This window comes from Diabrotica undecimpunctata, chromosome 6, assembly GCF_040954645.1.
Source record: "Diabrotica undecimpunctata isolate CICGRU chromosome 6, icDiaUnde3, whole genome shotgun sequence".
Taxonomy (NCBI): Eukaryota; Metazoa; Arthropoda; class Insecta; order Coleoptera; family Chrysomelidae; genus Diabrotica; species Diabrotica undecimpunctata.
Genome location: NC_092808.1, coordinates 48,097,147 through 48,221,418, shown reverse-complemented (window position 1 = coordinate 48,221,418; position 124,272 = coordinate 48,097,147). Strand labels below are relative to the sequence as shown.

At 32.5% G+C, this 124,272-nt stretch overlaps 1 protein-coding gene across 1 annotated transcript; it reads right to left on the bottom strand.

The window, feature by feature from the left end:
- Positions 1-25,256: 25,256 nt before the first annotated feature.
- LOC140444332 (uncharacterized) lies at positions 25,257-122,545 on the bottom strand. Its single transcript, XM_072536083.1, has 5 exons — positions 121,413-122,545; positions 48,033-49,267; positions 39,301-39,442; positions 39,091-39,219; positions 25,257-29,600 (listed from the first exon to the last, which is right to left on the bottom strand). The coding sequence occupies exons 1-5, from the start codon at positions 121,660-121,662 to the stop codon at positions 28,306-28,308; spliced, it is 3,051 nt and encodes a 1,016-aa protein (XP_072392184.1). The 5' UTR covers positions 121,663-122,545; the 3' UTR covers positions 25,257-28,305.
- Positions 122,546-124,272: the final 1,727 nt, after the last annotated feature.

Below are 124,272 nucleotides of genomic sequence, written 5' to 3'. Positions count from 1 at the left end.
GGCAGTCCAGTGGGACTGCCGGTGGAAGTTACACTTCTATACACGCATTCGCCGTTACAAATTTATTTGGGAGTCAATCTGCACAATAATTACATATGTAATTCTATAGGTAAGACATAGCAGAATGAGAAACAGAATTAATAACAACTTACTAACAATGAAGGATTGAATCAATATTTTGATGAAATGTATATTTTTATTTTCATATATGTATGAAAGGAGTTGAATGCAAAAATTTTTTTACACATACTCTGCAGTAAAATTCATTGTTTATTTTGCTATTAATATAATAATACAATACAAATTAAATTGCAATATTCATAAGTATTTAAAAATGACAATAATATACATAAAAAATACACTACAATACAGTGCAACATAATTCCATATAATAATACAATACAAATTAAAATGCAATATCCATAAGTGTTTAAAAATGACAATAATGTAATAATAGTTTTGTTCGTGGAGACAGTCCCCGACTAGTTTTGGATAAATTTCGGACCGATTCGGGATTAATGTTATGCGCTGGCGCGATTAGTTACTAGTTTTTAACAGACAATTCTGCGCGAACGATTTCCGGACGTTTCTGACTGTTTCTAACCCCAAAACATCAACACGTTATTTTGTTTATATGTACAAGGAGGAACACAGAAGTTTGACAAAATTTTATTTTAAAGACGATATTGCCAAAATGTGTACTTAAGTAAAAAATGGGGTATTAGTAGGGGAAAAGCGTGTACCTTGGGACAAAATTTACTTTTAAATTTTTATGTTTTTTTCTTTCATCTGAAACTGAAATGTATTTGATCCATGTAAAAGAATGAAGATTTAGGCACTGGACTGATATTAAAAATATCGATAATAACCAACGAGTAAATCAGTAATTACCATATAAGTGTACAGTGATATTAGTCCCAAGGTTCAACCTGTGGTTTACCCTTGGGACAGTGTTGTTTGTACATTGGGACATGAACTGACTGTATTTATATAAATAAAACAAATATTGAAATAACTTTTTTAATGATGAAAAAACCAATAAAAGTATTTTATTGTATTTATATATTATTTAAAAGAAATATTTTGTGGAAAGGCAATTTTGAATGAATGAAATCCTCGCCGTATTTTGGGCACAGGCAACACTTTCACTATGCTTGAATGCTTCACGACGGCAATATCTTCAATATTTGGGAAGACAAAATAAACTTTCCGTTTTCGGAGAAACTTCACAGTAACTTCTTGGTTTATGCTTTCTTGAACCAAACCAGCATAGTAAACATCAGTGGATGTAGCTTTTCCAGTGACTTCAAATTTTACCACAACCCAGCTGCCAATGGTAAAATTGAGTGCAACTTTGTCTGATGGAGTGAAATCAGGAACATCTTCATCTTCGGAACTTGAGTCAAATCTGCTTCCATCAGAGATGTCTTTAAGGTCGAGCTCGTCTTCATCTTCAGACGAAGATACAACTAGTGCTCTTTTGACTGCCTCTTTTTTCCTCGGGACTGGCTTACATATTTTAATTTTCTGCTCCTTGATTTTCTGCAACTCCGGTGAGTCTGTGACAATCATACATCTTCCCGGTCTCCTTCCCCTTCCACCAGTCTTACGCGGTGGAACCTTCGGAAATGGGCGAATTTGTTCAGGGGTCATTCCAGTAGTGGAACATGGCGCACTGCTTGTTGATGGTATGGCTTCATCAACTTCCATAAGTTCTGTCTCTTCAATATCAGTTTGTTTTGGTTCATATGGCCTGTTGGTCACCTCAGCTGGTAAGAACTCATGGTCTCCGAACACGTTTGCATTAAATGGCCATATACCTGCTACTTTGAAACCTGACGAAATGTTATTTGGGGTAAACGCCAATGGGAATGCTTTTCCTATCAGCTCTGACATGTCGTAAATAGATATAGGCTTTCCCGGATGGTTCAGCATCCATTCTTTGCTAGCATTATTGAAATAATTTTTAAATGGCCCAAACACAGACCTATCCAACGGCTGAAGTTTGTGACTGGTATGCGGAGGAAAGGTTAAAATTACTATTCCATTATCCCCAGCTATGTGTATAGCAGCCAATGAGAGGTGGCTTTCGTGGTTGTCGAGGATAAGCAACACTTTATTTTCAGGAGATGGCTTCACAACTGAAATGAAATGTTGAAGATATTCAACGAACAATTCAGCATTGGACCAACCACTAGAAGTTGCCATACCAATAGTTCCAGGTGGTGCGTTGTTAATCATGTGCTCTTTGAAGTGAACACGTGGAAAAATTATACCTGGTGGAATAAATGTTAAATAGTTAAATAGATAAAAAAAATAAATGTAAAAATCTCGAATAAATTTCTCCCAATTTATCAAAAAATATTAAAACGTTTGGCTTGTTGAAACAGGCCATTCGACCTAAGCTTGTGGCTTCAGGCTTCCGAAGAGATATTTTGTTATTATAAGAAGTTCTAAAACATCGGTACCATTGTCTACCAGCAGTTTTATTATTATCCCATGATTCAGGGTAGTTCACATTGTTGAGTTTGGCGTACTGATATGCTAGTTTTCGCATTTCTTCAACAGTGACGCCATAGTTCCACTGTGCAGCTTTGATAATGTAAGTGAGCAGTTCGTTTTCTTGTTCAGTACTGAAGACTTTGCGTGTTGAATTATTCGCTTCATACTTGAAAGTCGCTTTCATAGACACTTTATGTTTTTGAATATGCCTACCAAGAGTACTTTTTGAAACACCATACAGATTAGCTATTTCTCTCAAAGGTCGACTATGCGCCAGTATCTCATTGGCAGCTGCTTCTAATGCTTCTGCATCTGGTTTCACCCTTTTTTTTCCTGTAGCACTTCTTCCCATCTGCAACAATAAGATTAACATTAACACGGTGAAGAAAAATATCTGGTTGTACCTTGGGACAAGTCCCTACGTACAACCATAACAACGTCCCAAGGTACAACCAAGCACATGTTTTACTATAGTCCTCCAAGATATTCAAAAAGGTGACTAATACATTTAATATAACAGCCGAATTGTACGAGGTCTAAATCAAATACGCCGTTTACTAATAAGAAAATCAACACAATATCTGTTCACAACATTTTTATTGATCTCCGTACATTTTACTCGATGATATGCGGTCTTTTACAGTGAGCCAGCTGTAACAACAAATGCATTCACGATACGTTTTAGCAAATAATATTTGGTCACCACAAATAATCCGAATTCGTAATTACTCACTCCTTATCAGTGGCGTTTCATGAAAGCGTGTTTAAAGTCTTGTATTAAAATTTGAATTTATTTGAGAATTTATTGAATAAAATAAAAACAGTTAGACTACGTTTTTTTAATAAAATGTTTAGATAATTTATTGCCAAATAACAAATATAACAATTGTTAGTAAAAACGTTTGTATTTATACGTATTTATGTTATGATTTTTAATCGTAAAGGCTCTGTACTGAGGTATGAAGATTTTAGAATTTGTAAATCTTAAATAATATTGTTCTAAATAAAATTGTTTTGAATTGGAAAAACTATTTTGGTCAAACTAGTGTACTAGGTACAGTTTATATTATGTGGTTTACAAGACTTAAAAACCGATTTTAATCGCTTGAGAATGTTCTAAGGGCTCTTCTTATTAAAGAGTGACATTGAGTACCTAAAGTTAGCCAACTGTAGTGTCAATTACAGAATGCGTGTTTTGATTTGTTGCGTATCAATTAACTGAAATAAAATCTTAAAATAAATAGGTTTTAACTTTCAGGTATTTTATTTTGTTTCATGAATTTATACAATAAAATCTTTAGTGTTTCTATAAACTATTCAATTTATGGTGATATAAATAAGCTAATATACAATAAACTAATCACAACTGAACCAAATTTTTAATAATCTTAAGAGGTGGAGTTATAACCTCTCCAATTAACTTGTTTCCACACCACCCATGGGGTAAAGTTTTCGGTGCGTTTTATTTGTACGTGGTGTCCCCAATAGACCTAATCCACAATGCAATATTCATTCAGAGTCTGTTTCTGACTGAGATGAATTTAAATGAGATTGTTTTATTATAAGAGTAATCAATTTTTTCACAACACTGGTAAATGTGACTGTTTCAATTAATTTTAAAAGCACATATGTACCTCATCTATCTAGCTATGGAAAACTCGAAACGGAAGTGGAGGATCAAGTGAATAAAGCAAACGAGCCGCAGGTTGCCTGAATGAAACAATATGGAGAAATAAAAATATCGGAAAAGAAATGAAACGTAGAATTTACAAAACAGTCATCAGACCAATAAATGCGCGGCAGAAACACGACCGGATACAAAAAGGACAAAAAAATGTTAGAAATAGCAGATATGACAACCCTTTGAAAAAAAGATGACAAGACAAGGTGGGCGGCATTAATAACTGCGTAAAAAACAGGTATAATGGAATGGCTACATAAGCCGAATGACAACAAATAGAGTAGTAAGCACGGCGAGAGACGGTTCTCCAATTTGAAGAGGATCAGTGTAAAGATCACGAGAACAATGGAATGACAACTTACTGGAGGCACATTGAAAAAACAGATAGTCATATTAACACAAAAAGAAGAAGAAAATATGTACCTCATAATTTTCCAAATTATTTTACTCCATTGATTCTGCAGAACTGTCTGTTGAACTGTCTGAATCATTTGATCCTAATTGTATTGTCACAGGCTCAATAACAGTATCCACCATGCCGTCCAATCTCCACATATCGTCTTCTACTTTAATAACATGGCTTATCGCATTGCTCCAATCAGTTGAATGTATATTGTCCAAACTAGCTTGCAAGAGGCTCTGGACATCAATAATTTTAAAAGTGACATTTTCTCGAGCTACATATCCTTTCATTTGTGCCCAAATTAATTCTATTGGGTTTAGTTCACAATGATAAGGTGGTAGTCTTAAGACGGTAATGCCATGAAGTCTAGCCATTGTATCCACAGCATACTGACGATATGTACTACGATGTTGTCTAATAATATTCATTAGCTCCATTTTAACCATATCCTCGCCGTATGGAATGGATTTTTCTTTTAACCAATTTTGTAAAACTGCTTTTCTGTCACTCATATTAGGAATTCGTTCAACAAGTCGGCTATGATAGGATGCATTGTCTAATACTACCACTGAATTAGGTTCAATACGCTGAAGAACGTTTTCGAACCATCTTTCAAAGCATGTGGCGTCCATGTCCTCATGATAGTCGCCTGTTTTCTTTGATACAAAAATGAGAGCACTATTTTGCAGAAAACCTGTATCACTACCGATATGAGCTACAATAAGACGCTGACCTTTGCCTGATGGTGCTCGTAATCCTGTTGATAAGCCTTCTATAAATGCTTGACGAGGAGTTGTTACAGTCGTATCATGCCAAATTTTGGAAACTGTATGACCGGCATTAATCCAAGTTTCATCAAGATAATAAATTTTTCTTTTGGAAAGACGATAATCTCTAATAGAGCGCAAATATCTTCGTCGCCATGCTACTATTTCCTCTTTATCTATTAAAATTGATTTTCGAGATCGTTTCATGTAACGAAAATTTAACTTGTGTAGAACTTTTCTTAGCGTTTCGGCGCTCATTTGAGGAATCATATTGTTTTCCAGTAACTTGGTCCTAACTGTTTTGATCGTTGGGGGCTTATTTTCTAAAAAGAATGTATGTACAGTCCTCCTGATTAAATTCAGTTGTGTTTCATCTAGATCTAGAGGTTTTCGTCCACGCTGGCGAGTTTTTGGCGCACTTAAAGTTGCTGTAATTTTAACTATCAACTATCAATTTAACTTTAACTAATCTAAGTATTAATGGTTTTACTTCATTACAATATAATAATTAATTCTTGATTTTTTTATTACAAATCCAAGCCTTAATCGTTTTGTTTTAAATCTTACAATGCGTTTACTTGTCGTTTCATGATTTCATTTAAGACAAACACGGCAAATCAATAGATTTAAATTTACCTCGAAATAACGAAATATAGGTAGTTGTTAACAATAATAATATTCTAACAATAATAATAGTCTAAAATAACAATAATAATCTACGAGTTTGCAGTGAAAACTTTCCGCTGTAATGTATCAAAATTCACTCACGTTCACTGTGCACTACAGTACGCTACTGACACTTCTCAAATTTAACCATTATCAGCAGCTGCAAATATATGTGTCATCGTCTTCAAATTTTTGTCGGAGTATAAATCTAACCTCATCAATTTAAAGTAAAGTTTTTTCTCATAAAATATAGTTTACAGTGAGCATTAAATATATAAAGACGAAATACGCCGAAAAAATTCAACCAATAGTTCTTACCGTGCTTTTCCTATTATTTTATAAAGATGGATAAAATTTACTTCACGGACACCAAAACGTTTTACACTTGTCGTCACATCAAATGGCTGCTGACGGAAACGCGAATGTTTGATGTAAGTGGAGACAGTGTTGCCATCATATTACAAATTTCTCAGATTTCTCGCTACAACGGTTACATTTTTATAATGATTGTCCCAAGGTAAAACCGTCCCAAGGTACACGCCTTTCCCCTATAATAAGACGGAACGATGTCTACGGAGATGAAATTTATATCAATGACCCTGAACGTCCAGAATTTCCTCTAAATCATAATTGCTAAGATGTAAAATGATCACTCATCTGTAAATAACAATAATTCCTTAATACCGATAAATAAGTACTGTTTTTAGTTCCATATTTGTATACCAAATACTTGCTTTTTAATTTAATTTATTTATATCGCTAAAAAGATGAAAGTTTTAGTTATATTTATTTAATGATGTAGAACATAAAGATTCTATTGTCACGTCTCAACAAAGTAAATAATAGGTTAGTTAGTATTAACCATTGACCAAAACAAAAATAAACAAAATATCTGACAATTTACAATTTCTTTAGCGCTTGCGCTAACCAAAAATCCACACTCTAATCCATGAACCAAATGGACTGATCATGAACTGATTATGAACCAGTTAGAAACACTCCGCGAACATCGAACTCGCATCGAACTGCGCATGCGAATCAGTCAGAAGCCAGTTAGGGACTGTCTCCGCGAACAAAACTAATATTAATAAAAAAGTCCTCCCCGACTGGGAATCGAACCCCGGTCTCCCGCGTGACAGGCGGTAATACTGACTACTATACTACCGAGGACATTACACAAAAGTATTTCAAAATTGACAGTTCTGGATCATACAGTGATTTATTGAGATTATTATTTTGAAATACAAAAGACTAATATAATTATGAACATTTAATAAATAATACAAAACATATCACATAAATAATAATATTAATAAATATTCTATTATATGTATATATATATATTTATATAATATATATATATATATATATATATATATATATATATATATATATAATATTAAATTATATATACAAAAGGAACATTTTTATATTCGAGAGAGGAAGAGAGAGAGAAAATATATCTTCTGTCTCTCTCTTACTCATTATCTTACATATGTAATGATTTCACAGATTCACTCCCATACAAATTTCCAACGTGGAGCGCGCGTATAGAAGTATAACTTCAAAATAATTATTCATTGAAATGTTATGAATTTTCTTTAATATTGCTGAGTTATTGGATAAAAGATCTCTTAGGACTGAGATTTCTTGCACTCTCTTCTTTTTTATGGAAAAAAAAATCTGATTTGCGAATCAATATGCCTTTTTAGTTTCTAGAATTCTAAAACGACCAGAAATAAATGTTTAATATACTCGGAGAGAATTTTGAAAGTAAGAAAAAACAAGAAAAATATTTTTTTACCTTGCTGTGGAACTCTGATTATTGGCTTTAAACCTATTATGTTCTTATCTTCCTTTTTAAATTTGATATGTTGTGAATCAAAAGTATGATCATAATGATTTTTTATCATTCTACAAGAATGGTGCTATTTTTAATAACTACTTTTATTGTTCTAGTACATGAATTGCTCATCTTACGTGATCCTTTACTCTTTTGTAATATAGATCTTTGTTGTCTTTTTGTGACATAACCTATAAAGAATAAATCTATGAAGATTCAATTATTCAGTTAAATATTTTAACATATTTGATTTACTTCTATTACAATTAAAATAAAGTATTTCTCCAGCGATACTATTACATTTACTACATTTAGAAGGTGGGCAAGGTTCAGCCACAGAGTCTAAATGTTCGGAGAACCGGAGCAGAGTCACAGTATATTGGCAGAACCCCGACATCGGACTCCCAGTGTAACTTAATATTTTGCCTACCACATAGGGTATAATTGTGGGGGTTGAAAGTTGGGGACAGAAATTACTGGGAGTGGGGATAGGGCAAGCAAAATAAACGAAACTGTGCGAACGGCACTCAGGGTTTGTTTGTAGAGCTGGGTCGTGGATAAGTTGAATGGCAAGGGGGTTGGATTGGGGCAACTACAAAAAAATGAAACAAACAGGGTTCTTACATAAGTCTCTTGGAACAAACGGACAAAAAAAAAACAGGGAGAACCTCTAGCAATTTAAAATGGACGCCGCTTCGAGGTGCCGAATTATATATAATTATATATATTATATAATTATATATTACAACTAGTTGTAACTATTGAAATAATTATTAATAATACAAAAATGGTTAGGAGACTTTTCTAAAATAAACAAAATGGTTCAGAGAGATAAATTAAACATTCATTACTGTCTCAACACAAACAGTTACAAATACAGATAATACATAAAGACTATATTAATAGTCACAAAAGTAAATATAAAAATAACAAAGAAAAACTTACATGTGTCCTATTCGTTTACAAGTGGGAATTGCTACATAACTTACAAATGTTACTGGGTTATAAACTGTGGCAAATAAAAAATTATTACAAGTAAAGAATTATCTTTTCAAATAAAACCATTCATAAAGATCAACCTTTTCTAAAAACAAAACAAGCTAATGTCACAAAAATATTAATATAGCTGTCATATGTCAACATTGAATTTAACAGAGAACAATTAAAATGACAGCATAGCCACATCCTAAGATTTACAATGTTAATTATTAAAATTTAAATTGTATGAAAGCAATTATTATTTAAATGTTTATTTTTTTGAAAGTTTAAAACAAAAAAGTTACCTTGGTTTCACAAAAAACAATGCACTAGCACTTCTGGGGTTAAACTGGAATCATACTGAAATGTCTGCTATGCATGAACAAAAAGGACTGCTTCAAATGGTCTGGAACGTTGATCAGCCAGGGACAAAGATAGGTGAGGTAGAAACAAGTCAGAGGCACATTGTTACAAAACTGGGACCATTGCACGTAACGTAACACGTACTGAACAATTAACTGCAAAGCTACTAACCTTCCATAAAAAATGAAGAAACACAAGAACGATACAAATTTGACGAACAATTTGGACCCACACTGTAGGCCACTGCCTCTGACCCAAACGAGAGTGATCCAATAATCTTGCCGGCAAAAACTTCTTAGCGATCTCAATGAATGTTTATTTGAAACGCAGAATATTTAGCAGTTTCGATCAAAGAATTTGCGTCCGTGATATAAACAAACTTTAAAATGGTTTACATTAACTTCGGCGACGTAAAAAGAACGAAATACTATTTGGGTTTTAACTCCTACGATAGGAACAGAGAAACATGGAAAACATTCTTCGTATTTTAATACATATACGAGGGGATTTCAAAATATATATTAAGGAAAATGCAAATGCTACACTAGGATACAGGAGACCCTATTTGGGAGCCGAGAGATCGAATATTTATGTTTCTATGTGGCATTTTCAGATCTCTTGGCCAAAAGAAAAATCGGAAGATGTTTTAAGGTGGGGCGATGCGCATCGGGGTGCGTATTAGTCTACGACTAAGGCCCCCGGATGACACTACCTAAGCTCTGACGTCACAATGAGCGGGGATTTTAAAAACCTCTCCTAATATTTCTAATTTGTGTGCATTTGTCTCATAAGAAGTTTAAAATACTGTTTTTTTTTAATTGTTTGAAGAATAAATAGGGACTGTTGGTTATGAACATTCATTCGGTGCGATTGGTATTATTTGTTGTTCATAAATTTGTGAGGTAAGAATATCAAAGAATTAAGATATGTGTATTTATTGGTTGGTTGGGCATTTAGACCGGGAAGACAGACAAATGACAACATATATATCATTAGAAACCTAATAGAAAGAAGCATAGATACGGGGAAAAAACTAGTATTAGCATTCATAGACCTAAGAGCAGCATTTGACACGATAGAAAGACAAATTATAGGGAAATGCTTGAGGAAAATTAACGTACCTAATGCATTGATAAAAATTATAGAAAGTACTTACAAAGAGGTAAAAGGAAGGGTACAAATAACAGGGGAAAGATCGGAAGCATTTAATTGGAAGAGAGGTATTAAACAAGGAGATAGTCTCAGCCCTTTGCTATTCATAATAGTAATGAACGAATTAATAAGAAACACTAGAGTCAGAACTAATCAACTACAGACAATAATAGGTTACCGCAGATTACAACCGGTAACAATAGAGTCCTTAATGTATGCAGACGACATAGTACTAATAGCAGATTCCGAGAATAAAATGCAGAAACTAATGGATATATGGGTAGAACAAATAGAAGAACTTAAAATGGAGATAAACGAGGAAAAAAGTAAGATAATGATAATCAGCGGCAAAGGAGATAATGAAGATAATCAAATAAAGATAAAATGTAAAAACTCAGAATTGGAAATAGTAACAACTTACGAATACCTGGGAAGTATAATAACTAATGATGGAAAAATAGACTGGGAAATAGCAAATAGAGCAAAGAAATCAAACAAGTTATATTATGCGTTAGCCCCAATAATGGGAAAAAGAGAACTTGCACGAGAAACAAGAATAAAAATATATAACACAATAGTGATACGGACTGTGCTCTATGCAAGTGAAAACTGGACAATTCTGGAAAAACATAAGAGCAGGATAAACGCAATGGAGATGAGACATCTAAGAAGGATAGTTGGAAAGACAAAATGGGATAGATTAAGCAACGAGACTATTAGGAGAATGGCCAACCAGGAACCGATAATGAACAAAATAGCAAAGAGACAAATGAACTGGTATGGGCATCTGATGAGGATGCAATCCAATTGAATAACAAGAAAAATTTATGAAGCAAAAAACATCGGAAAAAGAAAAAGAGGCAGACCAAGAAAAAAATGGATACAGCAAGTAGTAGAGGCGGGAAAACTTAAACAAAAATCACTCGAGGAATTGAAAATAATGGCAGGAAACAGAAACGAATGGAAGAGGTGGGTAAATGGAAATTAAAATAGCTAGCCCAAATCCGACACCCTGTTAGAGTAAAAGGAAGGGGAGAAAGAAAGAAAGAAAGAAAGTATTTATTGGTTAGTTATATACACACGGATAACATTACTTAATATATTAACTATGAATGTTTACATAGTCTCTGTTTACGATTATATAACATCGAGCTGTTAGAATACAAATATTGAAATGGGCCGGACATGTGATAAAAATGGAAGAGGATAGGCTACCAAAAAGAGCACTGAATGCTAGAATGCAGGTAAAGAGACCGGTTGGAAAGCCAAGAAAGCGCTGGGAAGACACAGTAAACAGCGACGCACAAGTCCTTTTAGTAGTCCGTGTATGGAGATGATCAGCCACAGACAAGCAAGGGTGGAGACAAAAAATAAAGGAAGCCAAGGCTCAATTTGAGCTGTAGTGCCGTAGAAGAAGAAGAAGAACATCAAGCTGTGACGCATTTCAAAATAACATTAATATTGCTGATCGTCCAATGTTGAATTTAGAGTGAAAACGATTTTAATTAAAACAATTTTATTTATGATAAAGATTGTTTATAGATTCTAATATCTTAGGAATAATATTACATGCTTACTATAAATTTCACACTTAAGGTCGCGGCATATTATCATGCACGTATAGTTTCCAGTCCAGTAATCGGACTGCGCGTTCACATATTCATACATAGAACGTTTCAGTTTGGTGCGGTAAAGATGTGTTTTCTCTTTTCGCCACAAAAATTATGTGCAATTGCTTTTCCACTTGACGATGAAGAAAGAAAAACTGTAGTAAAAGGAAGGTTTGGAGTACATCCAATGCTAAGAGAAAGGAAGGTGAATACTGGACTTTATACAAAGAATTTATTGATGACGATGAAAAATATGGATATTTTAGAATGAATAGGATTCAGTTTGAATATATTTTAAATTTAATTACACCTTTAATTAAAAAACAAAATACTACATTTAAATAAGCCATACATATCAAACCAAAGATTACTTTTAAAAAAAGAAGAGGTATCACTTCCGTGCAGAAGTCTTAATTGTTTATCACTTCCGTAATTAATTGTTACAAAGCAATGAAAATACATGCAAAAGGTCCATCCGCTCAAATCGGGCATATTTTGACAGATTCATAGCTGGAAACCTACAACACAAAAGTTCCTAGCTCGCAGTATTAACAGCTTAAATAAACTTTTATTACAGACTTCTTTCATTTAAAAAAAAAAAGAAGAATTATTATAAATAGTGGAAGTATATACTAAACCCATAAAATTGTGGGTAGTATATATTTAAAAAATACATTTCATTGTTATAATTTAACATAACTATTTATTATATGGTGCAAATAAATAAACATTGATTGTCGGTAATTTGTTTCATTTTATTTACTATTTAGTTTGTTTACTATTAATATTGGCTATGAGTACGTATGTTTGGTTATATAGTAATTTCCAGCCACTTCTAGTCTGTCAAAAAGTAACTAACTTCGCAAAAAAATAATTACTAATTCACTAGACAGTTCGGACTGGGAATAGCGAATCGACTATAAATGACAAAATAGCCTCGAAAATTATTTTTTTAAATACTCTGTAGCAAAATCAAACAAATACTTAAATAAACAACGGACTTCTAATTAACTTTATCCGTACCAACAGGTTTCGACTAGTATGGTAGCGGTCGGCATCCGTAAAATATTGTTTTCGAATATACTGAACGGACACGTAAGGTGTCTGATACGATACGTTCCAGACAGTGTGAATTGTTCATATTTAAAACCATCTAAATTATATTTTTCGGTAACTAAACGCTACGGACTGGAAACACAACGTGCATGATAATATGCTACGACCTTTATATCAAAGACTTTTCTACAGTGTGCATCTCAAATCTATTTTCAAATGAACTTTCTGAAAAAACTGCTCACAACAAATTTCACACTTGTAAGGCTTCTCTCCAGAATGAACTTTCGTATATTCATCCAAAGCGACTTTAATGAGTGACTGCTTAAAAATAACTTCACACTTGTAAGGTTTTTATTCAGTGTGCATTTTTAAGTGTTTCTTCAAATCACTTGTTTGACTAAAACGTTTAAAACAAATTTCACCCTTGTAAGGTATTTCTCCAGTGTGTTATTTCAAATGTGTTTTCAAATAAAATTTCTGAGAAAACTGTTTAAAACAAATTTCACACTTTTTAAGGTTTTTTTTCAGTGTGCACTTTCACATGTGTTTTCAAATTACTTTTTTGGCTAAACTGTTTAAAACAAATTTCACACTTGTAAGGCTTTTCTCCAGTATGCACTCTCAAATGCTGTTTGAAATTTGTCATTCCACTAAATTGTTTAAAACAAATTTCACACTTGTAAGGCTTTTCCCCAGTGTGAACTTTCGTATGTTCATACAAATAACTTTTGCTACTGAACTGCTTATAACAAATTTCACACTTGTAAAGATTTTCTTCAGTATGAAGTTTAGTATGTTTACCCAAAGCACTTTTATGAGTGAACTGCTTCAAACAAATTTCACACTTGTAAGGCATTTCCCCAGTGTGAACTTTGGTATGTTCATATAAATAACTTTTGCGACTGAACTGCTTATAACAAATTTCACACTTGTAAGGTTTCTCACCAGTGTGTGATCTGAAATGCATTTTCATATTAGGTGCTATACTAAATTGCTTAAAACAAATATCGCACTTGTAAGGCTTTTCTCCAGTGTGCACTCTTAAATGTATTTTCAAAGTGGTTGTTTTACTAAACTGCTTCAAACAAATTTCACACTGATAAGGCATTTCTCCAGTGTGAACTATCGTATGTTCATCCAAAGAACTTTTACATCTAAATTGTTTAAAACAAATTTCACACGTGTAAGGTTTGTTCTGGTGAACTTTCGTATGTTTATTCAAAGTGCCTTTACTTCTGAACTGCTTAAAACAAATTTCGCACTTGTAAGGCTTTTCTCCAGTGTGCACTCTCAAATGAATTTTCAAAAGATCTGCTCGAGTAAACTGCTTAAAACAAATTTTGCATTTGTAAGTTCGCACTGGTCGCTCTCCAGAGTGCGTTTTTATATGTCGTTTTAAATTATCTGCATGGTTAAATTGCTTAAAACAAATTTTACATTTACAGATAGAATTTTTTAATTTTGTTTCTTCATTGTTTGCACTTATTTGTTGTTCTGTCGGGCATGCAAGTTCAGTTTTCATGATTTCCATTCCTTTTTGAGAAAAACCTAAAATAAAAATAAAAACTATTTAAACAAAGAGAATAGCATTTAGTAAGAATAAATATAATAGGCAAGTTTGATTTTTATTTAATTCTACATTGTTGCGACAAATATGACGAGGCCAGTTTGCGACAATATTACAGCAGTACTGTTAAGTTATAGATGATGTTGAAATCGGATTATTTGGACGGTCTCAGGAATGTTTTAAAATTATACACAATTTTTTGGCTCATAAACAAATCAGGTAACTATTAGCTGAAATTAAATTCAGAAAACTTTGCAGGCTTTGGAGAAAACTCGGTAAGACGTTTCTTATAAAAAAAAGTTAAATTACGAGGAGGGGTTCCTGAGATACAACCGGTCAAAGTTGACCGGCATTTGCGACGCATTTATAAACATTAGGATGATAATCTTTAAACCATTACTTTTTCTTTAGGAGCCTTTTCTCGAGAAATATTTTCATACTTTCAAGATATTTACAACATGTATTATAATAATAAAAACCATCGGTAGTGCGCATGAAAACTACAAAAAAAAAAGTATGTTGTAAAAATCGGTATAGGGTCATGTGTTCAACAATGAACCATCCAAAATTTAAAATTGTCTAGATCAGTCCCCTTTTAACCCAGAAACACGAAATTGTACGAGTATCAGAAACACATATTTGTAATACAGTGATGAGTGCCTTAAGAACCGGCAAAATAACGCAAAAGATAGAAAATATAATACGTTGTGAAATAAAAAGAGATGAAAGTAGTAGAGGTGGGAAATAATCGGTAGAAACCTATAATTAGCATTATAAATCGATAGTCTCTCACCTTTAGACGTTAGCTTCGAGCTAAATCATCTCGGTCATAATTATTATGTGTAACGTATGTGTGACGTATTTCAATTTTTTAATTTCACCTAAAGTAAAAACTGATTGACCACAATAAAGCAAAAATGTGAGTTTTAAATTATTAATCAAGAATAATTTCTACTATGATGTGACAATTTCATACACTCTTGTCACGGAATAATCACTATCCTTCGTGGATCAGTGGTAAGAACTCGACACAGACGTCGACCATGTGTTCAATATGTTCAAATAAGCCTTCATTAGCAGCAGAACAATAACCCAACCTGTCACTAAAGAAATATAAAAGTTTGATGGATAAGAGTTCAAGTCACGATGTTCTCATGCAGGCGCTCCGGGTTCAAATCCCACATGAAGGTTTTACTTTTTTAAAAATTTGAAATTATGCAGATATTATATCGTTTTGCTTTAAATCACTAGACATTTATTTCAGTTTTTATTAGAAGTGTTTATAGTAAAACATGAAAATCTTATTAAAAAAACAAAGTCGTACTTTCGAAAATAAAGTAATAATTCTTCAAACATAAAAGAACGTTCTAAATAAATGTACTTCCAAAAATATTTAAATAGGTAGAAATTCTATAAAAATAAAAAAAAAATATTCTAAGGAAATGTATTTACAATAAATGTTCGAATAAGCCTCCATTAGCAGTTGAACAATAACCCAATCTATTATAAAAGTTTCGTCTAACATTAGTTAATGTTTCTGGACTAATACCTCTCATTAAATCAGAGATCTTTTCTCTTAATTCTTGGAGAGAATTAGGCCTATCGTCTTCAATTCCATATAGCTTGGACTTGATATATCCCCACATAAAAAAATCACAAGGTGCAAGATCAGGCGATCTTGCAGGCCAAAAAATATCTCCGTGGCCACTAATTAATCGATTAGGAAAAGTCGCACTGAGATATTCACTGACGATGCGAGAATTATGTGCGGGACAACCATCGTGTTGAAACCATATGGAATAGAAAGGTATTGGTAAATTACGAAGGGCTGGGACAATTTGATTTTGCAGAAGTTCCAAGTATTTCCGCCCAGTCAACATACCGTCTATAAAAAATGGACCAATGACATGATTCTCTATTATGCCTCCCCAAACATTTACTTTTCGAGGACGCTGGGTACGAGCGACATAAATCTGACGAGGATTTCCTCGAGACCAATACCGAGCATTCATTGAATTGTGACGGCCCTGCAATGAAAACGTACATTCATCGGTGAACAAAACGTTCTCTAAAAAATGTTCATCTTGATGTGACATTTCCATTGCAGTTTGACAAAATTCTAAACGTCTATATTGATCCCCAGGGAATTTTTCGTTGGATTTATGAAGTTTATAGGGACGGTATCCATGTCTTTTCAAAATTTTACCTACTCTAAATCTTGAAATTCCATATTGTTCTCCGAGACGAGATGTTGATTGGGTAGGATTTTGCTCAATACTTGCACAAATTAAAGTGTCCCTTAGTTCCAAATCTGGATTTACCTCCCTTCGTCTACGAACTCCTCTTGGAGTGAACACGGATCCATAAGTAAAAAAATTACGTATAATAGACTGAATTGTTGATCGTGCTGGAGCCGGCCTATTTGGAAACATATTTACAAATTGTTGTCTAATCATGTTGTCTGATAATCCATTCACATGCCAGACAACAATTTGCACTTTTTCCTCGACCATTAAAACCATTTTCACGAATTGTTTTTTCAATAAAAAGTTTCTGTTTACCGTGCAAAAACACTTCTCGGTATGATATTATTTTTGATGGCTTGATGATTTGGTTAGCTGTAAAGCAGGCAGCTGTTCGCGCGCATCCATTACAATGTTGTTAATTGTTTTAAAAATCATTACCTGTACAGAGGAATTTATATTAACACTGAGAATTTAGTGATGGATTTGGCATTAAACAGTCTTAACCGGATTATTTTGCAATCACAACTGAAGACCGTAAAACTGAAATTGAATTTGAATTATTTTGTATTTCTATTTTTTAACATTGGAATAAGAATAAACTGTAAATAATGCGTTTTTCGAAAACTTTTTACCCAATATGTATCATATTTTCTATTATTTTTTGATTGAATAAAACAAAAATTTTATCCTTGGTGTGAATTGAACCTCCAATCTTCTTGTCACTAGACCACGTCTCTAACTATTACGCCAATTCTACACACAATAATTGTTTTGGATTGAACATAACTACCTTTAGTTTAATCAAATATTTCAGTTAAGTTATTTTTATTATTAAATAAACTTAAAGATTTATAATTTAAAATCGCTAATAATTAATGTTTTTACTATAATATATCTTAATTTATTCAATCATTTATTCTAACATCAGAAATTATTAAAATAAAATATTTTCGAGGTCATCCGTATAATTATGACTGAAGTGAAATAGCCACGTCAAGAACTAGCCTTATCTCGTACTATCTCACAACTTAATCTGTCTTCTATCCTTTCCGCTATTTTGCCGGGTGGTAAGGCACTCATCACTGTATATTACACATAATTTGATTATCAATAAAGATTAATGTTTTTGAGTTAATCTGGTTTTCTTCTTTTAAGTGTCTTTGGTTCATTGTGTCCCATGGGTGGTACACAATGAACTAGTGCTGCGTACACATTGAACCAAACTATTTTATTTTAAACATAGCTAATAAAAATTAGGTTTACAGAAACTATAGTAATATTTCAAATTTTTATTGTTTAAAAGCACAAGAATAGTTGCAAAGAACAATAAAACTGAAGATATATGTATAGTTCCTATCTGACATTTAATAAAGAAAAAGACACAGTAAACGCAAAATAGCACTTTTGTCGTTTTGTGCTGCCACATAGTTTTGGTCTCGGCAAAATATATTTCACATCTTTCTTGTTGACGGAAGCTATATCAGGAACATTGGGCATAACAAACTGCTCACTATATTTATTATTAAGTCTTAAAAATGATGTGCAATATTCCCCATCTTGTTCTATCTGTAATATTTTCCTCACAAAATATACCACTGACTTTGGTGGATAAAATTCTACGAGGGCATAATCTTCTACGTTAGGGTTAAAACTTTGGGTACTAAACAAATTTGGATTTAAAATAGAAAGATCTTGTTCATACTCTCCACTATCACTGTCAATCTTGAGGGAAATAACTATTTCATCCTCCTCTGAATCTGTATTATCGTCACTAACAAATTAGACTCTCTTCTTAGCTTGTCTATTTTCATTTATTAGCTTCTTTCTTTTAGCTTGCAATCTTTCTTCTTCAATAATGTTTTTTCAGGTGTATCTGTGGCAATACTACTTTTTTTACCTTTTCTGTTCTTTCTATTATTTTGACGAAGTTGGGCTTTCAATGCAGGCATAAATTGTTGTGGTGGAATAAATGATGGTCTTGCTTGACTTTCTGTATGTTCGGGGTTTTCTGATTGAATGTTATTAGCTGCAGAACTGTCATTTTCATTTGGCACAGTGATTTCATCGTTATGTTCACCTCCTTGAAGGTCTCTTGTATTATTAGAACTTTCATCATTTGGACATGGTCCGTTTGTTACCTCACTTGGCAAAAAGTCCTCGTCTGTAAAGATATCCCGATCAAAGGGATATATACCGCATTTTTTAAAGGCATGGGCTATATTTGTAGGAGTCATGGAACGGCTGTGTGCTATTCCAATACATTCAGCTAAGTCATAAATAGATATCGGCCTACCAGGATTTCTTAGAAGCCATGACTCAGGTACATTGGGCACTACTGTTATAATACGTCTTAAATGGCGCGTATAAACCAACGTCACGTGGCTGTAATTTAGCCGATGTGTAGGGATGCAAAGTTACAATATTAACCTTTGCAGCTTTTGCCAAAACTAAGGCTTCGATGGATAAATGAGATTCATGATTATCGAATATTAAAATTGATGGGTTATCAGGAGAGCTTCTGCTATGTTTAATGAAATGTTTCATTATCTCTACAAATAATTCAGAATTCATCCATCCTGTCGGCGTAGCAAGGCCTAAGGAGCCAGTGGGGTGCGCCTTTTAACTTGAAATCTTTATAATTTTCCGCGGAAATATTTTTGCTGGAGGTAAAGCATAACCACCGGCACATATAAAACAGCACGTTGTTACTAGCGTCCCTTTCTCACCGCTGGTGACTTTACCCAAACCCTTTTTCCCTTTTGGTGCCAATATTTTCTGCGTTTTTTGCACCATTGTGGTTGCAGTTTCATCCAAGTTGTAAATTCTTGTGCCGTCAGAAAAAGCGGCATTCCGATTTATTACAGCATATAAGTTGTCAAAAAAGCGATTACCATTATCTCTGTTAAATGATGTCGCACGTGCCAGGCTGCACGGCTCTGGTTTTCTCAGTTACACAGATCTGTATGCCTGTTCCTAAAACTTCGGAGCCATTCCCTGCCAGCCATTTCCGCATTCTTCCAGGAATCAGGAATTTTGATATTATTCCTTTGAGCCATTTGATATGCAACCTTTCTACATTCAATAGACGTCAATCCATAAAACATAAGTGCACAAGTGCATAAGTCTTTAAGTAGGTCTTAAGAGCATCTTCTTGTTCACTTGTGAAAATCATGTTCGTCTCATAGTTTGGGACAAATCATTTTTCAACGTATCCCCTTAATGTAGGATACGCTAAATTACTTTCTACTGCAGCTTTTCGAATACTCATACCCCTGGTTACTAAGTCCAATGCTGTCTTCCTTTGATCAACAGTATGTGCGCATTTTCTTAATGCAACCCATCCTGAAAACAAAAATCAATCTAAAAAATTGGAAGGGTACACAATGAACCATGGTTCATTGTGTCCCAACATAGTTTGGTTCATTGTGTACGTACCGTACCTTGTAAAAATCAAAAACCAATAATTCATTATCTACAACAGTATATTTTAGACATACCCAAACATTAACTAATGTATCAATGTATCGTACCACAGAAAATAAATTAAAATAATTCACGCATGTACGAAAAAAGTGAAAAAGCTTACCTTGAAAATTTTACTCGATGCGTCTAAATTCTTATAATCCGTTAAAACACGTGCACGTTTAGTGGTGGCAAAAGAACAACTGGTATTTAGTTCTAGGTTATCTAGTACATTCGTACAGTGGTGCCGGCGTTTTTCTACAATGCGTATTACTAACGAAAGATTGGTTGGTTCATTGTGTACGTATGGTTCATTGTTGAACACATGACCCTACGTAAAATTATTTTCTTGGCTTCTAATGAAACAATTTTCTTGATTATTTTAAATTCGACGTAAATCAAATAGAGTCATCTAAAACACGTATTACCAAATGCTGGAAATGCTTTAATTTTGTTATAAACAAATTACTTTATTTATACTCCAGTCGATAGAGACGAAAATGCCATTGAACCTCCAAAAATCGTACGAACAAGCTGAATTTTACCGAGAATATCAATTTTAGATGCTAAAAAAGATTAAAATTCTACCCTTAGGCTTTCTCCTAAAACCCCCCTTGTAGAGAGAGATACAAACAAGCTGAATTTTTATGAGAATGTTAATTTTGGGGCCCTAAAAAATATAAAAAAAAGTTTACTATTCCTACTTCCCGGCTTACTGCTAAAACCAGAGGACAAAAACGGAAAAAATTGATTTACCAAGAATCGGTGCGTCGTAGAAAAAAATGTAGCTGAGACAATTTTGAACAAAAATATTTAGCACTTTTTGTGTAAAATAAACAGTTCTCTCAAAAATATCGCTTGAATCGAACCGGCTAAGCGTGCGAAATCAATTTTAAATAAAATTTGTATTAACTTGACGGTAAAAATTTGATATATTTTGATCAGTGTGTCCTATCGACAAAAATCTAAAAGCGATATTCTCCTGAACAAAAAATCTAAGCGAGAATAGAGCAACATGGTGATATAAAAGTAAAAAATTAAAAAAAGTTAATGTTTGTTCCGTTTCGCATCTATGTTTATTTCATAATTTAACTTATTTGTCATAATAATAATAAACTCATTTTGTATTTGTATTCAAACATACGCGCCACTGACTAAAGCGCTTCATAAATTTAGCAGTTAAAAGGAGGAGCCAAGCTTTGGAGCAAACAACGTCACTTCGCTCTCAACACTAGACCAAGTCAGTCGCTATTCCGTATCGTCGGCTTATTTACTGTAATTTGTATAAAGTATGTAATAAAAGTGTATCAAAACTCTTACAATTTTCTTCAATGTTGCTAAGAATAATAAAACTAAAAAAAAGAAAAGACGTATTGAAAATGATTCTGAGGCATCCATAGAAATGGATTTGTCAGATAAAATGAAATCGAACAATATCACAATCCTCCTGTAGACAATGAAGTATACTCCATTCCACGAATATACGACTGTTTTAAATTCGCTTTAAGGTATCGATTTAAATGGTCCAATGTGCTGAATTGAACAATAGTAAATTCTCCCCATTTTTAAAATACACAGTAATTCAGATTTTGAAGTATATAATTACTATCATTGAGTTTAGTATTGTAAACAAGTTGGTTTTTGAATTAAGTTATTTAAACGAAGGGTAACAATACTTAAGTGATCAAATAGAGTAATTTATTTAGTCGAATATTCAATTAGTATTAAAACAAAAAAACTTACTTATTCTCCTAATCTCCTAAAACTATCATCAACGATCAGATTCACAGCCATAATCAGCCGGCGATATATGAAACTGTATATAAATTTTCTTTACTTTTTAATATCTGTAACGACTTGTTACTTTAACTATCAATAGCCGGTATGGTATACCCGTTACTATCGGAACTTTTAAGAGTACATCCACTCAAAGCAAACAAATATTTAAAACTAACAAAGTGAAATATTAGATTCTTTTTCTGGTTTCTGAACCATCGATCTGCCAATTTCTTTTCATTTATATTAAAAATAGTATATATCTTTTTATTACAGTTGTAGTACCTAATAAAGTAATAAAATAGTGTAATATCAAAGAAACCCGGCACGCCTCTTCGGCGTTTACATTTCACGGAAAGCTTACCCAAATGTCTGTCATTATATTTATTTATAGTAGCGTTTGTGTAAATTTTTTTTGTTATTTTCGGATTAAATTTCACAATAAATGTTGCGTCTATCTGAACATCTATTAATTGAAATAATTTTAGTTTAGATGTCATACTAGTAGATCCTTTTTATTGGAATTAGTCCAATTTACCTTCATACTTCTACTTGCACAGTAAAATATTTTTACGAAAGTTGTCGAAGTAATCCAAAACAGTCGTATATTCGTGGAATAACCTTTATCCACCATGTGACAAATTTGGAAAAAACAAGAAATTTTGGTATCGCTGCATTGGGTGTGAAGTACGGGCACATGCAGCTTGTTGTGGTGGAGTCAGCTGAAGGTTTTCAAGCGATGAACACAAAGAAAATATTAAGAAAGCATAAGTATCAAAATGACGTTTTATTCATTTCCACATTTTATATGTGCATAGGCGTAGTGTGTTCTATTTCTTGGGAATATATTTATTAAATAGACTTTATTATTAACTTTAAAATAGATTTGAGGTAAGTAAAGTAAATTTGAGGCAAGTTTATTCTTTATATAGTATTAATCCATTAACGGCCGCCCAATATACAAAGAGAAATTTGACAATTAATTTATAAGATTGGATTAAAAACACTACACTACTAAAAACGCTGGATAAATTAAGACTAATTTACAACCAAAAAGATTTTTCTTCTCATTCTCAAGGAAAACAGTACAATTTTTAATAAAGGAACATATTGTATCTTAAATTTAAATAAAATTTTCGAAACATTCAGGGTGTAGATGCATTCTACACCTTTTACATAAATAAATAGTGTTACTTTTGCACATCCTACATTCTTGCACTATCGTCTCTTTTTGTAATGTGGCCAATATTGTCGAATCTGGTTTCATCTGGTAAAGCAAATTTAGATTGACGTCCATGTACTAAGTTTGACACTGATGTAGCGGTTTCTTGACTATTATAAATCTAGATCTATGTCGGCTCATGCTTTCTCTTATCATGTGCACTTCTTTATCCTCATCCTTTGACCAATGCATATCAACTTGAAGCAGAGTGTGAACCAGATAATATACATAATGCTAATCATTTTTTTTTAAATCTATGTTATTCATTTCAAAATCGCGACGGTTATTCTAGGATGCATAAATATTTGTAAAATATAGAATGCTCTCAATTACTTTTTTATTAAAAAAGAGTGAAAAAACTTCAATATATGACTTGCTTCCATGGTTGGCTTTTATATTACCTAAATATCAATCAGACTAATGTTGTATTATTACTGAGCACGAAGGAGTATCTGTTGTTACAACTTGAGACAAATTTGGATTTACTATTTTTGCCTGGTTTTTTCTTTGAACGTTTTATCTGTGGTTAAGAGGAATATCATAATCAGAATCGTCAGAATTCCCAATCACTTGTATTTCATATGTACCTGCAATATCCGATTTTATCGATTCTTCACAAATAATATTATCATGAATGTCTTCTACATCAGAAACTTTCTAATCTAATCTCGGCGGCAAATAAAACACATTAAGTGAGTCAGCATTTTCACAATCTGAGTCTTCTTCTTTAGGTACCGTCTTCTTAGCGAAGGTTGGCGATGACCTCTGCAAAGTCTTCCCTATTTTGGGCTTTCCTTATTAAACTTTGAAAGTCTAATCCTGTCCAATCTTTGATGTTACGCAGCCAGGTCATTTGTCGCCTACCCGGGCCGCATCTGCCTTCTATAAAAAGCTGAAGGAAGTTAGTCTTCTTCTAACAAATCTATTAACTCTTTAGTAGTTAGTGCCATCTTCATTTCTTATTTCGAGAATTTACTAAAATAAACAAATGCACTACTATATACACGCATTCACATAATAATAGTTTAGCTTACTTCATTTTAATTTATATGAACTTCATAATATATTTTTATATTTATATAAACAAATAAACACAAGGAAACTTTCAAATTATGTTTAAAAAAAAACAAATATAACGTTTATAGCACACAACAATTCGACAAATAGAGAATGATTTGTAATGACGAGATCGTATGTTAAAATTTCAGATTGTTTAGCCTAATGAAAAAATAAGTATTTTCCAAAGTTTTCTGTTTTTTGAAGTTCTGTATTAGGTACTCTCTAATAAGAATAAAATTTTACTTTAATTTGTTAGACAACTATAAGATACCTGTCAAAAGAAACATGATAATTTAATAACTATATCAGTTTTAGATTTAATTTTTACGTAATAAGTTATGTGTTTAAATAAATAATTAAATTTTTTTTTTGGTACGCCTTTGCAAAATTGATAAGTGGAATATGATTTCGTTGAAAAGTTATCGTTACGAGCTTCGTTAAGTGCGATGTTGCCAAGTAATCACCTTCAATTAAAAATTGTTTTAGTATAGATTATTTTTAAGCTTATTAAAAATTTATTCAATTATTTTTATTTTTCTAGCTCAAATAACATGCACGATATTGCCCTACTAGCTAACCGATAATACAGCAAAAAGCACGTATTGCGAATTTGTATATTTTAGTAATATGTAATTAATTTTTTTTTAATTCTTATAAAATGTTAAACCAAACATATTTGTGCAGATTTTATCAATTTCTTAATTGATTATTGTGTAAAATGTAAATTTCTTTGATATTTCTGCTTAGCTTCGCGATATTACCACTCTCCCTAGGAAAAATTAGCTTTTTCGGCAGTGTGTATTCTCAAATGAGATTTCGAATGACCTGCTTCTGAAAATTGTTTAACAAATTTCACACTTTGTGACGGTAGCTCTACTAGACACCAGATTCAGTAAAACAAAGTTTAATCTAAATAAAAATATATTCAAATAAATAACATAAACTGTTATATAATATGTACAATAATAATAAAAAGCCAAACCCCTAATAAATACAATCGACAGAGCTGCGGTCCGCTGTTGATAGCTGCGAAAAATTAATATTGGCGATACTTGGATGGGTGAGTCAAAGGACGATCTTCAGCCAATAACCAAAAACTACCTACAGTCTAGATTAGAGGTGGCCGGTCGATAATTACTAGACAACGGACAGGGATGGAAGCGACAGATCAATACTCGATCGCAGACGGGGAACAGAAAGAGGGGTGTCCTTTGATCAATATTCAAAGACCCGGGGTAGGAGGTCTCACCAAATCAATACTCCGGCTGGAACTTCGTTCGTTGTCGGAATAAAACGTTTACACTTTTGTCGGTGTTCCATCTCCAGCGCACATCGATATTAGTGGTAAGTTGTCGGTGGGAATTAATGCATGCCGAGAGATGGAAAGCGGGAAGCTTGCGCTGACTGTGCGATCATTACACTCCCTTCTCTTTGGAGAAAAAATGTAGCATACATTTTTTTATAGCGTGAAGATTTTAACGGTGTAATCTTTATCGGTTAGGCGATAACCCATTTCGTAAACCGGTCTTGGATGACTGTCAAAGAAAATGTTTCCTGTGTAGATTTTGGAAATAGAATTAAGACAATATGCTTTTCCACAGTGCATGGTTGAATTTTTGCTACTAGTGCGTCTGCAATGGTTTACACTAAAAGTATTTTCTACAGTTCCTAATTCACAATAGTGTGCTATTTTTTTGAATATTTTAGGCCAGTAGTATTTTTGTGCAATTTGTTCGCAATTAATAAATCACCTGCTACTTTGAGGTTCCTATTCGGTTCTTATTCAATTTCTATTCTTATTCGGTTTGCTTTTGGATTCGGTTACTATTTGATTGCTATTAGACTCTTATTCGGTTTTTGTCAGTTCTCCTCGATCTTTGATAAATCGGGACAAGCTAACCCTGGGGCTGATGTAATTCGTCTTTGGACAAGCCGGCGACGAGCGCTGGCTGTGCCATGATAACAACTTGTAAGGCTTCCTTCGAGTGTGCACCTGCAAATGACATTTCAAATTGCACGCTTGTGTAAACTGTTTAAAACAAATTTCGCACTTGTAAGGTTTGTCTCCAGTGTGTAATCTCTTACGTCGTTTCAAATGATACATTCGAGAAAACTGCTTAGAACAAATTTCGCACTTATAATGATTTTCTCCGGTGTGCACTGTCAAATGACTTTTCAAATCGTATTCTCGAAGAAACTGCTTAAAACAAATTTCGCACTTAAGATTTTTCAGCAGTGTGCATTTGTAAGTGTTTTTTCAAATTATTTGTTTGACTAAACTGTTTAAAACAAATTTCACACTTGTAAGGCACTTCCCCAGTGTGTAATCTCAAATGCTGTTTGAAATTTGTCATTCCTCTAAATTGTTTAAAACAAATTTCACACTTGTAAGGTTTTTCTCCAGTGTGAATTTTCAAATGAGTTTTCAAATCGCATCTTCGACTAAATGGCTTAAAACAAATTTTACACTTGTAAGGCTTTTCTCCAGTGTGGATTCTCAAATGAGTTTTCAAATCGTATCTTTGACTAAATGGCTTAAAACAAATTTCACACTTATAAGGTTTTTGTCCAGTGTGCATTTTTATATGTCGTTTCAAAGCATCTGCACGGTTAAATTGCTTAAAACAAATTTCGCACTTGTAAGGCTTTTCTCCAGTGTGCAATCCTAAATGTGCTATCAAATTAACTTCCAGAGAAAACTGCTTTAAACAAATCTCGCACTTGTAAGGCTTTTTTCCAGTGTGGGTTCTCAGATGAGTTTTCAAATAGCATCTTTGACTAAATGGCTTAAAACAAATTTCACACTTATAAGGTTTTTGTCCAGTGTGCATTTTTATATGTCGTTTCAAAGCATCTGCACGGTTAAATTGCTTAAAACAAATTTCGCACTTGTAAGGCTTTTCTCCAGTGAGCAATCCTAAATGTGCTATCAAATTACCTTTCAGAGAAAACTGCTTTAAACAAATCTCGCACTTGTAAGGCTTTTCTCCAGTGTGGATTCTCAAATGAGTTTTCAAATCGCATCTTTGACTAAATGGCTTAAAACAAATTTCACACATAAAGTTTTTGTCCAGTGTGCAATCCTAAATGTGCTATCAAATTACCTTTCAGAGAAAACTGCTTTAAACAAATCTCGCACTTGTAAGGCTTTTTTCCAGTGTGGGTTCTCAGATGAGTTTTCAAATCGCATCTTTGACTAAATGGCTTAAAACAAATTTCACTTATAAGGTTTTTGTCCAGTGTGCATTTTTATATGTCGTTTCAAAGCATCTGCACGGTTAAATTGCTTAAAACAAATTTCGCACTTGTAAGGCTTTTCTCCAGTGTGCAATCCTAAATGTGCTATCAAATTACCTTTCAGAGAAAACTGCTTTAAACAAATCTCGCACTTGTAAGGCTTTTCTCCAGTGTGGATTCTCAGATGAGTTTTTAAATCACATCTTTGACTAAATACATAGCTTAAAACAAATTTCACACTTATAAGGCTTTTCTCCAGTGTGAAATATTAAATGTGTTATCAAATTACCTTTCAGAGAAGTTTGGTATTAAATACTTGAGAAAACTGCGCTTAAAACAAATATTACATTTGTTTTTCTTCACTGAGCACCTTCAAATTTATTAATATGTTTGTGAGAAAACTGCTAAAAACAAAATTTCAAACATCAGGGTTCTTCTCTAAAGTGTGTTATCAAATGTCTTTTCAAATAACTTGAAACTGTTGTTTAAAACAAATTTCACACTTCTAAGGTTTTTCTCCACTGTGTCTTCGAAAATGTGCTTTTAAAGGACCTATTTTAATAAATTGCTTTAAATAAATTTCACACTTGTAAGGTTTTTCTCTAGTGTACACTCTCAAGATTTGTTTCAAATCACTGGTTCCAGTAAATTGTAAGATTTTTCTCCACTGTGCATTCCCAAATGTTTTTCAAATGACATGTAGTAATAAGCTACTTTAAATACGTTTCACTGGTTTTTCTCTACTGTGCACTCTTAAGTGTGATTTCAAGTTACTTGTAGTAATAAATTGCTTTAAACAAGTTTCACACTTATACGGTTTTTCTCCAGTGTGCTCTCGCAAATGGTATTTCAAACTACTTGTAGTGCGAAACTGTTTTAAACAAGTTTCACACTTATACGGTTTCTCTCCAGTGTGCACGCGCAAATGGTTTTTCAAACTACTTGTAGTGCGAAACTGTTTTAAACAAGTTTCACACTTATATGGTTTCTCTCCAGTGTGCACTAGCAAATGGTTTTTCAAACCAGTTGTAGTAGTTAGCTGCTTTAAACAAGTTTCACACGTGTAAGGTTTTTCTCCAGTATGTGTCCTCAAATGTCTTTTCAAATCACTTGTAGTAATAAACTGCTTTAAACAGATTTCACATTTGTGCGGTTTTTCTCCAGCGTGCACTCGCAAGTGTTTTTTCAAAATTCTTGTATTATGAAACTGTTTTAAACAAGTTTCACACTTATACGGTTTCTCTCCAGTGTGTACTCGCAAATGGTTTTTCAAATCAGTTCTAGTACTTAACTGCTTTAAACAAGTTTCACACTTGTAAGGTTTGTCTCCAGTGTGCCCTCTCAAATGTGTTTTGAAATTACACAAAAAATTAAAATGCTTTAAACAAGTTTCACACTTGTACGGTTTTTCTCCAGTGTGCACTCTCAAATGTATTTTCAAATTATTTGCTAGAGAAAACTGCTTAAAACAAATTTCACACTTGTACGGTTTTTCTCCAGTGTGCGTTCTCAAATGTCTTTTCAATTGACTTGTAGTAATAAACCGCTTTAAACAAATTTCACACTTGTGCGGTTTTTCCCCAGTGTGCACTCTCAAATGTTTCTGCAATTCACATGTTGTAGTAAATTGCTTTAAACAAATTTCACAATGGTACGGTTTTTCTCCAGTGTGCAATCTCAAGTGTCTTTTCAATATAAATGTAGTAAGAAACTGATTTAAACAAATCTCGCACTTGTAAGGCTTTTCTCCAGTGTGAATTCTCAAATGAATTTGCAAATCGTATCTTCGACTAAATGGCTTAAAACAAACTTCGCACTTGTAAGGCTTTTCTCCAGTGTGCGTTTTTATATGTCGTTTCAAAGCATCTGCATGGATAAATTGCTTAAAACAAATTTTACATATACAACCAGAATTTTTTAATATTGTTTCTTCAGTATTTGCATTTATTTGTTGTTCTGTAGTGCATGAAAGTTCAGTTTTCATAATTTCCATTCGGCTCTGAGAAACACCTAAAATAAAAATGAAACTATAAAAAATTGTTTATGCAGAAACTGCAGGATGAACCAAAGAGTAAAACAATTTAGTAAGAATGAATATAATAATAATTAAAACTGAAATATACTAAAACGCCAGGTACTAAAGAAAGATAGTACGATTTTTTTAAGAAGAACGATCCAATGAATGGCATCAGCAATAGAATGATACCAAGATTTTATGATAATTGAAAGGAAAAAAGAAAGCATTACCATAGGACTAATATACTAGAAAAATGATTATGTCTGAGTCATAGATATGGTTTCTGTGGGAGAAACTGTTCAGTTTCTCCCACAGGTTGTAGCTCACGATGCAAATTATTTCTAAAAGATCTTTTAACAAAAATTTTATTTTGTGATACACTGAGCAATTTAAGGGTTGACAATTGACTTTTTACTATATAATTTTTAATTAACCCCACTTTTATTACTATCTATATATACAATCTCAACCTAAATGTTTAGGTAGATAATACACAATAAGTAATAGGACTGACAATTCAAGTATTATGACATGCAGGGGGTATCCAGTGATAAACCCCTTTTTTAAACTTAAGTCTTCAATATTGACTACATTTGACAAATATTTATACACATTTAGTACTAAGCAAATAACTCTAACGGAACTTTTCGTTTTAATCTTCGAACTGTATAAAGTTTATTTACTAAACTTTTTGCGAACACACTCACATGCACTTTAAGTTTCTCTGTATGTTTTTGGCACGCAGTTTTTATTACCATATTTGACATATGTTAGTCCGGCGTCTTGATGGATGGATTTATTGCTTATAAACCACGGAACTATTCGTACTGTTCTTAATATTTTAGATTGAAATCTTTGTATTTGAATATTGGAATGTGTGGCGATTCCACATAATTCTAGTTCATAAGCTCAAACTGGTTTCCGAATGGATTTGTTGATTAATATTTTATTTGCCTAACAACTAATACATGTTTCTCAACTTATGATCCAGTTGTTTTCGGTTAGTAATTATATGCTTTCTTCAGTTTAATCTCCTGTACAATTATATAACTAGATAATTGACTTCTTCCCCTTGTGGGATTCCTTTACTGTTTAAGTATATATTCAGACATGTTTCCCTACGCATGAAAAATGTTAGGTGTAGTGATTTGTTTTCATTTATTTTAATTATCCATTTTATCATCTATTGTTATATTTTACTTAAGTTATTTTGCAGGATTTTTGACGCTATTTTAGAATTTTAGTTAGTTGATAGTATTGCTGTATCATCTGCAAAAGTGGCTGTGGTGACATTTGTATCCATCAATTCAAGCTTGTTTATTTGATAGTTCAAAAGAGCTTTATAACATAGGTGGACTAAGTGCTAAATTAAAAATCCTGTATATGAATAGCCGCTCAATGAGAATCAAACTACATTGGAACTTCAATTATCCGTCTCTCTATTAAATGTCACCTCTGTTAACCGTCAGGGTCCATACCTAAGTTATATTTATATTGACTAAATAAGTAAAAATTTAGTCATCAATTCATTTTGTTTGAGCATTGCGATAAGCCAAACGAAATTCGTTGAAATGTACTCGCATTTTTTTTATGTAAATAATTTTTGTTCTTATTCAGGGCTCTGGATTAAATTTCAATTTAAATAGGTAATGATAAATGATACCGTGCTTTTAGAGTTCTATTTTTAGAATCGCAAGTCGAAAATAAAAACGCACAGCACAATAATTATTACAGTCAATATATGTGTGTCACCATAATTCAGTTTGATCCAGATTCGAACATTGCTTGTATCACTTAGTCGTTTGATCAATTCAGTTTTGAAAAATGGAGCCTTCCACATCTGGAGCATCCAAAAGAAAACGTGTTTTGTCAATTGAAAAAAAAAAAAAATAGAAATTATTGCAGAATTAAAGAAAGGTGTTTATGGTGTCGCATTGAGCAAAAAGTATGATGTTCCGAGAACAACAATCAATAATTTAAAGAAAAATACTGAAAGAATTAAAAAGTACGCTTCGCAAACGGAATCGTTAGATGGCCGGGCAAAACATCGTAAGACAATGAAAAAAGCCACAAATGAATCACTCGACACGGCTCTGTATTTGTGGTTCGTTCAAAAAAACAAGCGAAGGTGTTCCTTTGTCTGAACCAATTGTTGCCGAAAAAGCGTTGTTTTTCAACATGAAATTGAGTGGCGATCCTTCATTCAAAGTAAGAAGCAGTTGGTTGAAAAAGTTCAAAAATCGCCAAGGTATACAGGATCTGAAAATCGAAGATGAAAAATTGAAGTCGTTGACGAATATAAAAGAAAGTTTGAAGCTATGATCGATGAATATGGTTTGACACGCGATCAAGAGTTAAAAGCATTGCCAACGAAAACACTCGCTGCACTGTCTGAAAAATATGCACCCGAATTTAAAACGCAAAAGCAACGAATCACAGCAATGATGTGTTCAAATGCAAGTGGTGACCATCGCGTTCCTTTATTATTGATTGGTATAGCAAAAAAACCACGTTGTTTCAAGAGCATAAATATGAACTCGCTTTCCGTTAACTACTACGCACAACATAATGCATGGATGTCCCAGGAAATATTCGCCGACTGGTTCAAAAAGGTATGTACTGCAAACCAAAATTTGTTTATCTATTTTTCTAACGTCTTATTTTTTAGGTTTTTATACCGGACGTTCGACAATACTTGCAAGCAAAAAATTTGCCACCAAAGGCGATTCTCATTTTGGACAATGCACCTGCCCATCCTGAAGCCGGTATGCTGTGAAGTGGCGATAGAAATATCACATGCTCTTTTCTACCTGCGAATACAACATCCTTGATACTGATTGATAATGGATCAATCGGTCATTGAAACATTCATAAGATACAGAAAAAAATTTATTCAAAACCTAGTTATAGAAGAGGAACATTCTTTGCCAAAATACTGGAAAGCATATAATTTAAAACACGCAGTCGACAACGCTGTGAATGCTTGAGCTGATGTTTCGGAAGTAACGCTGATAAGAGCGTGGAATAAATTATGACCTGAATCAACTCAACCTCAACCTAGACCATGGAATTTTAGCATAAAAGAATTTTATTCTATTCTAAAAAACAAACGTGACATGTTGAATGAGCTGAACAAGAAATGTTGGTTTATAGGTGATATTAATGTGGACTATCTATCACATATCAAACAAAGAAATGACCTTGAAATGCTTCTAAACGTTAACACTTTTTTCTGTGTAAATCAAATTAAAATTATACCTCCTAGATGCACAAGTAATAAAAAAACCCTTATAGACTATTCATTCTCCAATACTAAATCAAATAATGAATGTGCAGTTGTAGAAGAATGTATCACTGAATGCTGAATTAAAATCTTGTGCAGTCAAACTCAACCCAATCGACCCCAACATTTTATGTGATCAAATAATTAGAACCTTCCAAAGATACCTCATACAAGTTAACCTAAAAGGTGTACCCCAATCGTAACTATTTACTTCAACTTTATAAAACATCTCAGAAAACACTCACAGAAAACATTGAACAGAGAAAAAGAGAATTATAACAGACAATTTAGTTATTAAATAAATATAAGGTTGAATGCTCCAATAAATGAACTTTGATCAGATAAAAGGCATATATCGAGCACAGTTTAATTAAATCTTGCCCAAGTACTTTCGATCCCTAGATCATCTTCAGGGGCATTTCGTCAATTGTGGCCGGATCTTGTTCTTGCCGGATAGGCCACAATTGACGAAATGCCCCTGAAGATGATCTAGGGATCGAAAGTACTTGGGCAAGATTTAATTAAACTGTGCTCGATATATGCCTTTTATCTAATCAAAGTTAATTTAGTTATTGATGATTCCAATCTCATTTCTAACAAGCTCAATAACTAGTTTGCTACAGTTGGTTCAAAACTTGCTCAGGCCATTCAACCCTCTGGATATGTCACCAGGACCACCATTAACAAACACCATATTTTCTTTAAGCTTCATAAGAAAGGAGGAAATTGAAGATATAATAAATAAATTGAAGGGTAAAACTATGTGTAGACTAGACAAGTTATCAGTTGATACTATTAAAGAGTTCAAGAGTAAAATATCAACTATTTTAGTAGTACTCTAGTAAATTAAACATTCACTACAGGAAGTGATCACAGTGCCGTAAAAATGGCAAAAGTTGTTCCAGTATATAAAGGAGGTGACTTCTCAATATCTAGTAATTATCGACCCATTTCACTTTTACTGGCCTTACCCAAGATTCTGGAAACATGTGTAAATAATAGAAGCATGCACCATTTAGATAAGAAAATTTCTTATATAAAGGCCAATATAGATTTAGACAGGGTAGCAACACAACAGCAACAGTTGATCTTATGACAAATATTGTTGATAAAGTCGATAAAGGCCAATTTTGTATATTTGTATCTCTTGACTTGAAGAAAGCCTTTGATACAGTTGATCACATGTTTTTATCTGTATTGGAAACTTTAGACATAAGAGGCATAATGTTGCAAGTGGTTTAACAATTACCTACTTTTGATACTTGGTCCAACACTGTTCCTTATTTATGCTAATTGAATTTCAATATTGTCATTAAGAGGTACAATACAAATGTATGCTGATGATACCTGCATTGTACACTTTAGAAAAAACCCTTAACGAGGCAAAAAATAATGTTGAATTTGAGATAGTGAAGGGATGGTTAGATCATTATAAACTTACCCTTAATGCAGATAAATCAAGTTATATAACAAAGTGAGAAGAGTTGAAACACTTAATGATAGTACTTGAATAAAGGCTTTTACAAAAAGTGGAATGTATTAAATATATGGGACTGTACATTGACCATAGACATACTTGGGAGTATCACATATAACATCTATGCAAAAAAATCTCATCTGCAATAGGGATTCTTGGAAGAGCAATATGGAGAAATTAAATATAGAAAAAATATATATTACAGTTTAATACATGGCCATGTCACCTATTTAACTTTAATTCTGGGAAAAGCCACACATAACCATCTTCATGCTCTTTGTGCTCTACAAAATACGGTATTTTTTTGTTTCCTTTTTCTATAAATAAGTTTGAGTTTTCTTTCTGTTAAATAAATATCAATGATAATATCTGTACATCATATCGCACCCTTATTCAAAAAGAGAAATAACTCAAAATTTGCGTTTATTGAGTTTTCATCATAAAGTGAAATAACTATGCAAGGAGAATGTCTAGTTCAACCTTTGGCGCCTTATGATGAAAAATGGAGGAGATAGATGACAGTGTTTCTCTTTTTGACTAACAGGCGCGAACAAGTTGATACCGATAAAGTGATCAAATTTAGTAATGAGTCGGCGTTAGGAGAGGTTAGAGCTGTGCAGTGAGTTAAAAAGGTGAAGTAACTCTAAATCTTTTGGTGTTATACTATCAGGTAATTATTTAATATACGTTTATTTTTTCCAGAAGTGCATTAATTTAGAGTTGTTTCACTTTATTAGAAAGGTTGACATCGTTTTTCCTGTAACATTGTGACTGTGTAACTTATTACAGTTTAGTATAAATTACATCAGAGGATTATAAAAAACATTTTAAGTTAATGCATTTTTTGATTAAAATATTTAACCAAATCATGAGTGATTAAGTATTGCTTCAGTATTATATTATTTAGATATCAGAAAAATAGTAATTTTTTGTGTTACTTCTGTTTAATAATTATTGTCCAATTATTTTATAATTTAAACTTGAAAACTAATTATTGTTAATAAGTGGTTATTTAATATTTTTTATTATATAAAACATAATTTTAAGCGGTATCTTTATTTTTAGACTTTAAGATGTCTTCGAGGCACGAAAAATACTCCGCTTAGTTGTTGAAAATACTGTGCTGAATTCTAAAAATATGTCATCGGATTATAATCCAACTGAGAAATCTAATCATGAGGTGAGTATTTAAAATTTTTACATAATATTTAACTGAGCATTGCCTCTAATTTCTCTTTTGATTTTAATTATTAAGTGAAAATAGTTTCGCTGTTGAGATCCAGAAGAATGTTAACATGGAGGTTAAAATGGTACCGGAACCAGTGGATAGTAACAATAACTCAGTTGAAGTAGCTGTAATAGTAAGTACTTAAAGCTTGTAAACTGAATCACAAATTTACTGTTTAATTAGTATTTTAATACCATAACCATAAATTATAATAATTATGCTGTTTAATTACAGAAATCTCAGTTTGCAAACATACAACCCTTAGTACCTTATGATGACACTGACAGTAGTTTATCTGACAATGAGGATATTGTTACTGGATGCTTAACTACGGAGGAAGGACATCGTCTTATTCAGTCTTCATCAAATAGTTCATCATCGTCAGCTTCATCTTTGGATTCATCCGATAGTTCATCTTCGGGCTCGTCAAATTGTTCTCCATTACCAGCAAAAGTAAACTTACTAACCCATATTACTCAAAACGTGACTGTTGATCAACTAGACAGTGATGGCGTTGTAAGTTATTATTTATGGCTGTTGATAGTTATTATAGATAATTTATACTATTAAATTATATTGATCTTTTAGGTAGTAAATCGTCGTCCCAGGGAGTTACAAAAGGTTCAAGATTATTATATTTCTTTATGTACTGATGAAAGTGATGTTGACTTAAGCGATACAGATCCAACAATTATTAACATTGAATCTAAAAGAAAGAGAAACTACTTTTTTGAAAATTTGAGATCTTCTTCCACCAGTTCGGCAGATTCCTATCGTTCTTCTGGTAATTATATTCGAAAAAAGGGGCGCAAATGGACTAAAAATCCTTCCCAATGGAAACAGAATAAACTTAAGCGCAGGCGTAATACAGGAAAATCATATGTATCCATGTCGCAAACAAAAAAGACTATTCCAGCCAGGTGTCTTAAAGAACCATGTACAGAAAAATGTAGACTTAAATGCACTACAAATATTAATATAGAGTGTAGGTACGACCTTTTTAAGAAGTTTTGGGATTTAGGTCATTTAAGTAAACAAAGAGCATACATAAGTGCCAGTATGATTGACATTCAGTCTAAATACAAATATAGCAATGCTCAGAAACCCAGACACAACAATAAAGCATTTCATTTCATTGTGAATAATACGATGATTAGAGTTTGTAAAACTTTTTACAAGGCTACATTGAACATCTCCGATAGGATGATATTTACGGTACAGAATAAAATGAACAACAACGATTTTTCGCAAACTGATTTTAGAGGCAGACATGACATGTCATAGAAAAATTAGTTCAGAATTACGAGCTGCAATCATTGAGCACATTCAATATATCCCTAAAATTGAATCACACTACCTTCGAGCTTCTACAACAAAGGAATATATTGATGGCAGCAAAAATATCAAAGATTTGTTCAATGATTTTAAGCTAAAACAAGAAAATGACAATAGAGACGCAGGTACTTATAGTAAATATTATAAAATATTTACAACAGAATTTAATCTCTCCTTTTTTCAACCAAAAAAGGATCAATGTGATCTATGCACCTCGTATAATAATTCTAATGCTGACCAAAAGAAGAACCTGGAAGAAAAATCCCAAACGCATATAAAAGAGAAAAACTATAGTAGGATTGAAAAGTTTAATGATCGCAGAGAAATAAATAAAAATATCAAAGTAGTTGTGTTTGATTTAGAAGCGGTGTTGAAATGCCCAAGAGGTAACTCTTCTCCCTTTTACTATAAGTCTAAGCTTAATTGCTACAACTTAACTTTAACCGAATTAACACCACAGGATTTTAAGGTAGCCTACAAAAATGTACATTGCTATTTTTGGTCGGACAGTGAGGCTAAACGTGGGGCTATAGAAATCTGATCATGTGTATGGGCATATCTAAAAGCTATAACTGATGAAGACGATGATGAAAAGGAAGTAATTTTCTATTCGGACAATTGTTGTGGCCAGAATAAAAATAAATATTTAACATATCTTTATCTTCATGCTGTGCAAACATTGACAATAAAAAGCATAACACATAAATATTTAATAAGGGGTCACACGCAGAATGAGGCTGATAGTGTAGAATTAAAAAAAAATTAAAATCTGGTCCCATATACACACCAGACCAATATATTGCTTTAATTAAAAATGCCAAAAAGTCTCCACCTTCGATAATTGTTCATGAACTAAATTTTGAATCATTTCATGATTTAAAATTATTGCAAGAAGAATAGGGATATAATTATTCAACTAATACAGAGGGACATAATGTTAATTGGAACGAAATTAAAATTTTGAAAATCTCTAAAGAAAATCCTTTTTCTATTTATTATAAAACATCATACAAAGATGAAAATTACTGGAAAGTAAATGTTAGAAATAAACAGAAGAAAATGAAACTAATTACAGAAATAGAACTTCAAGCAGCCTATTGTGATAAACAAAAAATAAGTGACAATTAGAAAAAAGACTTACAAGTACTAATTTCAAAAGGATTAGTTCCTTCATTTTATGCTGGGTTTTATAATTCTATATTTTAAGTTTTTTTTTAAATATATTGATTATGACTATTATGAGTATAATCAAACTTAGGTATTAATTGTTTAATAAGAATGTGTTATTTAATTTTGTATATTCCAATGTAAAATGTTTTCTCTAATAATTATAGATAAAACAAAAAAACACGACTTGTTATTTACAACAATCGTATTATATTTGTGAACAAAGATTAATATTTCAGTGGTTTATTTTTTTAGTATAAGCCAATACCGCAATAAGTCTAAATAGTTCACCTACATGATACGTGACTTTAATATAAAACTGAATTATTTACAATTGTTTCGACTTTGTCTAAATTATGTTTTATTATTATATTTTTCATCAAAGAGTAAAATAAATATGAACTTTTTTTTATAAAATTAATTTATACGTATTACAGTTTAAAAATATAATAATATGGAACCACAATATAATAATGCATTAGTTCCTCTACCCACTCCTACTTTTGGAATTACTATAAAACCATTTTTATATTTTTTTTTTGCAAATTGTTGTCTATAAAATATTATCAAACTTTAAATGCCTTTTCCCACCAAATTGAAATTTTGAGTTATTTCTTTTTTTGAATAAAGGTGCGATATACAAATTGTTTGCACAGTTGAATCTCAATTTCTTATTCAAAATTAGTGTTGACTCATGCAACTGATGCATCAGTCAACATTAGAGTGAAGTTGGTCCATTTAAAACACACTTTGTTTTATATAACTGACTATTAACAAGTCCTTTCCATACCACTCTAAAATTTTTACACTTGCTTACATCTACTTCAGCTTTTAGTTTCTTGAAGCCCTAAAGATGCTGTAAAAACTTGTAAACAGTGAGAGCCTTTATTTTAATAAAAAAACTATTAGGGATTGTGAGTATAAGACCTTTTTACCCAAAAATTCATTAATAAAAAATAAGTTCTGCCTACATATTTTTATCACATCTCTCACCTGAGTTATCTTCATCTTGTTTATTAATCAAGTCTTCAAGATCTGGGGATGTAAATCTCTCTACTTGCTTCAAATCTCCTTGTCCACCTTCCGCAAACTCTTCCTTAATTTTAGCTTTTAGTGCCATTTCTAATAAATTACATCACATTATTATTTAACAGTTTATTACACTAGTACTAGTACCACACGAATGTTTACTAGTTGTCTTACCTGAGTTATCTAGTTCATTTTTGAACTGTTCCAGAACTGTTGATGTGGATACCTGACTTTCTATATCTTTTTGGTTATATTCAACAAACTCTTCCTTAATTTCAACTTTAAATTCCATAGTTGACATATCAACTGAATAAATATATTAGAAATGTAGTACAATTGCAACAAAACATGTGGTGTACCAGCTATGCGTATTTATTTGTTTCATTCATTGGTTGATACCACTGATACACTGTCACTATTCCTTGTTTACATGAATATTATCACGAAAATATCTACCCAATATTTGTATTGGGGCAGGCCCGGATGCTCCCCTGGAAAATATAGGAGCGATTAATTACAGGGACCCCATGATACTACGAACAAGCGTCTATATTCTTTGCTATATGAATAACAAGATAGGATCTTCGATCTTCGGCATGATACAAATACAAACAATGTATCCTTCCTTATATCATGGATCTTCGGTTCGGATCTTCCCGTAGCACAAAATTGGTCGTGTTCGCGCATGCCGTCATTGGAGAGCAGAATTTGAATTCTTGTTAAAGTTAAATGGGATTTTTATGCATTCTGTGATGAAATTATTCGATTAGCAAAATGATAATATTAAATAAAGGTTTAATAATTACAATATTCGTACACAAAAGGATATCTCCAAACTATTTATTAAAGATTATTTATTGACACATACAAAAAACTAACATTACGAACGTGCAGCTCTCCAATTACGTCACGACTTATGCGCAATATCTTATCTTCTTAATCATAGTATCATCAGAGAACAACCCAACACATGTGTCTCTGTTATTCTAGGGTATCATGAGGGACCCGATCCGTCAACTGCGCATGTGCATTTTTGAAATGACAATGACATCAAAAGTGACAATCTCCCACCTAAAATAATCTGAGCAAATTTATAAAAACGATTTAGGCATAAAAATTTAAAATTTTAAACTATTTATTTCTACAGGTAGATAGTTGTTATAAGCGTCTATATTCTTTGGTTGTTACATTCATAACTAAAAGAGAATAAATAACTTGTACTCTCAGTGATAAGAAAGAAAATCACATTAATCTAGTCGATATTGATGACTTTGATATACTGCCGAATATTGTTTATTTTGTTGTAGTAGCATATGGAGGTTGTTAACTTTGCACCAGATAATTTAAAATATTTAACGTAATATACGTTTATAAGTGAAGATAAGGAATATAATACATTATTATAAACTTAAATTGAATTATTGTTGTTGAAAGTAAACAAATTATTTGTAAACTAAATTTAAATTTTAAAATACCTTAATTCTTTATTACTCTTCCAGTTTAAGCTGTAATATTGTTCTAACAATGTTTTAACATCAACTGCTTTTTCTTGTTTTACTTGTAAATTATACTTTTATACCAGGACAATACTATTCCATATTTCTATTCTTTTTTGTGAGTGATTGATATTCAATCATATCCTGTCGAGGTAATTATTTAGTAAGCCGGAACGCCTCAAAAATGCCAAATTTTTTGTGGACTTAGCCGAAAAAGTGAAAAAAAACCCTCAAATTTTAATGTTTTCTGTGCTTTAAACTAGTAAAAGTGCCCAAATAATCAAAAATACAGAACAAATAACAGAAAAAGTAGTATAAATCAAAAAAAATTTACATAAAAAGCAAAGAAAAGTATATATACATGTCTTAATAAAAAAAACGTAACTAAAACATATTAAATATCACTGTTTTTTACTGTTAAATTATGAAACAATGGGTAAAATTGTTTAAAATAATCAAGATTTTTAATATATCAAAACAATATGGCGGCCATTTGAAGGTGAAGGTTCCAAATATTTCGAACGCAGTCGTCTCGCACATGCGCAGTCAACGGATCGGGTCCCTGTAATTAATCGCTCCGGAAAATATCATGTATCGTCGGTTCGCTACCAGTCAAAGACCATTTACACCCTACCAGTCCGATGTCCGAACTGTAACTGTCTTGTCCCTTGCCCTTGTCTATAAGTGACATAAGTGTCTACTGAATTTAGTAATTATTTTTTGCGAAGTTAGTTACTTTTTGACAGACTAGAAGTGGCTGGAAATTACTATACAACCAAACATACATACTCATAGCCAATATTAGTAAACAAACTAAATAGTAAATAAAATGGAACTTACGCTACGAATTACCGACAATCAATGTTTATTTATTTGCACCATATAATAAATAATTATGTTAAATTATATTTTTTAAATATTCCTACCCAAAATTTGGTCGAGTTTACCGAAAGTACAAGCTGATTATAGCCGCAAGCCGCAAAGATCAACCAAGAATTAAAATATTTCGGTTTGGCAGTGTTGAGATCTTTGAGATGTTTTTAGAATGCATCTGTTATATATGCTTCAAATATAAAGAGAGAAAGCTTTTAAAAAGTACATATCGATTATACTATTTTACGAATTCTGCAATTTTTGACGTGACAACGTCTTAAATTAGGTTGTGGCTCGGAGTCATTCATGAAAAAGTGTAACGCCCGCTCACGTCTGTTACGATGAGTCACCGAACGAGAGAGAGGCCCGCCGGACCGGCGAATGCCTTGCGTCTCTCTCCCACTCAAACATGATCGGTCCGCTGCGCGCGCAGCAATAGAGAATTAGGCGCGTTGAATCGGTGCGTGCTTGTGTCTCTGTCTTTCTCGAGCGTTCTTGGCGTTCAAGACACATTACAGCAGAAACACTTCCTTTCATTTCATATTTCTCCTATCATCGTCCTATCCTCAACAAAATCACTCAAATAGAAATTAGTTAAGTTTAAGTTTACATGTACAATGTTTTAGTAAACAAAATATATTTCTATAGTTTCTAAAATTTGTGCAATTCTTATTTTCATTCAATTCCTTGTTCCTATTGTGCAATTTAATAATATTCATATCAATAAATATTCTACCGAGAAAAAGACGTTGTCACGTAAAATCTTCGCCCGTAAAACCGACTTTACAGGCAACCGATTTTTTAATTTATATGAAGCAATAACGAGTAAATAATTGTCTCTCTCGAGAGTAATTGCAAGTTGTCATCTGGCAACTGCTGATTTGTCGATTGCGAAATCTATTCTCTAATTTATAAAGGGTAATTATAAAAAAAAAAATTTAATAATTAACTGCAATTAATCTCCAAAGAAACAAATATTTACTCACTCTTGTTTCATATAAATCAAAAATTGCAGAATTCATAACATAATATAAACAAAACAAAATGTACTTTTCTAAAAGCTTTATCTTTTTATATTTGAAGCATACAGCACCTACATTATAAAAACATGGCAACACTGCTATACCGAAATTTTTTGTTCCATGTTTTGACATTTTATAATAGTCTCTCGTTTTATACCGCTGTCGTGGCTTTGGGAGTATAGCAGGGTAGTCTGCTATATCTAGGGCCTACGGTATACAAGGAAGGTAACATGGCCAGTGCTACGCTTCAACCGTCTATTATTACCCCTGGTTTTACCTAAGGTACTCATTTTTATTCAGGCTGAGTCGACCTGGGGCCTATAGACATTTTTAAAATGTCTAGATGTTCTTGCCGGCGGTGGGATTCGAACTCCGGACCACCGGCTTGCGAGGCAAGCATCCTACCGCTTGCGCTACGCAGGCCCTTTTGACATTTTACTTTCGGTAACCCTAATTCTTCTTTTTTCAATGAAAGAAGTCTGTATAAAAGTTTATTTAAGCTGTTAATATTGCGAGTTAGTAACTTTTGTGTTGTAGGTTTCCAGTTATGAATCTGTCAAAATATGTCCGAGTTGAGCGAATGGCTAAAGGTGGATTTTCACAGGTCCGATATCCGACGGTACGATGATACGATATAAATTTCAGCGAATTTCATTGGTTGAAAAATGACAGGTGGGATTTTCGTACGAAATTAAAAGTCATCGGAAGAAGTTAAAAATATTTTAACTTTTGCACGAAAATCGGATGAATTTTGACATTGTTGACATTCTAACTTAAACCTTAACCCTGTGTTTATGTTTACTATTTGAAATATATTTAAAATGGAACAATGACCTAATCATTATATAAATGCAATGAAATAAAGTGTTGCTCTTGGGTCTTCTACACTATGTGAGGCAAAAACGACGAGAACGTAGCTCAATATAATATAAATATATATTATATCAAACAAAACAGCTAACATTTATTGACAGTTAATTGAAATTATATATTATTTATCTATGTATTAATCCATCCAATAATCTGACACATCATACATATATATGACATATATTATGTCAAAAAATTTCGGATACGACAATCAAATATTTTCGTACAAAAAATTTCGTATTTCGTGTCATCGGATATCGGATCTGTGAAAATCCAGCTTAATTTCTTACTTAACAAATCGATATGAAAAAACCATTTAAGGTTTCATGACTAATAATTAATAAAAATAAAGATTTAGACTTACGTCGTTGACCTAGAAGTAGTAAGAAGCTGCTCAACATACCTTTTGGACTCTCTGTGTTCGCCTCCTTGTACGCGTTTCTTTTGGTTGGTTAAAAGGGTAGCCGATGTTGATTTAGGCAAATAAAGACTAGGTACTGCCTCAGGATTGAGTTTTAGACCCTTTTTAGAAACGTAATTTAAAAGTTCCTGTTGTAGATTTCTTTGGTAATCTTCAGTTTTAAAATGTGTATAACAAATTCTTGCAGTATTACAATTAAAATTATCCTATCTACAATAAGATATAATCCACAGTTTTCTGGTCACGCTATCTTTAGGAAATGTATGAAACCTAAAGATTTTATCTTCATTGTCACTATTGCAACAAGCAATTGCACAGCGTACTTTGAAAAAGGTACAAAACCAGATATACAATGGCAAATAACTACTATATAATATATACTATACAGTATAAATAAATAGTAACTAAACACCATTTGTATAAAGACACATATATAAGCATATATCAAAATTATTTTTCTATTATAAAATAGATGACTCAGTCAGTATTAAGATACTTTAAAATATATTTATTATCTCATAACTTGCAATTTGCAATAGTCACCATTGATAACCGATATTATTGTTGAACTTTTGTTTTTATACAAGCTTTCTGTCTTGCCGGTGTAAAGTCGTCTGAAGTCGATATTTATTGTGTTTTGCGTTTGAACTAATTTGTGTCTTATTTTCATATTATTATATTGTTTGATAAGTAAATTTTGCATATAATAATCGGTAGGTTATAGTAATGTGTATATTTTTTATTTTAATAAATTTTATTATAACTCATCTAAAAAACCATATTGAATTGTAAAACAGATTTTTCTCTATTGTACTCTATTTTGTTTTTATTTCAGTAAAACTGCTTGGAAGTGAGTGACAGTGAATCAGAATAAGCAAATCTACTACTATTTACCTATTCACAGTATTTCCTCTGCAGAAAATTTTTAAATTTCAAGGGATTTGCATACAAAAAGAGTACTTATATTATTACTATATGTATGAAAACAAAAATAAATATTTTGCCTGAATCTATAAGAGAAGTAAAGGTTTTACGCTACTGAAAATATATTTTTTATTTAATTATAACCAAAACAAAACATTAAAAAAAAAAAATAGATCACTTTTTAACCATAATTTCAAAATTAATGTGTACGTTAAGCTGTAATAATGGGTTCGAGGTGGTTCAGGCGATCTTAACTACGTCACACTCCTGGGCCAGCTGTCAAATGTCATGCGCAATATCATACCTTGTGTATTCATTGTACCATGGGCGGTACCGGATGACATCCGTCTGTCATCGGTCTTCTTCTCTTTTACCTTTAACATAATATATTACATCACGGTATAGAATAATACATATTGACTGACTTAAAAGTACAGCGAGCAAGTAAAATGCAGAGTGAGGCAACCACCAATGATAGTAAGAGAATAAGAAATGGAGATGAAGTCTCTTCGACAAGTAAAAAGACGCCTAGACCACCAAAAAAATTAAGACGTGTGAATGAGTTTACTAGCAATAACGGAAGGTACAAAAGGCGATATGAATGAAGTAAATTGGGAACTACAAGTATTAAGAAGTGGGCGAAAATAATTGATGGTATTAGTCCAGTTTTGCGTTCTTGTATGTTGTTTCAAATCACAGGCTGCGTCAAACTATTTAAAAGAAATTTCCCCAGTGTGTAATCTCATATGTAGTTTCGTATTTCGTATATTTCGTATACTTAAGAAAACTGCTTAAAACATAATTTCACACATTAGAGTTTTTATCGAAAGTGTGTTCTCAAATGTATATTCAACTGACTTATAACTGTATACTGCTTAAAACTAATTTGACACATGTAAGGTTTTTCTCCACTGGTTGTTCCAAAATGTGCTTTTAAATGGCCTGTTTTAGTTAATTGCTTTAAATAAATTTCACACTTGTAAGGTTTTCCTCCACTCTCAAGAGTTTTTTCAAAATACTTGTTCTAGTAAATTTTAAAAGTTTGTAAGGTTTTTCTCCACTGTGCATTCACAAATGTTTTTTTTTAATGACTTGTAGTAATAAATTTCTCAGATGTGAGAACACGACGAGGAGCATGCTGTGGATCAGGCCATCTTTTACTCCAAACCAAATTTAGATGCAGAGTTAACAAAGAAAGAAACGAAAGACAACAAAGAACAAACAAACTGGACCTGGAAAAACTGAAGATTCAGGAATGTAAAGAGAAACAAGAAAAAGGTGAGAAGAGGAGCATGGTTCGATGACGAGTGCAGACAAGCAATAGAGGAAAGAAATGAAGCACACAAAATGTATATAACAAGAAGAACACGGGAAAGACGAACATCATTTGAACTCGCAAGACGGAAAGCAGGCAAGATGTAGAAATAAAAAAAGAGCCTATGAAAATGGACAAAAAAAATGGAAGAAAATTTCAAAAACAACGAAATTAGAAGGGCTTACGAATACCTAAAATAGATAAAAAGTGAGTATAGATCTCAAACAAGTCTGTGTGAAGTAAAAATCTCAAGTAATGATGAAAGTGGGCAAATAATCAGTGACCAACAGAAAGTCACAGAAACCTGGAAGCATTATTTTCAGGCCCTACTTGGTATACAAGAAGACATGGATGATGAAATGAGTATGAACTACCTAGAAGACAATGAAATAGAGAATGAAGTAGAAGCTCCAACCATAGAGGAAGCTGTTAAGGCCCAGAAAAACAATAAAGTCCCGGGAGTTGACGAAATACCAGCAGAATTGTATAAGGTAGGTGGCGACCACCTAGCAAGTCACATCCACGCGCCCATCAAAGACATATGGCAAGAAGAGAAAATACCCGACGACTGGAAGAAAAGTATAGTACGCTCGATCTATAAAAAAGGATACAAACTCCAGTGCAAAAACTACCGTGGAATTTCTCTTCTATGTACAGCATATAAAGACCTCACGTATATTATAAACCAGCCAGCGGCTCCAACCACTAGCAGAAAATATTATTGGAGAGTATCAGACGGGCTTCCGACAGGGGAAGATCGACACTGGATCAAATATTTACAGTCAAACAGATCTTGAGTAAATCATGAGAACATGACATTGATGTTCACAACGTGTTTGTAACTTCACACAGGCATACGACTCAAAATGAACAAACCTACAATATATTGACTGAATTGGCATTGACAATACCACACAAGCTAATTAGACTCATTAAAGCCACAATGAATTAAACTCAGGCATGTGTACGAATACAAAACCACCGAACAGACTTTTTCAAAATAAATTTCGCAGTGACTAAAGCAGGGAAATGGGCTGGCCCCAACTTTGTTTAACCTGGCACTGGAGTATGGGGTTACGCAAATGCAAACTGGACGAGGAAAGCTACTGACCAACCGAACGGTTCAACTGGCCGCTTAGGCCGATGATATTAATATTATGAGTAGAACATCAACAGCAGCACAAGAAAAATACCCAGAGTTAAAAATGCAAACAAAAAGGCTAGGTCTGGAAATTAACACAGAAAAAACAAATATAATGATATAGATGAGAAGAAATATAGTCCCACAAAACATTATACATGAAGATGAATTGAAAGGGTTGGAAAGTTTACATACCTGGGAGTCGAAATAGATGCCGACAGATCAGAAGATGGAGAAATACGAAAGAGAATAACGCAGGCAAACAGAGCTTATTTTGCCTTCTCCCATATATTTCGGTCTAAAAATGTCCACCGAAATACAAAGATAAGAATCTATAAAACCTTAATTCGTCCAATAGCATGCTATGGCAGTGAAGCATGGATCCTGAAAGAAATATCCAAAAGCAAACTCGACACATTCGAAAGGAATGTACTGAGGAGAATAGTAGGACCTGTGAGGGAAAACGGAATCTTCAGAAGTCGATACAACAACGAGCTTTATCAACTGTATGAGGAAGCACCACTGTCACACTTTTGACAAAGGACTTTTGGTTATGAACATTCATTCGGTGCGATTGGTATTATTTGTTGTTCATAAATTTGTGAGGTAAGAATATCAAAGAATTAAGATCTGAATGCTAGAATGCAGGGAGAGAGACCGGTTGGAAAGTCAAGAAAGCGCTGGGAAGACACAGTACACAGCGACGTACAAGCCATTTTAGGAGTCCGTGTATGGAGAAGATCAGCCACAGGCAAACAAGGGTGGAGGCAAAAAATAAAGGGGGCCATGGCTCAATTTGTAATGCCGTAGAAGAAGAAGTAATAAATTACTTTAAAGAAGTTTCACACTTGTACGGTTTTTCTCCAGTGTGCACCCTTAAGTGTTTTTTCAAATCACTTGTTGTAGTAAATAGCTTTAAACAAATTTCACACTCGTAAGGTTTTTCTCCAGTGTGCACTCTCAAGTGAATTTTCAAATGACTTAAAGTATTAAACTGCTTTAAGCATATTTCACACTTGTATGGTTTTTCTCCAGTGTGCACTCTTAAGTGTGTTTTCAAGTTACTTGTAGTAAGAAACTGCTTTAAACAAGTCTCACACTTATACGGTTTTTCTCCAGTGTGTACTTTCAAATGTTTCTTCAAATCATTTGTAGTAATAAATTGCTTTAAACAAGTTTCACATTTGTACGGTTTTTCTCCAGTGTGCGTTCTCAAATGTCTGTTCAATTGACTTGTAGTAATAAACTGCTTTAAACAAGTTTCACACTTGTATGGTTTTTCTCCAGTGTGCGTTCTCACATGTCTTTTCAATTGACTTGTGGTAATAAACCGCTTTAAACAAGTTTCACACTTATACGGTTTTTCTCCAGTGTGCACTCTCAAGTGGTTTTTCAAATCAGTTGACGTAATTAATTGCTTTAAACAAGTTTCACACTTGTAAGGTTTTTCTCCAGTGTGCACTCTCAAATGTTTTTTCAAATGACTTATAGTATTAAAATGCTTTAAACAAGTTTCACACTTGTACGGTTTTTCTCCAGTATGCACTCTCAAGTGAATTTTCAAATGACTTAAAGTATTAAACTGCTTTAAGCATATTTCACACTTATACGGTTTTTCTCCAGTGTGCACTCTCAAATGCCTTTTCAAATGATTCGTTCGAGAAAACTGCTTAAAACAAATTTCACACTTGTACGGTTTTTCTCCAGTGTGCACTCTAAAGTGTCTTGTCAAATCACTTGTACTAATAAACTGTTTTAAACAAATTTCACACTCGTACGGTTTTTCTCCAGTGTGCACTCTCAAATGTTTCTTCAATTCACTTGTTGTAGTAAATTGCTTTAAACAAATTTCACAATGGTACGGTTTTTCTCCAGTGTGAATCCTCAAATGTATTTTCAAACAACTTGTTCGAGAAAACTGTTTAAAACAAATTTCACATTTATATGATCTCTGTCCAGTTCCAACTTTCATGTTTTTGTTTAATATTTTTCCCTTAATGCGGTGACCTGTATATTTTCGTTTATGAGATGAATGTAACGTTTCCATAATTTTCAGTTTGTTCTCCTCCTGGGAACAACCTAAAATACAAACCAACTATAAGCATTTTACTGTAACACAAAAACAAAGGATATTATTATAATAAATAAATACAATTATAGCCAAAGTTAGACAATACACATGGACGTTAGGGAGGCCGAATATACACTGTGTGTCAGCCAAATGGAATAAATTAGCTAATAAATTGTTACAAAAATATTCTATTTTTATAAATTAAAGGTGGCAAATAGTCGGACCAGCTCTTTAAGATTTGGTTTAAATCCAATATATACCCGGAAAGTGGGGTGGGTAAAATGTTATGGCCCAATTTATCGAATAATGCCGCGTATCAGACCATTAGACATAACCCAGCGGAGGTGTTGTTGTCACCTGTCAAGAACTACTCTTTATGTTTATAGTTTAAATTTTTATTCAAAGGTGAGGTTAATTTAATGCTTACAGCAAAGAATACGGATTATTACAATGATTTGAATAACCCCAGCGTATATATATATATATATATATATATATATATATATATATATATATATATATATATATATATATATATATATATATATATATATATACCTTAGGTGTACACTACTTTGTCAACGGTAAGTTTCTAACTTATCATCACACCGTTTGTATTTTGTGGTAATTTATTCCTACTAAGTTTCTAACACTAACTTAACTAAATTAAATAAACCTTGTAATCTATACCCCTAATTAGTAACTAAATATCTAACTTTACTTGTGATCTAACTTAATCTAATTATACTTTAATCTACTAATTATAATTTAAGGTTACTTTTATTTCAGATATCAATAGTTTCAATTATCTAAACGTCTGGTGGAAGAGAAGGTTATTATAAATACATCAGTTGTATGTAACCACAGATAAACTATTTGAATATGTGACTAGTATTATCCCAAATATGATAAGGTAGACAAGATGGTTGCAGGGAAGGTAAAATGGTTAATTCTCACCAAGTTTATTGTCCACTTTCCTTCTTAGGGTCTATAGCTTGGTCTTCTTTATATCCAATAACCCTACAATCAACTTCTTGAAGTTGTAGATCCAAACGACGAACAGCTTGTATGGAAGCCAATAAAAAAAAGTAAACACCAAATAGAAGATTTGAAGGAGGAGAAGAATATAAAATAAAAGTATAAGGTCTGAAAGTAAAAGAATAGTCTTAGAAAGTGTTTAAGTTGTGATTGATGGAATAATAGGTCTTAGATAGGACTTACCGTTGATGTAAGGTGACCTTAATGTAAAATAATTCTCAATCAAGAATTTAATCCGCTATAAGCGCCTATTTTACAAATAGAATTGATTCCTGATCCTGTTGAGGTGAAATTGAGTTTTAAATCCAGAAATTTCCTGTATATTCAGTACCCTTGGCACATGTGAACCCAAAAATCTCATCTTTTTTCCTCAAAAAAAACAACTCAAAAAAAACCCACAAATCCAACTTTTAAACGAACTGATGACAAGATATCCTGTCTCCAACCTATTAGGACCAACAATTCAAAGTACAACTTTTAGTTCCATGAACCAATAAATTGACCTTTAGAAGTTGATGTCAAATAACCTGTAAGAAGAGGCTAAATGTCATGTCACTCAAGATAAGCATACCCTGCCATTAACCTAAGAGGTGACAGTTTTGACAAAGAAAACATTTGATAAGAAAACAATAACCTAAAGAAGAACAATTTGAAAGATACATGAAGATACTACCAGAAGAAAAATCAAGCCCTTTATGAAACTATAACTAAGTAAGTTTTTATAAAATAAATTCAAAGCCAATTTATTGTCTATTTTATTTCTAGTTTCATTGACCACATAAGGAAAATAAACAAAAGAAATATTAAACCTGTAACAACTCTCCCCTAACTACAAAAAAGGTTTTCCTCAAGAAAACCGTAATGGAGCCATTAAAATAATTAAAATTTGTATAAATATAAGAAGATCATTAATGCTATTCTAAGTCTGAATCGTCAGTTTTATCGGCATCTGGTGGGTGACTTTTTAAATCTTTCGCATGCCATACTCCTAAGTTTCGTCCTTTATCGTCTTTCAGTTCATAGGACCATGGAGATAGGATCCTGGTAATGTGATAAGGTCCTTCAAATTTTGGGGCCAATCCCGATGTTATTCCTTGAGCTTTATTTGACAAGGTGTATACTCGTTTCCAGACTCGTTGGTTGAGTGTGAACTTATCATCTCTTCTTCTAAGATTATAGCGAGTCCGACTCTTCTTAAAAGCAGTTTGAATTCGTTCAGATACATCCTGAAATACCTCCAGAAGTGTTTTTGATCGAGATAAGGGGTCGTAGATATCGTCGAGAATTTCCAAGGCTGTGTTGTCTGAACCTCGAAGGTTTAGCTCTCTGGAAAACATAATAAAATTTGGGGTCATTTGGGTGACCTCATGGCGGCCAGACCGCATAGCACAAGCAACCTTTTGCAAGTATGTATCCCAAAGGCGATGGTTCTTTTCCACGTAGGCACTCAACATGGTCTTGAGTACTCGATGATATCTCTCAACAGTGTTTTCCTGAGGGGAATAGTTTGAAAGGTAACGTTTTTCTACACCATACTTGTTCAAAATCGTATTGACCTGATGACTATGAAACTGTTTCCCATTGTCCATAATAATCTTTTCAGGTACCCCAAATAGTAGAAATACGTTATCTTCTATATGTTCTGCGATTTTTGAAGAGGTGGCGTTTCGAAGAGGAAAGAACAAAACAAATTTGCTAAGTACATCACAGACCGTGAATATGAAGGTGTATCCTGCTGACGAACGGGGAAGAGGTCCAACTAGATCTAAGCTCAAAATTTGCCATGGACGTGAGGTAGTCGGAGTCATACTTAGCATCAGCCCTCGTGGTGCTTTCTGTTCGGGTTTAGTTTTGAGGCAAGTTTCACAGCGACGAATATAACGGGCAATATCTGCTTTCATTTTTGGCCAATAATATTTTTGATTTATCCTACCCAAGGTTTTATATACACCCTGATGTCCACAAGTGACGGGTGCATGATGATCATGAATGAGAGAAGTGCGATTTTCTTTGGGAATTACTATTTTCCATTCTTTAATTTGGCTGATGAGGTTCGGATACGGAACCTTGGCTAGTTTATAAAGTTGTTCATTCTCAATTCTCCAATCGGGATATTTATCTGGAGTCTTCTTTATTTTTCCTAGTTGACGGATGTACCAAGAATCTTTTATCGGAGGATTAAACGGAGTGGTTTGTACGGTTTCGACGCAAGGAACTGATCGGGAAAGGGAGTCTGGTACTACATGTTCTGCTCCTTTCCTATGTATAATCTCAAAATCATACTGTTGTAGACGTACTGCCCATCTGGCTACACGACCGGCCTGGTCCTTAAAGTTGTACAGCCATTTGAGGCTGTAATGATCGGTAATTACCTGAAATCGCGTTCCTTCCACATAGGGTCTGAATTTCTCTACGGCATGCAATACCGCTAGGCATTCCTTTTCGGTGGTTGTATACCTACGTTCTGCCTTACTAAGAGATCGGCTTAGGTAGGCGATTACTTTCTCTCCGTCCTCGAATTTCTGAGATAATGTTGCTCCGATACCATAATCACTCGCATCTGCTTGGATTATAAAGGGCAGATCGAAATTAGGACAGGTAAGTATTGGAGTTGATATTAGATGTTCTTTGATTTTCTGTAAGGCAGCCGTGCATGAATCGTCCCAACAAAATTTAACATTTTTATGAAGTAACGCTGTCAACGGGGCGATAAGGGTGGCGAAATTCGGTATAAAGCGGCGATACCAGGATGCCAGTCCAATAACTCTACGAACCTCTGAGGTGGTTTGGGGGTTTGGGATGCCAACAATTGCTTCAACCTTTTCTGGGTCCACAAGTAAACCAGATTCATTAACTACATATCCCAAATATTTAAGTTCTGGTTTACAAAAATGGCATTTCTCTCGATTGAGCGTCAAACCCGCATCTTTAAGTTTCCGAAAAACTTTAGCCAGTACATCCAGGTGTTGTTCAAAGGTTGGAGTACAAATGATGATGTCGTCTAGATAGACGAATACGAATTGTTCCAGTTCATATCCTATGACACGATCAATAAATCGTTGCCAAGTCGCGGGGGCTGAATGTAGCCCAAAAGGCATTCTCTTAAATTGAAATAGTCCTCGCGTGGGGACAACAAAAGCCGTTAAAGGTCTGCTAGCCTTAGCCACTTCTATCTGCCAATAAGCTGACTTGATATCTAGTGTCGAAAGATATCTTGCATCCCGTAATTTGTCCAGGGTGGATGAGACAAAAGGTATAGGATATGCGTCCTTCTCACTAACTTCGTTAAGTTTTTTGTAATTGACACAAAATCGGTAGGATCCATCAGGTTTTCTGACCAAAACAATAGGAGAAGCCCAAGGGGAAGTCGATGGTTGTATTATGTCTTCTTTTAACATCTTATCTAGTTCAGTATTCACATGTTTTTGCAAAGCCGGTGAAAGAGGGTAATGTCTTTGTTTTATAGGTTGAGCAGTGGTTCTTATCTCATGTTCGACTAAATCAGTACATCCTATTTTACTACCCATTGCACGGAAAGTGGTCTCGATCAATTCGTCCAAATGCATCTTTTGTGTCGTAGATAGACGCTCGACGGAATGGATGGCCATTATGTGATTTAGTGGTAAATCATTGTCTGTCCGAAAAGACCATTGTCCGGAGTATAAATCAGGAACGATGTTCATGGAAATCCAAAAATCTATGCCCAGGATAGCGGTGTGTGGAAGGCTAGGTACCACCATTACTTCCATAATTTTCACCCTATCTTGTAGTTGGATGGGTATAGTGATGGAACCAAGAATAGGACACCTTACACCGTTGGCGACAGTACATTCCCTAGGTTGTCCCGAAGGTTTAAGTGTACACACTCTTTTGAGTCGTTCCCAACCAAGACTACCGATAACTGTCTTAGAACATCCACTGCCCAACAAAGCTAAAAATTGATTACCTAAAATCGTAATGGACAAATAAGGTCGAGTGTCATGCTTTGCATGAGCTAATACAAAATCTAGTAGTACGGACATAGAAGAAATTTTGGAAGTCGGATTTTCAATAGCTGATCCCGACCGACTTACTGTGGACCGGCCCGGAAGTTTTTTGTGCAGGTAGGACAATTTTTTTACCATTACTCCGGCATAACCACACTTAAAGCAGAATTTTTTACGCGGATCAGGACAATTTCTGAATTTATGCGTATCTTTGTGACAGTTCCAACACTGTGGTTGTCGGCTAGTAGTGGTGGAGTGAGAAGTAGGAGAAGAGGTAGGAGGGTCTCCTAAAGTACTGGTCCTACTATCAGTGTGGTCGGAAAAATTTCCTTGTTGGCCAGTGCTTCCTAAGGAGGTCCGTATCGCGGAGATATGGGGTGGTTGAGATGAACGATGGTATGCCAGTTCCGGTTCAAGTAAGTTTCTGTAGGAGGTAGAAGGTGGGGTGAAATTCTTCACTCTTTCTTCTGTCTCCTCAACGGCTCTACATAACCGTATTAACTCGTGAACTGTCCTAACCTGATGGATTGGCTAATTGACTCTGGATGTATGGTAAAAGGTTTCTTCGTAAGATGTTTACTCGGTACTCTTCGGATGGCTGATGGTCTAATCGGCGAAATAAGTTCTCCACTGCGGTTATGTAAGTCAGAACTCTCTCTTGGCTACCTTGAGTCCTACGGCGAATTTCGTCCCATAAACTGTACTCGTAGTCATATGGTCTAAACGCATCCCGTAACTGAGTCACTAGGTCATCCCAAGAATGAAAATTTCCTGTCCTGAACCAATACAACGCCTCTTTTTCGAAGAGTTCCGGGGCAGATAGAAGAAGTTGGGCTTTACTTATGCCACGTGAGAGACGGAGTTCTTCAACTCGTTCCAAAAATTCGTTAACGCTAGAACGCCCGTTGAATCTGAGATTCCATCGGTAAACGAGTGGTTTTGAAGAATATGTCCCCTCTCCGTAACCAGGCATAGAGGTAATATTAGGTCCCAGACGAAGGTTACCAAACTGCGGGGCAAGGGATCCTGCGGTATCCACAAATCTACGGGAACAACTAGGTTCTTCTAGCGTTGTCATATTACGGGGATATTCCATTTCATCAATAGCCACTATCCGTGAAATATCAGAAGTGAAGTGAACTTTGGAATTGGATGAACTAGGAAGCTCCTCGAGCTGAATCCAGGTATGAACTAGATTGCCTAGTCAAAAATTTGCTCGTATATGGAGGAGGGTGGTTTAAATTGTCCTCCGGGTGGTCTACAATGTCTCCTATGATGTTTAGGCTTCTTGAGATATTGGGTAAACCTGGGGGGTTCAAGGTATCCAGAAGGGATTCTTCGGTTTCCCTACTAACCACTGGATTCCGTTGACCATTTGGTTCTGTTCCGATAGCGGCAGCCGGATCCTCACGTGAGAGTAGATATCGGTTTATCTCTCGTGTTACATCACCACGGTTTCTTCGAATTGGACTAACCATTTCATATGCCATATTTAAGTTGGTAAATAATTGGTTACATTGCGTAGTAAGTTTGCATCGTTCTTGCTCCTCTTCAGGGTTATCGCCTTTAAACCTTTCCAATCGATGAGATAAGTGTATCAGTCGTGCACATATTCTACGAAAATAATTTTCATAGTTATCTGGATCAATTTCATTTATCATTTCAGCTAACTCTTCTACTTTATCTCGACAAACTGCATATTCTTCAGCGAAAGTCAATGAAATGCAAGATGTAGCTATTTCTTGATTTCCTGTTTCCTTTTCAGATCGAAGTACCTGTCGTAATTTTGCTCGCTTTTCTTCTACTGTAGCGCCAACCGGTATGCCTCTGATCCGTAGTTCATATGTTAATTCCTCATTCTTTAATCTATTTACTTCCATGATAATTAATATTAAATATCCAATTCTTAATACATTCAATGAAAATATAAAACAGTTTTTCGAACTTACAACTAACAACAAAAAGAATGGTACTATCTAGATACCGAATAAAGTGTCTATTTCTATAATAATTTAAAGTTCGCAAAAAAATTATGTAACAAATGGAAGAGTATACACAAAAATATAGTCATGTAAACACACAATTTCCCCTCCTTCCAGGAAGAAAAGAAATTTAAAAGAAAGTCACTCCTAAAATGTGAAATTTTTTTTTCTATGTTACAAAAAAAAATTTAATTTTTTTTATAAATAATATAAAGATTTAATTAGAAAGTTGTATATAAATAAATATGATAATTTTGTTGTGTTGATGTTTTGTATATATGTTTATTATAGATTAAGGTGTAGGTAGGTTTAAGTACAATATAGCACTAGTATTATTATTTTATTTATTTATTTTTTTTATAATAACCTTCCGTTTTCTAACTACAAAATGTAAACCACAAAAAAAATAACAATAGAAAAGCCTTTAAACCACATAGGGCGCCACTGTTACCTAAAATATTATATTTTTATAAATTAAAGGTGGTAAATAGTCGGACCAGCTCTTTAAGATTTGGTTTAAATCCAATATATACCCGGAGAGTGGGGTGGGTAAAATGTTATGGCCCAATTTATCGAATAATGCCGCGTATCAGACCATTATCCATAACCCAGCGGAGGTGTTGTTGTCACCTGTCAAGAACTACTCTTTATGTTTATAGTTTAAATTTTTATTCAATAGTGAGGTTAATTTAATGCTTACAGCAAAGAATATGGATTATTACAATGATTTGAATAACCCCAGCGTATATATATATATATATATATATATATATATATATATATATATATATATATATATATATATATATATATATATATATATATATATATATATATACCTTAAGTGTACACTACTTTGTCAACGGTAAGTTTCTAACTTAATATTATATCACACCGTTTGTATTTTGTGGTAATTTATTCCTACTAAGTTTCTAACACTAACTTAACTAAATTAAATAAACCTTGTAATCTATACCCCTAATTAGTAACTAAATATCTAACTTTACTTGTGATCTAACTTAATCTAATTATACTTTAATCTACTAATTATAATTTAAGGTTAGGGGAGAGGCGGGAACAGTGACACACAGGGAACAGTGACACATTTAAAATCCTAGTAGAAAATATGTTAGCAAGTTGGTGATATTGTGGAATTTTACAGTTGGTATAATAAGAATACTACTTGTCTTATAAAAAGTTGACAGAATCTGTTGTGTTTGGAGAAAATCGCATGTTTGTGTTTTGTTAGTGCAGAAGTATTTTGTCAAGGGTGTTTTTAGTTGTTTACTACGAGGAAACAAACCTGAATTATTGGATTGTGTTCTGGGTCGTAAAAAAGTCGTATAAAATGTAAGTAATAGCAATAAAATTTCTTTAAAATCTTTGTAGATTAACAAAAAATTTACAAATTTTTGTATAAAACAGCATTGTGGGTACAGTGACACGAATATTGATAGGGAACAGTGACACGATGTGTCACTGTACACTTCTTGTGAATTTCATAAAATCTTGACAGCAAATGAGTGCTGGAAAATCATATTAGGGTCTAAGAAGCTTTTGTTAATTATGAATTTACATTACAGATGGTACGTCAGAAGAAAACGGATAAGACAGTGGGTAGATTCAATGAAGATTCTATGAGGGAAGCAGTCAATCTAGTTATCAGTGGTATATCAATTCGTCAAGCTGCTAGAGAGAAAAACTTAAGCTTTAAAACCGTAAGCAGATACGTAAAGAAATACAGAGATGATCCCGAATGCCGAATGGCTCCTAACTATAAAATAAACCAAATATTTTCTTTGGAACTAGAGGAAGCTCTCGTTGATTATATCATAACGTGTTCAAAAATGTTTTACAGTTTAACAATTACCGATTGTCGCAAACTTTCATATGACTTAGCGAAAGCAAATAGATTAAAAATTCCAAAAAATTGGGAGGAGGAAAAAAAAGCTTCAGTCGACTGGTATAAAGGATTTCGCCATAGACATCGTACAATATCCTTAAGAACTCCAGAGGGATGTAGTCTAGCAAGAGCAGCAGGATTCAATAAAGAAAATGTAAACTTATTTTTTAATAAGTTGGAAATAGTTTTGCAGCGACATCCAAATTTTTCAAATGGAATCAGAATTTACAATTTAGACGAAACCGGAACTTTGACAGTTCAAAACAATTAGACAAAGGTGCTAGCCAAAAAAGTCACTAGACAAGTGTCTAAAATTCAAAGCAGTGAAAGAGGTACACTTGTTACCACATGCTGCATTGTAAGTGCAAATGGAAGTGCAATCCCACCCGTAATGGTATTTCCGAGAGTCCATTTTAAAAGCCATATGTTGGCAGGAGCGCCATGTGGGACGTTAGGCTTGGCTACGAAAGCAGGATGGATGAACACAGAATGTTTTATTGAAGTTTTAAAACATTTCATTAAACATACTTGTAGTTCAAAAGCTAACCCTTCACTATTAATCATGGACAACCATGAGAGCCATATATCTCTTGAAGCTATCATTCTGTGCAAAGATAATTGGGTCACTGTTTTGACTGTGCCTCCTCATTGCACCCATCGGTTGCAACCATTAGATGTGGGTCTGCTAAAACCGTTTCATATATTTTACAACGATGTTTTAAGTTCGTGGGAAAAAGCTAATCCGGGCACACCTGTGACAATCTACCATGTAGCATCATTTGTGGGACTCGCTTACCCCAGATCTATGACACCTGTAAATATATCGGCAGCTTTTAAAAAAACTGGAATATTTCCCTTTGACCGTCACGTATTTAATGATGATGATTATTTCGCAAGCCAAGTTACAGAACGACCATTAGTTAATTCACCAAATATTGATCCAAAACCATCTACCTCGACAGGAGGTACCACAGATAACTCTATCAAGAACCAGGACGTAACTCCATTACAGAAATTGTCACCTTCATCCACAAGTGGAAGAAAATTGACATTTGTAAGTCCATCAGCTATTCGTGAATATCCAAAAAAAAGTCTGACAATTTCGGTTAAAACTAGAAGAAAAAAAGGCAAGACTATGATTGCTACTGACACTCTAGAGAAAAACGAAATTGAAAGTAATAGAGCCAAAAAAGCGAAAACAGTTAAAAGAAGCATAATCTCAGAAGACATTAAAAACAATGATGATGTTATTGAGTCGGAAGACGAAGATGGTAAAACTTATAGTCTCCATAATTCTGACACGTCAGAGGGAAGTGAAATATTTTCAGATAGTGATGATGAAGACCTATGTGATTTGACATTAGATCCAGCCAAAATTTGCGACATTAAGATCAATGATTTCTTATTAGTGAGACTCAAATATGAAGCCCATTCCAATAAAGAAATCGAAAAATATTATATTGGGAAAGTTGTGGTGATAAACACCATTGGTACGATGGAAGTCAGTTTTTTACGTAAAAATTCAAAAAATGTCACATGCTTTGTGTTTCCATGTGTCACAGACATTGATGTTATATTCAACAACCAGATTATAAAAATTTTGGACCATCCAAAAATTAGCAGGGGTCGACACTTTTTTCCTAATGTTAAAACGGACTTGATTTCATAGAAAACAACAAGCATTTATAATATTTTTCTATAGATCAATAATAAAAATACGTTTTTATTGTTTAATTAGTCCTAAATAATAATACTTACATATTACAGTTGAAAAATGTCTTTGTGTCAGTGTACCCTTCATACCAGGGAACACTGACACAATGCAAAGTTTCAGACTTTTTTTTAAATCTATTTGTTTTCTTAATTTATAGCAATGTAGTCATTCATGATGTATTTGCAATACAATAACACATCCAAATTGATATTTGCAAGTAAAATCCTATTAATGGTCTAGCGATGACAGAAATTCAAATTTTTCTGTGTCACTGTACCCACCTCTCCCCTACTTTTATTTCAGATATCAATAGTTTCAATTATCTAAACGTCTGGTGGAAGAGAAGGTTATTATAAATACATCAGTTGTATGTAACCACAGATAAACTATTTGAATATGTGACTAGTATTATCCCAAATATGATAAGGTAGATAAGATGGTTGCAGGGAAGGTAAAATGGTTAATTCTCACCAAGTTTATTGTCCACTTTCCTTCTTAGGGTCTATAGCTTGGTCTTCTTTATATCCAATAACCCTACAATCAACTTCTTGAAGTTGTAGATCCAAACGACGAACAGCTTGTATGGAAGCCAATAAAAAAAAGTAAACACCAAATAGAAGATTTGAAGGAGGAGAAGAATATAAAATAAAAGTATAAGGTCTGAAAGTAAAAGAATAGTCTTAGAAAGTGTTTAAGTTGTGATTGATGGAATAATAGGTCTTAGATAGGACTTACCGTTGATGTAAGGTGACCTTAATGTAAAATAATTCTCAATCAAGAATTTAATCCGCTATAAGCGCCTATTTTACAAATAGAATTGATTCCTGATCCTGTTGAGGTGAAATTGAGTTTTAAATCCAGAAATTTCCTGTATATTCAGTACCCTTGGCACATGTGAACCCAAAAATCTCAACTTTTTTCCTCAAAAAAAACCCACAAATCCAACTTTTAAACGAACTGATGACAAGATATCCTGTCTCCAACCTATTAGGACCAACAATTCAAAGTACAACTTTTAGTTCCGTGAACCAATAAATTGACCTTTAGAAGTTGATGTCAAATAACCTGTAAGAAGAGGCTAAATGTCATGTCACTCAAGATAAGCATACCCTGCCATTAACCTAACAGGTGACAGTTTTGATAAAGAAAACATTTGATAAGAAAACAATAACCTAAAGAAGAACAATTTGAAAGATACATGAAGATACTAACAGAAGAAAAATCAAGCCCATTATGAAACTATAACTAAGTAAGTTTTTATAAAATAAATTCAAAGCCAATTTATTGTCTATTTTATTTCTAGTTTCATTGACCATATAAGGAAAATAAACAAAGGAAATATTAAACCTGTAACAAAATAAATGAGGGAGTATTCGAAAAAATGAAATAAAAGTATTTATAGTTGCGCATTTTTTTCCATAAAAATTATACGGGGTGTATCAGATAACGGTGGGGCCAATACAAGCTTATTTTAAATAGAACACCCTGTATATTAATTAATTTTTAGATTCCTCAGATCATTTTAGTCATTATTTGAATACAATGTCCTATACCTATCTTTGACTGTTTCGGAAATATTAAGTAAAATGCAAAAATTCACATTTAGAAAAAAGAAAATTATCTATTTGCCGAAAGTCGCTACAAAATATTCAAAAACTTATAAATAATAGAAACCTAAACAATAATGTTAATGTATGAGATGTTCAAAACGCTCCCCACGAACGTCTTGGCAACACCCTTACCGTGAATAGAAATTTCTTCTAACGTTACTTAACATCTCAGATGTGATCGATCTAATCGCAAGCGTTATTCGTTTTCGTAAGTCAGCTAAGTCAGTGGATTTAGTTTTGTATACAATACTTTTCATATATCCCCATAAGAAAAAGTCTAATGGCGTCAAATCGGAGGATCGTGGTGGCCATTCCATCGATCCTCGCCTCCCTATCCACCGATTTTGAAATATTTGGTTGAGGTACTGCTGAACATGGAGTTGGTAGTGGGGTGGTGCTCCATCTTGTTGAAACCATATCATATTCGCTGGAACTTGTGAGTTTCTTGGATTGGGATACGAGTGTTGGCGCTACATTATTTTGGAGTCGTGCTAAATAATTGTCGCCATTCAAATTGCCATCTATGAAAAAGGGACCTATGATCTGCTCTTCAATAATTCCTTCTCAGAGTATCGAGTATTGCCTTCTCTCATCCAGTGAGGATTTTCCCTGGACCAATAGCGACAATTTTGCCGATTAGCATGACCGTGAAGAGTAAAGGTGCACTCATCAGAAAACAAATCATGTTCTAATTGGATCACATTGCTGTCTAACATTGCCATCATTTGTTCACAAAAAAACGTTCTCCTTTTAAAATCAATTTCCATGAGCTCCTGGGTGTGTATAATTTTATAGAAATGCATTTTATTTTCTTGTAATATTAGAATAACCGATAAATAGCTAATATCGAGTACCGGGGCTGCTTTCGAACAGATGTATGTGGGTGTTCCTCAAACTCAAGCATAACAGCCAATTTGGTATCCTCACTTATTGCATTGGCAGCTTCTTTTTTTACCTTCCCAACAAGGCCCAGCTCGAGGAATTGCTTCTCTATTTTACTAATTATCCCTTGAGATATGTGCGTCAAATCAGAAAATGCTTCGTGAAATAAACGAGCTACTTCTATTTGCGTCCGTGTCTTATCTCCATAGCCAATTATTGTATAATTGTAATTTTGTACATTTCTGTTAAATGAACCATTTTTCTGGCTTGCAGTTAATGACAACTACTTCTGTCATGGAACAATAAAATATTTTCACATGCCCCGGAAACATATGCATGACCTTGGAACATGCCCCCATCACTTTGACCTCAGCCAGTTAATAAAGAGAAATGACAGCCTATCTCTCTCACGAAGACTTTAACCAATCATTTATTTTAACACAATCTCCGGGTGTCACAAATAAAATAACAAATGAAGCTTAATTCCGCAATGTCATTTCTGTCAAAAGTAATGACAGATCTTCCGTTCGTTTACAAGCTTTCAATTTTATTTTATCATCTTTAACTTTTGTTTGCAATTATTCTTAGTAATTTTAATTTAAGTTGGTTATGTACTTAGTTTTTAAAGTTTAGTTTTAGTTACCTATTGTAACAAAGATTTTTTGTGTTGTGCTAGTAAAAAAATAAACATGGTGAATTATTGTATTGTTCCGTTGTGTACAAATCATGGAAAAATTACAAAAAGGATGATGATAGTAAGTTGTCCAGAAGCAAACAATAATAGTATTTCAAATTTGTTTCTAAAAATATCAGTGTGATAAATGTTATGTAATTAGTTTATAACTGTTTTATCTTAAACAACAAATAAATATACGTATATCTAGAAAAAATTGTGCATTTTTTATATATCCTTATATTTTTTATTAATATATGTGAGATGATTCCATCGGAAAATAAGATATTTTCCAGTAAATTTTAATTAGTAACGAAATAGCCCGCAAGAGGCGCTAAAGGGTATGTATGTAAGGGGTGCCTATTTGAATTTCCCGCGAAAAGATGATTAGTCATGACTCCAGTTGCAAGTGGTGCTAATCAACGAAATTTATACATTGAGTTGTCTATCTATTTCTATATACTATATTATTCATCTATGCATTGGCATTTTAAACCAAAGTAAACGATTTTTTGTTTTTTTTAACATATCAATAAAAAGGAATTCTTAAATAGTTTTTGCTTACTTTATCATTACCAAGACCTAAGTAGGCAAGAAGTATTAAGATAGTGGTAGCGACTTTCGACAAATAAATAATTTTCTTTTCTAAATGTGAATTTTTGGATTTTACTTAATATTTCTGAAACAGTCAAAGATGGGTATAGGACATTGCATTTAAAATATGTCTAAAATGATCTGAGGAATCTAAAAATTAATTAATATATAAGGTGTTCTATTTAAAGGAATCTAAAAATTAATTAATATACAAGGTGTTCTATTTAAAATAAGCAAGTTGGTATTAGCCATCTTTATCTGTATAAAACCGTATAAAAAGTTTTTATATAAAAAAAAAAATGTCCAACTATAAATGCTAATCGACGTGTTCGACCGTTTTTTTAAATACTCCCTCATTTATTTATTAGCTAATTTATTCCATTTGGCTGACACATAGTGTATAAACGATAACTTAATAAAAGCTACCAGGAGCACAGAAAAAATGTGTAGTACAAAATCTCAGGAAGGATAAGGTTGAAAAAACCAGTCAAGACACAAAAATATTTATGGAGACATGAGTATAACTTAAGAAAAAAACGTCGCGCGACACTTGTGAGTTCCAGCAGAAGTGAAAACTTCTGAAAGCGCGTTATTACTTTCATTTTGATTATTATTAAATTTCATTATAATAGATTTAAAAATATATAAAAAAACGGGATGTGGCACTCTGGGAGTGACCGAGGAGGAGAAGCATAGCTTTCGTATCGTCTACGCGCAGAGCGATGGTTTTTAATTTAATTTATTTTATTTTACTTTTTTTTATTGGATTTTATTTAAATTACTTTTATAAAAATATTTTAAAAACAAAATTGGCCAAATCAATCTAGTCGTTCTCGTGTTATTATGAAAAAATAAAATGATATTTGCTAAAAGTCATTTTGTATTATTATATTATAATAAGTGTATAAGTAAATATGATTTCGGCCCGTGCAAAAACGTCATATCGAGCGATAAGAAGTATTGACTTCAAAATGATACGAACGCATGCGTAATATGACAGCTTAATAAAGATATGAATAAAGCAGTGAGAAAGAACTTAGGCAATATCATAACACCAAACAGATTACAACGGTTGTCGAGGACAATAGAAGTTTAAGGGAACTGAAGTCAGCTCCTGGTAAGATAAATATTGTTAAGCTAGCAGATCAAAATGGACAACTAACAGATACCGCAAGATAATTAACATAATTGAAAAATTTTACACGTAACTATATAGGCGAGAGGACAAGAAAGACAGCATCAAGTTAAGATGTGTTAAGTTAAAAATGTGGGTTCAGAAGACACTTCATAAGTAACAATTGAAGAAGTCTTAGTCATTAAATCAAATGAAAATCAATAAAGCAACTGGTGATAACTAAAGCGTTATTAGGGCAGTTAAAACAGGAGAAAAGACAGTAGTAAAAGCATTAGCACAATTATATAGCTCATGCTTTTTAAAAGAATTTGCACCGTCTCAGTGGAATAAAGTGTTATGGTAGTAATTCGCAAAAAGGAAGATATAACGGAGCCAAAGAACTGTAGGCCTATTAGCTTGTTATCTCACAAGCTGTTTGTGAAGATAATAACTAAGATCGACACCACAACTAGACTTCTATCAACCTTGTGAGCAAGCAGATTTAGAGCTGGATACGGAACCGTCAAGACGTTAATTGAAAAAACTTTCTTCTTGCCTTTAAAGTCCATTCCTCAAATTCGTAAAATGGTGTAGATAATCCTTAGAACTTAATGGCAAGCTATCAAGTAATTAGACTCAGGTCTCTATTCCAAAATAGTGTTTTCATTTTGAAGAATATATTCCTGGCTATTTCGATTCTAATTAGGACTTCATCAACAGGATCCCATTTATTAATAGCTAATATCCCAAGTACTCTCTCCTATCGTAAATCTCTTTACTTTTTTCTGTCCTGATTTCCTATCTGTACTCTGACATTGCCTATATCCCGTTTGTTGATGACCATAAATTTTGTGTGCGTGTGTGTGTAATCGAGCTGTAAAAGTAGTCCAGAGATGGAAGCCCCAAGGAAACAGAACAAGAGGAAGGCCCCGTAAAAGATGGATAGATGACGTAGAGGGATCTTAAAACCATGAATATCAGGCAGTGGCGAAGGAAAGTATCCGACAAGGCAGAATGGAAGAACATTGTTAAGTAGGCCAAGACTCACAAGGGTTGTAGCGCCATTAGAAGAAGAAGTGTGTGTTTGGAGTGTTGGCTTGGAAGCTAGTCCTTTAGCTACATAATTGTAATATAAGATATTTGTTTTTAAATAATATAACCAACTTTAAAGAGAAAGTTAGTTGAGACTGCGTCGTGATTAGTTTTCAGACGTGTAATTGTCGCTGTCGACTTCTTTGGCATTGCGTATTTAAAAATATAGGCAATATCTTGTGGTAAGGTAGGATGGATAGTATAATACTGATTATTTGAGTTCGTTGCTATGTTTTCCAGTTTATTAAAATTCTGTTATTATAATGTTGCTGTAAGTCATCCAATGCGAATATAGGTACATATAGTCCAACATGGGCAGCATCTTTAGCAAGCTGGTCAACCTGTTCATTTCCCTTGATGCCAGTGTGACTTTTTACCCAAATAACTGTAGTATCTTTACTATATATTTTATTTTTAATAGCACAAAGAGTACTATTTATTTTGTGTTGTCATATTTGAGTTTAATCCTTTAATGGCCGATAATGAATTTGATATAACTGCTTTTTTTAATTTGAGAATCTAGCCAATCTAATGCTTTTTCAATTGCCACTGCTTCAGCAGTATATATTGAACAATGTGATGGAAGTTTAATTTTTAAACATTCGCTTTTATGTGGAGTGTACACTACACAACTTGTGGCACCATACCCTTTTTTTAACCATCGGTATACATTATTCAGTGATCATTATAGTCACTCAATATGGATTTATGTAAGAGTTTTATCTCAATATGGAGATTCTGTGAACTTTGGTATAATGACTTTTGGTTTATTTAATATTACCTGAAAATTACCTTTATATATTGGTAATCTTTTTTCTCTACCATAGATATTAGAATACTTGTTAGTTTCTAACAAAGCATCAAGTGGGGGAGAATTTTTTATGCGCCAATATATATTTGAGAGGTTTTCAATAGATATCTCATACAGTTGGTTAAGTAGATTATTATTAAATCTTAGCTTCAGGATATGTTTATGTAATTGCCATAATTTCTTGACGATTTGAAGCGAGATTTCGTCATTGTCAGCAAGTAGAACAAAGCAAGGAGTAGACTTCATAGTGCTCAAGAATATTCTTAGATATTTAAACTGAATGCGGTCTGCATTTAATAAATGTGTTTTACGGACGGCACCAGACAGAATGCAACCATAGTCTACAATAGATCGCACATAGGCTCAGTAAAACATCAGTAAAATATAAATTTTGTTTTTTTTATAGATTTATTTTAAAACCACAGTCTTGACTTACATATATTAACTTTATATATTACAAACTGTAACTCTTTCTCACCTTGGCAAGGAGGATCGTTTCGTCAGCATATCAAATGTTATTAACACGTTTTTCATTCACCCTTATTCCTATTTCCATATTTCTAAGGTCTCTTGGAATTAGATTCGGAATATAAAATGAACTGAAGTGGCCATATTTTGGACTCCTGCCTGACTCCTTTGAGAATTTGAATATCTTATATCATATTTTCGACTTGCATGTGAGCTGACTGGTTCAAATATAGATTGGAGCGATTGTCTATGTATCTTGTCAGTATTGTTGTTGACAATAGTGAAACCAAAGTGAATGTTCTATACTTTAACGCAATGTAGAAGAAGACCAATCATACATATTCCTTACCAAATGCATTTATGAGCATGCTACAGCTTGTGTAATACTAAGTACATTCATCAAGGAGACATGTCTTGTGACATACTGTCACAAAAAGAGTAGGTCTTAAATTATTTTTTTTAAAACAAATTTACCAACTTAGTTCACAGCAAAAATATCTCAGTTGAAGACAAGGACATCAAGACATGAGATCAGAATAAGTCAAGACAACAAAACAATTGAGCTGAAGAGCAGAATAACCTACACACATGTCCAAAAGTTTGGAATACCTACAAATAATATATCTACGCCATGGTGGTTTTAAAACTGTTGTTGATATTCATTCTAGAGCGTTTTTAAATGAAAATGATTAAAAATTTGAATCGTTTTTGTATGATTTTGGTCACATTCAACTGCTTAGCGTATTTACACATTATTTCAATCTTTGTTTAAATTTGAATTGAGACGTTTAAAAATGCCTAGAAACGTGATATCTCATTTTGACAGATCTAGAGTAATTGCTTTGTTACAACAGGGCTTTAGTCAAAGTTATATCGCGAATATTGTTGATGTTACTCAGAGTGCTATATCGAAAAATAAAAAAAAAATCCAAGATACAAATGACGTCAAGGATCGTCCCATAAGTAGTAGAAGTCCTTTAAGGACTGAATATTTCACGGCAAACAATAACACGCACATTAAATGCGGTAAATTTGTATCGTAGAAGACCGCTACGTGTTCCTAAACTAACCTACCAACACAAAATAGTAAGGTTGTAATGGGCTAGGGAAATTGTACATCATGGTCCTAACTGGAATAACGTGATGTTCTCTGATGAGTCAAAAATTGGCTTGGTATCTGATTCGCGAAGAACACTGGTTTGGAGGGCCCCAGAACGACAAGCCCGACTAGAAACAGCCCAACCGCGTGTCCCATTTGAAGGTGACAGTATTATGGTTTGGGGTGGTATTATGAGTGGTACACGGACTCCACTGCTGGTTCTGGAGAGAAGAGTCACTGATGCTGTGTACATCGACGAAGTTTTAAATCCTGTCGTACGTCTATTCCGAGGGGCAGTAGGTGATGAATTTGTGTCTATGCATGACAACGCACATCCTCATCGAACAGCAGCAGTACAAAATTTTCTGGAAGAAGGAATATCTACATTACAGTGGCCCTCGAATTCCCCCGACATGAATGTTATTGAACAAGCTTGGGGCATTCTCAAAACACGCATCAAGAAGCGAAATAATCCCCCTATTACACTTCGAGAACTAAAAGATCCTGCTCGTGACGAATGGGAGAGAATTCCGCAAGCCCAGCTCGACCAGTTAATCGGCAGCATGCCAAATCGCCTACAGGCATGCATTCTGGCCAATGGAGGAAATACTAATTATTAGTTTTATTAAAAATTATATTTTTCTATACTAATTTATTTTTAAATGTAAGTTGTACATGGTAAGTTTTTCACTCCAAGAGAATCATTCGTGAAGCTATCGAAATCGAAAAACGGCCTAATAGCTTGAATACGGGCGATGACGCGAAACGATTGACGGCAACATGGCGACCCCTGCTTCAGCGACCTCCCGCCCACACCGCTCAGGCTACGTCAGCTCCGACCACGTCAGCGCATACCGTTCCCGCGCATACAGCGAGTATAAAAGCAGCCACACAGAGTAAGACCGGTTGTCACTCGACACTGAGGAGTAGGCAGATTGAGACCTCAGTGCCGAGAGACAGTTCTTGTATTTATACAGAACACGATACTGGTACGTCCCGAGTGAGGGGAGTAGGCAGATTGAGACCCCGAACTCGAACCGTACCGTATCACTCTTGATAATGGCTCCAAAATAGGTGCCGAAACGTCGAGTAATAAATTCTCAACGCGGTTCTTCCCGAGAACTAAGTAATTTTCATATATATATATATATATATATATATATATATATATATATATATATATATATATATCATCATGGCTTATTCACTCCTGGCGGAGTGTTTGCCGCCCTTTTGGGCTCTCTGATTTATCATCCCCATATATATATATATATATATATATATATATATATATATATATATATATATATATATATATATATATATATATATGTTAGATCACTAATCACGTATTTGACTTTTTAAAAAAAAGAACTTTATTTGTTACAGTACTTTGTTTTGTTAGTACAAAATTAAATTAATTTAAAATGACTACAATAACTGGACTGGTCGAAGTTGCAGCTAAGAGTGATTCCGGCATCTGAGAATGGTAATTTATAGGTTTGGTATGAAGTGCTGAATTGTTGTTCCCATGAATGTTGGCCAACGGTTCGTACAAAGTTCTAATGCGTGCTCAGCGGTTTCTATGGGAATGGGATGATGAAATCTGAAGTCGGCGAACTTAAGCTAGTTCAAGGTTAATATTTTCTCATATAACAGCTCCCCTTATTAGTGAAAAGTCAATGCCATTGCTTTGACTTTTACAGAGTAATTGGTGTTTCTGCTTCGCTTTCCTGTTGGACATTGGGTCTTCTTCTGAAGGAGGTTAAGCTTTGAAGTTTCTGTCTAATGGAATTTCTGCGTGGTAGTGGAGTTGGAGGCTGATCCTGGGACAAGGAGATTGCAATTTTTGGGAATATTTTGGTTCGGTATTTGCAGAAAAGGTATAAGATAACTAGGATAATAATCAGGGATAAGGTTGATATAGTGAATAAGGGTAGATGTTCCTCAATGAATGATTGGCTCATAATATGGTCCAGTTCTTCTGAATATTGGTCCAATTTGTGTTGTGCAATATTTAAGTCATCTACGTTGATTTTACTTAGTTTTAGTGGTTTCAATTTTGATAGGTGACTCTTTGTCTCAAAATGGTCACAGCATCTGTAGGGTACGTTAACTGGGTGAGTTCTATACGTGATATTTGTATATTTCTCAATTTGGTCTCTAGCATGAATTCTGGTACTGCCAATGAATGCAATACATTCGGGAATTAATCTTAAGATTGAATTTGTTTTTATTATTTGTGTAGTGACGTCTTTCCTTGCACATTTGATTGTTACTGGTAATGGATCGGAAATGGTTAGTAACCATAAATTTCGGTCAATTTCTTGTACATTGTAACCTTGTGCCAAGAGCATGGACATCTGGCAAGTTTTTGGTAAGTTGCTGAGAGGTTTCAAAAGCTGGGCTTCACATATAGCATCTGTGTCTATGGGATACGGAAGAATGTCTGTACACATTCTTTGGTTTTGACTGATTTGTTTGCATTTTTCGGTGTCCATGGGTAAGACATATGAAATTGAATCATCATCTCGCGCTATGTATTTATGAACAGTTGAAAGTATATGATGAAAACCAGTTTGATTATCTAATATTGGTATTGAATATAATTGATACAAGGTGAGTATTTCGGGATCAACTAACGGAATTTCGAGAACGAAAACAATTTTTGAATCAAGCTGATAAGCTTGCAGTTTTATTATGTCAATATACTGAGCTATATTTGACATATAAGTGGGTAGAGGCAATACGTTATTTTGTAATGACTGTGAGATTTCTTTTAATGCGTCCATTAAGTCTATGGGCGAAATAATAGAACTATGTAGAATTTGCAGGCGAGAGAATGTTATAGAATTTAGTATATCATTTAAATAATTTTCTAAAAATACGTAGCTTTCCATCAAGGACTCACATAAATCTAGTATTTGTAATTGTGCTTGGTAAAAGGATATGTCATTATTAATGTCCAGAAGTGTAGTCTCGATAGTTTTTAAGTCTTTGTTAAAAGTTTCTTCGTCTATTTGCAATTTTTGAATTGTAGTGTTGAAAGTTCTTATAACTGAAGTGGTAACAGATATTTGATTTTTTAGGAGATTTTCAATTTGAGTTTCATCGGAATTTATCTTATTTATACATTTATTAAAGTATTCGCCATCAGAGGCGTCTAAATTTCCAGTAATAGATTTCCAGATTGTTCCAATACCATTTACTAAACCGCGTTTTAGGCGTTTATTATAAGGTACTGTGTCAGAGGTTATTTCTTTATATTTTAAATTAACGGAGTTTGAGATTTGTTTTAGCAGACTAACATGTGTCTGTACTTCGGCTTGAAAGGCAAGTTTTCTCGGTGTATCCACGTTAATAAATTTTTCTAACAGGTTTTCCAAAATTCTGTCATTATTGGATATTGTAGTTTTGATAGGTAATAATTCTTTGTAAACAAGTAAAGTCCATTTGTCATTAGATATTCGTATAGTTCCTTTTTCATGAAAAAATATTCCAATTGTGTTATTAATTGGAGTGAGGAGAATTTGGGATTGGACGATAGGAAGGAGTCCATAGAATCTGTAAAGGAAAATTATTCAAAATAAGGTTTGAGTCTGTCAAAATTTACTTTAGAGGTTTGGTTAGTTTTGGGGTTAAGGATAATTGCGGAATTTGTAAAAACTTCTTGAATTTCGAAAGGTCCATTAAAAAGATTATCCGATTTTGATTTAATTTGTGATTCTTTTACGTAAACTTTGTCACCAATTTTAAAATCAGGTCTTCGTTCTGAAATATTCTCGTCAAATCTTACTTTCGCCTTTTCTTTCTGTCTTTCTGTTTTTGCTCTGGCTACTTTGTAAAAATATTCCATGCGGTTATTCAGGTCTCGAATATATTTACTCATTAGTGTTTTTTGATTGTATAGAGTTTCTGGTGGTCGGCCTGCAGTGTGCCCAAATATAAGTTCATATGGTGTGAAACCGTGGGTCTTATTCTTTGTGTTGTTATAGCATATTATTGCATAAGGAAGTATAGTGAAGGGATGATCGTTTGGGTTCTCGGCTTGATTTGCTCTAATCATTTCTGAGAGTGTGGCATGAAACCTTTCTATAGATCCATTAGATTGTGGATGGTTAACGCTAGAAAATGTTAGTTTAATGTCGTATAATTCGCATAGATCTTTGATTATAGCATTCTCGAATTCTCGACCGCAGTCACAATGAATTCTTAGTGGTGTTCCATAGTGTTGAAAAAAGAGTAGGAGTGTCTTGACTACTGTTACTGCCTTTTTGTCTTCCAAAGGATAGGCTTGCGTGAATTTTGTCAATTCGTCACGAATAGTTAAAGCGTAGTTCCTAGTAGGGTATTCGAATATGTCCATATTTATTCTTTCGAATGGTGTTTTTGGAGTTTCTGTTATGACTAGTGGCCCACTTAAGTTTTTCCTGCAAATCTTAACTTTTTGGCAAATTTCACATGCTTTTACAAATTTCTCTACATCTTTTGTTAAATTCTTCCAATTGTATTTCTGCTTTATTCTTCTGACAGTTTCGTTTATTCCTCGATGTAAATTGTTTTTACCACAATGGTAATGATCTAAAATTTGCGGGATTTCGTCTTCGCTGGCTGTTTTAATTATATTTTGACAGATTCTTAATTTTAATTCTTTGTCAGCAAAAATATAAGAAAATATTTCTAGGATAGGTAGTTCGAGATTATTTTCGACGCAATATATTTTTGATTCATCGAATTGATCTTTATTTGCAAAAAGTACAAGAAACAAGTGTGATATTACTCGTTCGGGATCAAACGGTAATGGTATAATAAAATATTTTCGAACTTTTACAGTTTTGCTGTGTACAATATTAATTCTTCGGTTACTGTATTCCATGTTTTCTTCGAATATGTCATTCATTATGTTCTCGTGGAGTTCTTCAAGTTTATTTTGCCAAAAAAATGTTACAATATTTTTGTTGGATTTGTCTAATAAGTCCGTATTCGATGTTTCAATTTTAGAATAATCGATTATTGACTTAGTTCTATACAGCTCGATAAACTTGTCAAGTTCTTCGGACATTCTTTCTATATTTTCTTCATCGTCGTCTTCGTTTTCTTGAGTTTCCGTGTCATCTTCATTCGATGCATGTAATGAGATTTTTGATTGAAAGTTTGCACAATCCTTGAAATGGTTAATCTTTATCCTTGAGAGGGCATCTGCATTTCTGTTTATTTTTCCTGCGCGATGTTCTATTTTATAATTGTATTCTTCGAGTTTTAGGCGCCAACGCGCTAATCGGCTTCCGGGATCTTTTATCGAAAAAAGCCATGTAAGGGGTCGATGATCGGTAATCAGGGTGAATTTTCGGCCAAAAAGATATGGTCTAAAATGTTTGACTGCCCATACGATAGCTAATAGTTCTCTCTCTATAGTCGAATATTTTGTTTCGGCACCGCATAATGTTCTGGAGGCATAAGCTATGGGTAAATCTTTTCCAATAGGGCCTTGCGATAGAACAGCTCCAATCGCGAATGCACTAGCGTCAGTTGTTAGTAAAAATGGTTCCTCAAAATTGGGATATATAAGTATTGGATCCGAAGTTAAAATATTTTTGAGTTCGTTAAAGGCTTCTTTGCAATCAGAATTAAAAATAAAAGGTACGTCTTTCTGAATGTCTTGTGGCTCGATTTCAATCTGGTGAAATCCAGACGCTAAATCTAGTGTTGTGAAGTATTGGCATCTTCCTAGTTGGTCCAATAGTTCTGATATTTGTGGTAGAGGATAACGGTCTTGTACTGTGAGTTCGTTGAGTTTTCGATAATCAATAACAACTCGCCATTTTTGTTTTCCTGACGCATCTAATTTCTTCGGTACGACCCAGACTGGACTCGACCAGGGCGAGACACTTTTCTGGATTATTCCTTCTTCTAACATTTTATTAATTTGCGTCTTTACCTCTTCCTTATGTATTTGAGGATATCTATAGGATTTAGTGAAGATAGGTTTAGCGTTGTTTGTTTCGATTTTGTGCTTGATTTCGTTTGTGAAGGTCAGTTTGTCGCCTTCGACATAAAATATATCTGCGTATTCAGTACATATATCTAGAATGAGTTCTTGTTCTTCGCAATTTAGATGATCAATTCTTAGTTGTTCTTTAATTATTCGTGTTCTATCTACTACGGGTTCTTCAAAATTATTTCCGTTGTAGGATAGGATTGTCTCCGAATTTTCGAAAGGTTCGATTGAAATGTCTGAAAATTCGATTGTCTTCGGCATAGCATTAGCATTTAGTACGGAAGTTAAGAATTCTCCATTTTCATCTACATGGACTAATGCATGAGGTAATCTAACTTTTTCTATTTCTTGAGCTGATAATATGGCATCTGTATTTGATAAGTTGCATTTTAGTCTGCATATTTGTTCGGTCCGGCTGTCAATGGTAATTCTGTTTTTTCCTTTTATTCGTTTTCTCTCTGGTCTTTCAAGATTTTTGTCTTGATCTCGATTGTTTACGATAGTATATTTTTCATTTATAGGGTTTTGATATTTTAAATTTGATTCCTGTTTAGAATCTGATTTAATTTTTATTTTAGGTTCGTTTTGTCTTATTTCTGTGGGGTGTGTCGGTGTTTTGTCTTTAGGAGGTGTGTTTGTCTCGTGTCCTACTTTGTGAAGGGTGACAGTTTTAAAATTTGTATGCAACTGTCGGGATTTAAGATCTATTACGCATTCATAATGATCTAGAAAGTCTAGGCCTATTATGCCATCAAAATCAATGTCTAGATTGAAAATAAAGACTTTGTGAGGATTATCGGCAGTGAAGGGAATCAGGACAGATTCTGTTATTAACAATTTTTGATCGGTTATACCTTGAATAGTAACGTTTTCAGGAAATCTATTATGATAATTGCGTGCTGTGTTTTCTTTGAAAACAGTGATTCCAGCACCTGTGTCGATTAAAAGTTTAAAAGTGTTGGTAGCATCGTTAATGTAATATAAATTTTTGGAACTCATTGTATGAAATGGGGTTACATGAATGTCTGTTCGGGAAAATTGAGATCCGGATGAAAGTTGTCTAAGTTGAGTGCTTGGATTTGTTCTTGGATATTCGTAATATCCGTTGAGGGGTTCGTATGATTGGGAGGATGATTTTGATTCTGAAGTGAAAGAAAATCCTGATAATTTTGTGTGTTATTGGTTTCGTAAATGTTATCAGTTTGTGGATTATTTTCTGTATAATAATCCGTTTCATAGTTTTCATAGTTATCGGTATTATAATAATTATCTGTATAATAATCGTCTGTATAATAGTTAGTCGTCATTTCATCAGGGTATTCGTTTAAAACATGTGCTCTTTGGAAGTTTGGGTTTCTTTGAATAACAGATGGACGATTTTGATTTTGAGATGAAAAGGAAGGTCTCTGTTGGTTGAAATTTGGATTGTTGGAGGAATATTGATTCCTATTAGGATTCTGATTGTTTTGATAGTTGTTAGGTCCATTATTATATTGGTTTTGGTAAACGTGTGGTCTAGAAAAAGTTTTGTTTGGCTGTACGAAACGTGAAGAGCGGCATTCACTATTTAGATGACCAATGCGGCCACAATTTGTACATTTTGTAAACTGAGATGAGGGTCTTCTCATTGGTTGAGAGGGTTTAGGAATAGTTGATCTAGAATTAGATTTTTGTTCTTCAAAATATGACAATTGAAGTTCGCGTCTAATACGATTGCTTGCTTCAATGAGATCTTTTGGATTACTAGCCCTAATAATTTGTCCTAGACGAGGTTCTAAACCGGTTAAAAGTGTGTTTAGGGCCATGGTATCGATTAAGTCACATTGGGCAATTTTTTGATCTGGGGATAAATTTGCTACTTGGATCGAGGCGTGCATTTTTGCATTCAGAACTTGTAAACGGTTAAAGAAAGTTAGAGGAGATTCGTTAGATAGTTGTCTTAGTCTTTGTAAGTCTTGTATTAAGGAGGTCAGGTCTCTACTGTCTCCGAAATGTAGATTTAGTAATTGTTTTATTTCTGTATAAGAAATTGGTTTTCTAGAATTAATAAGCTGTGCAGCTTTACCTTTGAGTTTATTTTTTATGTGAATCGTTAATAGAACGCGCTGATCGCCTGTGGCCATTTTAAAAGCACAGTCGCACGCATCTAAAAATGTAGAAAGAGAAATCGGATCGCCTTCAAATTCTGGGATAATAGAAAATATTTCCGAAAGCTTGTATGGTTCGATTTCTTGTTGAGTCTGGGAACGTGTCTCAGGCATTTTTCGAGATATTTTTAAACGAAAATGAAAAATAGAAGTATGGAGAAATATAAAATGTATCAGTATGTAAGGGAAAAAAATGTGGTGGTATATAAAGGGCAAAAATGTATCAATATAAAAATATCAAATAATATATCAACAAAAATGTATCAAATATACCAAATAAAAATATATCGAGAGAAAATATACCAAAATATAGCAATTAAAAAAAATATATGTCAATAAAATATCAGTATAAAATAGTGTGTAAAGAAATGTCAATAATTTCAAATATTAGATAATCAACTTGTATTTTCTTTTATGTATCTTGATTAATTGACTTGCAGTATAGTCAATTTCGTAAATTATTATAACAAAATTATTAACGAGATGATTCAAAATCCACTTACATAAAGAAGAACATCGGGACGCCTTGTTCTCTCTGCTCAGCTACCAGGGGCTTCACTAGGTGTTCCTTCCGTAGATCACAGGAGTGAGGTTGTTCGGAGATGCTTTCTTCTTTAAGGGTCGTCTTGTTCTCTCTGCTCGGCTACCAGGGGCTTCACTAGGTGTTCCTTCCGTAGGTCACAGGAGTGAGGACTTCCGTAGATTCTTTGTTCCGTTAAGGGATGGGAATCCGCCGCTGCCAGTGAGTATACACGTGTTCTAGCAACGTTAACCGGATCCTACTGACTTTGCGCCAATTGTTAGATCACTAATCACGTATTTGACTTTTTAAAAAAAAGAACTTTATTTGTTACAAATTAAATATTAAATAATAGTACAAAATTAAATTAATTTAAAATGACTACAATAACTGGACTGGTCGAAGTTGCAGCTAAGAGTGATTCCGGCATCTGAGAATGGTAATTTATAGGTTTGGTATGAAGTGCTGAATTGTTGTTCCCATGAATGTTGGCCAACGGTTCGTACAAAGTTCTAATGCGTGCTCAGCGGTTTCTATGGGAATGGGATGATGAAATCTGAAGTCAGCGAACTTAAGCTAGTTCAAGGTTAATATTTTCTCATATAACATATATATATATATATATATATATATATATATATATATATATATATATATATACAGGGTGAGTCACCACTAACGGGACGGTATTGCAGCAAAACGGTAAAAGATTTTGAAAAAATTTTAAATGTATAGTTTATTCTAAAATATACAGGGTGTCACAATAAAGTGCGGCGTATCAAAGTTATATTTTTTCTTATGGAATACCCTGTATTTTATTGGATTTTTTAATTGTATGCAGAAAATGACCTGCAAAAAGCATATGACAACATCCCCTTAACAAAACTGTGGACAACGTTGAAAAGATCTAACATCAACCACACATTGATAAATGCTGTACAAGAACTATATAGAGACTCAAAGGCACAGATAAAAACAGGAAAATATCTAACGGAAGAATTCCTGGTTACAAAAGGCTTGCGACAGGGATGCTCTATCTCACCAACCTTATTCAAGATATATATTGCAGCGGCATTGGAAAGATGGAAAAGAAAGGTACATAGGATGGGTATAGAGCTTAGCAATGAATGTATATATACACTCCAGTTTGCTGATGACCAGGTAGTGCTAGCGACCGACAGGGAAGACATGCAGTACATGCTAAGAAAACTGATAGAAGATTATCGCGACTGGGGAATGAATGTCAATACAACAAAAACCAAATATCTTTGTATTGGAAACGAGTCAGATAACATAGACCTCGAAAACGGACAACATATTTCCTGCTGTCAGAGCTATGACTACTTGGGTGTTGCCTTTGACAATACAGGAACTGATACACGGGAAATAGAAAAACGAATCACTCAAGCAAAGAAAGTCTTAGGATGTCTCAATGGTATACTGTGGAATAAAGAGATAACGAAAGGAAGGAAATTTAATATATATGAGACCATGATTAAAACTACTCTTCTTTATGGCGCTGAAACATGGAGAATTAGTGAAAAGAACAAAAAGCGAATAGAAGCAGTAGAGATGGATGCAATGAGAAGATCTTTAGGTATTTCCAGACGAGACCGAATCAGAAATGATGTAATAAAACAACGTATGGGAATAGAAGGAAATATAACTCAAGATATAGAGAAGAAACAATTAAGGTGGTATGGGCATGTTCAACGGATGCCAGCATCAAGACTCCCCAAAAAAGTAATAGAATGGCAACCGATAGGTCGACGGAAAAGAGGAAGACCCAGATTAGAATGGCAACACGGCGTAAACAAGTCCATGAGCGAAAGAAATTTAACAACAAACGACTGCGAAGATAGGAAGAGATGGTGTTTAGGTATCGGACAACGTCGAAAGACGTTCTAAACCGATGTGTATAAGAAAATAAGGTATAGTTTCATAAGACTTCCCTATACCTATGTATAGAGTGGTCTAAGTTATGTCGAATTTTCTTAAAATCTAAAACTTTAAACGAGGACTCATTCTTAATTTATTTAAGTAATTCTAATAAAATTACTCATACATCTAAATAGCTGGATATTGGTCGAATGTATTTCATGATTAATTATTAAACATTTATTTACAGGGTGTTTTAAATTTGTAGTTTCATTATTGGATTATTCAATGTGTAATATAAGGCTTATTTTAAATGGAACACCCTGTATATTAATGAATTATTAAATTAAAAAAATTTTCTCTTTCGAATGATATACGGATGTCCTATAACTAGGACTAATAGTTTTGCCGTAATTTAAAATTTTGTTAAACGAAAATCGATTTTAAATATTTATAATTGTTACTTTCGATTTTTAAACCCATCATATTGACATATTGTTATAAACGAAACCAGTGTAGTTGTAAATACATTTTTTGTAAATAAACTAAAATTTTTATGTCTTTGGATTTGTATTCGTTGGGAATAGGATAATTAGTATTAAAATATGATGAAAAGAAAATAAAAAAAATTGGTTGAAAACCTGATGTTTTTTAGAATTTCTACGATTCATCAAGTGAAAGGCAACTGCGCAAAGGTTACAGTTTTCAAAATTGACGTAGATATTGCCGTTATGTTTAATTTTTTGTATTATTTTAAATAAGAATAAATAAATAAAATAATAAAAAATAAAAATAAGTTTAATATTTAAATAAAAATAAAACTGTAAAATATATATATTTTGTTGAATTCATAATAATAATAATAATAATAAGATGTACCTATAACTTCTTACGTGCTAACGAGCACACACTCTTTTTTTGAAAACAATTAAATACATAACGAAATAGAAAGAATTTTAATAAAACAAATAATACAAAATGAATAATGAACATAAATAATACAAAATAATCCAAAACTTAGTATATCTAAAAAATGTTCAGGTATGTAATATATGTTCAAATTGCTTGCCATCTTGTGCAATACAACAAGCGATTCTATCTTCGAATGATTTACTTACATTATTTAACATAGCAGGAGTTATTGAAGCAAACGCGTTTGTAATTCTTAATTTCATGTCATCTGTAGTAGGTGTAGCATATGTGGGAGAACAGTGATACCAAGCCAACCCCGGTGATTAGTAAAATTCTAAACCCAGAAAAAGACTTCACTGTCCCACAGTTCCTTGCGATTTTTACTTCTTCGCTTGAAGACCCTTCGATTTAGTGGACCACCCAGAGTTTCAGTAATTACGACCAACTGATAATGTTAACGAATCACTAGGTACCCTGAGAAACCCTGTATTATTGAATATAAATTTTTATATTCTAATAGGACAACCTGTAAATCCAACAACAAACTATGTCTAGAAATAAAATGCAATAAATTATGAAAGTCGGTTTAATATAAAATAATATAACAAATTCTTGTGTAGATGAGGTAAAATGACATAATGTATTTTAATCATTAAATACCTACATAAAGAAATAAACATTTATATACCCTAAGGATTGGTACCAACCTATTTATACGATAGGACTGGACAATTCTATCCTATCCTTAAACCCTAAATGTTTTAGTTAGGTTAATTATAGTTGAATTTTAATGTTAATACTAACTTATTTACTGAATACTATTTTTAAATGCAATATTAGAACTTAGTAAAATCCAATCTGTATAAACGATTTATTGCAAAAATGATTGAATAAAACTACTAAAAAACTGCGGATTGGTGAGAAATTTGTTCAGTCATATTGTATATTTTTTATTTTCTTAAAGGCCTTAGCGCGTTACCGAAACCTAGGTTTTTAAAGAAAAAGAAAGCACAATAGTCTACTTATTGATGTTCTTCGGACTCTTATTAGGTGTCGAATTATTCGTTGGCCTAGATTTCAGCTATGCCCTATGCTGCATTTTATATTGGGTAAAATTTACCTTGCTTTTCCAAAAGTTGTTGTAAAACCATCTACCATTTCACCTTCAGCACTTTAACTTTTTACACCGAACGTGCATACTAAGTTCGTTACACTAGCACTAATATTAACGATTATTAGAAGTAATTTTTAACTGCCGGAATTGCGGCATAATCCATTTCATCAACATGACAACATTTCACTTCCTCAGTCTTCTCTCGAATGTCTTTTTGTTTTTCATTTCTTGCTATTAAGTAACCTTGGACGAACCCATCCATATTTTTGTATAGGCTGCAAAACTAGTTCTGATATTTGGGCGAGACATGTCCATCTCGCTTTAATTCGTATCATATGCAATAGATAACTATTCTTACACTTTAGAAAAAGACCCCTTGATATGACCACAGAAATAATTCCTTTATTAACATTTGAACAGCGGCGTGCTTTATTTTCTTTTTATTAATATTATATTTTATTTAAAAATTTTATCGTTACAGAACCGTAACATTTTTCCCCCGGCTTGGGAAATTCCCAAGACCCAATTTCGGAAGAAATTTTTGTTCCCTCGGAACCTCAGGCCGTAACCTTTTCGAAGTTGATGTTACATTTTCCCTTTAAGTCTACTATTTTAGTCATATTTACCAGACTTTCCTTCTCGAAAGCCAGCATCTCCTTTTCTAAAGGTAAAATACATAATTTAGTAATGGGTCTGGTATATATACCAGTAGATGTCCTTACTTCCACATTTCGCACCTTACCGTCCGAACCCGGATGTATTTTTATTACTCTTGCCAATTTCCATTTCATTGGTGGCAAATTATCGTCTTTTAGTAAGACTAGGTCATTTAATTTCAAATTGTCCCGCTCTAAATACCACTTATTACGGGCCTGGAGTTCAGATAAATAGTCTAAACTCCAGCGTTTCCAAAAGGTTTGTTGAATTCGAGTTAACTTTTCGTATACAGACAGTCTGTTTTCATTAACATTTAAAATATCCCTTTCAGGTAAATTCACTAGACTTTCTCCTATTAGAAAATGTCCAGGGGTGAGACTACTTAAGTCATTTGCATCGTTGGAGATGGGTGTCAGAGGGCGAGAGTTCATTACGGCCTCTATTTGGGTTAGCACCGTATAGAATTGTTCGAAAGTTAATTTAGTATCACCTAACAACACATATAAATGTGATATTTGGCCCTTTTTACGCCAGCTTCATGTAAGCCACCCTGATGGGGTGCTTGAGGTGTTAAAAATTTAAATTCTATGAAATTATTTAAACAATAATTCTTTATTTCCGCCTTTACCTCCGACTTCTGGAAAAAAGTTTTTAATTCTTTATATTTGTTTCGACATCCCCAAAAACACGTACCGTTATCTGACAAAATAGATTTCGGCAACCCCCTTCTACTTACAAAACGTTTTAGTGCCATTATATATGCCTCTGTAGACAAATCGGAAACTAATTCCAAATGAACGGCTTTTGTAACCGTGCATACAAAAACTGCCATGTAACATTTAACTAATGAGGCCTTTCGCAATGTAGAAGTTTTAATCTGAAAATAACCCCCATAGTCTACCATTACATTTGTAAAGGCTCGGTTGGGCGTTACCCTATTGGCAGGTAATTCTGCCATCAACTGCTCGGCATTTCTCTGCTTATACCTAAAGCATACGTGACAAGATCTAACAATCTTTTTTATCATTTTTAAACCGTTCATAGGCCAGTACCTAGTACGGAAATTTCCTAACACTATTTGAGCACCCGCGTGGTGCAAACGAATGTGTTCTCTTTTTAACAATAGATAAACAATTTTATAATTACTGGGTAACAAAATAGGGTGTTTTTGATCGTAATTTAAATGAGTATTACCTAAACGGCCTCCCACTCTTATAAGTTTTAAGTGTGGGTCCACAAAAGGACACAATTTCTGTATAGATTTATTTTTTACAAAATTATTTTTTGTTAACTCCTGAAATTCTAAATTTAAATTTTGTTTTTGAATATTTTTTACAATTAAAATCTCTGCTCGGTCTAATTCCTCGACAGTAATTTTACCCGTCTGGGTTTGCAATTTATTGCGTGAATTTTTTAAATTATTCACAAACCTATTTACAAAGGCTATAGTATACAAGAGTTTAGAAAACGTTGACGTTTTATTAAATAATTCGGAAAATATATCTTTTGTTTCGACATGTCTTACCACTAAGGCTACCTTTTGCTTCTTAAGCTCTGTGTCAGTGTTATAATCAACATTCAATTTAAATTGTGTATAATCTATATTTTTATTTATCAAGAATTCAGGTCCGTTCCACCATAATTTATTATCAATTAATTGAGCAATTTTAATTTTACGCGTAGGAATATCCGCGACGTTCAATTTAGTGGGTATGTGATGCAATATGATATTTTTTGATATGTTTTGGAATTTTTTTACCCTGTTTGCCACAAAAACATTCCAATTTGTTTCTGGGGACTTTACCCAATATATTGCTATCTCTGAATCGCACCATAAGTGTATCTGTTTTACTTCCAAAACGGAAGACAAGGTTTCATATACCTTTTGGGAGAGTTCTGCACTCAGTAACAGAGCAGATAACTCTAATCGTGGTATCGTGGTGACCTTTAACGGAGCAACCCTAGTTTTAGCGGTTAGCAACCGGCTAGTTACAGTATCATCTTGATACACTGCCCGCACATAAATACAACAACAGAAACAAGTGGCGCTTGCGTCACTAAATGAATGTATTTCTATGGATTTTATTACTTTATTTATTTCAAACAGACACCTAGGAATTTTTAAATTTTCTATAAGAGGCAATTCTTTTAATAATTGCTCCCATTCATGCAATATTTCAGGATCTTTCAAATTTTCATCCCAACCTAATTTAAGGCTCCATAATTTTTGTATTATTAATTTCCCCTGTACTATCACCGGAGCTAATAACCCAAATATATCGTACCATTTAGCTACAGTAGCTAAAATGCCTCTCTTGGTGAGGTTTTTCTCTGAATTTTCCAGAGAAAATGTGTACATAAATTCATCACGTGGAGCGCACCATTTGGTACCTAAAACTTTATTCACTTGTTCTATATTTTCCTCCGTATGTAAGTGATATTCTTTTATCGGAGTTGTACAAATTTCATTTATGAACTCTTGATCATTCGATCCCCATTTATGAAGGTTAAAACCGGCTTTATTTAATATTTCGTTAAGACCGGTATATATATTTTTTAAATCCTCTTTATGTTGACATCCTGTAAGTATATCGTCAACCCAAGTCTGGTTAAGCAGGCTAATCGAGGCTCCTTTATGTTTATCTTTGTTAATCTCCGCGATTTGATTTAAAACCCTAGTGGACAACCAGGGTGAACAGGTCAGACCGAAAGGAAGCCTATTCATTTGATAGTGTTCAAAATTATCTGTGGGGTTTTCTCTCCACAAAAAATTTAATAAATACAGTTGATTAGGATCGACACGGACTTGTCTAAACATTTTTTCTATATCCGCCATTAAAATATAACTAAATGTACGGAACCTTAATAGTATTTCATACAAATTGGGTTGTACTTGCATTCCTTTGTATAGGACATCATTCAAGGACAAACCAGTATTCGTTTTTGCTGAACAGTCAAAAACGACGCGCACTTTCGTAGAGGAGCTTTCTGTTTTTATTACCGCAAAATGTGGCATATAGTATTTTTGTACATTATGTACATTTTTATACTCCTGCGAATTTTCACGAGTCTCTACCTTTTCAACATGTCCGCTGTCTATATACTCCTGTATAACTTGTTTATATTCAAGGAACGCTTCTGGAGCAGTTCTAAATTTATTTTCCAATGCACGAAACCTCTTTTCTGCCTGGTATCTTGAACTTCCTAAATCTTTTATTTGATCATTTTCTGGTAGAGTAACTTGATAGGCACCATCCTGTAGTATTATTGTATTTTTCTGAAAGTGCTCCTCCAGTACTTCATCCTGCGTCCGGTCCATCATCACTTCAGGGATGCTCTCCAATTCCCAGAACTTCTTTACATATTTTTCTAATGAAGATTCCGTATTCGAATGGAGTGAAAATGTAGAGTGAACATTATTTACACAAGCTACAAAAGAATTCGCATCCGTCAGTGCATATCGAGGAACCGAACCACACAAGATATGTCCGAATTTGGAATTTTGTAATATCGGTAAATTTTTACCAAGTCTTACAATGCCTTCTAGCAATATATCATAAGCATAATCGGCTCCGAGCAAGATATCGACCCTCCCCGGTATATTAAATTCTATATCTGCCAGGCTACAGTTTTCCGGCAATCGCAACTTATCTTTATTTATACGTAACTGTGGCAAATCGCCAGTGATTTTTGGCAAAATATGACATTTAATATTAAATTTATTTTTATTATTCAAAGTTGTCAAACGTAATTTTAACATTTTATTTGACACCGAAGCCTTTTCCGCGATGCCCCTTATCTGCAGCTTAGCATCTATAGGTTTCAAATTCAATTGTTCAGCAAATTGCTCTGTGCAGAAAGAAGTCTGGCTGCCTTGATCGAGCAGGATTCTGGCGACCTTTTTCTGACCCTTTACATTATATACGTACACTTGGATAGTACCAAGCAACACAACTGTTGATTGATTACCAGAAGCATTATTAGAACTAACAGTTGTATTTGCGGACGTACTTGCCTCATTGTCATTGACATCCGTTTTACTGTTTGTTTTATTTTTATAGCCATTATTGGCACTATTTTTATTTTTATTATTAGTAAAATTGTTTTTTGAATCTTTTTTCACGTTTATATTTGAAGAACTCTCCGTTTTAGTTCTGAAATGCATTTGACTATGATGGTCTTTTGCGCAATATTTACATTTTATATCGCTTCTACAACTATCTGTATGTCCTTTTAGACATTTAATACAAAGCTTATGCTCTTTAACATATTGATATTTTTGCTCGTTAAGAAGATTATTAAATTTATAGCAATTGGTAATTTTATGGTTATTTAATTTACAATAAGTACATTCCTCGGCTTTGCTATCGTTGGAAATATGGAAACTAGCTCTCCTCTTTATTTCTAAAGACGGTCCTGTCTTTTTGAAATGGTTCAAATTTTCTAAATGTTCACAGTGTACTTTTACACTGTCTAAAAACTCCTCAAAAGTCTGTATTTCTTCGGCATGCGACCCAAATTCGAGTGCCCTTTTTGTACCATAATCCAATCGTTGCTCCACCATATTGATCATAAGAATATCCAATATTTGTTGGGGTGTTAAATTTAAATTTTTTAGTTTGTTCCAACTATTATAAGTGTTAGTATACATTTCCCGTAGGTCATTCGTTAAATTGTTTGAATGCTGTATAGGTTTATTATTTAAAAGGGTTTTAATTATATTTTTTATTAATTGCGCTTTATTTGCATATCGTGAATCTAACACCTCCCATGCTAGCCTTAGGTTTTCACCACTTACGGGTATGTTTTCTAGTAGTTTAAAAGCCTCGCCTTTTACAGACGTTTTTAAATATAGCAGCTTTTGTACTTCCGGTATTGATTCGTTCTCCATGATGAGTGACTTGAATAATTCTTTAAATGGACCATATTCTTCATTTCCATGTGAAAACACAGGTATGTTTATTTTAGGAAGAGTGACATTCACTTTCGCTTCCATCGCCATTGGCTGCAGCGTCGGTTCAGCTTCACTTGGTTGGCTGTTCAACCTCCGCATTGTCCCTTTTATTAATTTTATAGCTTCATAATAAATTTGGTCCACCATTTCATTGTCTTTATCATCTGTGAACCTTTCATCTTCTAGCAACATGAAATATGCTTCATTATATTTTTCATAATACGTCCTCAATTTTCCTAAAATCTCTTCGTAAATATCTAGATCAACCTCTACGATAGAATTTTTTACTTGATTTAGGATTTGACTAATTTTTCCTTTATAAGCTGCACGGGTGGCTTTGTGGTTAGACATTTTATTTTAATATATTAATTTAAATAGGATATTACCAAATGGTTTTTATTTTTTAAATAAAATGTTTTATATTTGTTCCAAATTATTTTTTAAATTTTGAATATTCTTTCTTTCTAAAGTTTATTTCTAAAGAATTATTGCAAAAACTTTATCTTTCCTACAAAAGAACTTTATTTTGAATTTATCTTTTTAAAACTTTATTTATTTTTGAAAATTGATTTCAACGTTTTAGGTATATAGAACGTTTTATAAACTCATGTATAATATGTATTATTTAAATACTGAAAAACTTTTAATTTTGGTTTTTTAAGGACTTGACATCCCTTGGTCTGTTGTAAGCAAACAAAGGGTTTGATGCAGATCAAATCTGCTTTAGAAATTATTAAGTACCTTACATAACCTAATGTTTCTTTTAGACAAAAGAATTCTATAGTTTTTATTAACTAATAGAAACATAAATAAATTTGTTGTACTCTTTTTAGTACTAATATTTTTTTACTGTTTTTCTATTTGGAAAATGATTTCTGTTGCCATATTAGCTCTTTTACCATTTTTCTAGACTGTCTGCTGTTGGTTTCTTCGGTCGTATACTTTTATTTTCTTTTCTTTTCGTTTTATTAATTTTTATACTAACATTAATGTGCCCAGATTAAAGGAACAACAGATCCGTGGCTCTTTGTGCCCTAAAATTGAGGATCCGCGGTCGAAGAACCATAAAAATGTGGGAGAACAGTGATACCAAGCCAACCCCGGTGATTAGTAAAATTCTAAACCCAGAAAAAGACTTCACTGTCCCACAGTTCCTTGCGATTTTTACTTCTTCGCTTGAAGACCCTTCGATTTAGTGGACCACCCAGAGTTTCAGTAATTACGACCAACTGATAATGTTAACGAATCACTAGGTACCCTGAGAAACCCTGTATTATTGAATATAAATTTTTATATTCTAATAGGACAACCTGTAAATCCAACAACAAACTATGTCTAGAAATAAAATGCAATAAATTATGAAAGTCGGTTTAATATAAAATAATATAACAAATTCTTGTGTAGATGAGGTAAAATGACATAATGTATTTTAATCATTAAATACCTACATAAAGAAATAAACATTTATATACCCTAAGGATTGGTACCAACCTATTTATACGATAGGACTGGACAATTCTATCCTATCCTTAAACCCTAAATGTTTTAGTTAGGTTAATTATAGTTGAATTTTAATGTTAATACTAACTTATTTACTGAATACTATTTTTAAATGCAATATTAGAACTTAGTAAAATCCAATCTGTATAAACGATTTATTGCAAAAATGATTGAATAAAACTACTAAAAAACTGCGGATTGGTGAGAAATTTGTTCAGTCATATTGTATATTTTTTATTTTCTTACAGGCCTTAGCGCGTTACCGAAACCTAGGTTTTTAAAGAAAAAGAAAGCACAATAGTCTACTTATTGATGTTCTTCGGACTCTTATTAGGTGTCGAATTATTCGTTGGCCTAGATTTCAGCTATGCCCTATGCTGCATTTTATATTGGGTAAAATTTACCTTGCTTTTCCAAAAGTTGTTGTAAAACCATCTACCATTTCACCTTCAGCACTTTAACTTTTTACACCGAACGTGCATACTAAGTTCGTTACACTAGCACTAATATTAACGATTATTAGAAGTAATTTTTAACTGCCGGAATTGCGGCATAATCCATTTCATCAACATGACAACATTTCACTTCCTCAGTCTTCTCTCGAATGTCTTTTTGTTTTTCATTTCTTGCTATTAAGTAACCTTGGACGAACCCATCCATATTTTTGTATAGGCTGCAAAACTAGTTCTGATATTTGGGCGAGACATGTCCATCTCGCTTTAATTCGTATCATATGCAATAGATAACTATTCTTACACTTTAGAAAAAGACCCCTTGATATGACCACAGAAATAATTCCTTTATTAACATTTGAACAGCGGCGTGCTTTATTTTCTTTTTATTAATATTATATTTTATTTAAAAATTTTATCGTTACAGAACCGTAACAGCATATACAATATTTTTAATATAACTCCACTTAAAAAAATCCATCTTGGTTAGTCCTGGTGACCTAGGGGGCCAATTATATGAACCACCTCTACCTATCCATCTGTTTGTAAATTTTCTGTTAAGGTAGTTCCTAACATTACGTGAGAAATGAGCAGGAGCTCCGTCCAACTGGAGCCACATTTTTGTTTGTAGACTAAGTGAAAGGTTCTCAAGCAGTGTCCAAAAATCTTGTTTTAAAAAATTTAGGAAATTTGTCCCATTGCGATGTCCGTCAAAAAAAAATACGGGCCGATAACGTACTCGCCCATAATGCCGCCCCAAACATTAACACTCCATCGGTGTTGGCGATCAACAGTATGAAATAAATGTTTATTTTCTGTGTCATAATAATTAAAATTATGTCTATTTACTAGACCATTATTATGAAAAGTCGATTCGTCTGTAAATAAAACATTTCTAAAAAAATCAGGATCTTCTCCAACTTTATCTAAAGTCCATAAACAAAAATTTAAACGGTTACCACAATCTTGTTCGGTCAAATGCTGGTGAAGTTGAATGTGGTAGGTACGGATGAAAGTGGTTAACCTTAAGTATTCTACAGACACTAGTTTGACTAATTTCTAATTCACCCGAAATTTTTCTTGTACTATTATTTGGATTTTCCGTAACAGAAAGCAGGACATTAAGTTCGTTAACGTTGTCACCAATAACTGGTTTATTTTTGTTTACCTTTTCGTATGCAACATTACCAGTAGCACGGAATCTATTAAGCAATCTCTCAAAACTCAAAAACTTCCTTGTGTGGGTGTCTTCTATCAGGATACTTTTGAGCATAAACTTTAGAAGCTAAGAGACAATTTTCCAAACATTCTCCAATGCAAAGTACCATGTCAACTCTTTCATGAATAGCGTAATTTTCATTTTTAGGAACAATGAAAGTTAAATATTACACACGAATGTTTATATTTTGACAATTACCAGACCGTAATGTCAGAAAATGGCAATGTCATACAATGACATTAACTAACTATATCTTTTGTTTTAAAATCAATATACCGATGAAGAGTTTAAATAATTGTAAATTACGCAAAAACTATGAGACTTAAGTATAGGACATCTTTATACCGTTCAAAAGAGGAAACCTTTTTTAGTATTACGTGTTTGGGACTTTTCATTTTGTATAATATAGGATTTTAGGTCAGTCTTGCAACAGTGTGTACTTAGTTGCAATCTGTAAGACTAATGGACTCGCCCAAGTGGCAATGTACAAGAGGAGTAAGGTTGTAGAGAGAAGTTGTTATCATAGCGGAAATAACAGCATTGTAAATTTGTTTGGTTAAATAAAAAGTTGGAAATATCAGTTGGGATATTAATTTTGGCAAAGAAAACCTACATTAAGAAAAGTTCAAGTTCTTAGCATAATCATTGCGATTAATTAATATCCATGGTGTTCCATTTAAAATAAGCCTCATATTAGATATTGAATAATCCAAAATTGAAGCTAAGTTTTTAACACCCTGTAAATAAATGATTAATAATCAATAATGGAATAAATTTAACCATCATCCAACTATTTCGCTGTAAGAGAAAATTTGTTATAATTAGGTACTTAAATAAGTCGAGAATGAGTCTTCTTTAAAAATTTTTTTTTGCTTATAATGAAGTAAGTTGTGGATTATTTTGTATTATTTGTTTTATTAAAATTCTTTCTGATTCGTTGTGCATCACCAAGTAAAAGTATAAAGTATACACATTTGTTTACAACTACATTGGTTTCATTTATAACAAATATGTCAAAATGATGGGTTTAAAAATCGAGAGTAACAACTATAAATATTTTGAAATCGAAAAGAAAATTTTAAATTATGCAAAATCTATCATTCCTAGTTATAGGACATCCATATATCATTCGAAAGTGGAACATTTTTTTAATATAATAATTCATTAATATACAGGGTGTACATTGGGACGCCCTGTATATTTCAAAATAATTTTAAAATGTAGCCCTTATCAACCTTCAAACTATAAATTTAAAATTTTTTCAAAATCTTTTACTGTTTCACTGTAATCTTCCGTCCCGTTAGTGGTGACTCACCCTGTATATATATATATATATATATATATATATATATATATATATATATATATATATATATATATCTACGGCATTAAGTGAACTCCGCCCATGTTAAAATTCAGGTTCAATTGAGCTCCGTGGTCAAGTGGATACCGATATACGGAGCTCACTTGACAATTCCGTAATATTGGTTCAGTCGATTCATCAAGATGTAGAGTTTAATAATTTATAAAAATTTTTTGGAGCCCGTAAATACCCCTGTATCATAAATGTATATCGCTTAGTTCACGTGTATATATTATAGGGGTCGTTCAGATCTTCTTCATTGTATATTTGAACCATACGTTTATCGGTTTAAGTAAGCTCTGAGAGTTTGGCAACTGTGCGATTATACCGTATATTTTCAACATATACCCTGAACGGTTTATATGGGCTCCTTATTTTTATCTACTGTTTGTAGACAGTGGAATGTTATACGCATTACACTGTGTAACAGAGGATATCATATTACCTGATATAACTAAGTACTAAAATGTAACTGGTTCTTTAAAAAACAGGTATGTAGATACAAAAGGATTTGGGCTTATTATTGAATGGAATGTTCGCTTGCATAGAAAATTTTATTTTTTCTGTATTTTTAAAGATGTTGTTTTTTTTTATTTAATATAATTTTATTAGTTCAATGCCGAATTTGATGTTTTTTTTTTAATTACAGAAATTTCGTAATATATTTTGTTTACGTGAGTATGTCTTTGTACATTTTATGTAAGCATCTGATTAATAAAAACTACTTTTATTTTATCCAATCTTCTGCGATATATTGTATAAAGCTTTTTTAATATTTTAGTTCTGGTCTTATTTGTGTACCACATATGGTATCTCGATAGAAGGTTATCTCAAAATAAATATGGTTAAGTGCTACAATAGATATTTTTGTGTTAAAATGGGTAGGAGTGTGCACAAAAAGAAAGAATGGTTAATTTGTCTAACAAGGTATATTCGGCAGCAGAAGCATATAGTACAAGCGTCTATGTTTTAACGGCGGAAGGACGTGCGCCTCATGTGCGCCTCATTTTTAGCTGACAAGCTTGCGAAGAATATTATTTCTGGTCCTCAATTTACCTTTTAGTTTTAAACAATAATCTGTGACTGACCCGGTGTGATACAAACTATTTTCAAGGAATTTATAGGAAGTCTACAGTTCAATGATTTTATGACAAGATTGGATGTTCAGTTTTGTGAAAACGTCTATGTTGAGGAAATTGAAGGAGCACCCACGAGTTTTTCAGGGGTTTTGGCTGAAAATTGATTTATAGTTTATTTTTATTGTGCAATAATAGGTGTCTTGTCTATATAATAGAAGTCCTAGTATCTACCGGTATGGATCGTTTGTTTGTGTAAATGTTATACAGTGTAGGTGCCTTTATGCTACCCCAAGCGAGCTTCATCTGCTATTCTTACCAGTGAGTGATACAAAAAATATTCTCTTATGTTGGCATACGCAGATAATGTAAGTGAGCTTGTTATCTAAGGGGATATCATATAGTTTTTGGAGAAATATTCTGTAATTTAAGGTGTCGTAAGCGGCATTTAGATTGAAAAATACCACCCCTGATACCGGATATTTTTCGTACCCGTCTTTTTTTGCCAGGTTTAAGCAAGGTAACAACTTTGGCTTGTCACTAAATTTTGGGTATCTCCATAATTTGAATACAGTTGTTCATCATCCATTTTGGTCCAGGTTTCGTAATAAGCTTTGTGCTCAGATCCTCAATGTCGGTAGTTGTATTATTTTTCATTAAATATGTAGATGGTGGATCCAAGCTCAGCATCGTTAAAAGGTTCTCTCGGCTGACTGGTTTTGTCCTTTCTTACTTTAAGTTATTCTTTGCTTCTTTTCCGACAGAAATAGCATGTCTATATCTATGATGTGGTTTTCAGCGATCAGCTATATACCAAATACCCTAGGTTAGGCCCTATATGTGTTTCCTGCACTAGAAATAAGTTACATTCGTGTTTAGCTCATATGTCTGATGAGTTTAAGTAAAGTAAAGTTTCTTGATCTCTAGATATACCCTTAACAGTTATAGACATATGTTATTAGAATAGTTGGTCCTAAAAAGGACCAATTTGACAAAATCATATTAAAGGGGTGACTGAAGAATTAGCCGATTAATTAATTAATCATTACCCGGGGTATGCCCGATTGCGGTGATCTTATTAGTACTACAATCTTCCTTAACGCTCGTTCTTTGAATCCCATAAGTAATGCCTAATCTTTTACTTTTTATTAAAAATTTAAATTTTACATGCCGTGTATTACTTTTTGACGATATTTCGAATCAGATTTGTATAGTAATAATTTTAGGTATTAAAGAGCCTCTTTGTGAAAAATAAATAAGTTTGTGATATCGGTCGCAACTCATATCTAAATAATAACAAAATAAAAAGTTAAAATAAGTGTAAACAATTTCAACTACATATATCGGCGCCACTGTTCAGGTGATGGGTTTATCACAGATTATCAAAGATTACATTTTAATTCAATGTTCTATTTACGTATTTTCAATATTAAAAAAGTAGGAAAAGACATGTTTATGCCTTTATTTTTTTAAATCTATTCTATTTTCTTTTTAGAGTTCCGTCTTTTTTGAACGACCTGTGTTCTTTTTTTAATTGGGCACCTGTCCAAAGCTATGACAAATACTCTGTCCTCTACTATTCTACATTAATATGACTGATTCATTATTTTCTCTAAACACTCTGTCCTCTGCTATTCTACATTAATATGACTGATTTATTTTATCTTTCTTGCAGCAATATTAATGTTTATCCTGTGTATCTTCTTCTTCTTCTTCTTCTTTTTATATAGACATGACTGTCATTTTTCAATGTGCCTCCAATAAGTTGCCGTTCCATCGTTTTCGTGATCTTCCTACTAATCGTCTTCCTACGGGTTAACCGTCTCTTGCCGTCTTTACTACTCTATTTGTTGTCATTCGGCTTATATGATTGTTCCATTCTACTCTTCTATTTCTTAACCAGTTCTTGATGTTCTCCACCTTGCATCTACGTTGTATATCTGTACTTCTAGCTCTGTCCCATAGTGTCTTACCATCAATTTTTCTAAGTGTTTTCATCTCTGCTGTTTCTAATATCCTTTTTGTCCTCTCTGTGTCAGGTCTTGTTTCTGCCGCGTATGTCATTGGTCTGATGACTGTTTTGTAAATTCTGCCTTTCGTTTCTTTCCCGATAGTTTTATTGCTTCATATTGTTTCATTTAGGCAGCCTGCGGCTCTGTTTGCTCTATTCACTGGATCTTCCACTTCAGTTTCGAGCTTTCCGTAGCTAGATAATGTGATGGCTAGATATTTAAACTCCATCACTTGTTCTATTATCTGACCTTTCAGCTCCAATTAACATCTTAGTAACTTTGCTGTTGTAACCATGAATTTTGTCTCTTTTGTGGAAATTAACATGTTAAATTTTCTGGCAGTTATATGAAATTGGTGCAGCATACGTTGTAAATCATCTTCATTTTGAAAGAGTAGTATTGCGTCGTTTGCACAGCAGATTATTTTAATTTGTTTTTCTTCCATTTGGTATCTTATTTTAGTTCTTACTTTTTTATTATTTCATCCATAATCAGGTTGAACAATAGAGGACTCAGGAAATATCCCTGTCTTATCCCATTGTCAGCTTTATTAGGGTCGGTTGGTTCTTCTTCTACTTTTACTTTTATTGTGTTATTTTGGTATATATTTTCGGTCGTTTTGATTTTTCCTAGAGGTATCTCTCTTGCGTACAATAAGTGGATAACGTTTTTTAATTTGTGTTTCTTCTGCATATCATTATTTCTTTTGTATATTAAAAGTTAAATTTTGCTTATTATTAAGATTCTCTTAACGTGTTTATTAATTGTTTTGTTTCTGCAGTACGAATATATGTGTATCATGATAGATTGTAATGCATATTTCATTTGCGTTCGCCAATTACTTTTTCACTTCCTCAGCGAATTGTCTTTTTTTCCTCATCAATAACCTTATCTTATCCTCGCTCGATACAGCTATTCTAAGATATTTTTATTTCACTATATGCTCTATCATTTGGTTTTTATCTCAAATTTGCACCTATGACGAAATTTATAATACATATCTAATATCTGGTGCTTTCATATGAAACTGGAATAAAACACTTGGTAGATAATATTTATTTGTTTTGAGTACACTTTTTTTAGAACCTAGTACATAAAGGAATAAATATTTGTCTGTTTAGTGTTTTCCAAGTCTGTATGTCTGTATAACATAAACAGGCTTAAATATTAGATTATATATTTATTAAGAATATTCAATATCGAAATTGAAGATTTTATATCACAAAATATGAATAGGTTTTTACATTTTGTTTGACGTTTTAATCTTCTAATCGGAGTTCATTTTTCGAAAAACTATAAAATTGTGAGAACAAATTGCTATATAAAAGTACGAGGCAATATTCTCATGCTGTGAGCTTTGCTGCTCTGTTACTTGTATAACGCTTAAGCTATTTTATTTTTAATTTTTTGTCAATATTTTTGAGGTGTTTCCTTAAATGACCATGTTTAAGGTTAGTACGTTTGATTAAATGAAATTGACATTAACTTAATAGTTTCCATTTTATTAGTACTGATGGTATATAACTAGCATCTGTTGGTACTATATATCAATTTCAACATGTGGAAGTGAGAGCACTCTCTTGTTAGTATTTTCAGTGTAAATTATGTGGCAGCCGTAGCTCAGTGGCTGTGTTACTGGCTTAACAAGCTGGAGGGCCCGGGTTCGAATCCTGGCACTGACAAAATTTTCAATTTCTAATTTAACTGCGCTACCACCGTGCTTCGGAGGGCACGTAAAGCCGTCAGTCCCGGCTACGAAAGTAGTCGTTAAGTCATGTTAGGGGCGCTTGCGCGACCCGAAAACCCTAACACTAGACCTTAGCCAGAAGGTTACACGAACTTACTTACTTACTAGTGTAAATTATGACAAAACCAGAAATAACCCATAATATTCCCCCCGTGTGATCTTAGTATTTCCATTGATTGAATAATATAGGGTCTCCAATATTTCAGTCAACGGTATGTCAGAGGGGTTTTTATTAATTTTTATATATATTTGCAACATGAAGAAGAAAGTTCAGTACAGGCAGTTAAACAGCTAATCTGTCAATTTAAAAGTAAGAGCAAGTACCAACTTGCTGAAAAGCATACCCATACACAAAAGGTACAAAATGCACTGCACAAACTATAGCGGTATAAGCTCTATATTAATTATTAGGATATACAGATTTTTTTCTAATAAACCTATAACGATTGGGTGAATAGGTGAACTATCAAATAGGAGACTATTAGTGTGGAATTAGAAAAACTTAATAAATCGTTGATCAATTATTCACAATTAGGCAGTTAATGAGAAATGTTGGGAATACAAAAAAAAACATTAAACTAGTTATTTATAGATTTTGAACAAACACATGATATAATCATAAGAATAAAACTATGGAATACTATGGCGTAACTAGGCTTACCTAAGAAATTAATTAATTTAACAAGGAGTAACGTACAAGTAAAGTACTTGTACGTTATTACTGACTTATTTTCAAATGTTTACGTACGTTTGACTTATTTTCAAATGTACATTGATCTCAAACAGGAAACATGTACAATCATTATACAATATAGTAAATTTGGATAAATTTAGATAAACGTAAAATATTTCACTGAACGTTAAAGATAAAAATGTTACAAATAAAGGTTAAAACATTCTTTTCAATTCGCGGTAAAAGATTTAATAGAGTTCAGCACACAAGATAAATTCGTAACCAAATTCATATACCAGTAAACGGTACTCGATATAGCAGCAAAGTAATTTTAACAACAAATATAAATCATAGCATCAGCTCTGAAAAATGGTGTTTTCTTTGACAGACAGCAACAACAAATGTGAAATTAGGAAAGATTAGTATGAAATTAGAAAAACTGAATGAACCATTGATCAAATATTCAGTATTATATACATAACAAAAAATGTTAGGAATAAAAAAAACATTAAACTAGTTATGTAATTGTAACTAAGATTGTAACTAAAATGCTATGGCAGAACTAGGCATACCTAAGGAAATTAACTGTCAACTTACTTTCAAATATACAGTGACCTCAAACAGGAAGATGCCGTGTCTCCAATCGTGTTTACCATCGTGTTGGAGAGCATCACCCGCAAAGTAAATACAGAAAATCTCAGTTTAATAAGCAAGGTCCTTACATTATACAGACTTTCGACGATGAGTTAAATATAGTAGCAAGTATAATTATTAGTAAGAAAAAAACATTAAGACATTTAATACGAAAAAGCGCAGAGAAGGGTCCTCCAAATCAACGATGACAAAAAAATATATGGCTATCATAAGAAGAGCACTACGAAACAGGATAGGACATAATATTTTAATAGACTAGTACAACTTTGAAATGGTTACAAACATTAGTAAATTAAACAAATTTGTTTAATTTACTAATGTTTGTATTTTGAGAACGATTTCCGAAGTGGAAATTGAAACGTCAATAAACGTATTTTAACCTTTAATTGTGGCTTATTCCCAGTTAAATAGTAATTAGGTTTAAGCAAGGCAACAACTTTGTCTTTGCTTTGCTTGTCTAAAGACTTTGGATATTAGCCATTGTTGTATTTTTGGTTCAAATTTTAGAGTTAGTTTTGTGCTCAGATCCTCAGCCAGGAGCCGTAATATTGTTCATTATATACGTGGATAGCGGATCCAAGCTCAACATCGTTGAAAGGTTCTCTCAGCTGACTGGTTTTGTTTTCTTTCATTATAAGTTTTTCTTTGCTTCTTTGCCTGCATTTAATATGTAATTTTCAGCGATCAGCTTAATACCAAATACCATAGGATTGGCCATCTATGTGCTTCCTGAATTTTGTTAAGCGCATATGTAAAGTGGAGTGTCTTTATCTCTAGATATACTCTTAATATTTATACACATAATTAGAATAGTTATAGACGAAAAATATCCTGGCTTAAAAAACCTAAGGGAATGGTTTGAAAGCAGTAGTGCAGAACCTTTTAGAGCGGCAGTCAACAGAGTCCGTATAGCCATGGTGATTTCCAACCTTCGATAGAAGATGGAACTTAAAGAAGAAGGTGGAAAAAAGCATAAACTATCTACGTAATAAATCCCATTAACCTGTTAGTAATGGATAACCAGATATATTTAAAAAGATTAAGTGCCTTTCTTTTTATTTTGGATTTTGAATTTTGCATAACTGGAGCAAGCGACTAATTTTTGTGTATTAGTTTTGCATCAGTAGACCAAGCGCCTCTTGCGAGCGTTTTAATGATTGTAAATCGAATATTTGGCAACATATGTACATAAACGTTGTTAACAATGGTGAAGTTGGCAACTTGTTGAGGCAGTAGTGAGGCAGTTATTGCTTAAATTTTTCTATAATAGTCACATTACAGAAGAGCTAACACAGAAAGAGAATACCTAACAAAAGACATAACACTAAGTAAAATGTATGAATTGTATATTAAAGAGGCAGAAAATGACCTTGTTAAATTTTCGTTTTACAAAAAAATGTTTTTAACACGATTTAATCTCCAAAGAAAAAAGTTGAAAAAAGTTACTTGTAGTAGATGTGATTGTTTCGAATTAGAAATTAAAAGTTGCGCAGATAACGAACAATTAAGCAAGTTAAAAAAAGAAAAAATGTGCACTTAGAAGATAAGCAACTATCAACCAGAAGTGGAAACCTTTTGTTTTGATTTAAAGAAAAACTCTTCCCCTTCCGAGAATTCTAATAAATATTGTATATTATAAGCGTCAATTATGTATTTACAATCTTGGTATCCATAGCGCTAAGGATAACAAAGGTCATTGTTATATTTGGATAGAAGGTGAAGCTGGTCGGGGAGCCCAGGACGTAGGCATTTGTCTTAAGAAACATATTGAAGAAAATGTTACTTCTGCGAGACATGTAATTTTTTGGTCAGACTCTTGTGGCGGCCAAAACCGCAAAATCAAAATAGTTTTGATTCTGAAAACGATTTTGGAAACTCAACCTACCATTGAAAAAATTACATTACGCTATTTTCTTCCTAGTCATAGCTTTTACCCAATGTTAGTGATTTTGGAGATTTTGAAAATGCCCTAAAATTTCAACAACGTTTATATATCGTTGATGATTAAATAAACGTGATAAAAAAATCCCGTAAAAAGAAACCACTAGTAGTTCACATAATGAAAAAAGAAGAATTCGTTGAAACAAAGAAGTTAGAAACTATGATTACAAACCGTAAGTCAGACATAGAAAACAGTAAGGCTGGTTTAAAACAAGAGAAATTTAAATAAGAAAGGATATACCACTCATTATTTTTATGAAAACTTAACACTAGTGAAGTTGAAGTAAATCTTTACAAGGATTTTTAAAAAGGACGGCCTGTTGCAATGCAATCCGTAAGTAACCACTTGATTTCTCTTTGGCCCACAGGCAAGCCACTTTTTGTGCCCAAGCTTAACGACAATCTTTAACGCACCTAATACCAAATGATGCAAAACCTTTGTATTGCTCTCTTTTCAGAAACAATACAATAGAAGACGACATTAAAAGATTTTATATTTTTGATTAATTTCTTAAGTAATATAAAATATTCAAAAACAACGACTATTTTTGTCATACCCAAAAAGAAATAATAGCTTCTGGCCTACCAATAATTCACTAAAAGTGATATTTTAGTTACTCATCACTAGACCAAACGACCTCCATGTCGCTTGGTCTACTGATGTATAACACAATTACACAATGTGGCGAAAATCGTAAGTCGACCAAAAGACTTTTTTTTTTGTTTTTCTTTAATATTGGACAAGTTACTATTTCGCACTTATAAGAAACATGAAAAACTGTATTCGAAAACAAAAAATTACGACAATTGTAACATATAGTGAATTTTAATAGAGTGAAAACTTTAAAGTCAAATATCTCAAAATCATATTTTGGCACTTGGTCAAGTGATGAATTACGCCGTCCATATAAAATTACGAGACAATATTCATATGCTGTAGACAAATCGTCATAATTGCGTTATATTGATATGTATACGACAATCAGCTGTAAAAGTCATTGCCTTTTTTTTGCCGTATCATATTTAAGCGTAGTCTTCTGATTTATTTTGTAGTATGTTAACTAAACCGGTTTAGTTTGCGTGAAATGAATCCACAATTCGTCTAATAATATTATGTTTTTAAAACAGTTGTGTTTTTATGCTCATCCGTTCACTTTTTGTAAAGCAGTCTGTGTAAATATTAGGGATTTACTTATATAATCCTTTTGTATATATAATTTGTTTATTGATTTTACTTTTTAGATAAAGTTTCATAATTATAGTCCTCTTGCTTTTATTATCTATGGTAATACATATACATACCCAATTCGAAAGGGAGAAAACCAGCGGTTTCTAGATTAAACATAGACATTCTTCTCTCTATCTCCCTCTATGTTATATAAAGATCATCGTCATCGCATAGTCAAAACACAGCAAGATTCTATTGCCTTTTCTTCTTTTTGTCTCCTCATTTCTATTGTAAACTCAGCCACGTAAATGACGTTTTAAAAATTTGTCAATATTTCTGAGGTGCCTTTCCTGGGATAATTTTTTTAAGCCTAGTTCGTTTGATTACAAGTAATTGATTTGATAGCTTCCAACAGAGAAGTATTGATTGTAGGTAGAATAGCAAGTAGGTAGGTAGGTAGATTGTAGGTTGATAAATATGATGGGTCGGTAGGTAGTCTCATTATTTCTAAATCTGATCATATGTTACCTCCACCCTTCATTTGTAGACATCGTCTCGTGGCATTCTCCCAATTTAACTTGGTAATGCAGTTATTGAGAGAGCCTTTGGATATAGCTAGCTGAACGTTGGAGTTGAGATTGAGTTTCTTGTATGACATTGCTATCTTTATATATGTGTTTGACATTGGCATTAGTTCCGTTCGTATTGGTTAGTACTCGGACCTTTGTAAGTCGGAAAATACCTCTGATGGCTTTTCTAGCCATCCTGATTCCTGATCTAATTAATACATTCTTGTCACATATCCACACATTAGCACTGGTTTAATCACTGTTTTATATATCCTGCTTTTAAAGATTCGTATTAGACTTCTGGATTTAAAAGTGTTATAAGGGTTATATATACATCAGTTAGTTACCTGAATATTCCATTTTATTTCTTATGTGACAACGTTATCTACGATACCCAAAATGCTGCAATCTTTCAAAATTATATGGGTTTAGTGTTATGTTATGCCCTACTCTACATCCTTTCTTTTGTATGTTAAAGAACATTTATTTGGTTTTCTGATTACTGACTATTAGACCGTTTTTTTGCTACTTGTAGCATTATTCTATAGCATTCTAATATTTAATTTATGGATTAAACCGGGTAGAAAATAGATATTCTTCACTTTCTCAGAGAAATAATATTCTAACATACAAAATCCTATTAAATTTCCAAAACCTTCCTTGAATATTAAATTCACTTATGAAGGGCAGAAGCAATATCAGTACTATAATAAGGCGTATAGTCCTGGACCGGCTAATCGTTGGATAATAGGAAGCATGAGTGTAGCAGTTTTAATGTTTTCCTGACTGCTACCTGGGATCGGGGAGCAGAGATATCAGTACCAAGTTAATGCATATAGGAATTGTAGCTTGAACTTTATTATTATTAAATAGCACTATATTTTCTAGTAAAATCGTCATCACTTTACAGTAAGACAAATTTTCGAACGTTGGTTATGAAAACGTTAAGGACATACCACCGAACTCCCTATGTCAAAAAAACAGAGATTAAAATAGGCGCCAAGAAACTGTATTATAAAATAGTCGAATAAATACAGATTCTCGATTTAAATATTCAAAAAAATTAATGAACAGCTTACTAAAATAGAAATAACGCATATTTAAGATGCAATCCATTAATGGACCAAGGTACAAAGCACTCCTAGCATATGCTAATGACATTGATCTCATAAGAAACTCTCTCCCATCCGCAAACGACATCTTTAACAAAGTGAGGAGAGTACCAAAACTGTTTCACTTAAAATCAACAAAATGAAAACCAAATACAAGCGAATCAAGAGAAGAGAGCAATTCAATACATCTAGATAAAATAATAAAGTCAACAACTACAATTTTGAAAGTATGGAATACTTTAAATATCTTAGATCAATAATCACGGTTAATAATAATGTCACTAAAGAAATACAGAGCATAATTCTTCTAAAATTTTTTAACCTCATTATTATATCACTACAAATCCGTATAGAATAAGAACATATACTGAATAAAGAAAGCTCTTATAACGATATTATTCAGGAAACTAAATCGCTTAAGGTAGATCGGACACATGCATAGCCGCCAAGATGTCAAACTTGTAAAACTGGTATGGAAGAAACTTAGCACAGAAGAATGCCACTTGGGTGTCTCAGTATACAATAGAGAGAAAACATCCAATCATATCTTAGAAAATTAACATTTCATTGAAGATTCGTGAAAAATCTATCAACTTGGAAAAAAGTTGTAGTTAGCGAAGACTCACCCAGTGTTGCAGCGCTACGTAATAATGACAATAAAGAAAAAAGGGAAACAGTGACAAATAGCAACAAAAATGGACTAATGGAGCACAGCTGCTTCAAAATCATGATAAGAAATACAATAGATGATTGCCGGATTCGAGAAACTTGAGACTTGAGAAACGCACTCTGCCGAAATAGATGTAGTAATAAGATACAATTAATTTGGTGTAAGTTTTGAAAACAAAGTTTTTAGTATTTTGTTGTTAAATAAAATGGAATTAACATACGACATTATATACGCTATAATAACTAGACAACTTGTATGATACGGACAACGGACATATAAGGAGAAAGTTTCATAAAACAATAAACTACCCAATATTCTTTATGAGTGAAATCGATATGAATAAAGAAAATGAGGAAAACTATGGCAAAGGGTAAAAAAAAGTAGTGATTAAAACATGAGAGAGGTACCTTGTGGACAACATGTGCTTAATTAGGAACGAATTGAGATACATAATCAGAAGACGACAAAGGAAAATCTATATAATATATCGTCGGTATACTGCGAAAACCAGGTAAATGACAAATTTTAAAATATTGAGTTAAGTATACCAAAATTCTCAGTTTTTTCCGCTCTACATACAGGTAAAACCCAATAAATGATACGACTTACCATTCAGCAGATAATTTGTGTAATAAACAAATAAGTTACACCTAATCAACTTTTCATTTTCAAATAAAACAATATATCGCTACTTACTTCCATAAAATTAAAGTTTTGTTGCATGTAAAACAAAGTAAGCCCACATATATTATTATGCCGGACAACAATAATATTTCTACTACTGCATACCATATTCAGTAAAAAGGTGATAAGTGTCTTTAATACATTTTACGTGTATGATTTATTAAAATTTCTCTTTCATATCGACTAGTAAAAACCTTTAAGTACACTTACTTCATTTTACCTGAAAACGGGTTGAGTTAAAATTTAGAAATGGTTATTAAGCTAAACCAATAAATGATCTTATAACACAAACACAGATAGAATAACTGAAGACAGCAGTTCAATACTTGATGATTCTGATAACAATATAGTCTCAATAATGGAATCCATTTTTGATAGTGACTTTTCAGATGTAGACCCCACATATCAGCCAAGTGAAGAGGGATCGCTCTTTCTAGGAAGTCTATATGATTTACACACAGCTGTCTTTGATAGCCTATAGATTACAGACAAAGACTATGTCGTGATTATTGAAAGTTAGAACATATAGGCCAGAAACATTTTCTTATTGCACGTATTAAAACGGAGCCACCAAAGAGAGTCTTTGCAGTTCGTCGAAGTTTAAAAAACCACATGCATTTTCCAAAAATTGTTACTTTTCTTTGAATGATCAAGACATACAGGTATGTGAGAAATTTTTTTGTAAGACACTTTGTATATCAGCGTCGTTAATACAAGATGTAAGAAAAACTGATATTCTAGACTGTTATGCAGATACGAATAAAAGAGACAAGCATACACCGCCAAATAAAACAAGCAGTAAAACCCGAAAAATCGTGAAGGCTCATATTGAGTCTTTTCCAACCATGGGCCCACATTATATTCGCCAAAGTTCAAAGCATAGATATTTGGACAAAAATTTAAGTATAAGAAAAATGTACTTTTTATAAATGACTGAATATTTTCTAACGACTATAATTTAAGCTTTTTTGTTGCTAGAAAAGATCAATGTTTAGTTTGTAATAAATATAATAGGGGTAATCCAACTGACAAATCGGATTTAGAAGACAGTTATAGAGAACATCAGAAAAGAAAAGAAGTACGTAATCTTAAAAAACAAAATGATAGGAAAATATCTAATGAACAATGTGATTTTGTTTCAATTACTTTCGATCTACAGGCCATACTACAGATTCCAAGTGAATTGACTGGACAACTATATTATTCTCGAAAATTATATGTCTACAATTTGTGTGTATATGAAGCCGCATTACCAAATGCAGCTTACTGTTTTGCCTGGTCAGAAATCAACGGTAGACGAGAAAGTTCTGAAATAGGAAACATTATACTCCACTACTTATCAAAATGTGTTCCAGAATATGTAAGTAAGTGAAATAAGTTTATTTTCTGATACCTGCGAGGGAGAGAATCGTAATTAGAATATTGCAGCCTTGCTATTAAGGGCTGTTCAAAACATAGATCATTTAAATATTATTGAACACAAATTTTTAGAGTCTGGACATTCCTATATGGAAGTTGACTCTATCCATAGTAGTATTGAAACCGCTAAAAAACAGATCTATCTGTGGGATGCCAGATTACTTGTCTGTTTTTCAAAATGCAAGAGGAACTAAAAATATCAAGGTTGATGATAAAAAGTGTGTATAGAACCATACAAATGTAAAGAATTTAAATACTATGACTTTTACGATTTAAAAAATTTGTCACACACTTTAATTAAAAACCGGACAAAAGACCAAAACGGCGAAAAAATAATGTGGTTGAAGATAAAAAGAATGAGATTCATGAAAGGAGAGACAAAGAGAATGTTTTAAAAGAGACTATTTTAATTATGACATGTCAACAAGCTTCAATTATTTCCATACTGATACTGCACGGCAGATAACAAGAAAAAAGCACGCCAAGTTATCAACTAATACAAGCAATCTTGAAAAACTTAAGCGACTTTATGATGCACATTTGCCAATTAGCATAGCAAAAAAGAGAGATTTGGTACAGCTATGTGATACCGGAGAAATATCACGGGTGGTATCGTAATTTAAAAACGGGAAATGATGTAACAGACATCTTGCCAGAGCCTGATTTTAGTGACGAATCGGACGAGGAAGCCTCATAATAATAATATTGTTATTATTATATTCGAAATAAATTTGTTTTTTTCTATAAAACTGCCTATCATTCATATAAATAATAACTATAACTACACACAGCTGTTAATAAAATTTTCAGGGAAAACCAGTTAAATGTCATGAATATCGACTAATACCTTAAAACATTGCTATTACCTAGTAAAAGCCTCATATATCGATCACAAAACTGAAAAATATTATACTTGGTTTATTATATTTGTGTTAAATATGTTATTTGAAGAGTAATTGATTTATTTAGATTTACAGGTAAAACCAGGTAAGTGATAGCATTTCCAACTTAAATTTAGGATTAGTCAGATAGGTGTAACTCGTAGTCAGTAACCCGGGTAACTGATGATAGAATATCATTTCAGATATATGCATCTTTCACTAGAATACCTAGTATCAAAAACAAGCTGACTGCTTAATTCACAATAAAAAACTAAACTTTAAAAACGTTTTTTCTCGATTTCGGTATTCCGACATTTACCTGGTTTTCGCAGTATACCGACGATATAATAATCTATATAAATGTATACCATTTTTAACAATGCATATTTATAGCTCATTTCCAGAGCCAACGTGCTAATTGTATGTAAAATGAAACTTTTTAAGGTTTTTAATGTTTGTATGAAAGATGAAACCGTATGACACATAACCGTGAAATTTATATACCAACCTATAAATCTCTTTTAAAAGAATACTGACACCTACACATTATCACAATACTACATATCATAATACTAAGAAATTTGTTATTTTAATCTAAGAATAGGCTTTATAATTTACGAGAGATTTAATTTAATGTATTTAAAATTTTACAGGATCCGGTATAGATATATTAGATATTCTTTTAGATTTTTTAGATATATTATTTCTTCAACACTGAAGTTAGTCCAATCTCTGATATTTCTCTGCCAGATTTTGTCTTTCTTCCCAAGACTTTTCTTCCCTCTACTCTTCCTTGCATGATGACGCGTAGAAGAGAATATTTATCGTTTCGAACTGTAGCCCAGATACGATGTCCAGATAGACAATTCGTCTTAACGCTTCTTCGTTTGAGACTTTTACAGTCCAAGGAATTTTAAGAATACGCCTATATAGCCACATTTCGAATGCCTTTAATTTTTTTACAGATTTGGCTGTCAGGGTCCAAGCTTCTACCCCATATAGCAGTTGCGACCATACATAACATTCGACGATCTCAATCTAATAACCACACTCAATTTCTTATTTGTAAACATTGACTTTTATCTGTTCAGTTTAGTCCTATCTTTTTGCTTTATCTGTTAATGATTTCTATAAGAATTTGTAAATCCTCTATATTTTCTGTCATAATTGGGGTTTAGTCTGCAAATTTTATGTTATTAATGATGCTCACTCCATTCCTTACTTCTTTCCCATAGTGTCTCCTAAAATACCTATTAGTTGACAACACACATCTCTGGCTGACTCCTTTTTGAATTTCTGCTTGATTTGTTTCTCTATCTTTCACCCGCATGACCGCTGTTTGAGTTTAGTAGATTTTTTAGTAAATTAATATCTTGGTATCCAGGTGTATGTATTTTAATGCATGTATGGGCTTACCAGGTTGAACTATGTCAAATACTTTTGAAAATCTATATTAGATATGAATATGTTTTCATTATAATCTCTGCATTTTTGTAAAAGTACCTCCATTGCGCACAATTCCTCTTTTGTTCCCAATCCACTTCTAAATCCAAACTATGTGTTGTCCAATTGTTCTTCACATTTTTTATTGACAGACGATTTAATGTTGTTATTAATCGGATGACATTTGTGACTTTAATTAAATTTTGATAATCGTTACAAATCAAGTCTTTTAGTGACATATTATTCTTTTAATTTTTACTTCTCATTTAATGTCTATCTTTTGTTAGTTATTTTTAGAGTAAATATATGATGACTGACATTATTCCCAATTGATTCTTTTGTTTCAGTTATTGCTCTAGCCTAATTTGACATTTTCTTTCTTCAAATCATCAAATTTTCACGGTTTGTTTATATTTCGTTATAGTAAAATTCATATTTTCCACTAAGCCTAACATAAGCAGCAGCAGTGTCATCAAACCGAAATAATCCAGTTGTGCATAACGTTTTTGCTGATCGATTTACAAATAAATTTTAACAAACACATCAAATTGATCATCCTTTTTACTTTCGTATACGATCATACTTATCCAAATTAAATTTTCAATTTTCAAAAACTTATGATACCTCCTCAATCCACAACCCTGCGCCATGGACAATATCTGTTCCGGCTATCGACATCAAACAAACCTAAGAAATCAGAGATATCGTCAACCGTCATTAAACAAAAGTTTGTGAAGTGTGCAACCGTGTTCTAACGTTAAAACATTTTTTAATGCAGTGTCTTAAATATAACAGTAAACGAAATATAGCATACCCAACTGCCCTAGAAGAAAATACAGATACAAAAAGAATAATTTCTTATCTTAACGACTGTAAACTTCTTCATAAGATTTAAAACGTACATTGTAATACACATACATATTATTATTATTAATTGTGAACTAATGTATATACACTATTTGTATCAACTGTAACATTAATCTAAATACGCTAATGCCTCTGCGTGGTAGATGCGTTTAAAAAAAGGTATTTATATTAGACTATAGATTATATTAGATTTATACTAGATTAGATATTCAGTTTTGTGAAAGCGCCTGTCTTAGACAAATTAAAGGAGCGCTCCTAAGATTTTTCGGGGTTTGGCTTAAAATTAATTCGTAGTTCATTTTATTATATTTAAGGCAATCATTTAGATTTTTTTTCACTTCAGCAACAAAAGTTTTGGTTGTGCAATGTATCGTCTACATGAAAGTCCTAGTATCTACTGTTATCGGTTAATCATTTGTGTAAATGTAATACAGTGTAGGTGCCATTACGCTACCCCAAGCGAGACCATTCATCTGCGTTCTTCATCTTACCATTGAATGATACGAAAAATCTTCTATTCTGTAGATATACGCGGATAAAACAAGTAATGTTTTTATCCAAGGCGATGTCATGCAGCTTTGGAGAAATGTTCTCTTATTTAATATGTCGTAAGTGGCATTTAGATTGACAAATACCACCCCTGATACCCGATATCTTTCGTACTCGTTGTTGCTTTTTGCAAAAACGGGTACGTTATTACGTACGTTAATAAGTATTACGAATAAAAATAAATAAGCAAGAAGAATATAAGTGATCTATATTTAATCTAAGTGACAGAAAAAAGAATATTATATATACATTTACTTCTAAATTAAAAATTAAATTTTGATATGCCTGACAACGAAAGATACAAAAACACAATTATATAAAGTTGAAAATAATAATAGCTTGTACAAGCGACAAAGCATTTAAAACAATAAGACCGAACATATTATATGTAATTGTAATAGATATGTTGCCGAGAATCAAGATACCCTAAGGAACCCAAATATTTCTTCTTTTAGTATCTGCCATAAGTGTCTCCATGTGTTTATGTGTATCTAAAATATAGTATATAGGATATTGAATTCCCTACATTTAAAAATCTAAATATTGAAATTAGACGGTAAAAAATTGGAATTTTAAGAATGATTTATAAATTGTTATAATTTATATTTTACTACTCCATGAAACAAATATTTTATACGTCATAAACTGTAGCAATCGAAACACCGGAACGTTCATTTATATAATAAATATTTCAGTGCCAACGCATTTAAAAAAAAACTAATAAATAAAAATGAACTCTTGCCTTTTCCAAGTTTATAATAGGCACTACTTAAGTTTAAAAATAATTAAAGCAAGTAATATAAATGACCACTCTAAAATATTTAACTGCATTAACCAAGTATTTGTGAAATTTCTCGATGACTAAATTGATTGATATTTAAATAAATTTGAAGTTCCAAAATGTACCTGCTGTAAAATTTGAAAGTCTACGACTAATCAAATTATTGGCAACATCGCAAGAGTTTAGTTGTGTACGCGAAGGTATACATACGGATCCCAAAAGTGTTTTAACCTATTACAGAGTTCACTTAATCCTACGTGTTGCTCGGAGTCTACATAAAGCGCTACGCAGATAATAATATACACGGTGTATATTCTACTGGAGTTAGTATAATACCGTTTTAGAACGGAGCTTACATTAACCGCTAGATGTATATATATATATATATATATATATATATATATATATATATATATTGTTATGATATGTGAATTCGATGCAAGAAAACTACAAGTTGCTCTTATTTACCGGCTAGCTTTATGAAGATAAAAATAATTTTTTTTTTAAGTTGATTAATTTGTAATATTGTTAAATTTAGAAATGCTTTTAATAAAAATTATTGAACGCCTGAAAATAAAAAAAAAATTTGACAAACATTTATTTTACTCACCTTGTATTCTCTAAATCTGTATTTTGAATTTAAAATTTTTTTTACTTTTCTTAGAACATGCAGACTCTTAACTCAAGCGAGTTCTGTGACCTGTACTGCTTGATAAAGCTATATAAAATTATATAAAGCAAAAATCACCACACAAGAAGTTTTATTTTTAATGTACTGTGCAATTATTCACAAGTGATCAATTAAATATTACACAACGATATCTTGTATAATATATAAAAAAAATTATTTAAGATTCTTCCAATAAATAAGCCAATACTTAACCGTTTAATACTAATATGAATGGATTTAGATTTATGACGTAATACAATATTGAAGTAAGTATATGAAATTAGTGTTTATTCTACTCACCTTGTATTCTCTAAATCTGTATTTTGAATTTAAATTTTTTTTTTATTTGTCTTAGAACATGCAGACTCTTAACTCAAGCGAGTTCTGTGACCTGTACTGCTTGATAAAGCTATATAAAATTATATAAAGCAAAAATCACCACACAAGAAGTTTTATTTTTAATGTACTGTGCAATTATTCACAAGTGATCAATTAAATATTACACAACGATATCTTGTATAATATATATAAAAAAAATTATTTAAGATTCTTCCAATAAATAAGCCAATACTTAACCGTTTAATACTAATATGAATGGATTTAGATTTATGACGTAATACAATATTGAAGTAAGTATATGAAATTAGTGTTTTGTGAAGTTGCAACAAGAAATACTTGATCTAAGATCTAATACGTGTTTGTTTGTCAAAGTATTTATAACCTCACTTACTATCTTTTTAGAGCGAAAACAAAGGTTTATAATCCTTCAATTTTTTTAGTTTAACTGTTTTGTTTAATGATTTTAGTAAGCAAAAGAAACGGTGAATTATATTTGGTTAATATTACAAAAGCGATAATAAAATTTTTGTGAACTTGACTTCAAATTATTTTGTTTTTTAACACAAAGATGATTTAGGATGATATAGGCTGTTTAAAAAAAAAAAAAGGTAAGATTATTTCTAAAGAAATTTCAAAACTTGCGTTTAACTTTATTAAAGTTCACTTTCGTCTTTCAGATAATCCCTTCTCTAAAAATTTTATGGAAATCTTCAATAACAAAGATTGCATCTTTCAGTGACGTCTTCTAATGGATTAGGGCCGCAAAACTATCAGAATTATCTCTCCAATGGTTGAGAAATATTTATAAGTACCCAAAATGAATTTTAAAAATGATCTTCAGTCAAAAATAAACACCAAACGGTCTCTTTATTCAGCGAGAATTCAAATGAGTGGAAAAACTCACCTTTCTGGTAGCTGTGGACCTCTTTATGATGACTGCTAACAATTCCCTTATCGGAAAATATACTGTTAATCTGCAGGCTTTGCTAAAATTTAATCAGAAACGATGGTTTCTTATCGGCAAGGTAATTTGAATATACTTTGTTATAATTCAGGACTTTTTTAAGGTTTTTTAAAATACTTTTGAAAAATTGTGACTGCTGAAAAAAATCAAAAATTTTCTGCCCCTTCGTAACTATTGATTTTCTATCTTTTATTTTTCATTGCTTACCAGATCTCCAAGCATTTTGACAATGTTTTTTAAGATCTGACAGGATTTTTGTATATTTTTGACATTTATGATTAAAATAAAAATATTTTAAATTTTCATAAATTGTTAAATCTTGAGAATTATATTGACTTTTGAAATGAATTGAAACAAATACTAGAGAATTTAAGCATTCTTTTGACATATAATTTCTACAACAAATGATAATTTAAATATTAAAATTTTTACTAACAAATTTGACATACACCAATTTTAACATGAATTAGTTGCTTTTATTTTGCTTTTATTTAATTTTAAAGCTATCTGAAAGCATTTTTGATATTGAATCACTGAGAATTGTCTTCAGATTACCTGTCCATTAAAGATTATATCATTCTGAACTCTTATTTATGAGATATATCCTATTTCACCTCCTAACACGTTTTATTTTCCGAGCTCTATCCATGTTAACTGTATGTTTACTAACAAATTGAAACTTCTTACTTTGTGAATAAATGACTTAAATATTTTATCTGTTTTAGGACTGTTGAAGATTCTATTGACTTGTATATATTAGAATTTGGATTATAATAAAAATTGTAATTAATTAATAAATACAAATTTATGGTTTTTATTTCCACTCGATCCGAAGTGGTTTGATATTTGCTTTTTGTATCTTTATGTTGTGGCTATATTGGCTTATTCTGTAAGTATCTCTTACATAAATAATATAATATATATATATAACGAACAATAACTTAAGTTTAAATCATAATCAATTTCATGATCAACAATTGTTTTTGGTTTAATTTTTTTTTATATATTTTTTTTTTATTGAAAAGTGTTTATCAACCAACTATAACTCAGTGGCTATAATAACTCACGTATTAAAAGAATCTTATTTCTATTATGCTAAATTTGTTTATAATAAACCAACTGGTTTTAATTATAATAATAATAAAATTATTTTGAAAACATTAATTAAATCTGGTGATACAATATAGTCCTTATTGGTTTGTTACATTATGTCTGTGAATTCTGCTTATTTTTGCTTTTAGTTTCTTTCTTATTGTTGAATCTAGTTTCAACTATTAAATTAACAACAATAATACAATTGTTTGAGTTAAATATATATGTGGTATATTCAATATTGTCATTTTGTTTTATGTTCATACTATTCATAAAAAAAAAACTGTTTAGGAGCTTTAATTTCATAACAATTCTCCAAAAATTAATATTTCATATTTGACAATTTTTTTGGCAAATATCAAATATTCATTTTTCTTTGACTGGTTTTTTGCAAGTTGTGTGATTGTTTCTCTGAACGTCGACACAAGTGTATGTTTCAGTGATTTTATGAATGTGTGATAGTTAAAAACAATTAAATTTTTGATTCAGTTGCATATATATGGTATACAATTATTCCATCTTCTGTATCCCATTCATGTCCTTTACTTAAAAAAAATTGTTTCATTTTATAAATATAACTTAAAATTAATAATGTCTTCTTATTTCTTCACTTATTGTTCATATTTGTAAATGTCTTTTATGTTAAAAACTCCTCTAAGATACCCACTCTCAGGATATTTCAATAAATAACTATTTTCTCCATCTTCTGTTTCAACTTCATAAGGTCCCTCCAATGGTGGTAAAAGTTTGTTACAAATGTTATCTCTATAATTGCTTACCCTATGTGCTCTAATTAATACTATTTCTCCTTTTTGAAATTTTCGGTTTGTTCTCATCTTCCTTTTGTTTTGTCTTTTCAAATATTTCTCTCCATTCTTGATGATTCTTAGTTTTACATCTTGACAAATTTGGTCATATTCAGGTTCTATTGAATTGCATACTATATTCGGTTGTATCAAAGAATACTTTTCCCACTATTCCCTTCTTTGCTTCATATAGTTTTTTGTTGTTTGCACCCACTAGATTAACCTTTGGAATTGAATAACAATATTTTTGAAAATTTAATTCATTAATAACTTTATTGTCAATTAGTGAAACTTCAGAACCCGTGTCTATTAAAATTTTAACTTGTTTTTGAAAGAATTTACCCTGAATTAAAATTAACCCTTGCAAATTTTGATTTTTCTTTTCTTCCCCAAATGTTATGAACTCCCTTGGATGCTCATAGTGACATACGGCCGCATTTAGCAGGTGCTTTATTGAAAATTTGGTGATTGTGAATCTGTTGTGTATTGTGTGTCAAAGGGTTGTGATGGTGATGATGTGTTGAGTGTTTCAATTGGTGACTCTTGTTGACTGACGTCGGTGTATGATTGATGGTGACTTAGAAAATTCACTTGTCTTTTTTGGTTATTTCTATTTATATCTTCTAGACTTCTAGTGTTATGGTTTCGATTGTTTGTGTAGTTTTGATTTGACTGTTGTTGTGAATTGTTTGTCTGATTCTGTTGAATGGCACTGTTTGAAAATGCATGATTCATATTGCCATTGGAGTTAAAGTTTCTGTTGTTATTATTGTAATTATTTCTGTTAAAATTTCCGTTGTTTTGATTATTGTAATTACCGTTTTGATACCGTCCATTATTTCCATAGTTATTGTTGTTAGTTTGATTGTTACGATTATAGTTTTGGCGATTAAAGTTCTGATTATTTTGGTTGCGGTAGTTATTATTATTATTCCTAAAGTTCGAGTTATTATAGTTGTTGTTACCATTATTTTGTCTATAGTTATTGTTAAAATTACGATGATTATTGAAATTATTGCCGTTCTGATTATTGTTTCTGCTGTAGTTATTGCTCCCATTGAAGTTGTTATTATTGTTATTATTTGCTTGGTCATTGTTTTGATACATGGGGTTTCGTTGCTCATGCATCATCAAAAATTGGCACAGTTTGTCTATTTCTTTAAAGTTGTATAACATCATGATATCTTCCAATGTCCGATCAAAGTGTTGCACGATACAACCCACAATGTATTCTTCGTTAAAACCACAGTCTAAGTATTGAGCTGTGCTGTAAATTTGCATGGCGTACCGGTGGTATGACATGCTACGATTTGGGTTGTATTTGCCACTTAACAGCTCGTTTTTGATTGAACGCTGTTGTGCTTGACCCCAGAAATATTCACTGAATTTGGTCGCAAAGTCTTCCAGATCCACCAACTCATTTTCTTTGTTCGAAAACCATAGTAACGCCTCATCCGTCATCTGGTTTCTGATGAATTCTTTAAAGTCTTCGAAATTTCTGTAAGATGCATATCTGTGCCTAAGGAATTTCATGAAAGGTACTGGATGCTGCTGTTTTATTCTTCCACTAAAATAGATTTTACAATCTCTTTCGACCGTTTGTACAACCGGCCTTGCATCCAATTCCTTCTGTGTCACTTCTTTAAGAGACTCTTGTACTCTCCCAATTTTTTTCTCCATTATCTCTTTGGTCTTATTCATATTTTCATCTATTTCATCTTCTTTTTTCTTCCATTGTTCATTAATGTCTCGTCGAAATATCTCTTCCTTCTGCTCAATATGATGCTCCAGCTGTACTGCCAACACTCCCATTTGTTCGTCAATATCTTCGAACTTTTTTTGGTTATTTTGTTGTTCTAGCTTCAAATTTTGTTCCATTAATTCAATCTTTTTATTTTGAGTTTCATTATTCTTTTCCAGCTGTGCCGATAACACTTCCATTTGTTCTTTGCACTGCTCTTCCATCTTGGCCATTTCTAGGGTTAACTCTTCTTTTACTTCTTCTATCTTCTTTCCCAACTTATCCTCAACCTGTTGTGCCATCTGTTGTATTTTGTCATCAAAATTTTGTGTTATTTCCCGTTTTATTTCTTTTTTTGTATCTTCAAGTTCTTTTGTCATATGTTGTTTATTTTCTTCTGCTTTCTGGTTTATATTTTGCTCAGTTTTTTTTATTTCCTGTAACAAAATTGCCATCATCTTGTGAAAGTCCAATTCATCCTTCTTTACGGGCTGAGCTTGGTCTCCACTTGCCATTTGCCTTTCCATTTGTGCTTCTTCTGGCTGTCTTTTCTCCTCCATTGTCTCCTGTACTTCTTCAGTCTCTTTAATTTGTTCTTCGGTTCTGTCTGTCACTTCCTGTTCTTCTTCTACGTTCTTATGTGATCTAGTCTTTCTTTTGTCCATGTTTATTTTTATTTAATTTCAATTCACTCAATAAACTTATTATCTACACAAATTATACTCTTAACACCCTGTATATTATGTTATTAAATGTTTAAGGTACACCACTGGTTAATACTTTGTTATAATGCACTACCTGTCACCGTCCAAATACACAGCCACACGTTGGGCTCGCCAAATTGTTATGATATGTGAATCCGATGCAAGAAAACTACAAGTTGCTCTTATTTACCGGCTAGCTTTATGAAGATAAAAATAATTTTTTTTTTAAGTTGATTAATTTGTAATATTGTTAAATTTAGAAATGCTTTTAATAAAAATTATTGAACGCCTGAAAATAAAAAAAAAATTTGACAAACATTTATTTTACTCACCTTGTATTCTCTAAATCTGTATTTTGAATTTAAAATTTTTTTTACTTTTCTTAGAACATGCAGACTCTTAACTCAAGCGAGTTCTGTGACCTGTACTGCTTGATAAAGCTATATAAAATTATATAAAGCAAAAATCACCACACAAGAAGTTTTATTTTTAATGTACTGTGCAATTATTCACAAGTGATCAATTAAATATTACACAACGATATCTTGTATAATATATAAAAAAAATTATTTAAGATTCTTCCAATAAATAAGCCAATACTTAACCGTTTAATACTAATATGAATGGATTTAGATTTATGACGTAATACAATATTGAAGTAAGTATATGAAATTAGTGTTTATTCTACTCACCTTGTATTCTCTAAATCTGTATTTTGAATTTAAATTTTTTTTTTATTTGTCTTAGAACATGCAGACTCTTAACTCAAGCGAGTTCTGTGACCTGTACTGCTTGATAAAGCTATATAAAATTATATAAAGCAAAAATCACCACACAAGAAGTTTTATTTTTAATGTACTGTGCAATTATTCACAAGTGATCAATTAAATATTACACAACGATATCTTGTATAATATATATAAAAAAAATTATTTAAGATTCTTCCAATAAATAAGCCAATACTTAACCGTTTAATACTAATATGAATGGATTTAGATTTATGACGTAATACAATATTGAAGTAAGTATATGAAATTAGTGTTTTGTGAAGTTGCAACAAGAAATACTTGATCTAAGATCTAATACGTGTTTGTTTGTCAAAGTATTTATAACCTCACTTACTATCTTTTTAGAGCGAAAACAAAGGTTTATAATCCTTCAATTTTTTTAGTTTAACTGTTTTGTTTAATGATTTTAGTAAGCAAAAGAAACGGTGAATTATATTTGGTTAATATTACAAAAGCGATAATAAAATTTTTGTGAACTTGACTTCAAATTATTTTGTTTTTTAACACAAAGATGATTTAGGATGATATAGGCTGTTTAAAAAAAAAAAGGTAAGATTATTTCTAAAGAAATTTCAAAACTTGCGTTTAACTTTATTAAAGTTCACTTTCGTCTTTCAGATAATCCCTTCTCTAAAAATTTTATGGAAATCTTCAATAACAAAGATTGCATCTTTCAGTGACGTCTTCTAATGGATTAGGGCCGCAAAACTATCAGAATTATCTCTCCAATGGTTGAGAAATATTTATAAGTACCCAAAATGAATTTTAAATGATCTTCAGTCAAAAATAAACACCAAACGGTCTCTTTATTCAGCGAGAATTCAAATGAGTGGAAAAACTCACCTTTCTGGTAGCTGTGGACCTCTTTATGATGACTGCTAACAATTCCCTTATCGGAAAATATACTGTTAATCTGCAGGCTTTGCTAAAATTTAATCAGAAACGATGGTTTCTTATCGGCAAGGTAATTTGAATATACTTTGTTATAATTCAGGACTTTTTTAAGGTTTTTTAAAATACTTTTGAAAAATTGTGACTGCTGAAAAAAATCAAAAATTTTCTGCCCCTTCGTAACTATTGATTTTCTATCTTTTATTTTTCATTGCTTACCAGATCTCCAAGCATTTTGACAATGTTTTTTAAGATCTGACAGGATTTTTGTATATTTTTGACATTTATGATTAAAATAAAAATATTTTAAATTTTCATAAATTGTTAAATCTTGAGAATTATATTGACTTTTGAAATGAATTGAAACAAATACTAGAGAATTTAAGCATTCTTTTGACATATAATTTCTACAACAAATGATAATTTAAATATTAAAATTTTTACTAACAAATTTGACATACACCAATTTTAACATGAATTAGTTGCTTTTATTTTGCTTTTATTTAATTTTAAAGCTATCTGAAAGCATTTTTGATATTGAATCACTGAGAATTGTCTTCAGATTACCTGTCCATTAAAGATTATATCATTCTGAACTCTTATTTATGAGATATATCCTATTTCACCTCCTAACACGTTTTATTTTCCGAGCTCTATCCATGTTAACTGTATGTTTACTAACAAATTGAAACTTCTTACTTTGTGAATAAATGACTTAAATATTTTATCTGTTTTAGGACTGTTGAAGATTCTATTGACTTGTATATATTAGAATTTGGATTATAATAAAAATTGTAATTAATTAATAAATACAAATTTATGGTTTTTATTTCCACTCGATCCGAAGTGGTTTGATATTTGCTTTTTGTATCTTTATGTTGTGGCTATATTGGCTTATTCTGTAAGTATCTCTTACATAAATAATATAATATATATATAACGAACAATAACTTAAGTTTAAATCATAATCAATTTCATGATCAACAATTGTTTTTGGTTTAATTTTTTTTTATATATTTTTTTTTTTATTGAAAAGTGTTTATCAACCAACTATAACTCAGTGGCTATAATAACTCACGTATTAAAAGAATCTTATTTCTATTATGCTAAATTTGTTTATAATAAACCAACTGGTTTTAATTATAATAATAATAAAATTATTTTGAAAACATTAATTAAATCTGGTGATACAATATAGTCCTTATTGGTTTGTTACATTATGTCTGTGAATTCTGCTTATTTTTGCTTTTAGTTTCTTTCTTATTGTTGAATCTAGTTTCAACTATTAAATTAACAACAATAATACAATTGTTTGAGTTAAATATATATGTGGTATATTCAATATTGTCATTTTGTTTTATGTTCATACTATTCATAAAAAAAAAACTGTTTAGGAGCTTTAATTTCATAACAATATATATATATATATATATATATATATATATATATATATATATATATATTCTGTCTGTCTGTTTGTCTGTAAAGAAAACCCCAGCCCGGCATTACATTATATATCTGTTGTTATTGGTCAGACTGGAGCATGTGCTATGTTAAGTGAAAGGGGAGGGGTTAATGATAATACTAAGATAAAAAAATAAATAAGGTGACTATCAAAAGAGCAGTAATCTTCAGTATTAATGAACATATGACATAAGTGATATCACATAACAGTATGGATAATAATAGAGACACTATAAGGTAAATTTGCTTTATTTCCGTGAAGACAGCCTCTGACTAAGTACAAAATAAACAACTGATCAAATCCTAACATACGATATAGCAAATTAAAGAGGAGGATATAAGAATATGTTATGATATAAAAACAAACAAGGCGACTGCCAAAAGGGCACTACACAGTATCTTCATTATTAATGATTGTATAGCAACATATGACATATCATAGGGCACTATGGATAAAAATAGATATACTATCAGACAAATTTTGATTTATTGACTTAAAGACGGCCGCTGGCTGAGTACAAAATAAACAAGTGATTGAATACTAACATGCGACAGCAAATTATAGAGGCGGAAATAACGACTATATTAAGATAGAAAAAATTAATCAGTTTTTTGTTGTTACCACCCGTGGAGAAACATTAATGACTATTAAACCCAAGTCTGTTTGTTACTAAATGGCGAACACAATACTATAGATTATTTGTAGTGTACTGTTTTGTGCGTCTTAAAATGTTTTATTTTGCAGTTTTCATTTTTCATATTCATTTATATCAAAATAAATCTGCATGGAATATTTTTGGTGTGACAAAACAAAAGCATTTTAGTAGTACATCATACACTCTAGAATCCTGATGCATTGGAATCAGGCCACATTCTAGTATCTACATAAAAGAAAAACAAAAAATCACAAAATCAGATAAAACTTCAAAAAAATAAAATACTTAATCAGTTGAAGTAAATTTGAATTTCAATTGAGAAATGCTAATTTCTTCACATTTTTTGGCTTAAATCTATTCCTGTGCAGAAACTAGGTAGGTACCTGACCGGCTTTAGAAAAAATTTACTGACTTGACACAGACATAGGAGTTACAGATCAATATTTTTTGGTCAGTTTCGCCAAAGTAGAGTACACTCTATGCCTTCCTCATTTTCCACAATTTTAAAGTATTTTCACTGTTCCTCTTCTTTATGAAGCTTCTGTATCTCCATCAACAAAGATACTTTAACACAAATCATTGTGTTGACATTATTAAAACCTTTCTTTTTAATGTGGATCTAAATATGTAGTTTTTGTTACTATGTTATTAAAATCAATTCTATCGAATCTGAAGTTCATACCATGTATTAGTGTTTCCTTGAAAATGGATATGCTGGAACTGTTTATACATATTTCTTGTAGATATTCTCTTCAGCTGGTGACTAAAGGTATAAAGGCCTTAAATAATGATACTTAAGTGTTTGTTCCAAAGGCCATAATTCAAATTTTATTTGATAAATGAACCAAGTTATTGGGACTCATATCAGATATGAGTCCCAAATATTAGTCCCGCATATTATCAAAAAATTTAATTTTTATTAAATTTTGGGGAATAGGTATTTAGACCATAATAATTACATAAAAGTGTAAATGATCTGGATGAAATAGACAACCCAACTATCATCTATTATAATTTTTTACTCTGATCAATATTATGGAAGTGAGTTAATATGTATATTGTGATTACATACTTTAATCAACTAATATAGATGCATATGCATATATATTCATTGCTTTTAGTATGGGGCACTTGCTGGGTAGGATTCAATTACTTTTAATCTCAATAAGTACATAAGTATCCCAACTCTGGTTCTCATCTGTATCATCTCTTAATTTATATTTAAATGGGAATAAGCCACAATTAAAGGTTAAAATATGTTTATTGACGTTTCAATTTCCACTTCGGAAATTGTTCTCAAAATACAAACATTAGTAAATTAAACAAATTTTGTTTTTTGTTACTTAGTGAATAATTCTTCTAATAATTTAAGTTGGTGTTTATTGAAGGTAAACTAAATGCACGATCAAATACTTACCATGTCAAGATAGTATTATGAGGTTTTTTTCCTGGTTTTTCCCTCATAATTTACTATGGAATCACTAACAGGAGAATTTTACTGTCATCATGGCATGTATTTGTCTTTTTAAAGACGAATTACATGTTATGATCTTTTCTGACGGATATTCTCAAGTTAAAGTTGATTTCATGTAATCGAATGAACTATCTTATAAGTAAAGTCGTCCCAGGAACGCAACTCAACAATATTGGCAATATCATTTTAAAGTCGTCTACTTTAAAATGTATAAGGTATGTCTGAATTGTCAATATAGATGAGTCAGTTAAAATTAAATTATTAGAAGAATTTTTCACTAAGTAACAAAAAACAAAATTTGTTTAATTTACTAATGTTTGTATTTTGAGAACGATTTCCGAAGTGGAAATTGAAACGTCAATAAACGTATTTTAACCTTTAATTGTGGCTTATTCCCATTTAAATATAAATTAATTTAAAATGCCACAAGAAAATAGCTTCAGAACAATATGTATCATCTCTTGTCCTTGCATAGCTCTGGCTTTTTAAATACATATTTTAAAAGGAAAATACTTAAAAATGTATAGTATATAAGTACTTATATAAAAGTGTACTTGAAAACCTAAGTTGATAATAAACTTTCTCAACATATAATTAATTTGTTTTCATGTTATTGAATTAATCATTTATTTACTTACTTTCTTCATTTGTTGTTTGCTTCTCTTCAAATAATGTAAATTTATATTCATCTTGTTCTACTTCAGTTTTTACCGGAAATTCCTTCAAGTCTAAATAATCAATTGCCTCGTAAGGGGTTTCTGTCTTGAGTTCTTCTTTAATTTCAATTTTGCAGGCATCCAAAAGACCAACACACTTGTCATTGTATTTAGTAGTGTCATCTACTTTTATTTTATATGTTTCCTCACTAGCTTCTTGTTTTATTTCCATATTTGATTTTTATCAATTTTAGTTTTATGTTCACATCCAAAAAGGAAAATCAAATGCAGTACATATTAATACTTAAAAGCAGCTTCTTTTAGCTTTATACTGTGGTATAAATAAATTTTAAGCGGAAACCTTTTCCCATCACTTCACATCAGAGATAAGTATTAATCACTCCTAATAATTCCTTTGTTTACTTTCTTTACTTCACATTATACCACCACATTATTTAAAGCAATGTACCTACCTATCTGCCTCTAATCTGTGTTTATATTCATTGATATTTTATATAGTCATATTCTAACTCGATGGGTAGAGCAAGTAGGGACTAGATTAGGGAGTTTATGCATATTCCTATTCCAGACGTGTTATGGCGTTGACGCTTTTGTTTGGCACTTTTGCTTTTAGACTCGTTAATGGAGGTAATATTTATACCTTTGGCACTAGTATAGTAAGACGGTACGATGTCTACAGAGATGAAATTTATATCAATATTCTGCTTATAGTCAGAGAAGAGAATAACCGAAGACTCGGTTGTTCTCTGTTATAGCACAGCACAGAATACTAATCTAATCACAACAAGAAGCGAAAGCTTTAAGCTTTGTCCTTTGTCGGAACTTATAGCCATGTGGCCTTATAGTGTTGGAGAAAAAGTAACTATTCGTTACAAAGTATTCGTTACTTCAGAGTACCCGAAGTAACGAATACATAATACATATATATTATCCTCAAACCAAAAACCAAATCGTTACTTTGATTACTTTATGTACCGATTACCCACACACCGTAGGTGATCTGTGCGATTATTACCGACTTACTACCGATACTGAAATAACGTATGAATAACGAGTAGTATTAGTATATACGTTGATTGAATCAACGGTATATACGAGAGAAGGACAGTTCAAATTGGTTCAAATGGGCGATTTGGTCAGTGTTGTGACTGCATAATCAAACGATCAAACCGTGGCCGTCGGCTTTCGGCTTATCATAAATGATGTAGTTAGGGCAGTGTTCCCAAACTTAAAAAAATAAAATCGGTAGAATTTGTTAAAAAAATCGGTAGATTGTGGTGTAAAATCGGTAGATTTTTTAAAATATACTATTTTGTTTAAATTTCATAATGTTTTGCAATTCGTTTATTTAAGAAAAAATAAAATATGTTTATTCATCTAAATCTAATAAAATAAAAAAATGAGAACCGAGATACTAAACTTAAAACGAGAAGGTTGGCACTGCTGGCACGTTGGCACTTGGCTGGCAGTAACATCCAACAGTAACGAAGTGGGAAATACGAAGTTGTCACATTTATATTGGGTACATATACTACATAAATATTAAGGTCTGGATTCTACTAAGTAGACGAGAGAAAAAAAAAGAGGACTTAAAAAACTTTATTTGTTATGTTTATTTTAAACCATATAATATAATCTCAAACTAAATGAAATATTGAAATAGACACCTGCTACTTGTTTCACCTAGGTTTGAATCACTTTCAGAACTTGACGACATAACTATTAAATTATTGTTACGCGTACAATAAAAAATTACGCTACTAATACAATAACACGACGTTACGAGTTACGACTTCACAAACCTCAACTCAATTCAACAAACAAACTACCGAGTTTTTATGTGAGGTGCACTCAGAAGCTTAGATTAACTATGCGTTGTTCCGTTCCTAACTTGACAAATTCCCAGAACCAAGCGGTCGGGATCACAATGGATTTGGATTCATTTATTGCATTATTAGCTTTTATGACATCGTGTACTTTGTAAAGTACCGCTTAGGTATCATTTAAGAATAAATTTTTGAATGTTTTCACACGTTTTCGTGAATACACATAAATGCTCAATGCAAATTACACGTATCGGAAGAAAAATTGTTTTGTCTCTTACATATTTCTTCTCAAATTTAAGAATAAGTAAAAATTTCTATCTGAATATAAAAATCGGTAGAATTTAAGCCTGTGTCGGTAGATCGGTAGAAATACGTCGAAATCGGTAGATCTACCGATTTATCGGTAGGTTTGGGAACACTGAGTTAGGGGGAAGTGGGAAAGGAGTACGAACCATCGAGCAAAAAGACAAAAGAGGGAGAGGTAATCTAATCGTTATGAAAAGGAGACCAAAAAAGTGGCCTCTGATGGCGGACATATCCGGAAATGCGAATGCGCAAATTTAAATTTCATGACACTTCACAATAATCATACAATGTGAAACAATTGTTAAAAAACTTCAATTCAAATACAAATAATCCTTCATGTGACAGTTGGGACAACATCAGCAATAACATAACCTAACTAAATTTGATTTCTTAAACAAGGAAAGAGCCTCTCTTTTCTTTTTTAATGTGGCCTCTCAAGATGGCACTTCCTGTCGTAGTAGTAAAATAAAAAATATACACATAACTATAACCTACCGATTATTATATGCAAAATTTACTTATCAAACAATATAATAATATGAAAATAAGACACAAATTAGTTCAAACGCAAAACACAATAAATATCGACTTCAGACGACTTTACACCGGCAAGACAGAAAGCTTGTATAAAAACAAAAGTTCAACAATAATATCGGTTATCAATGGTGACTATTGCAAATTGCAAGTTA

What these genes read in the sequence shown, in the direction of transcription:
- LOC140444332 (XM_072536083.1), bottom strand. Translation starts at nt 121,662, where the DNA reads ATGGAAATAAAACAAGAAGCTAGTGAGGAAACATATAAAATAAAAGTA. An exon ending in GAGAAAAACCGTACAAGTGT is followed by an intron (nt 39,443 to 48,032) that starts GAAACTTCTTTA and finishes CATTTCTAATAT; the next exon opens with ATTTATTCAGTTGATATGTC. An exon ending in ACAAGATGAAGATAACTCAG is followed by an intron (nt 29,601 to 39,090) that starts GTGAGAGATGTG and finishes TTTTTATTTTAG; the next exon opens with GTGTTTCTCAGAGCCGAATG.